Raw genomic sequence first — 142,809 nt, forward strand, 5'->3', positions numbered from 1 at the left:
GAAGTATTTAAGTAACACAGTGATAACTTGAGTTAGCCAGTTAGCAGGAGACCTACACAATATAAAACTCAAAACTAAGTATTTTGAACACCATCTTTCAAGAGCAAGCAGTTTGCGAATCCTGCACTGAACGCCGAGATTTGAGAAGCAGTCTTCAGTGAAATAAAGGGAACAGCAAAAGTTTAGGATTATACTGCTGTGATATCGTGGTAAAGATGAATTTTAACCACTGATTCTTCACATGCTCGTCCTTGGGTAGTGAAAAAAAAAACTGGCTTTACCTTCACATTGTAGAGCACAGCATCTTCTCAACATGATGCTATCCAGCATCCACAGGAATCAGCTGTCGTTTTGAGGTTCAAGTTTTCCCTGGTGTCTGCCCAATAAGTGGGTGGGCAATACGCTTATGTTTCATCTTGACGTCACAACGAAACGGCTTATGACTCGTTTGAAAAACAATTCATTTCATTGACTCAGAGTCGACTCTTACTTTTGAAAGACAATAACTTTATACGGTGCACTTTCAGATTTAAAACTTTGCAGGATGTTTTCATTCACTTCAGAGTTACAGTGACTACATGTAACTTACCTAGTTACATGAAAGGTCATTTTCAAAAATCCATAATAGGGGCCCTTAAACTTTTGAAATTACGATCAAACCGGATTATTTAAACCTGCTTTCACGCTGCGGCTGATCCAGAGAGGGCAGCGCTCATGTAAGCTCATGTTTATGTTTGAAACAGCTTCACAAAAAGTATTTTCAACTAGATGAACTGAAGATGATGACGTCATGCACATGTTTATTACGTGTTCACCGCAATGAAGTGTTTCATCGCCATCTATTGGGCTGGCAACATTTTTTTTTTTTTTTTGTGGTGTTTTATTTTTCTTTCTTTTATTTGTTTGCTTATCACTTGCTTTGAGTTTGTTTGCACTATTGATGTGAAGTGTGATTTGTTTTGTTCCCTTTTGTGAATGCTGAATTTATTATAGTGACCATTAACTCTGTGAGTATTTAATTGGTAAGTTGTTTTAAGTGATTTATTTGAGACATAATATAGATAAATAATACATTTGTGGAAATAAATATTTATTTTGTTTCTGGAAAGTCACGTCTCTGTCTTTTGACCCAAAAACAAACCAGCAGGGTCCTTCATATTATTCTGACCATTTGTGGACCCTTATTTGGACATTGTTAGTTATTTGTCCTGGGTGGTATTATCCCCTGGGTGGTGTAGTCTGGCTTTTATTTGTAATACCCCTAGCTAAAGGTTACAATCTTGGCGTAGTCGGCAGGGTTACATTTGGTGTGTAAAGCAGAGACATGACTCCCTTTATTTGTTTTTTTCTGATGTAGAGAAGTTGGCCCCTTTATTATCTCCATGCCCCCATGTGACTGTTAGTGTTGTTGGGGTTTTAGTTCCCTGTTTGTTATACACTGGTTTATACTTGTACATAATGGTGTCAACCGTGTCTGAAAGCTTTTTTTGCAAAACCTTTAGCCATGGGGTTTGGAAAAACTTCAATCCTGTCATTGGTTGCAGCTTTAGGCCGCCAATGGCCTGAATATTCCATATATGGGCTATTTAGAGCTGGATGTGGAAGTGTTTGGGAAATTGATTCCTAAACTTGGCGCACTCATAGTTAATGATCCCCCAGGTACTACTACCCAGGTCTCTGGTGCATGAATGTTATTTGAGAATGTTACAACAAATTGTTTGGACAATATGGGCCAGCTCTTTCTGAAGCAGCTTTAGTGCAGCATGCCCCTAATCCTTGGCAACAAACCCTACAGAAATGCCATCAAGTTCAAGTATATGCCCCTTTAGATTCTTCAGCCTGAGTTCGGGTTTGAGGAGGTAGATGTATTCTTGTACCAGGCGGCACCATTAAGTTTATTCCTGCTACTTGTTCTCAGCATTTACTGGATTGACTGTAGTGTTTGAGCCCTCTAGTAGTGGATTGGTAGCCAGAAGCTTCTCTTGCCATTCAATGAAAAAAGGAGGGGTAGAGGAGCGCTTCCTGGACTCCAAAGTTTGGTTAAGATAGAGGTGCTCTTTGGATGGGAAACTAAATACCAAAAATCAAAAAAGAACTCCAAGGCACTCTCAATTGAAAAAGTTAAAAAGCCTTTATTATTATGGCTTGGTCAAATTAACCTTCTAAAAAAACTCCAACGCGTTTCGGCTACATGCCTTCTTCTGGGAGTTAAACAGATCTCAAACAAACAGAGTTTCTTATGAACTAACAGTCCACCAATCAGAAGTCTCCATCTGTCAAATGAGGTGTTCAGGCTACAATTGTTAGTACACACAAGAGACAGCCACTTCTCTTGCCATTGTTGGAAAGGTTCATGTTCCAGTCATTAATGTAGGGTTAGATGATGTGGACAGGTTCATGTTCCAGTCATTAATGTAGGGTTAGTTGATGTTAACCTCTATGCACGAACCGTTCTTGGTACCAGTTACTGTTGTGAGTTTACCTCAAGGTGTTGAGGATGTCCCATTGAGTGTGCAGGCCTCAGTTTCTTCCCAGATGACTACAAGTTCCATACAGGGCAAGATAGATTCTGTTGATCTGTCTCCGGTGACCTCTGAAGAACAGTGTCAAGTTAGGGCATTTTTTATCCAAGTATTCTTCTGTGTTTTCAGCACATGATAGCGATTTGGGCTGTACTATTTTGATCACACATGATATTCCCTTGCTTGATGAGGTTCCAGTTAGGCAGCATTATAGACTAATGAGGCAGTCAAGGCTAATCAGCTGCTGGAAACCCAAATTATAAGAGAAAGAAGCAGCCCCTATGCTTCTCCCATTGTCCTGGTAAAGAAAAAAGATGGTAGCCTGCGAATGTGTGTTGACTATCATCAACTTAACAGAAAGACAAGAAAAGATTCGTTCCCATTACCAAGAATTGAGGACTCCTTTGGATGCTAGGGGATGGCTACTGACCCTTAGAAAATTGAGACGGTTGCTAATTGGCAGTCTCTGCAGCAGGTCTCAGAACTTCGGTCATTTCTTGGCCTTGGAAGTTATTACAGGCAGTTCGTGGAGGGTTTTGTCAAGCTGGTCACCCCACTTCATCGCCTAGTAGCTGACCTGACTGGGGCCAAGAGGAAGATTACACTCTGGTCTTGCAAGGAGGCTTGGACAGAGGAGTGTCAGCAGAGTTTTGAGACCCTGAAGCAGCGGTTGGTGAGTGCTCCCCTGTTGGCTTATGCTGACTTCTCATAGCCAGAGCAGTCCTACGTCAACTTGCCTAATCTTCATGGTACTAACTTGTCTAATCTTCACAGTACTTTAGACCGTGGTGGACACGTAGAAAGCAACATGGCTGGGGGAAAAAAAGTTCCTGGGAAAAAGGTTCCTGTTAACTTTTGATTTCTCTCAACATGGGGACAGGAAGGCAGCCAGTCAATAAATGGAAAAACAAAGTAACTTGCATTACTTATTTGAAAAAGTAACTCAGATATTTTGTTGTAAATTTAAAAGTAATGCGTTACTTTACTAGTTACTTAAAAAAGTAATCTGATTACATAACTCAAGTTACTTTTAATGCGTTACCCCCAACACTGTCCACTCGGACCAGGGGAGGAACTTGATCAATGAGTATAAGATGACCCTTTGATCCAAGGTAAGCTGTTGTATTTGTGGGCAAAGATTGAAGATTGCTGGAGTTCTGTTTTTAAAGTGCTGCGAGCCTCTACACCCGGTGGGTGAGTGTTGGCGATTTGGAAAAAAATAGACATGTGCATCGTACTCTGTTAAGAGCTCAACCATCTGGGTGAAATTTAGAGGAGCCTTTTAACTCTCTCATTTCAGAGTCTGATCTAGAGCCCTGCACGGGCCTCAAATCTAGGCCCGAGCCCGGCCCTGGCCCGAGACGCTCAAGCCCTAGTCCGACCCGTGTCCGACAGCTCATCAGAATTATCAGCCCGAGTCCGACCCGAGCCCGTTTTTTTTTTTTTTTTTTTTTTCACAGCGGCAGACTGCCATTAAAATATGTCCGTTTTGTTAGTTATGTTTCTTTTCTTTTCATTTCTTTATTAAGCTAATTTAGACAAATGTTTGGAGCATTTAAAAAATAAATAAAAATGACGGCCAAGCAAGCCGAGCCAACAGCGAGTAAAACATGTTTGATCAATTTAGCCTCTCAAATCAACGCTAATACTTTACTTAGCTACAATAAAATCCATAGATATAAAACACTTCAAGCATATCACACAGACAGTTAGTTTAATGTTTATTTATTAAATCACAGTGAGTATTTTTTTTTTTAAATAGGTACTGAGGCAGGCTCAGCTAGGCTGCTTGCAACAGCGCTCGCAAACGAAATGAGCAATAGTCAATCTAAACAAATTAAATTAAATAAATCAAAAACAAACTTGCAGGTTATCTTACCTCAAAAATGCACCACAGAACATGGCCATTCTTTTTTCCAGTAGTTTCCAACAGTTAAACGAAAATAAAGTCCAATCGAACGAAAAACGAAAAACATCAGTAGCCTACTTTCCAACAGTTAAACGAAAATAAAGTCCAATCAAACAAAAAGTTAGAATAGTCTCTTACAGAGCATCGTGGAGAAAAAGAATAGCATCCACAGTGGAAGATTTTATCCCAGTCCTCTTCTATCACTCGCGATTTTTCTCTTAATATTCTCCATTATTTGCACATGAGGTGAATCGTTGGTTCCGCTGACGGGAAACCACCTGTGAGTGCGCGTGCGTGCGACTGTCATGTCAATCATATGTCAGTGTAATTATAAGATTATGAAAGTTATGAGGTTATTAAATGTCTTTCTATGTTTGTTTTTCTATCGTCGACGTCAACTTCTCATATTTTTATTTATTTATTAATGTCTAAAAATATAAAAAGAAGGATAACTCAAAAAAGGCCCGAGGCCCGGCCCGCATGTGAACTATGACGTGAAAATTGGCCCGAAGCCCGGCCCTAGGGGCATAAAAAAAGTCGGGGCCCGTCGGGCGCGGGCTGAAATGCAGGGCTCTAGTCTGATCAAACATCTGTGGAATCTAGAGAGGATGATCTACCAGATGACGATATCTGGTTATTGGTGATGTCAGAGCAAGAACTTTCTCCTCCAGTGATGGCTCCAATTGCTGTTCATTCACTTTCTTCTCCTCCTTCAAGTTGTTCTTCACTCCTGCATCAAGGCCCTGAAGGTGCCTCCATGTCATCTAGTAGAGTTCCTGATCCTGAGCCTCCTCCAGTTCATGATTCCTTGCCTAATGAACCCTCAGTGACATCAGAGGACACTGTCACTACTGTAAGTGCACCGTTGCGTCAGACTACCTGAACAACTACATTCCAATGTCCACACATGTTTGCCAGATTTGGGCCACAAGCAGGCCATAGCAATGCCACATGTCAGCCAAGAGCAAAGAAATAAACCAGAACTGGACCTTATCTGAGCCACAAAATCTGTGTATATTAAATATGGAGTCATCTCAACCTTAATAAGCCTGTTAACATGTAGAATCAATGAAGGAAAAAATAGAACAGAAAAAGAGACGAGCAGAAACACAAGAACTACAACTGACTTCCAGCCACAGCCTTAGATGAAATCATCTGAAGATAAAATAAGACATTAAATTTCTCAAGATCTCAGCAGAGGAGGATTCAACAACTCCACAAACAGCATTACCAGCTTCACTTACTAACCAGATTGACTTTATTTCTGTATTTCTGAGGCTCGATATGTAGGTGGCTTTATAAAATCATGTGTAGTGTTGTTGTCATCCTTCCTGTACTCTGGTTCATGTGTTTTTGGGCAGTAAAGTGATTTGGTCTATCACTTCCATTCTTCCCTGGTGAGTTGTATATTTTCTTTCCTTTAATCAACCAAGTGTTAAGCGTATATTTGAGAGTAAGTTAATCTTGCTTTCTCAAATATAATATATGGTAGCAAATGATAACCATATTCATATACAATAGTATATTAGAAAAAATTACATAGTATTACCATGGTGTATGCAATAAAAATTACCATTATCAAGTGTTTTTTGACATCATACAGTGGAAACTTGCATATCAATACTTTGACATACAGACATACAGTATGGATACTCTATCATTCACTCATCTGTCAGTGTAAGTTGTAATGTGTTTAAATCTATCTGGACATGAGGGCCTAGAGTTTTAGGGGATTTCAGTACGTCTCCTCAGGGTAAACAGTCATTTCTTTGTCTTAAACAGTTCCATAGACAATGTAAACAGATGCTCTAGAGAATATAAACTCTCTCTCTCACCATTGTTGAGATTCATGTGCTGATTGTTGATGTTTGTGTGTGTCATCGTGGATTCCCTTTTCGTGCTCGTGTTTGTTAAAAACTTCTAACTGATTGTTATCATATTGCTGGATATCATGCTGCACTAACACAGGGTTTGTGATGTGAATATATTAATGGTACAACACAATTGTTAGATTCAAAAGACGTCAGTGAATCAGTCTATTTCATGATGAATATAAAATCCTCAACAGGTAACCATCATCACCTGATCTCGTTTCACTTTAGCTTTCTTTACTGCAGCAAATGTGTTTGACAAACACACTGCCACAGCGGCCAAAAAAGACAAAAGATATAATAAGAGTTAAGAGCCCAACTAATGGAAACACTAATCACTGTTATGGTGACTTCAAATGAAACACATTAGAGTTAAACCCCTGTTAATTCTCAATAAAAACTTTTGTAGACATCTGACAGAAATAAAGTCAGTCTGGTTAACTGGTTAACTGGTAACTGGTACTAATTACTGGTTAGTAATAAGTGAAGCTGGTAATGCTGTTTGTGGAGTTGTTTAATCCTCCTCTGCTGAGATCTTGAGAGATTTAATGTCTTCTTTTCTCTTCAGTTGATTTAATCTTAGACTGTGGCTGAAGTCAGTTGTAGTTCTTGTGTTTCTGCTCGTCTCTTTTTTTTTTCTTTTTTTTTTTTTTTTCCTTCAGTGATTCTGCTTGTTAACAGGCTTATTAAGGCTGAAATGACTCCATATTTAATATTCACATATTTTGTGGCTCAGATAAGGTCCAGTTCTGGTTTATTTCTTTGCTCTTGGCTGGCATTTGGCATTGCTATGGCCTGCTTGTGGCCCAGATCTGGCAAACAGGAGTGAGCCACTCATGGGCTGTCATTCCATGCTGCATGTGGGCCAGATCATCATTCCTCATGTGCCAGATGTGGGCCGGATCTGGGACATCAAAATGTTGATATGTGGGGGGGGGGTACCCTGTGCCGAGAAAAAGGTGACGCAGAGGGGTCCTGACCAAGTGTCAATATGTGCCTAAAGTGCTATCTAATGTGGCACGGCCTACGGTTCTGCAGGCTTTTCATCCTCCACATCACATGACGGCGGATGAAGAAAGACTTCATTTGCTCTGCCCTGTCAGAGCTCTCAAAATTTATGTCCAGAGGTCTTCTTCATGGCGGAAGTCACATCAGTTGCTGGTGTGTTTCGGGTTGCCCAAGAAGGGGCTTCCCGCATCCAAACAGACCATCAGCAACTGGATCGTTCAGGCTATATCTATGGCCTATCAGGTGCGCAGTTTGCCTTCACCTTTGGCCGTGAGGGCGCATTCAACCAGAGGCATGGCGTCCTCTAGGGCTCTCCTTTCAGAGGCCCTGATCCAAGAAGTGTGCGATGCAGCAGGATGGGCCACCCCTCATACTTTTATTCGATTTTATAGTCTGGACATCCCATTTCCGCCAGGCACTCTAGTGCTCTTGTCCTAAGTACGCCTGTGCGCAGCTTCATTCATGCTTCATAGGCGCTAAGTGTCGTCATCGATGCAGTGTCTCGTTCCCTTCTCAGGGAACAATGGTTACAGTCGTAACCTGAGACGTTTCTCATGGAGGAGCTTCGGAAGCATACAAGGAGGAGCGACGACAGTGAAGGACGAGAGAGGACCAGGGGCCTAAGGCCTTATATATAAACATTGCGTACGCACTAAAAAGACATTAAAATTTGTGTACGTAATTTTCCACGCACATATTGGAATTTATAAAAAATAAACAGCGTAATTATGTGCGCACTGTCCGCACACTCTAATAATAGCCTGATTGTCGTCCATCGGCCGTATTTTTTAAACTCCATTGTTGTTCCGAATAACAAACAACTCTTACTGCACACCACAACAGACTTTTAAAAATGGTGGTTGAAATAAAATGCGGCATGAACTCAACCAATCAGCATGTTCAGCGCCCAAGTCCCATCCACGAAAGTTCCTGAACTTTGAAAAAGTACTATCTCGCCAGCAGGGACTTTCTGAGGGGGACATTTTTACCCGGAACTTCATTTAAACCCTGGTCCCTGCGGACGAAACCAAGCGTGCCGCACAAGTCCTGAAAAGTGAAGCCAAAGCATCTTGATCAATCCCAGGGGGTTGGTCCCAGTATAAGTCATGAACCCCGCCCTTCCCATGAAGTCTAATGGGACGTGATGGAAACTAAACATTCAAATTACACTTCAAATACATTTTTCCAAAGATATTTTCTGTCATTTTAGGTAGTTTTTATCATGCTGATGTAAGTTTAAGTGTTTGTTTTTTTAAAATAAGTTTGGTCTTAGTTAGTTATTTGATGCCATAAAACGGTAATGTGACGTCATGATTGACAGCTGAGATTGACAGCTTCTCTAAACGAAGTAGTCACTGAGGCACCAATAGACTTTTTGGGGGATTTTCGGGAGGAGATTGGAGCTTCAACTTTTAATGTCCATAACTGGTTATTTGACACTGACATAATGAGTTGCTCTGCAGTAATCTGTAGTAACCGTTTCTGCGAGAGTGAGGGTGGGACCTTGATATCGCGGCTCCACTTTACGCTCACTGCTGCGAAGACTCGGGTCCTGCGTTCACTACTTCGCAGAATCAGGTCCCAAATCAGCGCAAGATGTCAGCGCCATATTAGGACTTTGGCGGCTTCACTTTTCACCATTGGAAGAGAGTGAAGGTGCGTCATCCATCTTTTTTACAGTCAAAACACATCGAGGACCCCCAAAGTTCCTAGTTCCTGGGGAAAGTTCCTGTGGTGGAAACGTGGTTAATATGTAAGTACTGTGACAAGTCCCAGTTAGTCTAGCAAGGTTTTTTTATTTATTTATTTTTTAATAAAAAATAAATAGATATACAGAAAAGCATAGTAAGTGTTAGTATTAATGGGTCAAATGTTGACGAAAAATCTCTTTAGCCGTTTCTTTAGTGTGTCTGTCTTTACAGTACAGAAAAAAAAAGATTTGTCCCCATAAAATAATCCCCTAAACAGCTGCTTATATCAATCCAAAAAATTATATATTTAACTTTAACAGTTTTTAACACTGTATATTAATTACAATGAAACAATCAGCAGATACAGTCAAAAGTAGTTTCTAAATATTGCATCCCATATTGCATATATATTTGTTTGTTTTTATGTATTTGTTGTGGGTCAGATGAGGAGCTATAAGCCCCTAAAGGGACAGAGTTGGGAGGAACGTTCAACTTTTAATGTTTTTGTGTTCTCTTACAAATGTTTTTTCTTTTTTTTTTTCTAAAAAAAGTTCCCCCTCAAATCCCATCTTTTTTCCATCACCACGTCCCTTTAAGGGCTCCGAAGGGGTCTGACTGTTTAAAGGAATTTGAAAGTGAAATGGAATGTTTGCATCGTTTTATTTTGTTGTTTTCTTTCTCTTCAAATAAAAATATCCTACGTAAGGTGACGCCACATTGATAATGCTGAATTCGAAAACACATACATAGACATAGGGGATTCAGAAGCTTCTTGCAGGATCCTCACTGGTTGTCGTTTTAAACCACAATGATGCATGTTATGACTCTCTTACTTTCAACCCTTTCACACCAACTGATGAGGGCAGAAATACCTGTGAAACGAGTTAGTTACTGAATCTGTTATATATGACATGCACTTTTCTTTAAACGTTGGCTTATCTAGTTTCTGTTTCAAGTGTGCTCAAACTACAGCCATTCCCTAGAAACATGTGGTTGTAATAAATGCCCTTGATAGACCTCCTGCAGATAAAACTCCCTCAGCCCATAATTAATTCCAGACAGAGGAATAGTGATAGAGAAAGAAAGGAATTTATTAAAAGAGAATTATTGATTCCTGAGTTTCACAAGTATAGAAATACTAGATTTTCTATGTTCTAAAGAATATGTAAGTGGTGCTGTCCTGTTTAAAGCTCTCTGCTAAAATGCTAGGGTTTTGTGGGTAATTTCCAGGGTGGCACTATGCAACTGGTACGGTGTATTTTGTGTATTTTGTGTTGAGGTTGCTAGGGCATTGATACAGGTCAAGTGAAAACTCCCTCCTCTGGTTTCTGAAATATTATTTTCCCAAGATACTGTATCTCTGGCCCCCTTTTCCGTTTACTTTATTGCTCTGAGATCTTTCATTTCAGTCACAGCTTTGTTCAATGCAGAGATTTGTCATAGAGTTAAACAATAATGTATTCAGTTATCATTTAATAACCCTAATTCATTTTGAAACCCTGACTTTTTTCTTAAAAGGAAGACAAAGGGGAAATTTTTAAAATGTTGACACTGCTTTTGCACACAAAATAAAAGCATAGGGATGATTTTTGAGTATATAACGGCTTTTTATCGTTGTATAACTGCAATTATAGGCTTGAACTACTTTTAGGGTGGGGGGGGGTTTCCCCAGCCCCTGGCTATACAGGAATCTAAAGCAATTTGAAAAAACAAATGCTTTGTGTGTTCCACAGAAGAAAGTCATTTACATGTAGGTTTGAAATACATGTATTATTTATTTATTTTTGTTGGTGAACTTTTCTTTTAAGAACACTTTCATTCTACTTGTGCTACATTAATGCTGGTGTATGCTTTCTAACTTCACCCCACTGCTGTTGTTTATGTTCCAGAATGTCTGGCATTCGTTTTTCCATTTCTCTCTCTCTCTCCTTCTCTCGGTAGTCATGGATTTACAATTCCCTACATGAGTTTGTTTAAACTTTCTCAGGACTTTAAAATAATCCCCATACCAGTCATCAGTCCACCCATGAGGTTGCTTCACTGTCCATCCCACAGCCGCTTTATTCCCCTGTCTGTCCACCCACTGAATTTCTCCCACTTTTTGTTTTTACCTCAGTCGGGGTAAAAAGCCTAAAATATAATATTGATATTATATCAATATTATAAAACAACAATATTGATATAATTAAAATATTTAATAATAGTCTATACTAGTCTATACTACCCTGTGTAAGCTAACTGTCTGCCCTTCACCGATCAATGTCTTTTTTATCCATCCTTATTCCTGCAAAGAAAAAAGTTATACTTAGAGAGTGTCTGAATGTGACTAGAATATTTCTAAAATAAATACTTTTTTCTAGATATATTTGCTTAAATTACAACTCAAATGTTTTAAGATTCTGCGTAACAGAATCCTCTCCACAGAGAGTGAAAGTTGAGATTTGAGATTATCACACAGACTCATTCCCTAAACATGAGGAGTGAAAGTTCACACACACTTGTACCTTCACTCTTCCTGGAGCTGTTTCACAGGGCTGCTGATTCATCCTGGTGCCTGTTTCTTCACGGTGGGGTGTCCTTTGTGAGTCAGACGACCAGATGGGTTGGGAAAACATTCTTGTAATCAACTTCCTATGTCGGCACGAATGGCCATTTCAAAGATATGTTCGTGAGTTTCACACATATCTGACCAAGACATTTGACACTGAATCATGATATTATTCAAGTCCAGGAATGATGCGTTGTCTGGGTCACAAAGAGACTATGATTATTATCATAAAAAGAGACTCACTTATAAGAGTCAGCCACTATGAATCAGTCTGTGAAAGAGCCAGGGGTCTATATGCATCATGTGATGTCTTTCGTATTACAGACTAACCCCCATAAACGTCTGTCCAGTCTCAGAAATGGCTGCAGGAGTTGCTGTACTCATTGGATAAGCAAACATTCAGAGATGATAATATGTGCGTCAGATTTGCTATTTGTTCAGTAATTTCCGTCTAGCATGTGGTCACACACTTGATCCTGTTTGCACTAGCTTGGACTTTCCTTTTCCAGGATCTGGATCTTTTACTTTCCGCAATGTCAGAGCTGTTGTCTTTTTAATGTACCCTGTCTGTCTGTCCACATACTCATATTTTTCCTGTCCTTTTGCAGTCCTCTCTATTTATAACTCAGTGTTTCTGGAGCCTCAGATTAGGCAGGTACCCTTCATCTCATGCGTCTCCTGACTCCTGAGCTCTGATCATTAAACCAAATTGGTAGCCCTTATGCAAGAAAATATATTTCCTTATATATGAATGTTCAATTTATTAAATGATTTAATGGTATATTGAAAATATACAGAATAATATATTGAATAATACATAATGAATTGCCCGGAATTTACATACTGTATATTGAAAAATATGTGACAATATATTTGCTAATATATCATAATAAATGTAATTTTATATTCAGTATATGTTTGTACATACATGCATTCACATTAATATGGGATCAATGCTTTTTTTATATGTATCAATAGCCACGTAATATATAGTATTATATTTTGCAGTATATTCCCATATATTTTGTTACGTAAGGGAGGCATCTGGAGCCACAAACATCACCGGGCTTTTTGAAATCATCATCTGAAAAACAAGACTCTCAATGCCTCTCATAATTCTTGTTACTTCAGGAATTAGAAGTCTAGCACTGCTAGATGTAGACACCAAACATTATTTCCCACAGTCAGTAAACTTGCTCACTATTCAGCACATCATATTTCTGGCCACCCACCCACTTACTTTTGTGTGTGTGTGTGTGTGTGTGTGTGTGTGACTCGTCTCCATCATATCCTCTAGTCTAAACCATGTTCTATGTCAAACTTTATTCTCACAGCCCATCTTCTGTTAGTGATCTACAGTAATGACAAAATCTCTAAAAGTTTGTCAAATGCATGTGATCTTTTTGTGAACGATTCACCCACGTCTGTCTATTTAAAAGAAAAAAGCCCTCAATATTTAGTTAGTAAAAATGATAGGTGCTTATGTTTTGTTACAACCTTAATTACATTTGAATGCTCAGGCATTTGCCCGAGATACTGATATATCAGCTACACAAAATATATACAATACAGGTAGATCTAAATTCAGGTAAAGTTTGATATCATTTTTGTTTTATGTGATGAAAGTCCTTTTCCAACTTGATGAAAATACACTCAAAAAATAAACATTAACATAAACCAACATCTTTCCCTTTACTGAAAACATGGTAACACTTTACAATAAGGTTCATTAGTTAACATTAGTTAACTATATGAATTAATAATGAACTGCACATACAGCATTTATTAATCTTTGTTAATATTAATTTCAACATTTACTAATACTTTATTAAAATCTTGTTAACATAAGTTAATGCACTGTGCATGAACAAACAATTTACATTAACAAAGATTGACAAATACAGTAACAAATGTATTGCTCATGGTTAGTTCATGTTACATTAATGTTAACTAATGAACCTTATTGTAAAGTGTTACCGTTGTGGTTACCATTGTGCTGAAGAGTAGCGCTGTCAATTGCGATTTTCACTTTGTATAGTAATGTTATTGCATTGTTGAATAACACAGTTTAATAAATATAATATAATATAGGAGGGTACAAAGATGTGAGTGTGCAAGGAGTATATATTGTGTGTAGAAATAGGTATGAAAGTATGGGATTAGAGTCATTTTAGGTATAATAGTATGAGTAGTAATAGAGGTGCTTCTCTTTCTCAAGGCTGTAATGTTTGGTGCTGGAGGTTCAACACCTGAACACATTGAACAAACACACAGCGCTGATTGGGCTTCTGGAAAGTGTTTCTGATCCAAGTTACCAGCAGATGTAATGCACTGTTTAGTGCGGTTTGCCAATAAGAAGAAGAACTTAATGTGTTTAACAACCCAAAATCCCAGTGTCTCATTGAAGCAAAATTGTTTTGTTTGTTCTATGGATGGGTCAGCTAAACAGAGACTATTAACTTCTATTATTCCTTTTAATTATACAAATACCTCATTAAAGTGTCAACAAATGTATAAAACTCTAGACACTTAGACACTTCATACTCAGGTAATAGAGTGGTGCAGGTGTGACGTCTCTTTGTAGGCCAACCGGTAGTTTGCATCACACTGGTTCCCTCGAGAAAAACCCAATAGGATTTTCCCATATTTTGGATTATCGCTAAAAACAATCTCTGTGATCATGATCAACAAAAGTTTATGATACATGTTTTGTCCATCAAGATAATTATCACAGATGAACAGAACTTTTATGAAGTTTGAAGACTAAATGCAGTCATCAGAAGTAAAAGGCTAAAGGAAGGCTATAAACGAACTACACAACAGTCCCACGACTTCAACGTCACAATCACTGAGGAGCTTCCCACAACTCTTTCAGTTTTTATCTAAAAACATTTTCCCAGAACGTTTGAGTTAGAATAGTTTGTAAGAGCGCAATTATGAGCATAATGAGGCTGTAGAAGCGGGCTGAGTTCAGCTTTCAGCGTGATGATGTTTAACCTCCTGGACAGCTTCTGTAGTCTCGTTTAGACACTTGTTAAAACCGCCTTTTTCAAAACACACGACTGCTGTATTATTGATGTATTTTAATAAAATGTGAAAGTGTCTTGAGCTTGTGTTCACCACAGACCTTATTTCAGCCACTGATCAAAAAACCCATTGACTTCGGGACGAAGAAGTGCTAAAATGCAACTCACTCCGCGTTTTGGCCTACAAAGTGATGTCATACCTGCAACACTCTATAGACATTAGCCATGTTTCCACCGCAGGAACTTTCCCCAGGAACTATAGGGACTTATGTGTGGGATACTCTGTGTGTTTCGACCGCAGGAACCAGGGTCTAAATGAAGTTCCGGGTAAAAATGTCCCTCTCAGAAAGTCCCTGCTTGATAGCTAGTACTTTTTTAAAGTTCAGGAACTTTCGTGGGTGGGACTTGGGCACTGAACATGCTGATTGGTTCATGCCACATTTTGATTGACTCCACGAAGCATTTTATTTCAACCAGCATTTTTAAAAACCTGTTTGTGGTGCGCGCAGTCCTACGTCACTGGACTAATTTGCCTAATCTTCACTGTACTTTAGACCGGTGGGGGTGATCTCAGTGAATCCGCATGATTCATGGGTTCACACAGATTGTCCCCAGCAGTGAGCCACTGAAATCCCAAAACGTTTTGATACAGTTATGACGTAACAAAGTCTCGTTTACTGAAACCATGCGACTTGAAACCACTGATTCGAAACAAAAGATTCATAAAGGTTTCAGCTTCATGAAGCAGCGGCCATCACTAGCAGGTGCGCATGTGTGAACGTGTCCATCCTGAGCTTTAATGGAAATGGGTCATTGTAACTCACTTAAGTTAAAACAGCATTCCCTTGTTTTATGTTACATAAAAAATAGGTTACAACAACAAAATTAGAATTTGTAGGTAGAATCAGGTTTTGATATTGTCATTATTTTGGTATTTATTTTGGCCTTGCTCCCTCCCAAAGTCTGTTATGATGCTCTGTATGTATAGTTTAGTTAGTTAGTTAGTTAGTTAGTTTGTTTATAAATAAATTCATTTTATGTCATAAAAGAGTTTGTGTGCTTGAAGTTTGGGAAATCTAATTTTGTTGTTCCCTGTCTTTTGTTGCAGGTCTGTTTTTAACCTTGACGGAAAGGTTGAAAAGTTTTAAAAACCAAATGTAAAAGTGATTTTTTAAATCACTGTCTGTCTTGTTCTTTTGAATGGATCATATAGGGGTGAATTCAGGGTGATTGGGACACTTTTTGTCATTGAGATGACTTAGAAAAAGTGTCCCAGTCAACCTGAATTCACCATATTGTTTGTATTTAGAGAGAAATAGTAATAGTATGTGAAACATCTCACAATAAAGCTAAAAATGATACAAATATATCATAAAATATCATAAAACACTCAAAAACAATAGCCGAACATTAATATTACCTTAACAAACAATATACAGACCCATCAAACATAATAAAGACCCTTACAAAAAATTATATGATTCTGAAGAAGGTATGATTTTTTTTTTAAGTGGTGGAAGACGTAGGCTACACAATTCAAGTACAGATACCCTATTTAAATATTACTTCAGTAAAAGTATAAGTTCTCATTTTTAGTTTTAGTAAAAGTACAAAAGTACCTTTACTCAGAAAACGTCTTTTTACAGGACAAATGTTCTAACATTGGTTAAATTGGAAAAATAGGTTAAATTTAACACAAAGTGAAATGTTTATAAATGATTTATATATTCAATAAAATGAAAAGGTAAATAATATGAAACACGAGACATGACCCACTCAAACATCTACAATAAAGCTGTTGTGCCCCCTACTGGCATAGTCGAAACATTACACATTGTCTACTATTGGCACAGACACCACATGGCTAACCAATTTACCTTTAAATTCTTCGCCGAGATCAAACGAAAAGTTTTTAATTTCGAGGTGTAGGCTATATTATCCTTTTACTTAATGCATTTAACGACATCTTCTTTTCTGATTTATAAATTATTATGTATTTTGATTGTATTTATTTATTTAATTTATTTGGATTTTTTAAAAGTGGAGAAAGTACTTCACAAAATTTTGCAATAACTTGCACAAGTTCATATCGTTCATATCAAGCTCATGCTGTTGCTCTGGAGACTGTTCTAGAGGGTAGGCGAACAGCGCTTTACGACCCTTTAGCAAGTGTTTGCGACAGCTCTTCGCGTCCTCATGGCAGCATGACGGAAAACGGCAGTGAGAAGATGGCGGAAGAAGAGCAGAATTCCAGTGCAGAGAAACTCAAGGAGAAGGCGAATAACTATTTTAAAGGTAAAAGCTTATCAGGTACCCACTGTAAATAAGAGACTGGATTGATATTGACTGGATAGGGCTGTGTTGGAGGAGTCTGCGGTTTTATAAGGGCTGATGAGATTAGTAGTAGGGAAATGAGTGAGATGAGCATGAGCAACACATGATGAATCAGACAGACAGACACATGATACACTCATTCATCAGACTTTACTGTTATTTAATCATACTTATGATTTATTTACTCAACATATATCGATGACGAGGAGAGATGAGATAATAGATGCTTTCGTTGAGTCCTGCTATGAACTGTCAGGCTAGATGTTGATTGTGTAATAATGCTGTTTCACTGTCATCACTACACTGTACAATGAAAATGCTCTGATAACAGCAAATAAATATTATAATGATGTGAAATCAGTGCACCTGTTTGACACCCTCGTTAACCAATGGAGTCATATGTCACTCATTCATTGATGTCATCGATTTGCCTGCACCGTCATATAATTTAATCCGGAAAAATCAGCATAATTTTTTTTCAATAGATTTAAAAAAAAAAATCTTATGCGTGTTTCCGAAGAACATTAAACTTTAGTTCAACTGTGGTTGTTTCTAGCATTTGAAAATCTAATAAAATTAAAACCGTGGAATAAATGTTCAATTTTCACACAATTTATTTCTAATTATTTTATTGATTCATTTATTAATTAATAATTTATAACACCACTTTGTATATTTTATTTTATTCCTTATTTATTCAATCCTTTATTTTATTTTATTTAATTTCATGCTTGTATCCCCATACACATTTCTCAGGATTGCTTTTTGACATTATTGTTGAAATTATAGATTGCAGTTCGAAATGTAGCCTATTGTTTTACATTATTACATTTAGGTGTAGATCCCTCTAGTTTTTAATGCATTAACCTTTCTTCATTTTCTGTTGAGATTGACTGCTGTTTTTACATTTGGAGTCACCCCAATAAATATATGTGTAATAATATAGGTATATTTTTAATTTAACCTTGTTTTCCATTAAAATATTCTAATATGTTCATCTTAACTCAGAAATCTAAACACATTTACCATATTATATTCAAATGGAGATTGTATGTTAGGCTGTACAGCCTTTATTAACTGCAGAAGAGTAATATTTAGGGGTTTATAACAAACCCTAACCACAATGTTAATAGGAAATTAATGTTGTAGTGCTGTAAGGAGTGTTGCTTTATGAACACTGTAACTAGGCTATTTACAAAAATACATTCTTCACCCTTGTTATCATTATTAGCTTATTTAACATTCAGTGCACATGCATTAAGTGTAAAAGAAGAAGGGCATAGCCTTATGAAAAAAAGAAAAACCTGTGAACATTGCGGTTGCTTGCATTCCTCAGTGGTTGACGGTATCACGGTACTACAGAATTGCGGTAATCGCCACAGCCCTATATATATATATAATTATTATTATTTTATTTTGAGAGAATTTAATGGCACTTAATATTAATGGTTATGGTAAATAATATTTATGATATAATTCAGATTTTATTATTCCCACTGAAAATAATGTTTTTGTTTTTTTTCTTTCTTCAATTAAAGTATTATTTCATGTTAAAATAGAGACAAGGCCTTTAAAAACAATTTTTTTAGAGCAGATTATTAGTGTCATCTTGTGGGAGTAAAAAAATAAAAACATGGTGCCATGCTGGAACCACTAGATGCCGGTATAGCTCTATATAAAGAGGCTTGTGAATTCTCTAGTTGTTTTTAGACCTAATTACTTACTTTTATTAGATTGTGGGTTTGGACATATATATTTAGACATTCTCAAAGACTACTTTTTGTTAAGGTTTAGAATAGGGCTGTCACTAACGATTAGTTTGGTAATCGAGTAATCGGTCGATTATTTTGACGATTAATCGTGTAATTGACTATTTTTTGTGGTAAAAAACAGACCTAAGCAAACAATAGCCTTTAAAATGACGTATAATAACAATGAGGCTATAATTTTTGGTTCAAATAAAGTTTCAAAAGCAAGTGTTCATATGGTTTTATAGAATAATACTGTTAATTTTAATAAAATAAACAAGCATCTTATGTACATTATGTGTTATAACAAATGCCTGCAGAGGGCGCCAACGTCCTGGTGATTGTTGTTGTTACAAATCGTTTAATACTGACCAAGCAACATTTAATTAAAATGTTACCTTAATCTTTAATGTTTGGCCACTTCTTTATGATTTTCTACAGCCACTGTCATTTCTTGAACAAGAATATGTGAACATTAAAGCGTGCAAATGAGGGTTTAAACTGAGTGTTAAAATGAGTATTTTGAAGTCGCGATGAACAGTTCGCATATTTAGAAACATGTTGATGTGGTTGGCGTAGGTTTATAAATGATCCCAAACTCACAGCATAGAGAGGGAGTTTGAGACGCGCTTCACGCATGTAAATAATAACAGTTCATGTAGAGCAGTATGCAATTAAAGAGCATATATATTTTAAACTCGCAGGGCATTTATTTGTTTAATTGAATCGCTGCCTTTGTCAATTCACAATAGCACAATGCTATAGTATGGTTTAGAAATGGTTTTAGTACATCATACAGCCTTAGAAAATGGTCTAATAATGTGGTTTATGGATTCTCCTCCGGTACTTTGTTGGTTAATTGACAATTTAATCGAGGTATTGTGACAGCCCTAATATGCTGTGTTTAATAGAGCTGCATGATTAATCGTTAAAAGATCGTGATCTCGATTCAAACACCTGTGATTCACATATTAAATGTCTATTCAACATTTATCACAATCACAGCAGAATGTTTAAATCTGCATTGGTGCTGATGCTGACCCAGAGAGAGTATTTTCAACCACACAGTATCATTATTTCTGTGTTAAAAATATTCATATTATAACAGAAATACTGGGATATAAGTTGTTTATAGTTCTGATATAAACACTAATGTCCACAGTAGAGTAAATCACTTTTTGAATGTAACATGGTGCTACAAATAACGATTGTATCAATTACATTATTATGCCATCAGGTGGCGACAAGTGACTTGAAAAAAAATATTTTTCATCTTTCATTCAAGAGATTCGTTCAAAAAACGCTCATTCATCTAGTAATGAAATGTGTGAAGTTTTTATGTGTGAGTCATTGAATTATTCATTCATTCAGATTAATTAGCCTAAACATTTTAAGTAGACTGCAGCAATTAACATTCTGTTTGATCCTCTAGTTAATTACATGGTATTATGTTTAGTTGTCTGTTCAGAATCGTGATCTCTGTTTGAAACATCACGATTCTCAATTTATCTAGAATCGTGCAGCTCTTCTGTATAAAGACATTAGTAGATTTAAACTAGTAGACATTGTAAACAGACTGTGTGGTCAGAATTATGAATATGGGATTACTGATATCAACTTTTTGTTAGGTTAGAAAGCTGTATCTCGCAGTGTCAGAATGCCAGTCGGTCAGTCAAGTCTGAAGCAAGACGCCGCCCATAGCAACACGCCATGGTAACAAGTTAACAACGACTCAGACAGTCTGATGGCAGATAAAAATAAACATCTTTCAAGTGATTCATTAAAAACGTGGGCATCATATGCTAAATATGGAAGCTTGAAAGTGTGTGTGACGCAATTGAACATTCTCACGCAACACACACACATTTGAGCTGCTTCTTTATTTAATGGTGGTTGGCTAACTCACTTGAAAATGAATTTTCTGTCACCTACTACACAACATCGCATGTTAGCAGACGTAAAATAAAGGTTCGGGCTTAGGATAGCCTAGCCGATAGAGATCAGTTAATAAAATGCTTAATCGGCCCCCATATTGGTTTTTGAATTCGGCTCAGGACATCCCTTGCAAAAATGAAAATTGTTGTTGAGTTTGGCATCATGTTGTTCTTAACCCATAAGACTTTTGTTCGTATTCTAAACACAAATTAAGATATTTTTAATTAAACCTGAGAGATTTCTGTACCTCCATTGTAACTAGGGCTGGGCGATATATCGCATGACATTGTTATGCGCATCTCGTCAGTAAAGCTGGTTCCTTGATTAGTAGTAAATCACCTGCTTTCAGATGGAGCGGCAAGCTGAGCCATATCGCATTAATTTTCACGGACGTATCGCCTGCGATAATTAATGCGATTCAAATAACTTTCATGATTCAAATAGTTAATAAAACATTGTTAAAGTGATCCATATGAACAAGCTGTTTATTCCAAGTCAAGACATAATTGCTTTATATGATGAACAGTTTAAATTTAGGTTTTTATTCACTTTTAGATAATTGATCCATGCACATATATAGCACATCAAATATGGTAAACTGAAAAGCCTAAACATGCTTTTCAGTTCACACACAAAGAAACGTGCATAGAAACATACTGTGGCAAAAATGTTTTATGTTTATATAACATATGATATACTTAAGCAGCTTCACACGACCAAGAGGGCTTTTTTTCTTAATATCAGCACGATTGCAAATGTGACATTGATTTTATATAACAGTTCAATGAACAGGTCGTTAATATTAATTATTACAAGGCTCTGTGGAATACTTGATTCTGATTGGTCAACCGTGCCATCCAATGATACGTTATTCCCCGATAACAACCAGTAAAAACTAATAACACAGGCTCATCCGGGTATTTGTCACTGAAGTCAGTACTATAGGATTGCTAGGAATGGTTTTTCCTCTTGAAAATTTTGGGTTTGGTGAGCTAATAAAATATTAAACCCAGCCAAATCAATATTTTGTGTACAGTTATTTATTTAGGCCTATGTAATCCGGTTATCCGGACTCACTCTCTCGTTTAATACAAACGCATCTGCTGCCATTTTGCGACTATTGTTTTGTGCACCGTAATGGATTATAGGATAATAAACAGGTAAGATGTTAAAACGGTTTAATTTCAAATCAATATCTCTTATCCATATCATTATTTATGTGGCGAAATACCGTGTAATAGGTGGAATGACTGAATACCTTAAATGTCCGTCTAGTTTGAACTTGCCGCGCTAGCAACTGCTTTCTCCGCGGAAGCTTTGCATTTAAAGAACTAGCCTAATAAAATATTTCAACTCAGATCAATATTTCATGTCTAATTATTTACTTAAGTGGCAAGTAGCCGTGTAATAAGCGGAATAATGTACATCCAGCCAGTTGTTATCACAGAATAAACCTCGACAGGGTGATCAGGACCCCGACGCAAAGCAGAGGATGTACATTATCCCTTACGTAACTTACATTTAGACACAATATTGACTTTTTCAACAAGGAAAATCGTTTCAAACAAAGTCACAGCAGAGCGGTGTCCATTTCTGAGCAACACACAGCGGTGTTTTAGAATTTTACATGAAAGATTACATTAAAAAAATTCCATAGAAATCAATTTAAACTCCATAGAAAATCAACCTAAATTGTTCTTGTTCAAGAAGCAGTTTCACTCGTTATTCATCACAATAGGGAAGAAAAGACTATCGCAACTTCTGTTTAATGACGACTGAAAATTCTCTCATCATTTAGTCACCCTCATGCCATCCCCAATGTATATGACTATTTCTTCAGATAAACACAACATTTTTAGAGAAATAATCACTCTGAGTGCATAATTCAAGTGAATAGGTGTTTTGACAGTAATTTGAGTTTCGAAGACAAACAAAAGTTTTATGTGTTTGGAACAACATGAGTAAATGATGACAAAAGATTTTCATAATTTGAGTGATACTTGCCTTAGTTAACATCTTAAGTAACATAGGAAATCCACGAGTCCATTGATTCTCTCACATATTTTAAGAGGGATCAATTCTGTGTCATGGCAGCATTAATGGTCTAATGCTCTTATTTCAGATAAGGATTATGAGAACGCCATCAAGTATTACACAGAAGCAGTGGAGCTAAACCCGACCAATGCCGTCTACTACAGTAACAGGAGTCTGGCGTACCTGCGCACAGAGTGTTATGGCTACGCGCTGGCGGATGCCACCCGAGCCCTGGAGCTGGACAAGAACTACATCAAGGGCTATTATCGGCGAGCCACCTCCAACATGGCCCTGGGCAAGTTTAAAGCAGCGCTCAAAGACTACGAAACGGTAAGACTTTATATTCTCGTTACTCTCTGTTTTGAAACATCTATATTCTATGAAGCGCTATATACAAAGGTGACTTGACTTATGTAAAATACAATTTCTTATTTTACTTTTGATTTTTGGTTGGATGTGATAGCTCAATATTAGCTTGTGATTATTATGTGCTAGGTTAATGTTGGGAGGAAAACATCTCTGTTCTGAATATATGTCGTTTCATATATGAAATTAAGTATAAACTCACCGGCCACTTTATTAGGTATAGGTACACCTCACTAGTACCGGGTCGGTCCCCCTTGTGCCTTCAGAACTTTCAGAATTCATTGTGGCATAGATTCAACAAAGTGCTGGAAACATTCCAAAACATTTTGGTTCATATTGACAGGATATCATCACGCAGTTGCTGCAAATTTGTCGTCTGCACATCCATGATGAGAATCCCTCGTTCCAGCACATCCCAAATCCGCTCTATTGGATTGAGATCTGGTGACTGTGGAGGCTGTTTGAGTTTAGGGAACTCATGTTCAAGAAACCAGTTGTTTTGAGCTTTGTGACATGCCACGTTATCCTGCTGAAAGAGGCCATCAGAAAATGGTACACTGTGGTCATAAACGGATGGACATTATAACAATACGCAGGTCAGCTGTGGCGTTTAAACAATGCTCAATTAGTACTAAGTGGCCAAAAGTGTGCCAGGTGCCTATTGGCAAATCCAGGCGGGCTGTCATGTGCCTTTTACTGAGGAGTGGCTTCTGTCTGGCCACTACCATACAGGCCTGATTGCTGGAGAGCTGCAGAGATGGTTGTTCTTCTGGAAGGTTCTCCTCTCTCCACAGAGAAATGCTGGAGCTCGGTCAGAGTGACCATCGGGGTCTTGGTCACCTCCCTGACTCCCTGACTTCTCCCACGATCGCTCAGTTTTCAGCTCTAGGAAGAGTCCTGGTGGTTCCAAACTTCTATTTACAGATGATGGAGGCCACTGTGCTCTTTGGGACCTTCAATGCTACAGACATTTTTCTGTACCCTTCCCCAGACCTGTGCCTCGATACAATCCTGTCTCGAAGATCTACAGACAATTCCTGGGACTTCATGGCTTGGTTTGTGCTCTGACATGCACTGTTATCTGTGGTACCTTATATAGACAGGTGTGCCTTTCCAAATCATGTCCAATCAACTGAATTTACCACAGGTGCACTCCAGTCAAGTTGTAGAAACATCTCAAAGATGATCAGTAGAAACAGAATGCACCTCAGTTCAATTTTGAGTGTCATGGTAAAGGCTGTGAATACTTCTACATGTGATTTTTTTTCCATTTTTTATTTTTAATAAATTTGCAAAGATTTCAAACAAACTTCTTTCACGTTATCATTATGGGGTATTGTTTGTAGAATTTTGAGGAAAATAATAAATTGAATCCATTTTGGAATAAGGCTGTAACAACAAAATGTGGAAAAAGTGAAGCGCTGTGAATACTTTCCGGATGCACTGTATATACATTACTGTATTAGTGAAATGATACCTTTGAATAGTGCCTTGCTGAAAAATTCCCTAACTGGTCCTTGAAATATAATTTCTTGTCTTAAGCACACAAAAGTTCAATAACTTATTTTTTTTGTAAAAGTTTTTCATGCCATTGTCATTTTCAGGTAGTTAGAGTTCGTCCCAATGACAAAGATGCCAAGATGAAGTACCAGGAATGCAATAAGATTGTCAAACAGAAGGCCTTTGAACGGGCCATCGCCAGCGACGAGCTCAAACGATCAGTAGTCGACTCCTTAGACATCGAGAACATGAGTAAGTGTTTGGAGTTACGGATTTATTACATTTTTTGGTATGACTTTATTTTACATTGTCCTTGTCACACATTACATGTACTAATTATAGTAATAACAGTAAATTATGCATAATTACAAAGAACCAACCTCAACCCTATGGTAAGTAATTTTTGTTAATTATTATTACTCTGTACTTAATTGTCACAAAAGTGAATGTCAGTCATACAAATATATAATCTGGGGGGAAATGCCAATGTTATTCTCATGGAAAAGCTGATTTCATTGAGGTACATTATTTTAAATAAGGTGACTTAACAAAAATTCTAATAATAGGGTCAGCTCTTATAAATCTTTATCGACAATGTTCTGTTTTGACAAGGCAGCAAAAAGTGCTTTGGTATTATTGAGTAATTAGTTGATGGACACTTTTTGTTGACATTGACCTGTTGCAGAAATGAATAATTAACTGTAAAATTATAGAAAAAGCCAATAAAAGTCAATAAGAAATATAATTTCTTATTGACTTTTAAAGATTTAGAAATCATCTGATTCAAACCTTTTTTATATACTCTGCCACCAGCAATCGAGGATGACTATACTGGACCTAAACTTGAAGATGGGAAAGTTACACTGAAATTCATGAAAGAGTTAATGGACTGGTTCAAAGACCAGAAGAAACTGCACAGAAAGTTTGCTTACCAGGTAAATGCTCTTCAAGTACACACAAATACATAGATATTGAAACATCTAATCATCTATTATTTATTTGGGGTAAAATTCAACTATTTTTTTGAACAGTCACATTACGCATCCCCATATCTCTGGGGATTGAACCATGTAAGGCCTTTAAAATGAAGATTTCAAAAGAGAAGTTTATTAAGGAACCAGAATCTAGAAGGATATTAAAGGAATAGTTCACTTTAAAATGAAAATTCTGTCATCATATACTCACCCTCATGTTGTTTCAGACCTGTATGAATTTCTTTCTTCTGCTGAACAGAAAGGAAGATATTTAGAAGAATATCAGTAACCAGGCAGTTTCTGGGTCCCATTGACTTCCAAATATACTATGGAAGTCAATGGGACCCAGAAACTGTCTGGTTACTGACATTCTTCTAAATATCTTCCTTTCTGTTCAGCAGAAGAAAGAAATTCATACAGGTTTGAAACAACATGAGGGTGAGTATATGATGACAGAATTTTCATTTTCATTTTAAAGTGAACTATTCCTTTAATGTTTCAACATAATTTGTTCTTCAGATATTCCTCTTTAAAATAAATAAATATCAGCCGTATGCTGACCCACATATGATTTGAGCACTTACAATTTGTACAATTTACTCATGGAGCGACATTGAAATCCATATATCTCTGGAAATTAACAATATAGGGCCTTAAAAATTAAGATACCAGAAGAAAAGTTTAAAGGTGCTGCATGTATTTTTTATTTTTTTTGACTGTACTAAAGCATATAAATACCATATTATGTTTGCAGATATTTAGGAAAAATGCTAAGTTCACATACTTGTTTCTCAGAAAAACAATACTACAGTTATTCTACTTAGAAATCTGCGTTCCGAGATGGAATGTCTTTTTTTTTTTTTTTTTTTTTGTTCTCTGTGATCCCGCCCACAGGCAATTTACCCAATAGTATTTCGACACCGCAGGTCACCAGTTGGCGGAAAACAGCGTAAACGGCCACGGAAGCCAGCAAGCGATCTGGGTCAGAGATCGCAGATTCTACCTGACTAAAAATCCTTGGCATCCATCTAAAAATCTCTTTGACCAAAGGCATATTAAAACGCAGATAAATCAACTCATAAACTTAGTGTAAGGCTCATCGCCTTCCACTGTCCATTGCGCTCGTTCCTGTTGCGAGTCCTAAATCTTGGCAACCCATGTGAGCGTCGAGTCTTGAGAAGGAAAGGGAAACAACTCTTTCCAATATTTTGTATTTGGACTGCTGTACCCATTTCAACCGCTAGCTGTCAATATTACATACGGCACCTTTAAAGGAGAACTCCGGTCAATTTTAAAATTTTTTTGTAAATTTGGAGTGCTGTCAGTACAGAGAAAAACGACAAAAATCGGTGTTGCCTACACCGTGTTATCCTCTTTTTAAAATTAAAAATCTAAAAGGATATTAACATATCTTTAATACTTCTTGAGTTACAGGCATGCAAAGCTTTTCACCATTGGCATATAATGCAACAAAGATTGCTAAAGTCAACAGATTTTACCAACAGACCTACCAATCTCTTTGAAAGTCATTTTACACCCTGTAATTTGGCTCCAAATCGCAGGTGAAAATTGTAATTTTGACCCTCCTCTACAAAATATTGGATTACTCCGTAAATATTCATCCATGACATTTAATATTTTGGCTTTCTTTTTCATTTATGTACAGTATGTCTTTCACCAGAATAATATTGACAAAATTATACATTTGAGCCGGTGACCTCTGGTTGATTTGACATGGAACGACCCAATAATAAAAATCATAAGATTTGAGGGTTCAGTGTTAAGAAGACATTAAAAGAAAGAGAGACTAAAAAGCTGTGTTTTTAAGTTAGATTTAAGTCAATATTTTCTACATCTCATATGCTCCTAAAGGTTGTTCCAGCGGAGAGCTGTATAAAGGCTAAAAGTAGCATCAACAAATCTTTTTGTTCTACTTTGTGGAACAGCTAAAAGAAAACTGAGGATCCTTGCTGAAAGCATTTTTGAGAGGTAGTCTGCTGCGAGACCATATAATGCCTTATAAATTATTGAAAGTTTTCAAAATCAATACGAAAACTAAAGGGTAACCAGTGTAATGGCTTTAAGATGTGTTCTTTCCACTTGGTCTTTGTCAGTACTCGAGCAGCAGAGTTTTGGATTAATTGTAGATGATTAATTGTAGTCTATGGTAGACCATTAAGGAAGGCATTACAATAGTCAAGCCTGCTAGTTATAAAGGCATGCATCAATCTCTCCGTGTTACTCAGAGAGAGAAAAGGTCTCATTCAAGCAATCTTCTTCAGATGATAAAATGCTGTTTTAGTAATACATGAGTAATACATTTAGTAATATGAGCTTTGAAGTTAAAGTTTTTCGACTCTTGGATTAGGTTTAGTCCTAATATATTAAGTTTGGGAATTAATTTCTCTCTCTGTGCTTTTGATCCAATAATCAAAACTTCTGCTTTATCTTGGTTGAGCTGTAAAAAATTGTGACATCCAGTTATTTATTTCTTGGATACATGCTGTCTGAGAAACAGTTTAGGGCTTAACCTCAGGTTATCATCGTTCTAAACCGCGCTTTTAACCCTGGGCAAAGGATTGTTTCACACTTGTAATTTAGAAGTGGGGTTAGCACCGCTTTTTACCCAGGGTTCTGATGAGAAATATGGCAACAGAAAACACATCATTTGGAGTGAAGAGACAGTTTTATTCCTAACTTATAGTCCTTAAAGTCCGTTCAGAAAAAAGAAACACTTGATAGTACAGTCTGCAATTTATAGTATAAGGACGCGCAATGCTAGAGCCTTTATGTACATATATTGTGTGTGTCGACGCACAGTTAATATCCATATAAGGATGTTATCCCAGGGTTTAGGAATGTACAGTGTGAAACGTCAGTTTATAAATAACCAGGATTAATTGTTAACCCCAGGTAAATTATAAGCAGGATGAAGCAAGATAACTCAGGACTGCGCTTACCCAGGGTTTACAATGACCCAGGGTTTTTTGAGGCACATGCCCAAAGTGTGTGCAAATAAAGCTGCCTAACTACTGAATTGAGTTCTTCACAGCAAATTGTCCTTAAAATGTTAAAATTACTGTCTGGGCGAGTATTCACATGAACACAGTCGCAAATTTCCTGATCATTTTCTCATCCCCATGTCATCTTAAGATGTTTATGTCTTTCTTTCTTCAGTCGAAAAGAAATGAAGGTTTTTGAGGAAAACATTCCAGGATTTTTCTCCATATAGTGGACTTCAATGGGGTCCAACGGTTTGAAAGTCTAAATTGCAGTTTCAGTGCAGCTTCAAAGGCTCTACACAATCCCAGCCGAGGAACAAGGGTCTTATCTAGCCAAACCATCTGTCATTTTCTAAAAAAAATAAACATTTATATACTTTTTAACCACAAATGCTCGTCTTGCACTAGCTCTGTGATGCGTCACACATTACGTATTTATGTTGAAATGTCACGCGTGATGTAGGTGGAAGTAACAACCTAGTGTTTACAAAGCGAACGTGCAAAGACTAAGTCAAACGGCATTTACAAAAAAATAAAAGAAATAAATAACAGGTAAAACAACGATGTCGGACGATTTTGAAGTTGGAGGAGAAAATTAGTTTTTTTAGGTTTTTCACCCTACCCTAAATTTTTTACCGGAATGGCTTGATAAGACCCTTGTTCCTCGGCTGAGATCGTGTCGAGCCTTTGAAGCTGCACTGAAACTGCAATTTAGACCTTCAAACCGTTGGACCCCATTGAAGTCCACTATATGGAGAATGTTTTCCTCAAAAACCTTCATTTCTTTTCGAAGAATAAAACATAAACATCTTGGATGACGTACGGCGGGGGTGAGTAGATTATCAAGAAATTTTAATTCTGAAGTGAATTTTCAGAATAATTTTGCAAAGTTATCACAAATCTTTGCTTTGTCATTATGGGTTTTGGGGGAAAAAAAGAGAACAGTTTAACATAAGACTGCAACACAACAAAATGTAAACAAGAATGAAGGGGTATGAATGCTTCAGGGTTACTCCATTGATCTTTATTATGTTATAGTACATGCTTTACAATTGTGCTTATGCAACTTCTGTGCCCCAATATGGAGTCTCGTTTTTTAATAGAAAACCCTCCCCACAATTTAGAGAATGTGTTAATTTATATCATAACAGGAAACATAATAAATCAGGAAACTAAATGAGGTAAAATCTCTATCAATTTGTGCTTCTAGTGCAATAATTCTGATGAAATGTAAAAATAAATTTCTCAAATGACGAACATGATTATCAGTTGACCCAATATCAGGCATTCCATATTCATGGAAGATGTGTGTTAAAGTTATTGTAGTTACTTTATGAATTGTGTTTTTAATGTTTTTGAATAAATCAATAGATCCTACAAAACAATCATGTCATTGACCCATGATCATAATCAAAATGTCTGCGTTTCAGATGCTGATTCAAGTTAAAGAACTTTTATCCAAACTTCCAAGTCTTGTTGAAGTTTCGTTAAAAGAGGTAAGAGAATAGGACGAGCATTCTGCTTGACAACAAGCTTGAGTTCAGTTTATGGCCTTTTTATGTTTTTGGCATCCTCACAGTAATTCCCTTTGATATTGAAATGATTTTCTTGTTCTCACTGTTCATTTGTCTTGTTGTTTAGACAGAGAAAATGACTATTTGTGGGGACACGCATGGCCAGTACTTTGATCTTCTAAATATCTTTGAGTTGAACAGCTTACCATCTCCAACTAATCCTTATGTATCCTTTTCCTTTTGGGTTTGTAATCTTAATAGTGTGAGAGCTGTTCTCATGAAAATGAAGATTATATTAATTTGATTTAAATGAATAAGATACACAGTACAAGCCTATCCTTTGCATTGTTTTATGATTTTATGATTTATGCTTTTACCCAGTGTAAGGACAGTAACACATGACTTGAGTCTTTTATAAAACCCTGACAGCAGCAAGATGATGAAAGGCACCAATGTTCCATAGTTTATGTTATTATTATTAATAATAATAACATAAACATTTATTCCTCCAAGTAATGTAGTTTAGCCAAACTGTTATCAGGACTGCACAGTAATGTTGAATTGAGCTGACGTGCTATACACATTTCCCCCACTGAGATCCAGTAAATTAGCCTTGACTTTAGGATCTCAGCTGTTCAATGGTGACTTTGTGGACCGTGGCTCTTTCTCTGTAGAAGTCATTCTCACACTTTTTGGCTTCAAGCTGCTCTATCCAGAACACTTCCACCTGCTTAGGGGTGAGGACACACCAAAGCTTCCTTCTATTGTACCAGCAGAATTCCCAAAAACATTTCAGATGTTTGTGTGTGGGAGATAAATGTTATCATTTGAAATGTATTTTTCTTTTTGGTTTTGTGAAGGTAACCATGAGACAGACAACATGAATCAGATGTATGGGTTCGAGGGTGAGGTGAAAGCGAAGTACACTGGCCAGATGTTCCAGCTTTTCAGTGAAGTTTTCCAGTGGCTTCCTCTCACCCAGTGCATCAATAACAAAGTGCTGGTGAGAAACAAGCCGGACGTCAGATTCAGTTTATATTCTGCAGTCGGATTTATACCACTTCGTATTTTTGTCTTTGAATTTGAGTACAAGTGGAATTGTGTTTCAGGTGATGCATGGCGGACTGTTTAGTGAGGATGGTGTGACCTTAGATGACATTAGAAAGATAGACAGGAACAGGCAGCCTCCAGACTCTGGTAAGACGTGTCTGAAATCACAAGCTTATACAGCCCTGCACTGTTTGTGACCTCAAAGATTCCTCAAATCAGGTGGCTTGTTGCTGAGAGGTGTGCTATTACTTGTGATCATATTTAAGATTTTATTCTGGTGGACTGTAAAACAGACAAAATAATCTCATAGATTTACACTAAAAGAAGAAACTAGAGACTTGAGGGTGGAGTATTTTGACTCTGGCTAAAGGCCCGTTCACACCAAGAACGATAACTATAAAGATAACTATATTAGCGTCCACACCAGCAGACGATGTCTGTTTAGTCGTCTGACGCTATAAATGCTCGAGCTCGTTACAGCAGGATGGATTCTGATTGGCTGTCAATGTTCATCATCTGGATAAAATCATTGTGAATGTGATTCCAACGATATTGTTTCACTGTGACGTTATCGTTATAGCTGTGGTGTGAGCTCTGCTATTCTTTTATATTGAGAACGATTTTTAGAACTATATATTTATCGTTATCTTTTATAGTTATTGTCCTTGGTGTGAAAGGGCCTTAAGAAGAAACCTAGCAAAGCCTTAGCATCCACAAGGCTCCAGACTGCAACTTTTTCTGCTGGTGTGACTACATTTTTTTAGCGGTCACACTGGTGCCACTTCAACATTACAAAATATTTGGTGACATTTGTGACCCTGGACCACAAAACCAGTCACATGGGTCAATTTTTTTTAAATTGAGATGTATCATCTGAAAGCTGAATACATAAGCTTTCCATTGGTTTATGGTTTGTTAGGATAGGATATCCTATTATTGGATATCCAATATTTGGCCGAGATACAATTATTTGAAAATCTGGAATCAGAAGATGCAAAAAAATTTAAACATTGAGAAAATCGCCTTAAAAGTTGTCTTTTATGTTCGCGATGGTGCTGCATTTACTCACAAAAATAAATGTTTTATATATTTACGGTAGGAAATTTACAAAATATTTTCATGGAACATGATCTTTACTTAATAGCCTAATGATTTTTGGCATAAAAGAAAAATCTATATTTTTGACCCATTCAATGTATTGTTGGCTATTGCCACAAATATACCCGTGCGACTTGTGGCTGATTTTGTGATCCAGGGTCACATTTTATAATATGTATACTGTAATAAAGTGCTCACAAATAATTTGCAAACTATCAGTTTGTAGTTTATTTATAGTTTATATATTGTAGTCTCTATATTGGTAATATATTACTAGGCTATATACAATTAGTGAGTTCTTTATTCATTATAATTTAAATAAAAATTATATATTAATTATAAATTAGCTCATAAAATAGTTAATGTTTTTTTATGCTTTGTGTACAGTATTTTAAACCAGTAGTAAAGCAGTTGTTAATGGTTATTAGGAGGAAATACTTACATTTCACTCTATAGACCTAATGTAGCCCCGCCCCTTTTCAGCACTGCGCTCGTTGTCTTTCGTCGTCCAGTTTGTATTTTCACTGCGATCTGACATATTTATGAATGAACGGCTCATTTTAAAATCTTCCCGGTCTGCTAACATTTGTTACGACATCTGCTTTAAACATTACAATGCTCATGATGACTTTCGTTTACTCTACAATAAGTAAATCCACTTCACCAGCTAATTACTCCTGGACAGCGATGCCATAGAAATATACAGAGCTACCGCAAAAACGGAAGTTCAGAGACAATATTCTAAAGAAGGTCTATTACAGCTAAGTTCCAACAACCACCCAAACACTTTAACAACCACATAGTGATGCCCTAGCAACCAGCCAGAGCACCCTAGCAACCACATAACACTGCACTTAGAGCGCTCAGAAGGTCTGGCCAATCACACACAACACTCTTGCAAAGTGCTATCAAATGTTGCACGGCCAAGCATGTTTTTATTGGAAAATGTAACACTCAAGTTGTACTTTGTAACTCTCTGTTGCACAGGTCCAATGTGTGATCTCCTGTGGTCAGATCCTCAGCCGCAGGTTAGTTCCTGTTCCCCCTTCAGATAACCAAAGGTTTCACAGCGTTCACCTGTGTTTGACTGATGTGTGTTCTCTTCCAGAACGGACGGTCCGTCAGTAAGCGGGGCGTGAGCTGTCAGTTTGGGCCTGATGTTACAGAGCGCTTCCTGGAGCAGAACAAACTGCAGTACATAATACGCAGTCATGAGGTGAAAGCCGAGGGTTACGAGGTCACTCACTCAGGGAAGTGCATAACCGTGTTCTCAGCGCCAAACTACTGGTATGATCATCTCTCTGTCCTTATTGTGTATTTGTGCCCTTATTAGTGCATTGTGATTTTCAGAGGGGATATTAAAGGCACAATATGTAAGCTTTTTGGATTAAGATACAAGGGTATATATTTTATGGACTTGTGTACTTGCATTGTCTCAAATGTGTCCAACAAGGTTTAAATCTATAGAAAACACCAATTTTAACCAGACTCAAAATTGCGTTGTCTGTCAATGACGACATATCCGCATTACCCTCAATTTCCGGTTTGACTTATGTAGAAACCATGGAAACACCAAAGATGCTTTAATATGTTTTATTAGACATGTGAGCAACTGTTATACCTTTATCAACAGAAAAATAACCATTGTTATATAGTTCAACATGGTTAGTCTTATTGTTTGAACCTCTGTTTTCTTGATTTACCGCGAGTATCATAGTTGTACCATGTCTCAGAGACAACACTATTTTGTCAAGTGGCAAACATAGCATAATCGGAAAGAGCTTTATTTGTAGTTACAGTAATATAGCCTTTTATTCCACCATACAATGTTTTAAAATTAATTGCATATTATTTTGCAACACAAGTCATCCAGCTTTTATTAATGTGATATTCTAATATCGATCTAGTTTACTGCAATGTTCAACAAGTGTCTCACAGCAGCCGTCGAACATAACACACAGAGTAATGTTACAACACAACTTTCAACACACTCAGATGTATTTTTAATATGAATGTTTTTTTCAAGTAAAACAGCGCTGCATTACACCACAATTTTAATTGGTCAAATAAAGTGACATGAGTAGTAATCTGTTTCATTAGAATGAAATAAAATAATGTGAATTTGGGCTGAACGATTTTGGAAAGTAATCTAATTTTTACTAATATTGCGATTATTTTTTTAAGCTCTTTATCTTCTGTATTATTCAACAAAGATAAGCAATAAATCATTGTATAGTATGACCAACAAAATATTAGCTAAATTAAACATAGACTGTGCTTTCCTGTATGCCAGGCCTATATATTATGATGAAATTGATATGAATGACATATTTTTATTTAACTACTTCAATCACAACTTCCAGCCTTGTAAACATGTAATAATTATCATGACAACATGAAGTACTGACAAATAAGCGTGGTGTAAACATTAATATGAAAGTCAGTAACAAATCACACAAACTAAAAGTGCAGATTGCAGGCTTTACCACACTCAGTATTTAGATAATTCAAAGTCACTGTAATAAACGTATGTAAACAAGTGGATTGCACTTTTTAAACAGACTGTGAACTTTACTAGACAGTCTTTAAACACATAAATAAAAATATAAAATGTATATTATCTTACTGATCTCCAGTCAGTAACATAACTCACAAAGTGCAGAAAAGTAAAGGAGAACATTGAAAATATTTAACGTAAACGTAATATAAACATGTGAATTGTACTTTTTTTAAATTAAATCTTAAAAGAAAAAGAAACTGTCTGAACTAGGGCTGCCCCTTAATATTAGACTAAACGACTAAAATCACACAATCGCAGAGCAGAATCAGCACTCGTGAGAGAATATAGTGCTTATCACTTTCTCTGAGGATGACTGTGCTTCCAATTTCAGTTTCAGTTCTTTTTGTGCTAAGTCTGTGCGCACACTTGGTAAAAAGACATAATCATGTCCGGTAGCTGGGGCTCCCAAATGTCTGTATGCTATTTTTAAATAGTAAAATGTCCATAATGTGACCTGGACAACCAGATGCATTTACACATGCGTCTAGAACCACCTCCTGATGCGACTCCTCATTCAAAAATGTAAATAACCCCTGACTACATCCAAACGTTTTTTTGGAGTGATCGGATCATAAAAGAAGTTTACGCCTGTATATTGTGCTGTCTACTTGTACAAGGATCTCCTGAGGTGGATGTTAATATTAGAACGTTTTCAATTAATGCAACCTTATTGAAAACAAACATTTGGTATGCAAACGTGTCATGATAAAGTCAGAATTAAATGTTTGAACCCAGGGTCTAAAATTAACACTCGCCAAGTGCCAAATTCTAACAATGAATTCTAACAAATTGTGAGAACACGGACATGGACGATGCTCTGCGTGGGAAGTTTTCTGTGTGCAAACATCTGAAGCGCACGCCCAGAAATCCGTGTCTCAGCGCACAGTTGAGAAATAAAACGCATGTGTAACAGTATATTGGATCCGTGCAGCTCTTAAAGTGACAGCAGCCTAATATTCCTGCTGCTGTCTGTGTTTTTATAAATGTTAATCAAAAAACAAAGAACAATTACTCATGGCTCTTGTCTGAATAACTTTTATAACTTTAAAGATAAATATAAATAAAGATAAATAAGTGTTTAATGGAAGGTAAAATATATTTATGGCTGGTAAATTTTCTTAAGTCAGTGGCCATTAGCAGGTGTGGAAAAAAGTTAGTTTTAGGCCCTGTTTGAACCCCGTACTAGACTCATTTTCCATCAGTTACAAATTGTGTGTGTATCTTCATGACTTTTTCTTTTCTGTGTGCTTTTTTTTTTTGCTCTTAGTGACCAGATGGGAAATAAAGGAGCTTACATTCATCTCAGGGGATCAGACCTCAATCCAGAGTTCCACCAGTTTATTGCTGTGGTCAGTGGAATTACATGTTTATACATTATTTACATTCATTCATTTTGAAGACGCTTTTATACAAAGTGACTTACAAATAAATGACATCTCAAGATTATTGGTAGGGATGCAACAATATGAGGAAAATGTTTATCCAAAAATGCCATACATGGCATTTATTGCAATCACTGCAAAATTATTATAATATTAATAGAATTGTTTCAGAAAAGTGTCATTTAAAATGATCTTTTTTTCCCACTAGTGTGTCCGAAATATCTAGGGCCAGATTTACTAATAGCTTGTACTTAACCCTCTTTTGGCTTTAAAAAACTTCTGTTAGAATTGACTAAAGACACACAGTGAAAAATTAGCGCTGAAAAGGTGTGGACAGGGTTACTTTTGCGGCTGACATTATTGCAGATGCATTTGTAGGAGTTTCCCTTTCAGACCCAACATTTATGGGAGGAGAGTATTTAAATGAATCACGCAAGGTGATTTACTAAGGTTTACGGTTGTCAATGTACTGGTATTTGTGGCATTATTTACCTCCCAAAAAAAGCATGTCTTAAAGGATTAGTTCACCTCAAAATGAAAATTTCCTGATAATTTACCCCAATGCCATCCAAGATGTTCATGTCTTTCTTTCTTCAGTGGAAAAGAAATTAAGTTTTTTGAGGAAAACATTTCAGGATTTTTCTCCACACAGTGGACTTCAACGGTAACCAAATTGCTGAAGTCCAAATCAATGCAGTTTCGAAGGGCTTTGAAGTGCTTCCCAGCTGAGGAATAGGGTCTTATCTAGCGAAATGATCGGTCATTTTCTAAATAAAATAAAAAATTATCTGCCTAAGGTCTTCATCTGTGTACTCCGGTTCAAAATGGTAGGGTAGGGCGAAAAACTCCATCTCATTTTCTCCTCCAACTTCAAAATCATCCGACATCATTGTTTTACCTTTTTTTATTAAAGGGCTTTTGTATTAGTCTTCGCACATTCGCTTTGTAAACAATGGGGCGGTACTTCCTCCTACGTCCAGCGTGACCTTTCCAATGTAATTACGTAATGCCTGGCGTGTCGCAGACCAGCACAAGACGAACAATTGTGGTTAAAAAGTATATACATTTTTATTTTATTTAGAAAATGACCGATCGTATCGCTAGATAAGACCCTATTCCTCAGCTGGGATCATGCAGAGCCCTTTGAAGCACTTTCAGAGCTCTTTGAAACTGCATTGATTTGGACTTCAACAATTTGGTTACCGTTGAAGTCCACTGTGTGGAGAAAAATCCTGAAATGTTTTCCTTCAAAAAACTTAATTTCTTTTCCACTGAAGAAAGAAAGACATGAACATCTTGGATGGCATTGGGGTGAGTAAAATATCAGGAAATTTTCATTTTGAGGTGAACTAATCCTTTAAACTAGACGCTAATTTGCGCTGCTCTTGGTAGATTGCATTGGTCATAACGGAAATGATCCGGCTGTGTCTTGTGTTCTTTAATTTGCGCGATGTCAGTAGATCACGTGCAGAACTTTCCACTCCCATCGGCGTCTTTTGGTTTTGCGCTCTCTCACGCTAATTTGGTTGCAATAAAAAAGTGAAATATACCTTAAATGCTTATAATAATAATATCAGATTTTGGTTTTGCTCTTTCAGTTTTTTTTTTTGTTTGTTTTTTTTTCAAAAAGATGCTGTCACATTTATAATGCATAGTGACCTTTAGACCTCAAATTATATTACAGGTCTGAGAGGATTTTGAACATTTTATGTCATTATCCATTTTTACCATTTTGTTTTGTTGCGCTCTCTCACGGTAATTTGCCTTGTTTTGTAAATCTGGCCCCTACTTTTTCCTATTGATAAGAATTTTCCTAAGAATTTCCCATTTTTTTTACATTTATTATTATCATGATGTGGCTTAGCAAACTAGTATAATTAGGAAAAATGTATATGTTGCAGTTATAAATGTAGTAACATTATTTTTTCCTTTTCCTCAGCCTCATCCAAACGTCAAGCCGATGGCATATGCTAACTCTCTGATGCAGCTGGGTATGATGTAGAGGTTTTCCATTTATCACACAGCAGCTGCTGTGGTCTGAAGTCCACACCAATCCCTCTAAATCCACTCTCACATTCTTCTCATCTCTGTTTCAAACAAACAGCTTCTTCCTTGCAGACACACACACATACACACACACACACTTTCACATTACTCATCATACCTGTAGTTACATAGGGGAGAAATCACTGAGTCATACATTGGCGATGCCTTGACTTTCAAAAGGAAATAGGAATGTAATTTGCTCATTAATGGATGTCATTCTTGGGATGATGCTCCCCAAAAGACCCCCCCCCCCCCATGCCCCCACACCCTTGTCATTTATGTGTCAGTTCATGTAGAGCCGCATAGTTTGAATTGGATGTTGCTCTATGATAATGGAGCTGAATTGTACCAAAGAATGGGCAAATGTATAAAATGCATCCCAAAGTAAGAGTGCTGATGCAGAATTTCTGCTCCTGTGACCATATTATTAAAAGAACCAGAGGCGTAAAACCTGATCAGCACTTTTACCCAAAGGTGTGTTTCTACATAGGGCCTTTATTTTAAAATTTTGCCCCCATGAATACTTCATAACCCCCCCATGTTATTTCATGTTAGTGAAGTTCTGTTGGGAGGGAGAACAGTGTGCCATTTCATTTGTGTAGCAGTTAATGTGTTGTATGTGTCATCTATCAAAAACCATTAAAAAGCATAATAAAAAAAATAAAAAAAAACTTTTTATAACAAGCTCCATCATTAACCCTGACCCAGAGCATCTGTCTAATCTGTCAAATAAATATCACAAAACAAGTTTAGGTACTGTGTAACTCCAGTAGTTTTCTTCACACACTCTCTTTCAGAATGGGCAGAAGTGCAGTATTGTGAAGCTCAGTAACTGTTTGGTGTTCTCCACTATGTAGGCAGCTCCCACATGTTCTTTCTCCCAACATGCTTGACGAAATGCACTGGAGATCTTCTATTACCCTTGTACCCTCCACTGTTTGTCTAGCAGATCCTGAACCCTATGTGTGGACTCAAAATAATACAGCAGAAACCTACCTTCCTCTCTTTAAGCGCACAGCAGCCATGTCCCATACCCTTGACTTTTTAGAGAATATCATTATATACACCGACATGTGTGTGTATATATATATATATATACTGTATCATTGAGATTTCTGTGTATGTTTGGAAAAAAGAAGCTATTGAATAAAAAACGCCAGTCCAATAATATAGAATGTGGTCATACCTTTTTTTGTGAACGATATTTGTGTTTTAGTTTAGACATGAGTTGCACCAGTAGTGACACAGGTTGGCATTATCAGCATTGATAAGAAGAGGAGCGTTTCATTAATTCAACGGGGACTGAATGGGAAAATGTATCGTTTTATGTTTCAATATTGCACAATAGGCAACATGTCTGGCAGTATGTTTTGAATAAAAATTGAAAAACGGACAAAAAACTAGTTGTGTGACTTTTGTGACTCCTAGAGGTTTAGCTGGTCCTATCGACCCAGAGCAGTATTTATTTGAAAGCTACTGAGAAGTTCACCACTAACCCATTATAGGACCATAAAGTGTGTTAGGTCAGTCAGATAACAGTACATAATTCATGGAAAAGGAGTTTCTATCACTGCTAAACATGAACTGCATTATGCTCGAGACTTCAGAACCATTTACACCTATCAAAGTTAAGCTTCTTGAAATGGCAAGATGGCTCTCAGAGAGCAAAGGTTGTGGACGGTGTCTGTAATGATAACAGAGAACAGATGCTACAATAGTTGAATATGAAGCAAACATGCACTGGTGAGGAGAAAACCTAACTTTTCCAAACTAAGGGTACTTGTTTCCATATGTTACACATAACAAACTTTACAAAAAGAAATTGAATGGATGTGAAAAATAATGAATTTCACATTGAATAATGTGAAAAGGGAATTTTTCAAAAACAGCCCTGATTGCTTAGTCTATTATTCAGACAGAGAAATAAAACTTAAGCACAACCTGTTGTTCAACTTGTCAGAAAGTGTGTTGCTGAACACTAGACAGACACAGATATGTATTCTCCCAGCCAAAAGGGGAGCATGGAGAGTTTTGAACATCAAACTGAGACAGAGCATCTGGGTAGTTCTCAGACAGAGGGAGATGAACGGATTCTAACCAGTCTTACAGAATGTGTGACGTACCACAAACTTTCACAGAAGCTATGAGTTTAAATAAATCCCAGATGCGGGCTTAGGCCATGAAAGAGGTCACGGTCACATTTACTTGTGAGAACCTGACTGAGGGGAAAAACCTGACTGAGGGGAAACATGCAGTGTGGAGTTGATGGGTCTAAGACATACAAGGCCAGATATGTTGCTAAAGGTTATAGCCAAGTGATGGGTGTAGAATACAAAGAGACTTTCTCACCAACAGCAAATATCACTTTAATACGAGCCTTGATAAAAATGGCAGCATAATATGATCCTGACCACCAGATGGATATAAAAACAGCCTACTTACTGTACATGCTCCAACTGACTGTAATATTTACCAGGAAGAGCTGGAAGGATTTGAGGTGAAACCAGACATAGGGAAAACAACTAAGTGGTTTAACACAGTCATGTAGCAACTGGAACAAAATGGAGAGTGATCCTGATAATCTGGGGTGATGATCTGATTATTACACTGTAAAAAAATGTAGCTTTAACAACAACAACAAAAAATATTAGTGCTAATTTCCCCTTGCTTTTTCTTGTTGACTCAACTTGTGCAACTATTCTGTAACAAATCTTTTGTAGTTGAGCCAATTCAACATTTTTTGTCTATTGGAAATAATAAAGTCAAGTTTCAATATAGTCATTCAAGTAATAATAAAGTAATTCTAGTACCTCATCACGTTTAACTGTAGATATTGCTTCACAATATCTTAAAGGATCAACAGGATCACCACCATTGGTGTAATCTAGCTTCTGCTCACATTGTGTTGATCTGGGTTTACAATATGACATATTCAGTCTCAGTTCATTTGAAATATACACAAATACCAACAAAACATAGTCCCAAAACCCTCACTAAGACCACCTCACTATTTTAGAAATGTGCAATAAAAAAAGTGAAATATACCATAAATGCTTATAATAATAATATCAGATTTTGGTTTTACTCTTTCAGTTTTTTTTTTTTTCTTTTCAAAAAGATGCTGTCACATTTATAATGCACAGTGACCTTTAGACCTCAAATTATATTACAGGTCTGAGGGGATTTTGAACATTTTATGTCATTATCCATTTTTGCCATTTTGTTTTCAAAAGGGAGCAAACAGCAGTTTATATAATATTTAATATTTAATATTTTGTTCACTTTTTTGTCAAAAGTTCTAACAATTACTAACCACTGAGGTGTTATTTTAAAGTAAAAATTAAAGGTGCAATGTTTTCTGTTTGTATTACTTTTGTTGTATTATGTGGAGCACATTGAAAGGGTATATAAATATATGCTTGTTGATTGCTTCCCTCCACATGTTTTTCTATTTACTGCTATTTTATTGTATATTTTATTGGGGAGATAAGCATTTCATAAGTTTAAAAGGCTTTTATTAGCAAAAAACATTCAATATAAGAGTCAATATTTACAGTGTTGAGCCGCGCCGCCTTCAAAACCTCTTTAATTTACTCTGGCATTCTGGATATCAGCTTCTGGGCCAAATCATGACTGATGGCCATCCATTCTGGCCTTATTAGTGCTTGGTTTTGGTGAAGCTTTTTGCATTTATTAAAAATGCATCTGATCACTCTGCACAATAAGCTAGAAACAATGTGAATCAACACAACTGAAGCAAAAACCTATGTGAAACACAAACTTTATTTCACTGCCAATACTTCTGGCCACGGCTGTATTTCACTATTAAGTAGTCCAGTGGGGTACTTCAAATTCAAGTTAAGTCTCTTGTTTGAGCCCTTTGTCTTGGACAGTATGACATTTACCTAATTTCATTCAAGGATATGAAAAAAAATAATAAAAAAATCATAAAACTATACCTTTCTAATATACAGTATGTTTGTTATTGTTGCAGTATTAATGAATGTAAATAGATAAATTAAAGTAGTAAATAAATACAAATCTAATTTGTTTTGGTCCCAGTGCCTCAGTTACACCAGTAAGATGATTAGTATCCATGTACAGGAACATTCAAACTAAAAACCATATCTTCTTAAGATGTAATGTTTTCATTTGGTTAAGGTACTTATTCTTGTATTTTATGAAGACATATTGTAAAGTAATGTTAGAATGTGAGAAAAACGTTGTGCTAAACATCAGTAGGACTGTATTAATTATCCATTTATTATCTTGTTTTAAATAGTTAGTCCACAAATTTGTTTGGCCAAGCAGTGTTGTATATCCTATTTAATTATAGCCTACATATTAATCATTCACAGTAATGTGAATAGTGTATAATATAATATAAATATAGTAGACTACTAACCTTGTGTTGTGTAGAGGTGAAAGAAAGAAAGAAAGAAAGAAAGAAAGAAAGAAAGAAAGAAAGAAAGAAAGAAAGAAAGAAAGAAAGAAAGAAAGAAAGAAAGAAAGAAAGAAAGAACTTTTGTCTCATACTGTAAGGGCACGCCATAAAATTGCAGAAAAAACAAACAAACATGAGGTCACTTTGGTATTAAACTCCAGACTACTGAAGTCGGCTGTTGCATTGAGAATCTAAATTTCATTAATATAGTGGGTGGAGTGAGTGACTCCACAAGAGACTTTAAACTTTGGTGGAAGTCCCGTGCCCTTTTGGAGTTCCCCCACCCCATTTAGTTCAGGAGTTGAAAACCATGTGTAAAACATTTTTTTATTTGCAATAAATCGTAAAGCTCTGTGTGTGTTTTCTAAGCTTATTTTTATTGATTCGTATGCAAAATTCCATTTAATTTTTGTGAAAGGATTACATTTATTTAATTGTGCATCTGATTTTTAGATATTTGTGAATAAACCTTCTGTTTGTGAATATGTGCAATGCAGACGTGTAAAAATAATAACCCCATTATGCTAATCTCGTTTTTTCCGCGTAGAATGAAATAGCCTGCCATCTAAACTATCTAAAGTCTATTTGCATGTTGAAGGCCTGCATATGATGTTCTCGAAAAGTACTTACTATAATATTTAGTACATGCAATAGTATAGTAGAGTAATGTGTTAAAAAAAAGAAAAAAAAAGAATAGGTGACGAGTCACCTGAAACTAAACCACAAGCCCAACCCACACACGACGCGACACCAGTTCCTTTCCATCATCCGCCTTCAAGAAACCATGAGCAGACTGGGACTCCTGCATACAGAAGCACAAACGCGTGGAGCGTTTTCACTCATAATACACACGCCATGAGTCGGGGAGAAGAGCTGTAAAACAAATGCATAACATGGAAGTGGAGGAAGACTTCTACTCATATGAATTCAGCAATGAAGCCGGTCTGCCGGTGTATAAGGACAGTGAGGAGCTGTTCGAGGCTCTTCGGCAGAAGGAGGATGAAGTTCTTCTGGCTGCTCAGGTGGGGAATGCTCTGCTCTTAGAGAACAGACAACTGAAAGAAGACAGAGACACACTTCAGGAGAAATACATGCAGCAGCTGGAGGTGAGACTCAAGTTTCCATGTCTCTGCAGCTTAATAACCGCACGGTGTATTTATAGAGAGTCGTCATAATTTCCGTCATTTTGTTTGTCAAGTTTACCAGTTTTACAGTAATAACAGGAAAATAATGCAACAAAGTTTGTTTCTGATAGCCGCTCTGGAGAAAACAGTGATGTCCTCGTCCATCTCAGCTTTGTCTTTTTTTTTTTTTTTTTGGTGACACTTTAGTCTTCTAAAGCTTTCTGTTTTATATAAAACGTAATAATATGTGTCTACTTTCATGTCTCTAGATCTACTGTAGCCTATGTATAATATTGTATGCTGTTGTCCCTAAATGCTTTTGGACACTTAAGGCCGTTAAAAAACATTTTAAAGCAAGTGTAATCTGATGATGTTAGAGCTTTCCTCAGAACGAGCCTTTAAGCAACTGTGGTGTCATGATCATTTTTAGGGACTGTATGAAGTCAGGTTCACACAGGTCTTCTTTTCAGCACTGAATATTGTTTTATCACTTCAGACTTAAATAGACACTTAAGACTCACTTAAGAAGTTTTCAAATACTTTTGCAGGCCAGTTTATGAATATATAAAGACGTTTTCTTTGGCAGATTTGTTATTCAAAATTTCATGCAACAGTAAATGTAACGGTAACACTTTACAATAAGGTTAATTAGGTAACTACTTTAGTTAACATGAACTAAGAATGAACAATACTTACAGCATTTATTAATCTTAGTTAATGTCAATTTCAGCATTTACTAATTCATTATTAAAATCAAATGTTAACATTAGTTAATGCACCATGAACTAACATGAACAATCAACAAACAGCTGGATTTGTATTAACAAACATTAACATATATTAATACTGTAAAAAATGTATTGCTCATTGTTAGTTCCTGTTAGTTAATACATTAACTAATGCTATCAAATGAGACCTTATTGTAAAGTGTTACCAATGTAACAAGTTCTTCAAATTTTTATAATTTAGAAATGAGATCTGAAATAAGAAATGAGAACAGGTTCACATCAGATTTCATTCTCATTTAATGACTGCAAATCAGATTCAGTTAAAGTTGTTTGACTTTGAAAATAAAATATGTAACCTTAAAAGGATTGTTCACCCTGAAATTAAAATTCTGTTGTCTTTTACTCCCCCTCGTGTCGTTCCAAACTCATAGAACTTTTTCAGCTGTAGAAATCAAAACAAGATGTTTAAAAATATATAATTTGATCCCATTTGCTTTCATTGTATGGATAAAAAGCACTGAGATGTTTTTCAAAATATCTTTTGTGTTACACAGAAGAAAGAAAGTCATACAGGTTTGAAACGACATGATGGTAAAAGTGTGGAAGACTGCCATTGTAAGTTTACTGCTACTAAAAATAAAGATTACACAACAAATGCCCTGAGCATAGTTGTGTTTCGCTGTAGGATCCACTATTAATATAAAGTTAAGCCGTGTTGTTTTTATAGCTTGAGTGTGATATCTCAGATTAAAATGTTGTGATTGTGTCCTCAGGAGCTCCAGCAGGGCAGGTACGAGCTGCGAGTGAAGCTGGATATCTGTCAGGCTCAGCGGGAGAGTCAGGTGTCCGAGCTGGAGCGAGACGTGCAGGAGCTGCAGGCGCAGGTGGGCACACTCAACCAGACTCTGAGTGAGGCTGAAAGTGAGAAGACCAGACTGAAGCATGAGCACAGCGAGCAGAGCCAGAGACTCAGAGAGCAGCTGCAGACGGTCAGTGACACCTACCATACTCACATCTTTTCAAGCATCACTTTTACCAGTGCTCATATTTTGGTTAGTGATCTGATCAAACATCAACCCCCAGTGTTAATCCTTGGTGTATCATTGGAACTACTGGCATGAAATGACACCTCAAGTAGTGCAGCCTTTAATAAATAATTAAATGATGTCAAATCAAAATCATTGTAACCTAATATAATCATATATGTAGTGATCATAGTGACAAGCCAGTTTTCATGATATGATCATTAAAGGCTGGTGCATTTGTTGCTTTGCCAGTGGAAAGAGAGAATGTGCTCTTTTTTAGCCAGACTTCAAAACCTGACCACACACGTAATATACGCACACATACAGTATGTAGAGGGCAATAAAAAAGATAACGATTTGAAGGCCAATAGTGCAACAGATACTGTCTCTCGCTCTGAAAAAGATGACGTCACACTGTTCCTTGCACAGTGTAGCAGATATGAAATGGTAAAATGAGCCATTCACACATTTTAAGTGCTAAGCCTGCAATATTTGCTTTAAGTAAATCTATAGGTAACACTTACAATAGTTTTAGTTGTTAACTACACATGAACGAACAATGAACAGCATTTGTTAATCTTAGTTCATGTTAATTTCAACATATAATAATACATTTTAAATTCAAATTTTTTATCTGATAACATTAATACTCTGTGAATTGTATTTTGTATTAATAAAGATTAATAAATGCTGTAAAAATATATTTCTCATGGTTAGTTCATGTTGAAAAAGCATTTACTAATGTTAACAAATGGGACATTACTGTAAAGTGTTACCAATCTATAAACAACAACAAAGTGGTCTCATCTTGTGTCTAGAGTAAAGAGTGCATGATCACAGTATTTGTCTCTGTGATTGTGGAAGTGCTGTTTTGTTGCATTCCTGTTTTCTTTCATCATCCTTTCCATGAGCTAAAGCACAGCAATATCTGACCCATATTCCAAAGATAATAGTATGAAGCTCATAAAAACACATTTCAGCCCAAAATCAAAAGAGAAAAACAAGAAAACATATTTCGCATAAAGAAAATGAAACCAGCTTCTTCCCCACTATTATGCTTTTTTTCAATTTTATTTTTTATAATAATTTAGTTTAGAAATGTTGTTCAATAATTCACATTATTCATAATGTTTTTTCTCAGTACCATAATACAGTAATGTTTTACATTATTACAGTAAAATAAAGATTTTTTTTTACTTTTTGGACTAGAACTAAACTAAAAACAACAACAACACAAACCATTTTACCGTATAGATAATCTAAATTTAGATCCGCCTGCTCCTGTTGACTCATTCACACACGTTGCTCTCACATTGGGCTGATATCTAATCTCACAGGTTTGTTATGCTCAAGTTCAAGGTTTACACATTACACATTTTATGTGTTTGTGCACTTGCCAGGATTCCCAGTTCAAACTCATGAGCTCATTTAAAGAGCTGTTTAATCACAGTTTTGTATTACAGACATGCCAAAACACCAGGGCTGTATTCTGTTATGTGTGTAGTCATGTGTTATACTGTAGTAATGGCTAACTCATACTGTTCCACTGGGTGGTCAGACTGGTCACTGGTCCCTCACCCTCTCATTCTCCACATGACAGTCGACTGAAGTAGACGTCTTTGAGAGTTTTTTTCCAAGAAGTCAAGTTCAGGAAACACTGATGTTGACTGTATGCATCCTGTCCTGCTCTGAAGGAAGAGGAAGTATCTCTCACTCATTCCACTGTGGATCCCACCATCTACAAGCTCTTTTTTTAACTGCTCTCGAACAGTGTCTAGAGCGGAGTTATAGATAAGCGACTTTTATGGGTTCGGTTGGAGATATGCTTTTGTCAGTTATGGTGAACAGACCTTGAATGGTGAGTATTTAAGCTATACTTTTTGAGACAAAAGTAAACTTGCGTGTCTGTCTGTGTGGACCAGTGTCCCCACAAAGACAGTACAATATTAACGTAATATGCTTAATGAACATACTCAATAATGTCTTCATAAAAATGCTGAAAGTTTTTTATGTGAGGGTTTAGATTAGGTTGGGTTAAATGTGTGTATTTGTATGTATTCCTTATACCTTCTGGTGTTACTTTTCATAACATACTCTTAGTCCCTGACTGTCTGTACAGTACAGAGGCGTGCAGAAGCACTAAGAGAGTCTATCTGGGGAATGCAGGGTAATTTAGAGGAAATCGGCCTCCCCTGATTGTTTACAGAGAAAGCTCAAAACAAGCATTAGTTTTTCCAGGGAAGCTGTGCCTTCCTGTTCGTGAGAGTAAACCTCTCAGGATGCTTCAAACACGCATCATTCAGGAGTATCAGTTTGACTGTGTTGTTGTTTCTTATATGGGACAATAATCAAGGGTATTTGTAAGAACATGAACCCGTTTCCTCTGCACACTTTGAATTCACCTTTAAATAGGTGTACTGGAAGTGGAGAGTTGTTGAGGTCACACGAATCTGATTCAGTAAATCAGTCAGTTTAATTGCATGATTTGTAAATCATTCACGCTTGTGCTGTTCTCCAGTCACCTGACCACGGTGGACCAGTCTTACGTAATGCCACACCTACCCTCAACAAACTGCATGATTTGAGCTATGCTTCAAGTTTAACAGCAATAGTGATGCATCCCACCATCAAAAACACCATCAATGGAATTAAACTGGTTATATCAAATCAAATCAAATCAAATCAAGTATATTTGTATAGCGCTTTTCACAATACAGATTGTATCAAAGCAGCTTCACAGTATTAAAATAAAATAATACAACAAAGTTTGTTTCTAGTGGAATTTATTGATTGATAGAATAAAATTAAATATCCCCAAAATATCCCCAAAATATCCCCAATATATCCCCAATATATGCAATGTTCTGACTTAAAATAAAGTCTCTAATAAATAAGTCTTGAGTAGGGAGCCTCCAAATTCATGCACCGAATTTGACAATGTACACAAAGTTGCTTTCAGAGTTGTGCGCAACGTTAAGTTGTTCCCTGATTTTTCTTGTTGTTTTTTCTTAAATTATTATATTTTTTTTAGCAATTTCACTCTTTTGACCACATTTGTAAAAAAAAAAGAATTTTATTTTAGCTCTTTAGTGTTGATTTTCGACTGCTAGTAGTCCCTTGAGAAAAGCCTGTGATACAATCTGATTAAGAATAAACTGAGATTTATTGGTTTGGAGCCGCCACAGGAGGTAGATACGCCATGAATGCGCTCTGGCTTGGGGCATCAGCTGGCAGGAGTGTTATTGAATGCTACAGGAGCTGGACTTGTGCTGGTTAACATAATGGTGCGTTAGCTTTATCTTCAGTCCTGAATAGCCTTTCCCTCAAGGGACCACTAACCTTGTGCTGGTTGGCAGTTGAGTCTCATTGAACCAGGACCTCTTGCCACCCCTCCATATGCTGTTGGGCGTGGGGTCATTCCCCGCCCCCGTCCCATACACACTCACAGTGACTATCTAGGATGATGATGATGCCACTGCCAAGACTAAGATGCCAAGCTGCATCTGTCATGTGCCTCTTTGATCTGGTTCTGAGCGTGTGTGATGAACGCTGAGGGCTGTCCAGTTATCTGCTGATTCAGGTTGGTCACCACAGGCCTCCCAACGCCCAGTGCAGGCCTTTGTTCAGCTCTTATCAAGCGAACGTAACTCCTTTTCATTATGAAAATGGGACACATTCCTTAGTGGAAAAACACGTCTCTTTGTTACTGTTGCTTTCTCTTCTTAATTGCGACCCATTTGATTTGTGAACACACTGCATGTATTTGAGAGTTTTGTGGTTGATAAGTGAGCTGTGTTGTGTATGTTTAGGGTATGGAAGTGGAGCGAACCATGACCAGCGAGCTTCAAAGACTAAAACAGGAAATGAGAGAAAGGGGGCATGCCAGACCCCAGGATGAAGAAATCATCAATGCTCTTAGAGAACAGGTGAGAAACGGTTCCATACCTGCACACTCAGACATCTGTATGGCATTATATACGATAAAAATATACTGCAAAAATAGTCCAGCACTGATTCTGCAGTTTTTAACACATGCTTGTTTATTAAATATTATATAACAGTTCATTCCGAACCTCAGATTTGATTGGCTGAGAGACGTTTAAAGAGTGCTTTCACTGCTGTGTCACTCTGTTTGCCTTTGTGGCATTCTAGACTAGACCATGTGTGCAATTCTTTGGAGATGATTCATTCAAGGATTATAATAACATGCAAATTCCTAAACCACATGATAAAGTGACAGTATCTTTAGCGTGAATGATTGTAGTATTTGCTGACTTTAAAGTTTAGAAAGTTGTTACAAATGTTTATGTGTGTGTGTGTATGTTCAGGTAGCACGGCTCACACAACGGGAGCAAACACTTGAACAGCGCTTGAAGATGACTTGTCACGAGAATGAGGAACTTAAAGACAGTGTGTCCTCACTGCACAAACGCCTGGATTTACAGGAACAACAGAGTCACACACACATACAACAGGTTCGGTCACACACACAACACACACTCACAGACAGACTATGCTCAATCGAGCAGAATGCGTAATGGTAAATGATAAAGCGGGAAACTGTTGCCTGTAGGATGGTCTAGGATTTCTGTCTTAAAATTTCAGTACAGTTCTTATAATAGATAAGTGTGTTTACATGATCCAGAGATGACAAACATTCTCAAATGCTGATGTTCTGCCATTGTGTTAGTACAAGATGTCTGTGTGTGCACCAGAGGGAGAAATCAACCAGGGCTCAGGGCAAAAATCACACCAAAAGTGGCAAAATGTTTGTTTTTGTATAAGCCCTTGTAAATGTAAAAACAAAACAAATTTCTGGGTCAAATGTTGGCTCTTTCTAGAAGATAGCATGCACACATTTGTACATAGCCTACATGAGTGCTAATAAATGTTTTCCCTGTGTCTCAGCTGGCAGAGGCCTGGCGAGACGTGGATGGGGCTCGTTCCTGGGCACATGAGCTGCAGTCTCAGGTAGAGGCGCTGCAGGAGGAGGTGGCCCTCCAGGAGAAAAGTCACAATGACACTTCTTTACTGTCTGAGCTGGAAAACAATCTGGACACCGCAGACTGGAGCCTGGACAAAGAACAGGTGATACACTGAACTGTTCTCACTGTAACCTGATAATGCCAGATTGCACCACAGTCTACTCTCAAATAAATGTGTTACAGGATATTTTTCATGGGCCTGGTTATAATGAATACACATACAAGGGACAGTGTAACAGGTCATCATTTCTATGGTCATCTTTTGACCACATTTAATCAGATTTTAATTAGTCCAACAGGGTAACAACTGTTCCATGAAATCTATATATTGTCTGCCTCTAAAGCTGCTCACACACCGGAAAAGAAGCGGTTCAGCACATTCAGATGTGGTCTGGGAAGGATTCTGACCACATTTAATGAAAATTAATAATACTCATTTATTACATGTGTTGGGTGGTAGTTTTTCCCATATTTAAGCTCTATTTTTAGTGTCCCAAATTCATGAAATCATGTTCCGTATTACTTCTTTCCTAAATTTTCTTTGCTAGGTGATCATAAAAGCGAGTAGTAGTCTTCTGTCACGCGAGAATAGCCTAATCAAAGGTCGCCAATCTCATCTATGTACCCTTGCCCAGCAGGTCTCTCGGGAGGTGCACTACATCCTGGAAGTGCTTCAACCTGTGGCCGACAGAACAGAGGCTGAGCAGAACTCGGATGACAGCCTGCAGGGCATGCTGGGACAATTGAAACATGCAGCACAATGGATAGCACAGAGCGAGACACTACAGGTAAAGTTGTTTTGGAGCACACAGTGACACAAGCGTAACAGAAGCTGACATGTGATGTGCATTTAACATATCTTCCCTGGAGTATTTTGACATCTCATACCGTGTCACATTTCAACAACAATAATTCACATTCACAAGCATATAGGAGTGGCCAAAAGTGATGTCCGGAGTTGATATTGCGTTGTTAGGCTCGACGCCAAGCAGAGTCACAGGATCACAGAATGTGAGGTCACAGGATCACAGAATGTGAGGTCACAGTTTCACAGAATGTGAGGTCACAGGATCACAGAATATGACCTTTTGCAACTGACAGATGACTAGGGCACTGGAAAACCCCTTAAAGCAACACTATGTAACATTTTTTACCTTAAAATAATGTTTCCAAAATCGTTTCAGTGGTTCATCAAGTCGTGACAGGGTGAAAAGCACTTATGCCTCCACTTTGCGGTCCTTTATCTGCTATAACCACACTATGTAAGATTGCCAGATCGGGTCGCGTTTCTGTAGTTCTAATGAGACATAAGAAAACTACAAATTTGACTAGCTTTACGGCAAGCGTTACAATAGACATTATTTCGTTTTTCGTTTTTCATTTTTCGTTTCTGATGTCGCAATACATCATACTTTCATAAAATCATGCATCATACTCTACCTTGTCTGCGGACATCGTTCATTGCAAAGCCGGTGCTGGATAAACAGTGGGCGTGCGTGCAACAGTAGGCTGCGGTAGGCTAAATGATTTACGACAACGGTAATGGACAATTCCGCTTCCAACCTGTAGGGGGACCGCAGAGGAAAAGTTCCATAGTGTTGCTTTAACTGTTAAAAGGACAAGATATCGCAGTGGACATTTAAACAGATTTTTTTTAAATTAATATAGGACTGACCTGAAGGAAAATGCTATGTCTAATGTAAATACAGGTACACTCGCTCACTCGATCTCTCACAATACTCTACTCTATAAGCATCAATGAACAACATCAATGAGAATATAATAAAGCCTATGTTTACGTTGCTAAGATGGTTGCTAGGGGTGTTGTGTAGTGATACATAGAATCGTTGGGTGAAGCGGTCCCGTGTTTTATCGTGAATAAAAATCAGAATCAAGGATTGGAACTAACTGTTTTATATATTTTTTTAATAATATTTGAATAAAGGGTTAAGATGTCAAATTTCCTTGGCCTGAAAATCACTTTTGGCCACTGCTCTATATCTTCAAGTATAGCTTCATTCAGACCATATCAGTTATCTCTTATTTGTCCTCATGGCTTATAAAAAGTTTTGACATTGAGTGAATCTTACGTAACCTGTCAAGAACCTTCCTGGATCATATTCCTTTCATATTATAAGGGGGAAAAATAACAAGTGAAGCAGTTTGGACCCTGGTGTTTTTGGATTGGGATGTTCTTTCCAATGGAAAACAAAATAAATATCTTTTTTTTTTAATCTAATTTTAACTAATGTGAAAAAATATATAATTTTATATTAAATATTTATATTATATATTATAAATCTAAAAATGTATTACATTAAGGATCTATTAATAATTAATTCAGCATCAGTATGAAGAGAATTACTAAAAATCTAACTCAAATATTTGACAGAAAATTAACTAGTTTATGAAAATAATGCAAAAAATATGATGGTAATATAAAAAATGCAACAAATTTCTTTCTTTCTTTTGTTTTTAATTATTTGAAGGTAAAATGTCACCTGGACCTGTTTTTGTGAGATTTGCCCATGGAGAAGGGATCAGAATGGAGAAGGGATCAGAATATATATTATGTACTGTTAATTTGCATCAGTAATTGCTGAAGTGCGCAATGTTATTAATGGACAAAAAGTTTAGATATTAAACAAACTTTCCACTATGCTATTGATGCATTATATTGCTAGTTTATGTCAGCTGACATTGGTTGAGTGTTGGTGTAAGCATTGAAGTGGGAATTGTGTCAGAGTTTTTTGCTCAGGTTGGGCTGTGTTCAGTAAGGATCAACGAAGCCACAAATGTAGCCAGAGGTAGAGACTGAGAGAGAGAGAAAGAGGGACAGATTGAACAGAGGGCTGTTTATGTCTGTTACATGATACTGATGCTGAAGAGAGATACACCCTGCCATCAAGGCCTAACAAAGGCGACGCTTCACAAATTCTCCCAGGCTAACCTCCATGCAGTGCTTAACGCTCCTGTATCATTTGTGTCTGCAGGAGATGAGGAAGCCCATTGTGGGACCGGTGAGCGATCCTTGTGAGAATGTCATCCGGATACAGGAGCTACAGGATCAGGTAACGTCTATCCATGCATTCAAGCTTTCAGCCACAACCAATAACAGCCCAATACCACTGTCACTGACCTGGGGTCAGTTTCTTAAAAATGGCTCCATTCTTTGGAGGGCCTGAGGAATGTGTTTTATTTTTTTCTTTTCCAGCTGGGATTCTCAGCTGAATTTAGACATTTAACAAATGCAGTCAATTGGTGAATGTGTTGCGAGTCTCCAATAGATATTATGCTTTTAGGAAGAGAAGAATATTACATGGCAAGACATGTAAAACTGGTCCTCCCTCACTGACTCTTATTTGGGCCTTTCACACTTTAATTGGCTAAAGGTGAAATGTGTCATTTCTGGCTAAAATTATCAGTTGCATAACTAATAGTTGTTAAACACCCCATCTAAATGACATGCTTCACCTTTAAACTCACCATTTACATAATCCTGGTTTATCTTGTTCTATGTTTTACACCGTTCATACTTTGCCCTAGGGTTAACGTCTGTCCTGGGTCAGCAGTTTTCAAGTTTTGGGTTAGCATTTTTTATTTGCATATTTACAGTGGAGAAAATAATTATTTGAATCCCTGATAATTTTGTAAGTTTGCCCACTTACAAAGAAATGAAGGGTCTATAATTTTGATGGAATATTTTAACGGATAGAGACAGAATATCAACCAAAAAATCCAGATTATATAAAGGTTATAAATTGACTAGCATTTGATCTAGTGAAATGAGTTTTTGATCCCCTAGCAACCAGCAAGAATTCTGCCTCCCACAGATTGGTTATGTGCTCATGTGGAACACAGATTAGCCCTGTCACTTTGAGAAAGTACTCCTCATGTCAGCTAGTTATGTGTATAAAAGACACCTGTCCACAGAATCTGCATCTTCCATTCCAACCTCTCCATCACCATGGGCAAGACTAAAGAGCTGTCAAAATACATCAGGGACAAGACTGTAGGCCTGCACAAAGCTGGAATGGGCTACAAGACCATCAGCAAGAAGCTTGGTGAGAAGGAGACAACTGTTGGTGTGTTTATTCGGAAATGGAAGAAATACAAAATAACCATCAATCGCCCTCGGTCTGGAGCTCCATGCAAGATCTGGCCTCATGAGGTAAGGATGATCATGAGGAAGCTGAGGGATCAACCCAGAACTACACGGGAGGAGCTTGTTAATGATATCAAGGTAGCTGGGACCACAGTCACCAAGCAAACCATTGGTAACACACTACACCACAATGGACTGAAATCCTGCAGTGCCCGCAAGATCCCCCTGCTCAAGAAGGCACATGTACAGGCCCATCTGAAGTTTGCCAATGAACATATAATGATTCAGAGAAGGCTTGGGAGAAAGTGCTGTGGTCAGATGAGACCAAAATCGAGCTCTTTGGCATCAACTCAACTCGTCGTGTTTGGAGGAAGAGAAATGCTGACTATGACCCCAAGAACACCATCCCTACAGTCAAGCACAGAGGTGGAAACTGTTTCGTTCGGGCTGTTTCAGGTACAGGGTACAGGACGAGTTCACCATATCGAGGGGCCGATGGACGGGGCCATGTACTGTAAGATCTTGGACAAGAACCTCCTTCCCTCAGCCAGAACACTGAAGATGGGTCGTGGATGGGTCTTCCAGCATGACAATGACCCAAAACACCCGTACAGAACAAAAATATATGGGAATATACTGCAAAATGTAATGCGATATATTACATAATACATTTTCAAATATGGGAAACTAGTGCTTATATTTTTCTATATACTGCAATATATGCATTGACCATGGCTAATATTAATGAATATAAAATATTTATAAATGAAGACAAAAATAGGATTACATGTAATATTCACAAAGTTTTACTTTTTATTGTGTACATATATGCACATACATGTTCCCATATAAATGTGAATGTATGTTCACACACATACACACACACATTCACGGAATGAGTTACAATAGATTTCTAGTTCCCAGCATGCTTTACTTCTGACTGACTTCTGAAACTAAGTGTTATTTAATGTGTTTTGCTCAATATTAATATAGGGGGAGATCTGTTAGTGTTTAATGTTCTATTATTTTGGAATTTAAAAGTGTTTCTGGTATGTGTGAGTTTTTGGGGTCATTGGGGTCCCATGGTTTTTGGGGTCATTTGGGGTCACTTCATCGCCATTTAAGTGACCATTAAAACTATAATTACTATATTTAATAGAAATGGCTGTGTACTCCTCAGCACAGTGATAGTATTTTGGTTAAATACTTTAATACATGCATGTGTGCTTGAGCTTTTGATAACTAGCTTGAAAATATGAAACATTTATAATGTAAATAAAAATAAAAAATATAAGGAATATATTACATTACATATTTCTCTATATATGTGTGTTTATTTTGCATGAGTAAATATATCTGCAATATATTACACATGCAGTACCATATCTAATCACATATATATCTATTTATTATGTAGTGTATTACTGAATATAAAATTACATACATTATGATGATATATTAGTAAATATATTGTCACATAAGCGGCAATTCTTATTATTCAATATATGTATATATACACACAATATATTATTCTGTATATTTTTAAATATATGAAGAGTTCAGATGCAAAAGCCTCTAAGTGCCATCTGAAAATTTCTTCTTGAATTATCATTTTTATCAAGCTTGTATATTTAAGTTCAGTAATTTCACTTAAATGACAATTAATAGGTAATCTTCATCGCCATTTAAGTGAAATTACTGAACTTAAATATACAAGCTTGATAAAAAATATCGTTCTAGAAGAAAATTTCAGATGGCACTTAGAGGCTTTTTATCTGAACTCTTCATATGGTTAAACCATTTAATATACTGTACTGATCATTCATATATGGGAAATAAATTGGTACTTATTTCACTCACTGAAATGCAAATCAATTTATGACCTATGTGTTTTTTTCTGGATTTTTTGGTTGATACTCTGTCTCTATCCATTAAAACAAACCTACCATAAAAAATATTGACCCTTAATTTCTTTGTAAGTGGGCAAACAAAAATCAGCAGGGGATCAAATAATTATTTTCCCCACTGTACAAGGTTATCAACATTGATTGGACATGTTTTTAACAGATGCTGAAAAAACACAATGTGTGAAAGTTTCTGCAACTGAAAGCTCATCAGTATTTCACGAGGCACACTCATAGTTTAAGAGCACTTGTCTGTTTCTAAACAACTCGCTGCCAAAACATTTTTTCCCATCTGTACACTACCAGGACAAATATTTAAAATATTTCTCATTACTTTAAAAACATATTGATCATTGAGCTTAAGCTTAAATGCTTGGAATTAGTTTTGCAAGCAAGCGGAGCAAATACAGAACATGCATGTTTCCATGTTCTCTGAGAGACATTAAGGTCGTTATTAGTTGCATTAGACAGACATTTGCAAAACATATTAACCATAATTTGTTGGCACCCTCTCCAGAATGAGCGTCTGATAGCAGAAAACACTAAGCTCAAGCTGCGACTCATGGACGAGGAAGTAGTTCAGCAGGCCATGAAGGACAGAGACGATGCCATCGCAAAGTAAATATTAAACACTTACTTGGTACTATGGTTCCTTAAATGAGAAAGAAAATATACATGATATAATTATAATTTATTGTAGAAAGGTGTCATTTTTAAGAAAGTGTTGGTTTCCTCTCATGCAGGAAGACAGCGATGGAAGCAGAGCTGCTGAGGACTAAGCATGATATGATGTGTTTAAACAACCAACTCCTGGAAGCCATTCAGCGTAAACTGGAGCTGTCGCAGGAACTGGAGGCCTGGCAGGTAGAAAACTGTAGTTTGATCACAACAGTGGACTTACAAGTCCTCACTTATGGATTTTCAGTTGTTAGGATTATGTTTCTGATGCTGTTCAGTGGTCGTGCTCTGTCACCCCCTGCTGTTCACAGTGGGAGCATGCAGCTGTTTAATGTGCCATCATGGAACTGCGTTTGAGATAAAATTAATTTCTATCAACTACCACATAGACACAAATTAAAATAATTATGAGCAAATTAAATAATTAAAAACAATAATATTTTTATATAATAATGATTGACGTGTACCCCTCAGGACGATATCCAGATTATCATCAATCAGCAGCTGAGGAGCCAACAGCAGACAGAACAGCAGCAACTGCCCCAGAAGAGATCGACGGGGCGTCTTTCTTTCCTGCGTAAGTCCAGACGGCCCTCTTCTTCCCCCTCGGTCGTGTCAGAGATCAGCCCAGAGCAGAACCTGTCCCACTGGAGAGACTGGCTCAGACTGAGCAAATGAACCGGCTGCTCTGCCTCAGACACTTATGATCAATGCCAAAAACACATTCTAACCATGTTAGAAAACAACAACATTTTCTTGGAGAAAAGACATGCTTTCACATGTGCAAAAACACTTTGGACATGTGAAATCCATGTGATGGTATACTCATGTGGTTTTTCAGTAAGGGTTGGCTGAATCTCACAAAAATGCATTTCTCCCCAAACTCAAAAAATAAAAAGAAGTCACATTTTGTATGAAGATAATGCATCTTTTTTTTTTTTTTGCATTGACAAATTTTGACAATCAAGCACATTTCCCTCTCAAAATTCTCATAAATGTAATGCATCCAGATGTTTTACCTATTATTTCAATATTTTAATTCCCAGTTTTGTCATACGTGGCAATGATTTTACTCTCTCAGTAAAAATGAATGAAATATAAATATTTGTAATATTTTTATTTATTTAAGTATAACTGAAACATAAATACTGTGGAATATATACGATGGTATATGAATATTTTACGATTTCAAAATCCTTGTATCTTTGCATTACAGTAATAAGAATGAGATATTTTGTTGTGGTAATGGAATGTGCTATGGTTGTAATCTTATTGTTCCTAAAAAAATTATTTATTTTTTTTAAACATTTTTTTACATTTTTTCAATCCTTATGCAAAATAGGATTTCTTTTTTCTTTCTATTGACTTTGGAGTGAAATTTGCTTTTAAAGGATTTTGTGAGATTTAATTGTATATTATGAGTATTTATACTTACTTTACAGTCATATGATTTTGTAGAAATTGTGTTTAATTTAAATGGTATTATTATTTTACATGGTAATTGTTTGCTGCTGTCAAATCCGAAATGTAAGTGATGAGAGAATCAATACAATGACATCATGCTGGTCATGATCTTGTTGATTTGAATGGCATTTCACATAATACTATTATGATATAATAACATTACACAGAAAGAAACATTTACCTGAACTGCAAGTATGTGGGCATGAAAGTATGTTTCAGTAGACTATAGTGAAATACTCAAAATGGTGCTTAAGATTTCAAAAACTGACACTGTTCAATGCAATAATGCTCTGTATCATATGAAGGATCTGTAGCGCTCAAACTTGTGCCATTGTAATGATTTAAAGCCTGTTCACACCAAGAACGATAACCATAAAGATAACTCGATTAGCATTCACACCAGTTCTGTTTATTTTATGCACACACCGCAGTTTTGTCATCTGTCGCTTTAAATGCTCAAGCTCTTTAAAGCAGGATTGGCTGTTTTTATTGTTCATCAGCTGGAAATCGTTCTGAAATGGATTCCAACGATATCATTTCTCGACTTTTAGAACCATATCTTTATTGTTATAGTTATCGTCCTTGGTGTGATCGGCCCTTAAAATGATTCGATGGCCTTTGTGCTCTGGCACAGTTCTTCTGCTAGAAGTGTGTTATCATTAATGCAGATTTTAAAGCTAGTTTTGTATGTAATTTATATATTTTTCAATGTGACTGATTTCTACAATTAAATGTCTTTATTATGAACAGTCTTCAGAATATTTATTGAGAAATGCATTTGCACTCCAGGCATGTGTGTTTTCTGTTATAAAAATCATTAGTTATTAACTTAGGGGTCCGTTACACGACACCGTTTTAACTGAGAACAGACTCTCTTTTAATGGTGTTTAATGGTGCTCTCTTTTAACTTTTAATGGTGTTCATTTACACAACAACAGCGTTTTGGTGGCCTGAGAACACAAACTTTGAAATAGTTTTTTTGTGTGCCCGCTTCGTCACTGGTAATACAGTGCAATACATTATTATAATACTTTTTTTTTTTTAAGGAATAAAGCTTGAACAAACTTTTATACAAGGAACAATGAAACAACCCCAGATAATGAATGTTCACTAATACAACATCACATTGCCCAGGTACAAAAGCACATTAACACAGTCATGTCATCACATTTCTTCAGGGAATGAGCCAAGCATGCAGGCAGTGACAAAAATTTGTCTCTCTTCAGAAAGAAACAAAACAAAAGAGATAAAAAAATCACAACAAATTAGTCATTCAGTAAGACAGATTGCACTGCGCTCAAAGCAATGTGCACAATAGGACATCTTGTTTTCCCAGGTAAAGGAGGATATACATTGATTGATTGAAAGGATTTTAATCGTGGCGTAAAAAAGAGTAAAAAACTAGTGAGGATTCAGACAAACAGAGAAAATACTCCCATCTTCACGAATGTATTCTTACAGCCAAAGTAAAAGGAAGACCTCACCACCTCTTCAAATCCAGATGAATTGTTATAAGGAAACCATTCACTTTTTTTGTATTTTTCCAAACTAACCTGATAATAATACAATCTCATATGGGATCACTAATGTAAAGCAAAATGTTTTCTGCATATAGAAACATGCAATGTTCAATACACCCTCGCTCTTGCTTGTAACAGTTTGACTGGTTTTTGACTGGGGGGGTGAAGCAATGGGTATCCTTGATGCCATGAGAAATGATTCATATCTGTCGAGTCTAAAAGAAATTTCAAACTATATAGTGAGGAATAAGTTTTGCAAATACTATTAATTTGTTTCAGGTTGCTTGTTTGTTTAGAGTCTTTTTATCTTTTACAGGAATAAGAAGCACCTACTTTTCAGCCGGTGAACCAAAAGCTATTTGATTTGTATAACAGATTAAGCATCTCATACATTTTAAGATATTTGAAGGCAAAAAAAAAGAAAAAAAAAAAAGAAGGAATAATAGGTTTAAAACTATTTGTAAAGCAGATAACAAATTCTTGAAGATGAGAATCTGGTTAAATGTAATCGACACTGGAAATACAGAAGAGACTGGAAATCCTCCCAAAGTGTATTAAAAAGAGTTCAATAAAATGTATATATTTAGGGGCCAAGCCCCGAAGGGGCTATGGCACCTATTGTATCTGTTAGTTTTCTTATTATTATTAGGGGCCAAGCCCCGAAGGGGCTATGGCACCTATTGTATCTGTTAGTTTTCTTATTATTAGGGGCCAAGCCCCGAAGGGGCTATGGCACCTATTGTATCTGTTAGTTTTCTTATTATTATTATTATTATTATTCTTCTTCCTCCTCTTGAAGTCTATGGCAGCCCTATGAACCATACATAGGAAAATGATGAAATTTGGCACACTTGTAGTGATGGTAATGAAAAGTAATTGTAGCAATTTTTGAGTCTCTAGGTCCAACTCTATAGCGCCACCAGCAGTTCAAAAATTCAACATTGAAATGGTTATAACTTTTGAACCCTTTGATCTAGAAAAATGAAACTTAGTACACCTGATTCATCTCATCATGCTGATTAGAACCAATATCTTACATTAAGACTCCGCCCATTACAGTAGTGGCCATTTTGAAAAGTACAGTATGCAGTTTTTTTGCTACTCCTCCTTCAAAATTGGTCTAATTTTGTCCAAACATGTACTCAAATGATCTTCGGACTGAGCCGCATAAAAGTACTGTCCCCGATTTTTTTTATTCTTCTCTGATCAAAAGTTATGACGTCGCAAACTTAACGAGGTCGACCCAAAATTGGTTCAGAAGCTATAGCTCGGCCAAACTTTGATCAATCGAAACGAAAATTGGTACACTTCATCGGAAGCATGATCTGAGGTTCCATGCCAAAGTTGGGAACAGCGCCACCTACGGGTCATGAGATATGGAAAATGCATATTTTGGCCAATAACTTATGAACAGTTTGTCAGAAAATTATAAACTTGGTGTCTATCGATTCCTTGGGTCATGACAAATCCGTGGATATCGATTTTGCCATGATGGGATGTACCACGTGTCCGCCATTTTGAATGATGTCATAATTTGCAATATCTTTTAAACTATTTGAAATTTCTTCACCAAATTTGGTATGGATCATCATTAGCATGGCCCGAAGGTACCTGAGAAATTTGATCACAGCGCCACCTAGTGTTCCAGAGATATCATTGTTTTTTGAAAAAACGCTTATAACTTTTGCTAACATTGCTTGAAATTTGATTTCTTTATGTCAATATATTCCTTGGCTTATGCCGATTTCAACGATATCTCATATGTTATTTATCAACAATGTGACTGGCCGCCATATTGGAGTGAATGTAAAACAGTTTTTTCGCTACTCCTCCTTCAAAATTGGTCTAATTTTGTCCAAACATGTACTCAAATGATCTTCGGACTGAGCCGCATAAAAGTACTGTCCCCGATTTTTTTGCTATACTGGAAAAAAAAAGTTATGATGTCGCAAACTTAATGAGGTCAACCCATAATTGGTTCAGAGGCTGTAACTTGTGAACAGTTTGTCACAAAATCATAAAATTGGTGTCTATCGATTCCTTGCGTCATGTCGAATCTGAGGATATCTATTTTGCCAGCATTGGATGTACCACATCATAAGCTATATTAGCATTAAGTTAGCTTAGCATGCTAATCTCGTTAACATGATTTTGTGTGCTCATTCACACACTGAAGCCTCTCCTCTGCAGCTTTGTAAAACATGTCCTCTGGGTGGCGCAAGTGGTTCAACCATGCGTCATGAATCCCGAACCATTGTGGTCGTGGGTTCGAGACCAGTGTGGGGCGACTTTGAAATTGTGTATAAAATAATAATTTAAATTCCTTCCGGCTCTGCACTGCTGTTGGTGCTTAAATGCTAGCTGTGCTGCTGTAATTGATGTGCTTACTGTGCTTGATGTACATTAAATTTCTGATGTTTTGCTCTTCTGGCTCCGCATTGCGCTACAGCGGCTGTTGCTTGCTCTGCCTTGCAGGGCTTGGCCCCGTATTGCTGCTTGCAGCTATATTTTATTTCATCTTTGTGTTTGAGTTTGTCAATTTGGATTTAAATGATAGAAATCTGTCTCAAACAGTGCATAAACAAGCAAAATGTGTTTTATATGAGCAATTTGTTTGAACATAAAGGCTCAAATAGTTTTAGTAACTTTCTTTCCTGAATTAACCATGTTTTTAACAAATTGAATGATTCACTTGCAGTCACAGTCACTTGTGGCCTCCTACTGGCTGAATGATGCAAGTTGCACTGAAGTCAGTCTGTTCGCAATGTTCCCAGTGCTGATAGTAGTGAATTTACTGAATGTATGTGCACATTCTTTATTAATCATATGCCAAATATGCTGAAAACAGCTCCCTTAATGTCTCGTCACATTGACAATTATTAATTAGATAGTCATTATTCACCTAAATTATACACCTTTCAATTAAAATGTCCAAAAATAAGCAAAAGTATGTTAGTTTGGACCTTCTGTATTCATATTTAAATGTCTCATCTAGTCAAGTCAGAAATGTGACAAATAAAAAAAAACATTTGTAAAAATGATGTTAACTTGAATATGAAATTGATTAGTCAAACTATTCTTAGCATGAATGTGAAGATTGTATTTTAGCATTAAGCATGAACATTTACCTATTACTTATCTCAAGATCATAATTGTTAGCAGATGGATCTTTCACAATAGTGAAGCAAGTGCTGAGATTCACACTATAAAAATGTCCGTAATTTTAACGGTAAAAAACTGTAAAAAAGCAACGGAAAAGAAATGTTAATTCCTTAACAGTATGTACCCTTACTATATACAGTGAAAAACTGTAATAGCTCTCACGGGACATTTCATGTAATTTTACATTAATATACTGTTAAATGTACGGATTTTGGAAGTACACTGTAAAAAAAAAAACTTACCGTTGCATTTACCGTACCTTACCGTAAAAAATACGGTAGCAATTGTTTAATAATTTTACAAAGTTTTACATCATCGAACTAAAAATTACGGTAAAAATCTGGCAGCTGGTTGCCAGTACTTTACAGAAAAAAATACGGTATAAATATTTATGTTTTACGACATTTAACTAAAGTTTATGGTAAAAAACTGGCAGCTGATTGCAAGCAATTTACTGTAAAAAATATGGTAGTAATATTTTAGGTTTTACGGCAGTGATCTAAATATTACGGAAAAAAACTGGCAGCTGTGGTTGCCAGTGCTTTACCGTAAAAAATACGGTAGAAATGTTTTTGTTTTTACGGCACTGAACTAAAGTTTACAGTAAAAAACTAGCAGCTTGCAAGTGCTTTACCGTAAAAAATACGGTAGAAATATCTTAGGTTTTATGGCATTGAACATCAGTTTGTTAAAAAAAAAAAAAAAAAAAAAAAAAACTGCCAGCTGTGGTTTCCTGTAATCTAAAAAAATATTGTATTACAAACCAATTTGTCATAATAAAATTTATTATTGAGACTTACCAGAGGTTCAGACGTTGATGTTTTATTGAAAATAATAAAGTTTGAAGTTACCATTATGGAGATGAGTGTTTGCTGTAGTTGGGCTCTTGACCCTTGACTTTCTAACTTTAGATTTACTCTGACTGCCTTAACTGAGTGTTTATATAACACAAACGTTATGGCATGAAAATCAGAGAGAAAATGTGACCAGGTGATGTTGGCAGGTTAATGATGACATATTGATGTCTGTGTGTGTCCAAAAGACACCGTAGTTCAAACCTTTGTTGTGCACAATGTCTTAAAAATTCTTCTGATTATCACAACACTGATGGGTCACATGCTGTAGAATCATAGGGCTACTACAAACAATAATGTAAAATTAATGACACATTTAATCAAAAACAAGACTCTCTAAGAGCTCAGTGAATCAAACATGGTGATTGCCATCATCACTACACAATTGACATCACATGATTCACTTTCTCTCTGATTTCTTAGCTATAATCAGCATGTTTTATAAACACAGAGTTACAGCAGGCAGAGAAAAACTAATGTCAGAAAGTCAAGGGTCAAGAGCCCAACTAAAGCAGTCACTGATCTCCATCATGGTGACTTCAAATGAAACAATAAATCATCAACATCTAAACCTCGTGTTAATTCTCAAACAGAACTGTAGATGTATGACAGAAATAAAGTCAGTCTGGTTAGTAATAAGTGATGCTGAGATCTTCACAGATTTAATGTCTTCTTTTCTCTTCAGTTGATTTCATCTTAGGCTGTGGCTGAAGTCAGTTGTAGTTCTTGTGTTTCTGCTCGTCTCTTTTTTCTGTTCTTGTTGTTTCTATAAATTGACATTCCCAGAATTCCCTGTGTGACACTTCACATTTGATGCTATTTCATTTAAATAATTATGTTTCTTCTTGGTTTTTGTTCCCAGTTTTATACATTTGGGGTTTATATTACATCATATATTGTTAAATGAATGTTTATGGCATTATTTGGAGTCGTGTGTGTCACCATGATGGTGTTTTGTATTTGTGTGTATGACACTGTGCACCTTCTAAATATTAACATGAGCCTCAGTTTGTGGAAAACTAATGGTATACTTAAATCATCGTGTGCTTTTCTTTTTTTACCACTTGTGTTATTATGATGTATCAGTATATTACAAAGATATAAAGCAGACTTTAATACTTTAGTGAAATTTAATGATAACATTTATCGGTTTATGTAATATAACGGTTGTCCTGTGAAAACTAAAAGGTTCCTACTGTATTATTTATGGTAAAGTACTGGGAACCACAGCTGATGTTTTTTTTACCACACATTTAAATCCTGCTGAAGGTTTTTTTTTTTTTTTTAAAGTAAGGTTGCTACCATATTTTTCACAGGTTTTTTTTACATTGTGTTTTTTTGCCCGTAAATTTAAATCCCGTAAAACATAAAAGGTTGCCACCATATTTTTTACGGTAAAATACTGGCAACCACAGCTGCCGTTTTTTTACCGTAAATTTCACAGTTTTTTTTTAACAGTGCATCTTTGAAAGAAGATGTGACCTCATCTTATAAGCATCACCCAATGATGCACAGACATCAATACTTGACACACACAACATTATGTTTTATTAACAAAGTTCGGGAGGAACACGTTCAAATGATCTATCCAATCAACACGTCTACCCAATCAGCATGAGAGGAGGCCTATATAGATCACTTTACATAGAGGGGGAGAATCTCCTCAACCACCACCAATGTGCAGCTCCACCTGGATGATGCGACGGCAACCATACTGCGCCAGAAGGCCCAACACACACCAGCTTATTGGTGAAGAGGAGACAGGAGTGGAGAGGAGTGATGAAGAGGAGTGATGAAGCCTATCAGTATATACAGTGGTGTGAAAAAGTGTTTGCCCCCTTGGTAATCAAATATGGCTGTAAAAAATAAATCTGCATTTTTAATCATTTTGATATTTTATTTAAAAAAATGTGCCAAACCCATCTTAAGTGTTTGCTGCCAAAAAAGCTAATGTTTTTGTTTCATCTGACCATAGAACATTTGAAAAGTAACTGACACTACTGGAACTTCAAACGGGACGGGTTCTATGGTCAGATGAAACAAAAACATCAGCTTTTTTGGCAGCAAACACTTAAGATGGGTTTGGTGCACACAGGGATAAAAAAGTAGCCCATGTGTAAAATGAAATACTCTGCTGTATCTTTAATGCTGTGGGCCTAATTTTCTGCCAGAGGTCCTGGACATCTTGTTCAGATACATGGCATCACGGATTCGATCAAATACCAACAGATAAAAGATCTAAACCTGACAGCCTGTGCTAGAAATCTTATAACGGAGAACAGGATGGAGAGATTCTGCATGGAGGAATGGTCTCTGATCTCTTGTCAGGTGTTCTCCAAACTCATTATAGGAGAAGACTCAGAGCTGTTATCTTGGAAAAAAGAGGTTGCAAAAAGTATTTAATAAAAGGGGGCAAACAATTGTTCCCAACGTGTTTTGGAGAAAAACATTTATTTCATAATGTGATTTTCCCCCACTTTCAATTATTTTACTTCAATGAAAGGTTAGATTTTTGCACATTTTTTAAATAAAATATCAAAAGGATTAAAAATGCAGATTTATTTTTTACAGCCATATTTGATCATATTTACCAAGGGGGCAAACACTTTTTCACACCACTGTATGGGGATGATGAGGAGGCCATGATGGACAGAGGCCACTGGGCAAATTTGGCCAGGATGCCGGGGTAAAACTACTCTTTTTCCAAAGGACATCCTGGGAATTTGAATGACCTCAGAGAGTCAGGACCTCGGTTTAACGTCTCATCCGAAGGACGGATTTATATGTTTTTGGTTATACATAATAATCAAGACAGGAAACAGGAAGACGAGGGACAGGAAACAGTGGACAAGAATGAACAAGAGACTAAGAACATGAGACACAATCTAAACAGACGTGACATGATCACTAGCTTTCAGTTTTAACATGGTATTGTTATTGTGCCTCAAATAAATGGAACATTTTACTTCTTTCAGTCAGCTCTTTTTTATATAAGCCTACCATTGTCTAAAACTGCATACACTCTGATATAATCATCACTGTCAGAGACAAAAAAATATACTAATATTTAAAATATAACCATTAAATAAGGTCTTTTTGCCAATGTGATAAAATGAGGTATGTAACTTTCAATTCAAAGAACCAAACAATGGGTTTTGTGTTCAAGATAATTTTATTCACTGTTTTGTCTCACACATGTGTCGAATGGAAGGTGCACATTCCAGTGTTTGTCGGTCTTAGCCTTTTGTGCCTGTAAATAAGAAAAGGTGAATGTAAATTATACAAATAATGATTTGTTTGTTATTGGTGAATCTCTTGTCTTACCTTCTTCCTGGAACTTCCTAATAGGAGGGGCTCGCGAACAGGAAGCCTGACTTACACCTTCCCAAAGGAGGAGGAGTTCAAGTATTGAGAATGTTGAATATTATTACATTGAATGCATGTCTTTTAAGATTCTCGTTGGTTTTCATGATGAAAATGGAGCTTGATAAAGAAGATGCTAATATTCATGTTTGAATGTTGATGATGATCTCATAAATAAGCTATATAGATTGTATTTGAGATAGTCTTGCCATTGGTATGTTTGAATTTGAGGGGAGGAGCCTCAACTATAAAGAGTCTAATTGTTTGGACAGAAAGAGAGAGAATGAAGGGTGACTGTTGGGCCAGTAGCCAACGTGTTTGATGTTCCTCATGTAAATATTATTTTGTTATGTTTTTTTTTTCTTTACTTTTGTTTGTACTTGTTTTTCCTGTATTGAAATTTTGGTGGATGGAACCCTGTTACACTGTTTGGAGCATGCCCTGACAAGAAAATTAAATCACCTTTAAGAGACTTCAGAGTTTTTACCCTTTTTTTTTGCTGCCTGCCTAGCCACAGCTAAGACCATCCTTACCACAGCCAATATCAGCTGAATGTGAAACTGAACAAACACAAGGTTTCTGTGTTTTGAGAAAGAAGCACAGATCTTTCTTTCAATGACTCTGGCGGTTCCTCACCTTCTCCAGTATCGGTCACGTGACCTCAGATTCAGAGGATCACTGTTGTGAGTCGGTTGAGTTTCCCTGTTTGAACAAAGAGAACTCTGTGAAGTAGATTGAGACCAATTATACAGACAACACTTCAAGTCATTGGGCTTAATAATGAAGTTATTCATTAGGAAACTGGAAATATGAAAACCTGAAAATATTTACCAGTTTTATAAAAGGGAATTATGTTAACAAATTACAGTATGTCATTATATATTTTTTATTATATGACAAATTCCTTATAATGTACATGACCTTTGGAAAAAGTCTGTTAAATGAATCAATGTAAATGTAAAATGTAATTGTTAAAAGTGTTCTGATCACCTGCTAGTATGCTCTGTAATGTATAGCCCATTACAGTACTTAAAACCCTTGTGAAAAAGAAGTACACTTTAGAATTCTTTGAAAAAGAGTCCTTTTTACAGAAATAATATACTTAAACATATACTTATATGTAAACTTAATTACATGCCATTTGCAATTAAATAAAAATGTATTAAAGTTCAAAGGCAGTTAGTTGAACTTTGATCCACTTAAGTACGTGTAAGATGTAATTTCATCATTCTTCCTATCTTTGAAATTGTTACATGTCTGTTTGTTTTTGGACTCTATTCTTTGTTTATTTTGTTGTTTCCCGCCATTCATTTGTTCCCATGGTAAACCTCCTCATTACTTCTTTTGGTTCAGCTGTGTGTCAGTTATCTTGTCAATCAGTTCCTCCCAGAGCCATAGAGAGAAAGAGTTGCGACACTCCCATAGACCTCCGTTGTAAAAAATGGCGGCGCTTTTAACCGCCTACTTCCGGGATTTGAAGATCGGATTAGTTCCAAACACTGTCATTTGGGCGTTGGACACCATTCACTTACATTGCTGCGCGTCGAGTTGTTCCAGAGTTAAGTTGCTGAAATATCGACCTCTTTTGAATTGTCAACTGTCTATATTGTATCAGAGGCCCTTTGCGATGTTTATACTGATCTTCATTTGTACATGCACAGCGTAATTATTTATATTTTATGTTGGTTGTTTCAACCAATTTTCAAGCACTGCCTGCTAGCTAGTTAGCTAGCGCGACTTCGTCAGCTGTGACAGTAAGAGTTCGGTAATGAATCGCTACCACCTTTATTATAGCAACTTTTATTTAATTAAATTTTTTGGGATATACTAACTTTTCATTATGTTTTATTGTCTTGAGTGAAGCGGCTTGTGAGAACAATGCTGGACCTCGGATTGTTATGGCCATCACCAGTCCTGTCTTTTTCATGGATCACCTGCCCCTGGTTTTTGTTTTTCTTGTTCACACACACTCACACAAGCACACATTTTTGTTGTCTGTCATTGTTTAATAAAACATATTTTATTTGAAAACCTTCATTTGTATCAGCCATGCTTAAATTCGCTTTTAATCTGTTATAGTTTTGATAATGTGTATGGCTTAATCTTAAAATAATATTCTTAGTCTTAACATGATCATGTTTCACGTTGTGGTCCTGGGGGTGAAGCTAGCTTAAGCGAATTCTGAACGGACCGCCACGGCAGACCTCTTTGCGTGATCACGAAGGTAGGCTAATAACTGCTGAATCAAAATTTATAAGCAAAATCACGGGATCAATAGCCTAATACAGCCCAGTTGTGCTGAAATAAATATCATGAGACGTCCATCATCAGATGAATGATATGGAAAAGTTAAGTTAGCTAAAGCCAGTGCTGCCCATGCGAACATGAACACTAAGCTTTTCCCTCCAAAAATATAGCCTAAAACTTATCTCCAAATGCAAAACTGGCATTAACAAAATGCAATAACAGCTGAAAAAGTACTTGGGTGTGTGTTTTATTTTATATTTACCGTTCAATAATGCAATCGCTGCTGTCTGTCCCATAGAAGAACATGACAGCCAGTGTATGTTTTGGAACTATTGGGGCTTACATGAACCACGTGACAGCCATAGCGGCGACATCAAAGAGTGTCGCAACTCTTTCTTTCTATGGCTCTGGTTCCTCCCTGTCACCTGTGTATTTAAGTCGTAGTCTTGTACTGTCTAGTTGTCTGTCTTCATCTTTGTTGGATGGTTATTTTTGAGTTTCTCTTCCTGTTCCTTGTGGGTTTTGATTAAAAGACTTTTTCCTGGAATCATCCTTTGTCGTGTGCTTCATTGACACAGCAATTCCGTAACAGAAATATGGTTAGCTTTACTGCCAAAGCATTTATGGTAAACTAAAATCTACTTTTTTATTTGCAATTGTGCCAGTGCAGAGTGAATGCTGAGGGAAGGATAGTGAACAGCTCGGATATGTCGTGGGCAAGTGCACTACCATCTGAGCCAACAGTCCAACAATTTAATGACATTTCTATTGAAACTTGTATGTCATGTATTTAAATACATTTGTAATTACACATTTGTAATGATGAAGTAAAATTTTTAAAATGTAGTACATTTAAAATATATTAACTCTAAATGTAATATCAAATAACATAGTCAAGTACTTTATATGTGGAGTAGTATGTTAGTCAACACACAAAAGATTATTAAAACAATGATTTAAAATGTATTTGAAAGTAAAACATTTAATTTGGCATTATTACAAAGTGCACTTAAAAAAAGGCAATTAATACAATCAATTATTAAAGTGTAGCCTGAAATCTCATGTAAACTAAACTAAACTAAACTAAACTAAACTAAACTAAACTAAAGTTGACTTGGTAATAAGTATTTGATAAAAAATAAGTATTTGGTTTACATATTTCTGCCTGTGAAATTTAACGTTTGTTATGTTTGTGTTATTTTTATAGTATTTTGATAATTACTTGATAAAACTTTTTACTATAAGTGTTGCTTTTATTTTCCTATGGCATATTAAATTAATGACCATGTTTACACGCAAGTTATGGTTAAATGGATAGTTCACCCAGAAATGAAAATTACCCCTTGCTTTACTCACCCTGAAGTCATCCTATGTGTATATGACTTTCTTCTTTCAGACGAATACAATCAGAGTTATATTAAAAAATGCCAAAGTTGATAATGGGAGTGAATGGCTTTATGTCTTTGGAAGTCCATCAAAGTGCATCTATTCATGATAAAAGTGCTCCACACGTCTCTGGGGGGTTAATAAAGGCCTTCTGAAGTGAAGCGATGCGTTCGTGTAAGAAAAATATACATATACATACATTTACTTTAACCCCTTAACTGTCACCCCCCTTTTTGAGAATGGACATTAAAATGCAAACTTAAATGGCTGTAATTCTAAATTTGGTCTTGTCTTAAAATAAAACACTCAGCAGATTATTGCTGAAGTGAAAGCACTTCAAAAAATTAGAGTATGAAAAAGTTATGGAAGTTTAAATTTACAGTAAATAAAATATATTGTATTTAATATTTTTTATTTTATATAAAATATATATTTTACAAAATATTTTTTTTACTCTAAAATTACTATAAAATCAAAGCCATATATCTAACCAAGTTGTGTTTCAAATTTGAAGTTGATATCACAAAAATTGAAGTTCCCATGAAATTTTGTTTAGGCGTAATACCAAAAACAGCCACCGGGTGACATGCATTCCATTGAATTTAATTGTATGCAAATGCATTCTGCCGTAACAAATTAATACATTTCTGTCCAAATATCACTTCTGTCACCTTGAGACTCAGACCTTTCTGACAATATGTGTTTTGTCAAGATTAGAAAAGGTTTTGATCATAAATGATGAAACATGATGACGCCCAAAAGGGGAGGAGCCAGATAACATTTTTTAGAGTACCGTTTCTATGGTAACGCAACGTCCAATTTCAAAACAGTTTTCACAGGATGAATTCTGAGTTCGTAAGCTTTCAAATGATACCTAATTTATGATAACTACTAAAATATGTGATGTAATAAAAAAGGCGATAAAAAAGATATATTTTATAGGATAATATATATATTATACTTTTTAGAGGATAATATTATTTTTATAATTTTTTATTGACAAATACTAGATTATATGTTTTATTATGAACTTTTAGCATGAAAACCAAAGTTTCAATTATTAAAAGTGTGTGACAAATGTCAGAACTCCTGTAATGATGTAGATTTTTTGAGGTGCACTCTTGTCAAAAAATCATCTATTACTGTTCCTACATAATTTGTAACAAAAAACAGTGCTAACATATCTATTTAGGAGCCTTAGACCTTTCCAACGATATATAGTTTGTCATGATTAGATTAGGATTTAATTGTAATATGGTGAAGTAAACATAGGCGTCCCGCTAGCGGGACGGTGACAGTCAAGGGGTTTAAGCCTTAATTCCACAAAAAGACGTCCACATGCTTCACAGCTGTTGGAATGACCCTGCAGTCAGCATATTTCCAAATTAAAGAAATACCACCGTTTGTTTAATCATGTTAGTAACTCAGCAAGTAATTTATTAAAATCATTCATTCTCATTCATTTCTGCACACAGCATGACATAGTGATTTGCAAAATGTAGACCATTAGACTTTCACAGTGCTTTCAGACATGGAAAAATGAAAAACTCACTATACAGTTAGTATGCTTTCCGCTGTCTGTTGCCTAAATAGATTGTAGACTGTGCCATCCATATATCATTTTAATTATTAAATTAACATCGGGGGGAAGAACCCCTATTAATGGTATTAATGTTATGAATGTAGGTAATTTAGCCTGCATGCTGGGCTTAACTGAGCTGACACTGATCCTGTGTTTATAGAAACAGGTGACTTACCCTGGTAAAGTGATATGCTTGATGTATGCGTCATTCATATGAGTCCCTGTTCAATATTTCAAGTTGCCGCAGTTCAAAGCTGCTAAAACTGGATCTCAATCAAGTATTTCATTTAATTACAATTAATGCTGGGCAACGATTAATCGCGATTAATCACATCCAAAATAAAATTTGGGTTTACACAATATATGTGTGTGTACTGTGTATAATTATTTTGTATATATAAATACAAACACATGCATGTATATAATTAAGAAAAATGTTATTTATATATAAAATATTTATATATGAAATAAATTATGTATAAATATATATACAGTATATACATGCAAATATTTCTTAAATATATACGATTAATCATTACCCAGCACTAATTATAATACATCACTCAACAGAATTAATAAAGATGGTTTCTGACTAAGTATTCTGTATCCATTTTTATGCATTTGTTGCATTGTTTTATTTTATTTTATAATGAAGATAACTTCAGGTAGATAATTCACCTCTGACAAGTGTATTTGTTAAACTACTGCCAATGTATTCTGTCTCTTACTTGCCACCATCTGCCACCTACACCTGTAAGGTGATCTGTTGATGATTTCATGGTGTGTATTTGGCTTTGTTGCTAACTGGAGGTAACGTGGCCCTGTGGCTCGAGTTTCAGGTTTTCTCAAGTCATCATGATTATAAAGGAACAGACACTGAGATGAATTCAAGCATCCATACTACAATATTCAAAATTCATCATGGGTTGATGTATTTATTTATTGTTGTACTGGAACAGAAAGGTACAATGTTAATGTTCCTGATCAACAATACACTATACAGCCGCTTACACAGATTACAAACTTTGGACAAAAATGACCGTGCACAGATCCTCGGCTGTTCTTTCGGCCTCAATGCTCACTATAAAATAGTCACACTCTCACCCATTCCAGCCCTCCTCCCACAGTTCTGGGTCACGATAGCCCACTTAAACGATCCTAGAGCAAGTTTTTAGTTCAGTTTAGTTACTTGAATTTTTCTAATACAAATTGAAGTGTCAGCAAGTGTTTATCAAACAATGATACATGTAAAAGAGTATCTGCTTCTACAGCTTGATGAAAAACGTATAAATAATAAAGAAATGCACATTACAATTCGAATCATATAAAGATTACGACATGCAACATACTCATTAAAACATGGACATTTACCTGTGTCTACTTGAGGAAAAAGGACAATGACAAGTTTAAATTCTCCAACATAGTAAACACACAGTCAACTTGTCTGTGCCAAAAATCTTAGTGCAACTAGTCCTACAAAACTAAAAGAAATGGCCAATAAATAAAAAGTCAGCTTTATACACCTCAGGTAACTGAAAATTCGGTCGAGAGGAACAGTCCGAGTTTACATTTTCATAGCAATTACCAAAGGTCATTTTCACACGGTCAGCGTTTGAGTTCTTATATTTTGAAGAGCCAAAACCATACTGGCACAGAGACCAAAAACATCAAACAACTTCCTCAGACATGTTCCCCCGTGGCATTTTTCCACTTTTCTCCAGAAAATATGATGTCCATATATTGAGCTGTTGGTTTCACACATAGTCTCTTCTGTCATACCCTCCTCCACCCGTTGAGCGAGACGCAGGATACGGCATTCGAGACTGGCTGTATTTCTTCTCCTGTGGAGGACAGGAGCAGCAGAGCAAGGAGCCCCCCATGATCAAGAGCACAGATGCTGCCCAGCCTATGTACAGCGCGGCTCCCAGCTCCCGTCTCTGGGCATCGGGCAGCAAAGGGTTGTAGAAGTCCCTGATGATACTGTTGGCAGACCAGGACACAGGAATCAGCTGCATGAGCCCAGCCACGATGAAGAGCACCCCTCCAAAGATCATCACTTTAGCTTTGGACGCCTCATCCTCAATGCAGTTGGTGCACTTTGCTCCTCCGATGGACACCAGCACAGCCAGGACGGTCAGAAGGATGGATATCACGGTCAGGGCTCGAGCTGCTTGGAGGTCCTGAGAGAGGGCCAGCATGGATTCATAGACTTTACACTGCATCTGTCCCGTGCTCTGAACCACACAGCTCATCCACATACCATCCCAGATGATCTGAGCCGTCACGATGTTGGAGCCGATAAATGCTGTGACCCTCCACATGGGAAGAGCACAAGACACGATGGCCAAGAGCCAGCCCAGCACACATGACACCATCCCTATGAGCTCCAGCCCTAAAGACATGACTTCTTAAAGATCTGTGACTGCTACATGCAATGCCAGAGCGTTCAGGAAGCGGGCAAGCAGCTAGAGCAGATACAAGCCTAATTTGAGCTAATGCCTCAGAGCAAATGGAGCGCATCTGTGACAAAACAAGTGTCCTTTATACCCCAGATCAGGTAGAGAGGAGGAGTCTGTTAGGATGAAGACATTACACAGAGGAAGGGCTTAGTCACACCAGAACTAAAACTGCTCTCCATTCTTGGAAAGTATTGGGAATTAAGAACAAAACATTTTTTTTATTTGCCCATCAATGGTTGAGACTTGGGGACCTTTTTTTTAAAGGTAGAGACAAAATGTACATTTGAAGGGATTTCTGTAATGCAAAGACCTCAATATTTTTAAATTATTGTCATCCATGAAAAGCTATTGTCATTCATAATAGTAATTCCTTCCGATGGATTTGGTAACATTTGAGTCATTACTAGTGTGTTACCATGATCTTCACTTTAGAATACTGATCCAAATAATCAGTAATTCGGTAACACTTAGCGTGGAGTCTAATTAACAGGAGCAAATTCGGTTACACTTTAGTCTAGAGTCTAAACAGCGTGTTGAATTTAATATTTTGCTTCTTGTTTACAATTCACTGCATAACCTGCTCCTTCATACTTATCTTACCTACTTTTAACATATACTCCCTCTCAAACTCTTAGATCATCGTCTACATTCTCCTTAGTTCTTCCTCGCATGCATTTGGCTTCTATGGGATCTTGAGCTTTTAGCTATTCTGCTCCTCATCTGTGGAACTTCCTTCCACACACTCAAAAAAAAATGTTTGTCTAAAAATAAGATTGATGTATTTTAATTGCATAACAAATTCCCATGCATTTGGATAACATAGTTTTAACATAAACCAATCAATAATCTGAATGTGATTCATATTTTTAAGTCATATCTAAATGAAACAGATAAGATTTATGTAATTGTATTAATAAACTGAATGTGATTTATACGTGTCAGTCGTATGTAAATGAAACAGGTAAGATTTATGTAATAGTACACAGAAAAACGCCCATGTTAAATTAACACTGCTCAGTGTTTATATGTGTGCACACTACAGAGTTAAAGCGGTGTTGAAGTTAATGAGATAATTAACTTATGATTGAGCATTAATGATGAACACCTGCTGTTAACAAGCAGAATCACTGAAGGAAAGAGAAACACAAGAACTACAACTGACTTCAGACACAGCCTTAGATGAAATCAACTGAAGAGAAAAGAAGACATTAAATCTGTGAAGATCTCAGCAGAGGAGGATTAAACAACTCCACAAACAGCATTACCAGCTTCACTTATTACTAACCAGACTGACTTTATTTCATTTCCGTTTTAATGAAAACAATAGGTGTATTTTAAAGTCACCATGATGGTGGTTAGCGTTTGCTTTAGTTGGGCTCTTGACCATTGACTCTTTAATATAAAATTTTCTCTGGCTGCTATAATTATGTGTTTATAAAACATGTTTATTGCAGCAAAAAAGCCATGAGAAAAAGAGATCAGGTGATGTCGGCTGTTTATTGATGATGATGATGATGACAAAGTCATCATCATGTAATTGCCTGATTCACTGATCTTGTTCAGTGTCTAATGCTTTTTAATATTGTTTTATTCATAACAGAAGCCATTTGATTTTACAGCATGAAATCTAACAGTGTTGTTTATCAAACAATATACTCTTTTTTTCATTAGTTAGTGCACAAAAACCTTTCATCTATGGCATTACTTAGACTCACACAGACATCAAGAAACAGCATATGAATCTCAACAATGGTGACAAAAGATACAAAAATCCTGATGCATAATTTATTAATGCCGCAATGCATGCTGGGAGATATGGGTGAGTTTTGATTGGTGGTACCCAGCATGCACTGCAGCATGAAGCATTTCATTGATTGTCACCATTGTTGAGAGTCGTACACTGATTATTGATGTCCAAGTAATAATGTAGAAAGTTTAATGCACTAAATGTTTTTAAAATTCTTTATATTATTTGATAACTGTTGGATCTAATGCTGTCAGGTCACACAGCTACTATAACAATTAAAACAAAATCACATAACCCCAATAATCAAGCATTAGACACTGAAAAAGATAAGTGATTCAGGCCACAATATGATGATTACACCTTCATCAATAAACAGCCAACATCACCTGATCTCATGTTTTCTTGGCTTTTTCGCTGCAACAAATGTGTCTTATAAACACATAATTATAGCAACCAGGAAAAATTTACATTACAGAGTCAATGGTCAAGAGTCCAACTAAAGCAAACACTAACCACCATCATGGTGACTTTAAAATATAACTATTGATTTAATTCAAACGGAAATTAAATAAAGTCAGTCTGGTTAGTAATAAGTGAAGCTGGTAATGCTGTTTGTGGAGTTGTTTAATCCTCCTCTGCTGAGATCTTCACAGATTTAATGTCTTCTTTTCTCTTCAGTTGATTTCATCTAAGGCTGTGTCTGAAGTCAGTTGTAGTTCTTGTGTTTCTCTTTCCTTCAGTGATTCTGCTTGTTAACAGCAGGTGTTCATCATTAATGCTCAATCATCACTTAATTATCTCATTAACTTCAACACCGCTTTAACTCTGTAGTGTGCACACATATGAACACTGAGCAGTGTTAATTTAACATGGGCGTTTTTCTGTGTACTATTACATAAATCTTACCTGTTTCATTTACATACGACTGACCAATATAAATCACATTCAGTTTATTAATACAATTACATAAATCTTATCTGTTTCATTTAGATATGACTTAAAAATATGAATCACATTCAGATTATTGATTGGTTTATGTTAAAACTATGTAATCCAAATGCATGGGAATTTGTTATGCAATTAAAATACATAAATCTTATTTTTAGACAAATTTTTTTTTTTGAGTGCAGGACATTCACAATATTCACGTGACTCTCTCCTTCAGTTTTAAAAATCTCATTTGAAAACTTATCTTTTTAGGTAGGTATACTGGTGATATTGAATATGCATCTACTGGTTGTAAAGCTTTTTGGAAAGTTTTTTATTGTTATTGTTGTTGTTGCTTTTTTTGCTTAAAGGTACAATATGTAAGAATTTTGTATCAAAATATCCAAAAAAACACTTGCACAGTGTTATATATTTGTTTCATTTGTGTGCTTACGTTATTCTAAATGTTTCCAAGAATGTGTAAATTCAGAGAAAATCTCAATTTTAAATAGTGCCCGTCCGTGGTCACTTGTCATCTGTCAATGTAATATCGTAATATCCGCGTATCCCTGGTTTTCCGCTTGTACTGCCATAGTAACCATGGCGACAGCTGTGGACAACTGCGTAACGTCTAGCGGCACACTGTTTCATTCAAACATTATGGACCATGGAAAGCAGACTTTGGGACAAAATGAGAAATAAAACGGGTATCAATATCAGCGTGGTGTTTTCGAGATGCTGAGAGCTCCGCGTCCGCGACTAACTTGGACTTGACTGAGACACTCTTGCATGTAACGTTACTTTATTAGACAGGTGAGCAAATGTACATAAAACAAATCAATGTTATATAGCTCAACATGAAATTCTAGGGTATGATCAGTATGTTATTCTAGTCTCATACAGCCAACAAACAAACACATAGAATAACATTATAACTTTCAACACACTCAAATGCAGTTTAGTATGATATGTAGACCAAGTGAAACAGCGCTGCGTTACCTCACAATTTTAATTTGTTACATAAACTGACCAGTTTAAGTATTAATTCAGCACTTGCAGGTACGTTAGTTCGGTAGAATGAAAAGTCCTCATTCCTTTATATCCACGGGACTCGCATGTTTAAATTGTGCATTTTCGCGTCACTTCTCTGAGATCTCTCTTGCTCATTTGGGGACATTAAATTTAACATTTAATTTAATATTCAACAATAATATTGATCTGCCTGCACTGACACTATTATACAAGAACTGAACTGAGCTGGACGATGACATCACGGTTTATTCCAGAGCGGCTATATATAAATGAACTAAATTAATAACTTTTTTTACTTCAATTTTTTTATTAATAATATTTTATTAATAAATCCCTTAATCCTACCAAATAACTAAACTTAACAACAACCTTAGTACTATTAATAAGAAGTAATTAGGTCTTTGAGGCAAAAGTTGTAATTAAATAGTTAGTTAATGGTGAGAATTGGACCCTGATCTAAAGTGTGACCAGTAATTCTTTTAGAAGTATAGTAACACTTCAATCATTACTATCCAAAAACATTACACAAACCTCAAAAGTTTACAATGACTTCAGTCATTACTAGAAAGTTATCATGCTTTTCACTTTAGAATACGGTTTCAAATAATTAGTAAATAGTAATTCCTTCTGAAGGATTTGGTAATATAAGTCCTTATACTAGTTGGTTATCATGATCTTCACTTTATAATTATTTATACATTATATATTATTCACATTAATTGTGAATATAGTAGTTATAGTATATATATATACATATATATATATATATATATATATATATATATATATATATATATATATATATATATATATATATATATATATATATATAGTTTTATTAGTTCTCCAGGAGATATGAAAAGTAGCTAAGAACTACCACATTCGACTCGGCACTATTACTTATTAATTTGTTAATCAGAGTGTTAATATTGCATTACTCATTCGTTCCTGTGAAGTTATGCATTAATAACAGATCAGAATTCTAAAGTGTTACCAGGTTAGGGTTTGTTTTTGGTAAAAAAAAAAGTTTGGCTAACTCCGCAATTCTTGGAGACTTTTGTACCTGTCAAAAGTTCAGAAACATTATGTTTTTGAAAGAAATCTTTTCTGCTCAAGGCTGCATTTATTTAATCAAAAAAACAGTAACATTGTGAAATATTACAAATAAAAATAACTGTTTCCTATTTGAATATATTTTAAAATGTAATTAATTCTGGTGATTTTTCAGCATTCTAATATGAAGATTTGCTGCTCAAGAAACATTTCTTATTATTATTAGCAATGTTGAAAACTTTTTTTGCTGCTTACTATTTTTGTGGAAGCAATGATCCCATTCAAACATTTTTGGTAAGATGTGGTAAAAAAGAAAAAGAAAAAAAAAGAGAGAACATAATACTTTTATTCATTAAGAATGAATTAAATTGATCAAAAGTGACAGTGAAGACATTTATAATGTTACAAAATATTTCTATTTAATAAATGCTGTTCTTTTAACTTTCTATTCAAAGAATTCTGAAAAAGTATCACCATTTCCATAAAGAATGTTAATATCACCGGCAGCTGCAAGGTGGGTAAAATCTAATAGGATCTAATTGCAGCAGTTTTCAGGCTTTATTTTAACAACAAACTCAGGAGAACAAGAACATGAAACAGAATACCCGTCCAAACGCAACAATAACAGAAACTGAACTAAACTAAACACAGGGCTTACATTTCAAGGTTTGCGTCTTGAGCCACTAGTAACTGTTGTTGTGCAAATGAGCAGGCCAGAGCGCATTAAGGGTTTTCTGTTAGAACGGTGTCATGTTAGCGGCCCCTAAGCCCCAAAGACTAAAGATCTTTGCAACAGAAGTGAATCAAAACTATCTTTAGCTGGACAATAACTTTATTCTAGAGCTGTTGTAAAGCCCCCAAAAAACTACTTTTTTTTTATTTCCTATTTTCACTGTAAAGCTGCTTTGAAACAGTCCATATTGTTAAAAATTTGGACTTGGGAACTTCTCTCACTGGAACGGACTCGGGAATTTCTCTCACTGGAACGGATTCAGACTCGGGAACTTCTCTAACTGGAATGGACTTGGGAACTTCTCTCACTGGAATGATTCAGGAACTCACTGGAACAGATTCAGGAACTTCTCTTACTGGAACGGATTCAGGAACTTCTCTCACTGGAACGGATTCAGACTCGGGAACTTCTCTAACTGGAATGGATTCGGGAACTTCTCTCACTGGAATAGATTCGGGAACTTCTCTCACTGGAATGATTCGGGAACTCACTGGAACAGATTCGGGAACTTCTCTTACTGGAACAGATTCAGGAACTTCTCTCACTGGAACGGACTCGGGAACTTCTCTCACTGGAACGGATTCAGACTCGGGAACTTCTCTAACTGGAATGGACTTGGGAACTTCTCTCACTGGAATAGATTCGGGAACTTCTCTCACTGGAATGATTCAGGAACTCACTGGAACAGATTCAGGAACTTCTCTTACTGGAACGGATTCAGGAACTTCTCTCACTGGAACGGATTCAGACTCGGGAACTTCTCTAACTGGAATGGATTCGGGAACTTCTCTCACTGGAATAGATTCGGGAACTTCTCTCACTGGAATGATTCGGGAACTCACTGGAACAGATTCGGGAACTTCTCTTACTGGAACAGATTCAGGAACTTCTCTCACTGGAACGGACTCGGGACTAGGGAACTTCTCTCACTGGTACGGACTCGGGAACTTCTCTCACTGGAACGTATTCAGGAACTTCTCCCACTGGAGCGGACTCGGGAACTTCTCTCACTTGAACGGACTCGGGAACTTCTCTAACTAGAATGGATTCGGGAACTTCTCTAACTGGAACGGACTTGGGAACTTCTCTCATGGGAACGGATTCAGACTCAGGAACTTCTCTCACTGGAACAGATTGGGGAACTTCCCTCACTGGAATGCATTCGGACTCGGAAACTTCTCTCACTGGAAAGGACTCGGGAACTTCTCTCACTGGAACAGACTTGGGAACTTCTCTCACTGGAATGGACTGGGGACTCGGGAACTTCTCTCACTGGAACGGATTCGGGAACTTCTCTTACTGGCATTCGGACTCGGGAACGCATTCGGACTCGGGAACTTCTCTCACTGGAAGGACTCGGGAACTTCTCTCACTGGAACGTATTTGGGAACTTCTTTTACTGGAACAGATTCGGGAACTTCTCTTACTGGAATGGACTCAGGAACTTCTCTCACTGGAACAGACTTGGGACTCGGGAACTTCTCTCACTGGAAGGAACTTTTCTCACTGGAATGGACTCGGGAACTTCTCTCACTGGAACAGACTCAGGACTCAGGAACTTCTCTCACTGGAATGGATTTGGGAACTTCTCTCACTGGAACGATTCGGGAACTCTCACTGGAATGGATTTGGACTCGGGAACTTCTCTCACTGTAATGGACTCGGGAACTTCTCTCACTAGAACAGACTCGGGAACTTCTCTCACTGGAATGGATTCTGGAACTTCTCTCACTGGAACGGACTCGGGAACTTCTCTCACTGGAATGGATTCTGGAACTTCTCTCACTGGAACGGACTCGGGAACTTCTCTCACTGGAATGGATTCTGCAACTTCTCTCACTGGAATGGACTTGGGAACTTCTCTCACTGGAATGGATTCGGGAACTTATCTCACTGGAACAGACTCAGGAACTTCTCTCACTGGAACGGACTTGGGAACTTCTCTCACTGGAACGGACTCAGGACTCGGGAACTTCTCTCACTGGAACGGACTCTGAAACTTCTCTCACTGGAATGGACTCGGACTCGGGAACCTTCTCTCACTAGAACGGACTTTGGAATTTTTCTCATTGGACCGGTGGCTGGCATGCTGGTTTTCTCCTTGCTCTCACCGATGGTAAATGGGGTTACCCAGTCCACATACTCCCTAAAAGTCCCTCAAGGGCCGTCTCCGGGCAGGCACGCTCTGGTCTCGGCATTGAGGCCTGCCCTGAAAAACACACACAGGCTGGCGTCATCGTTATGGACAAGATGTTGCAGATACAGGAACGCCTGTGTGTGTCTCTCTCACTGGTTCCCCTACGAGAGGAGGATAATTTTTACTGCAGCTAGATCCATTTTTTTAGGTCTGTTATTATGTCACCGATTGCAAGGGAAATAAAAACAGGATCCAATTGCAGCAGTTTTCAGGCTTTATTTTAACAACGAACTCAGGAGAACAAGAACACGAAACAGAACAACCGTCCAAACGCAACACTAACAGACAACTGAACTAAACTAAAAACAGGGCTAAAATACTCAAGGACTAATCAAAGGAATGAGATGAATTAACAAGACAACAGGTGAAGAGGATAAATCAATAAGACACACTGGAAAACTGGGTCAAACATTCAAAACTCAGACATGAACAGAAAAACACAAAACGTGATATTTAAGCAGCAAAAAAACTTTTGACAGGTACTGTATATAGTGCAAAACCCAAAAATACAAAGTGCCAAAGAATTTTTGAAATTATTAATATACATTTAAGCAAAAAAAACAAAAACAAAAACACACACACACACACACACACACACACAAAAGGTATCTTCAATATACTCACTTTAGATCTTAGTTCTCATGGCACAGTACTTGCATGCTCATGTTGACTTGGTTTACAAGAAAATATTATGAGTCCGGCCTCCCGACCTCTGGGAAATGACCCACTCAATATTTCTATAAACTTTAAAATACACATAAACATTCATTTTTCATCTGTATTATATAAATCTCATATAAAAATGCTAAACACATAAGGCACAATATCAGAAATGACTAATCCTTTCTCTCTCTTTGCCAGTCCAGTTTACAAACAACACAAACAGTTTTGACAGACTTTTAGCAGTGAAACTGTTACGTAATGTAGACTTGGACAACAAGAAGATGGAGTTAATGGAAAGTTTTATTCACAGCTTTGAGCAAACTGACAAACTGGTGAGTATACAATTCAATAAAGACTTTGGAGGAAGGGTAATGAATGATAACTTTACTTCCCTTTTGTTACAGGTACAGGAGATCGCTGGGCAAGGCCACTCCCAGTCGGCTCTTATTGGATAGGCTTGACCATCTTGCTTGAGTAGGAAATACTTAGACTTTTAGTCATAATGGTGTCGACTAGTAGGTCAAGTTTAGACTGCCAACAAAAATCTGTTTTTTTTGGGCATATCCAGATTTTATCCAGAACTCGATGCAGTCCAGTTCCAGTAGACAACAAAAAACACATGAAATCAAATTTTTTAATTTAATTCAAACCACATTTGAAGGTGGTTAATTTAGGTTGTGACTACAGCACGGGACATCTCATACAATATATATATATATATATTGTGAATTAAATCCTTGCAATGCTGAAAAAATAAATATTTCATTTCTCAAAAGCATCGTGAGCTAAGTTGATCGTAGGGCCAATTGGTGACAAAAGCTCTTCGATCTACTTAGCTCAGGATGCTTAATGCAGCCCTGGACAGTGGATCTGTAATTCCCAATAATGCTTTGCAAGGGACTGCATTAGGAGAGTAAATTTAGGGATTAAGTGTTATTTTATGTGTTTTTCAGTAAAGAGAAAGATGTTGGTAGTTTATATTAATGTTTAATGTTCAGTTAGACATTTAGAGTTGTTTCTGTTATTGAATTTTGTGGATACCATTGTGCTGAAGAGTAGCGCTTGTGCTCAGGCTGTAGGCACTCAGAGTTTTATGTTCACTACTGACAACCTTTCTTTACTTAATGGTTTATTATATATTATACGTTTATTATATATATTATGCAGAATGATAAACAATACTGATGACCCAAAAATCCAGTTATATTTACTGACAGTTATGCTTCAGTAAAACCTTGTTTTTCAGGCTGGTTGAATTCAGTTATAATCAGAGCCACGGTTGAGTTTTGTTCGACACTACAGTAGTTAGGCTCAAAAATGTAATTCTCTCTCAATGATTTTGGGGTTATTCATGGTCTGCCCATGGATAACGTGATGTATGTGAGATGCTGCTGTAAGCAATTTGTGATCCCTTTTTCATTTTACACAAGATTTTGTGTGTGCCCAAGGTTTGTGAATGTGATTTATTGCATACATTAAGCAACCCTTTCAGCAAGTCACTGATTGTTTACAGACAGAAGTTTGTGCGTAAGTTCTTGCTTAGTTGGGAACACTTAATATTCAACAATATTATTGATCTGACTGTACTGACGCTGCTGTACGAGAACTGAACTGAGCTGGACGATGACATTTATTTGCAGGACTGCTTTATAGATGAAATGAACTTATTTAATAATTGATGATCTTTACAACAGAACTGAATCAACACTGAACTTCAGCTGAACAACAGCTGTTCTTGTTATCACTGTAAAGCTGCTTTGAAACAATCTGTATTGTATAAAACACTATATAAATAAAGGTGACTTGACAAATGTTAGATATACTGTAGAAAAATTGTGGATAATAAGGGATTTAGAACTTCAACATATATATATTGATTTTTGTGTAAACTGATTACTTGCTCCTGCGTTTGAAGATGAAGAACACCAGCAAGGTCTGCAATTATGTTTCTGTAATCTGTGGAACTATCATTGCAGAATGTTTTAAAGGTGTGATCTCTTGCTAAACCAACGCAGAGCTTTTGGATAATGCTGCCAGGTAACACTAAAAGACATTCTTAATTTTGTTAAACTAGGTTAAATTTTGTTAAACAAAGGTAACATGATTTCCATATATCTGCCTGCCATCTTTCTGTATCTCTGCCTCTGTGTTTGAGGGTATTTTTAAAGGAGAACAAGATCATATTTTTCAAAATAATTTCAAAACAAGAAAAATTTAATTCTATTCAAACTGCCCAAGAATCAACAATTCAAAACACATGAGAAATATTTTAATATATGCCCTGGTGTTATTAAGGCAGGTGGCCTACACTCAATGAAAACACATCTTTCTGATACTGGGTATCATGATTTTTATTTTATTTTTGGGCATGGATTCAACAATGCACTGGAAAGATTCCTTACATTCTGGACTATGATAAACATCACACAATTACTGCAGATTTTTTTGACTACACATGCAAAAAAACTTTCCAAAATAACAACAAAAGCACAAGGAAAGGGAACATAAACTATTGTAATGGGGAGAATTAGGATGCAATTCATAACATTACACTGTGAATGTTTGTTATGTTCATTTGCTGTATAATATGTCAATGAAGATTCAGGGAGCAAAAACCTTTTTAAAAAACTTGTTCTGAACTAATGGTTGCCAATGTGCCTTTGCATTTGTTATGCAAAGTTTTTGCTTCAGAAGAACAGTGGTTTCTCTTCTGATATTTAAAAGAAAAAAGACATTTGCTCATGCTTCCAAAAGGTGTAACTATCTATCTTTTCATTTTTACAGATTTTTAGACGACCAGAGATGCACCAGAGAGGAATGTTTAAATGTTTGTTCCGTTTGTCATGTTTGATATGATATAATAATAATTAATATATGATAAATTAATTAAAAAACAACACATCTGAATAACTGAATTTATTATGTTAGTATCAAGAAACAATATTTTCCAAGAAGTGTAGCATATGATCAGAGAACATCAGACCATGAAGCACTTATAAAGTGACATAACATAACAGCATTCAATGATTAGACAAATATGTTACCGGAAATATAGGAAATAACTGAATATTTAAATCATCCACACAATAATATTTAAAAATGACCAGTTATCAAGTGAAAGACTGTCAGTGGCATGCATTTCTTTTAAAACTTGTCAGTCCTCTTTGCATTAGATTATAGGCAATACATCACCGGCAAGTCTATATAGGTTGCACACCATAAATCAGAGTGCACAAATATAGGGAATAAAACTGTTCCCTTGGAATTCGGACAGCACTACAAAACGGCTGATGCATATAGTGGGAAATAGGGAACGAATATGGATGCAGAACATGTCTGTTTGCTTTCATGCAGTTGCTGCCTTATGATGACTAATTAAAAATTTGCCTTGACAAACAAGTGTAGAGGCATGCCTTTAAGTGTTTAAATATTGACATGTCAACTGGAAGCTCTGTCTTATACTTTATGGATGGCAATCCTTGATCTTTAAGCTGCATAGATGTTCTCAAAGGTCCATTATTAAATGTACAAAGCACAAAGAGATTTTTGTTACATTCCATGACCCAGCACCTCATCTTCATCCCTGAAACAGGCCCATTGTCTGGGAATCGCTTGAACAGTTAGATTAGGGCCCTGACAAAGACAAGATTCTTGTGCAGAGAGTGATTAGATCTTGAAAACAGGTGAATAACAAGGTAGTGACAGCCGATTCAACTCATCACCTCATTATTGAGGCTATGAAAGGTTCTGTAACTGTCTGTGTTTCATACTAGACGACTCAACAAAGATGGCACAGTAAGTTTGTTCAGTGCATTTTAGTAAGAACAAAAAAAAACAAACAAAAAAAAAACATGGAATATAGATAAAAATTAATTTGTATTTTTAACAACTATTTTTATGTTTTTATTGGTTAATAAAAAACACCCTGCAGCAAACAACAGAGAGTGGCATACTTAGAAAACAAGTCTTAAGAAAACATGAGCTCATACATCATGTAAACACATGTACTGAAATGTTTGCAAAAATATATTGAAACACTGAAGAGAATTTTTAATTATTAGTAAAAACACAATACTAATAATTACATCATCATTATCAATTTACACGCACGGTTATGAACATATATATATATATAGATGTGCTCATTAGTAATAATGTAATACTTGCAATTCTTCAAAACTGGTTGAATAAACTGGGTAACACCACCAAACAAAAGAGAGCACAGCAAATTAGGAAATACATTTGAATGGCAAACCAACAGAACTCACTGCACATTGTCTTGTACTGTGTCATCACATTTTTTGTTCAAAAAGAGTACGTTTGTTCACACATAATTCTGTTTGTCAAAGCCACTGGGTGGTACAGAACGTGCAACGGAGTAAACCATCCTGCTGGGTGGACCGTACCTATTCTCCTCCTGTGGGGGGCAGCTGCAGCAGAGAAGGCCCCCGCCGAGCAGCAGAAGGGCACTAGACGCCCATCCCAGGTAAAGAGACGCACCTATCTCCCTTTTCTGTGCCTCAATGATTATGGGATTGTAGAAGGCTCTGATGATACTGTGAGCAGACCAACACACAGGGATCAAGTGCATGACCGCAGCACAGATGAAGGTGACTCCAGCGCCGATCATAACTCTGGCTTTGGCACGCTCCTCATCTAGGCATTTAGTGCACTTGGCCCCCAAAATAGAGAGCATGAGCGCCAGTACTCCCGTCACGATGGCAATCACACACAGCGCCCGGGCCGCCTGCAGGTCTGAGCTGAGAGCCAGCATTGAGTCGTAGACTTTGCACTGCATCTGGCCAGTGCTCTGCACCACACAGCTCATCCAGATTCCTTCCCATATGGTCTGCGCCGTTACAATGTTCACCCCGATGAAAGCCGTGACCCTCCACATGGGTAAAGCGCAAGACACAATGCCCACAATCCAACCTAACACAGCCAGGGTGACCCCTAGTATCTCTAACCCCAGAGCTGCCATTCTGATCACTTAGGCTGGAAGAACGTGCTAGGATATAAACTCACAGGTTGCATTCGCTAAGGAAAGGCTCTCAGCACAATGAAGGCTTTATAATGGCAACGGTGAGGAAGGTGGAGTTATGTTGGAAAAAGTCTCAGGGGATTGGCTTAATTTTGCTGGTTTTTGAGTGAGCTTAACCTTGGCTAGGAAACGAGTTTGTTTAATGATTTAGCTCTCTTCATCTGGTATTTCCCACTCCGAGACCAAATAGAGGATAGATAACAAAAGCCCAGTGGGGACTGGTTAAAGGATAACCGACAAGACCACACTTCTGAACAAAAATTCCAACGGTATGAGATTAGAATGCATGCTTGAAACGTGTAAGCAAGTATACCACAAGCATAAGGTTTCATCATTTTGTTTGGATACTCTGAGCAGAGATTCGTTTGAAATTGATCATTCAACTTAGGGAGCTGATTCTTCAGGATTCACTTGAGAAGGAGCAATAAAGTCCATGCATGAGAGCATGTCTTTAGCTGCTATCAGCTCCACAAGGCCACACAATAACAGAGTCAATCTAATCTAAACAGCATCACAAATAGGCATATTCAGCTCTCTCTCTCTCTCTCTCTCTCTCTCTCTCTCTCTCTCTCTCTCTCTCTCTCTCTCTCTCACACACATTATACACACACTCACACTCTAATCAGTCATGCATAGGTATGCAAAGTCTTGTGACCTTGCCTTAACCTTTGCAGTGGTTATTTATTTAGGAGCATGTTACTAAGGAACAAGTGGAATGGGCATCTTTTCTGTGTGCAAAAGTACATTCAATTCTATTGCATCAAATGTGCGCTAAAATTGCTGTTTTGTTGCATGAAACAATAATTCATTCAGACACATTTGTTTTATATCATCTGTCAATATTTCAACTTAAATGAGCAGTAAACAAAATACCGTTACAGTACCTCGAATGATAATATTTAATGAGCTGCAAAAGAAGGTTAGCATAATAACCTTTACATATTTTCCTAACTACCGAATGCTAGAGTAAAAAGAGTAATTATCTAGGCATCCTCTGAGCAATAAAGCAGGTGCGTTTATCTTTCCATGGTCTCAGTTACGCTCTCCTGACTAAAGAATCAGGCACAAAGAGGTTTAGAGATTTACCAGAACAACGAGTGCATTGTCTCCATTCACAACTGCGAGAGTATCATTTATATTTGTGGTAGACCTTTAAGAGTAGGATTGATTTCAAATGATGATAAAGTGCACTCTTTGCTTCACTCTAGTTTCTGAGTTTTCCAAGTACTTTGTTCCCATAGTTCCTCCATGATTTATTGTTATAAACTTTGATAGACTTTGAGGGGAAAAGGTGAATAAATAGAAAACAACATGTATTGATGTTTTCCTTCAAATAAATTCATTACTTTCAGATGTACACTTTTAGTTTGTAATCCACCAATATAGGCTATATGTCTTTTTTGTTTTGGACAAAATCTAGTATTTAGCGATTTCACTTTATTTTGATGGTCCCTTTAACACATTCTGTTGACTATAAGTAACGTTGCACCTTCATGTACTCTCATTAGAGTGTTAGTAGAGTATTAGTAGACTGCAGGGTTAGGGATAGAATAAATTGACATGTAGTTGCAAAGTTACTCATAGTCAGTATAATGTCTGTTGGAGGACCATCACAATAAAGAGTTAGCAGATATTAAGCAGACAGTCTACTAACACCCATTTAGCAAAATTGGCAAAATACTTATTAATAAACAGACCAATGTCTGTTTCAATAAAATCATGTTCATTGATCATTTAATTAATCTTGCAGTTTGAAAGGAAAACCATCTATTATAATAATTTCAGTGAGTCAAAGAGCTACTGATTATTCACCTATTAGCGTCTGGGTAAAAAGACAAAATTTCAATTAAACTTAGTTCTAGCAACATTAATGAATACATTCAAATGAAAACAAAACAATACTAATTTTATATCTGCCATGATGGTATTCAAGATTCAGCATCAATCGTTAATTTGTTGTTGACATTTGAATGCTTGTCATTTGGCAGACTTGTTGGCTTTTCTCTCAAGGAGGTCCTTCATGTGCAAAGATTCAGAGCCCTCAAACATAGTCTCTCCTGTCATATCCATTCACAGAGAGGGATTTGACCCCTGAGTAGTCCACTCTTGTCGGCACGGCATTGTTCTGTGCTTTTGAGGAGCAGGAACAAGACAAAATGGCTCCACCTAGGATCAGCAGGCAGGAGGCACCCCATCCGAAGTACAGCGAGTTCCCAAACTCCCTCTTTTGCGTCTCCTCTAGAAGCGGGTTGTGAAAATCCATGACGATGCCGTTAGCTGTCCAACAGACGGCCACTAACAGCAGCAGCCCACAGGTTACGAACGTGCCCCCAGCTGCCATCATGATGCGTGGCTTGCTGGCTGCATCTGAGGTGCAGTTGGTGCACTTTGCCCCAGCCACTGCCAGAGCCATGCCCACCACCCCGAGCAGAGTGCTTACGACGGTGAGAGCGCGGCCAGCCTGCAGCTCGTCCGGAAGCCCCAGCATGGAGTCGTACACTCGGCAGTGCATCTGTCCTGTGCTTTGTACCACGCAGCTCATCCACAAACCTTCCCACACGATCTGTGTGATGACAATGTTCTGGCCTATGTACGCCGCTACTCTCCACATGGGCAAACAGCAGGCGACCATCACGCCGAGCCACCCCGCCACAGTCAGGATCATCCCCAGGATCTCCAGGCCGGCTGAAGCCATTGTGCTTTTCTGCTATGTGCAGTTTCACCGACCAGGGTGCTCGGTATCCAGGATCATGCGCTGAAAATTAGCTCTGATATTAGAGCTGTCCTCAGACTTGAAGACTTGCTTAAATGAAGAAACGGTGAAAGAGAGAGAGAGAGAGAGAGAGAGAGAGAGAGGGAGAGAGAGATATAAAGTTTCTACCTTCTTTATACTGCTAAGAGAAGATGGAAGGTGGAGTCTTAGACGGCATCATGTTTTGTGTGGTACAAGAGAGACTGGGGCTTTTTTAAGCACTTTTCTTGTAAAAGGGTGGAATTATTCAAATGATCCTCTCAAATTCTTCATATCTGGATTGTTAAATATTTTTATTCCTATTATGTAATTCTTTAGTCTTTAATGACATAAGAAAATAGGGAAAAATACAAGAATAGCATCATGTATCATACATGTTAGTGACAAAAGTGTTTGAAATGCATTCAGTTAAAGGCATAAGAAAGAAGTATTGTATTAATAATATTTCAAGGTTATTATAAATAAATTAGAAAATTAGAAATACCCATAAACCTGCCCATCACTGATTTATTTTTTTTTAATTTTTTTTTTACATTTAAAACAAATAAAAAAAAGATTTATGTCATTTTCCTCATTGGGACCAAAAAATGTCCCCACAAGGCCAACTATTTTGGATATTGCCATCTTTCTGGGGACATTTTATTCCCATAACGTAGGGTTTACCAGGACCACACACGCACACACACACACACACACAATGCATTAAAAAGACATAACATAACATATTTCTTTCTTCCTTCAGCCCCAGTAATTATATGGTATCTTTCTACACCTGCATACCTTGGCATTATATAAAAGAATACATTTTTGTCCCACATTAAAATAAAACTCCACTAGTGTCTCATGTGTCCACTTCTCCAGATAACCTTGAAATCTGCTGAATCACTGCTCTTTGAGAAGGGACAATTCATCTCTTTGTCTTCAGGAGTAAGACATAATCCAATGGGATCTCAGCAGTAATCATAGGCATTCATACTGTATGTGAGGTTCTAACACACTTACATTTTTCATACATTACTTAGACATGAAAAAAATAATAATAATTATTAACATATATTGACAGCATATACAATTTTGAGAGGAGAGACAATGAGAGAAGCAATAGAGGAGTGGGATCAGGTAAAGACCACAAGCCAGGACTGGAATGTGGGTCGCCCACAGCACTAGTGCACTATATGTCTGGACGCTGTCAACAAGGCTATGGCCCTGACAAAAATATCACTTTATAAATAAATAATATAACTTAGAGACGTCGTCAAGTCACCTTTATACGTTCAAACTGTCAGTCCAGATCATATTATTTGTGTATCCGATTGGAATCTGATCTAAAATAATTGACGTCCACATTGTGTATCACAAATGTTCAGATACGATTTGTGTGTCCATGCCACTCTTTCATTTTTCCAGAATATCTGCATTGGTTTCTATGGCAATGACGTTGCACTGGTAGGTATACACCAAAAACAACAATTGCAACGTGTGTGATCTGTTGCAAGAAAATATTGTTGGTGAATAAAATCTATTAATAACAAATAACCACTTTTATTTGTCAGGTCAGGAAAGATATTAGAATTCTACCTTTCGATGATGAAAACTATATCACCTGATCATCTTTGTTTCCGTCTTTCTTTGCAACAAATTATGTGTTTCGGTAAACACTGTTACAAAGACCACAAAACTCACATAAAAAAGCCAAGAGTCAAACTGCCCAATTAAATGACATGCTGATCACCATAACAGTGACCAACATTTTTCAATAAAACGTCAACATCTAAACCTCTGTTAATTCTCAAAAAGAACTTGACAGAAATAAAGTAAATCTGGTTAGTAATAAGTGAAGCTGGTAATGCTGTTTGTGGAGTTGTTTAATCCTCCTCTGCTGAGATCTTCAGAGATTTAATGTCTTCTTTTCTCTTCAGTTGATTTCATCTAAGGCTGTGGCTGGAAGTCAGTTGTAGTTCTTGTGTTTCTCTTTCCTTCAGTGATTCTGCTTGTAACCAGCAGGTGTTCAATCATTACTTAATCACTGAATTATCTCATTAACTTGATTCAGAGTTACTTTAACATTCTTTAGATTGGGACAAAATGTTCTCTGAGCAGAGTTAATTTAACTCTGGGGATTTTGCTGTGTGAAGTTCATCAATTATGAAATGAGTTTATCTATAAAGCAGCTCTGGAGAAAACAGTGATGTCATCATCCAGCTCAGTTCAGTTCTCATACAGAAGCGTCAGTACAATCAGATCAATAATATTGCCAAATATAAATTGTCCCCAACTAAGCAAGCCAGAGGTGACAGTATTATCAGGTCAGGCATATTTTCTTGGCACATTCTGGGCCCCTTAGTACCAACTGAGCATCATTTAAACACCACAGCTGACCTGAGTATTGTTGCTGACCATGTCCATCCATTTACGACCACAGTGTACCATTTTCAGATGGCCTCTTCCAGCAAGATATCACAGCTTATCACAAAGCTCAAATCATCTCAAACTAGTATCTTGAACATGACAATGAGTTCCCTAAACTCAAATGGCCTCCACAGTCACCAGATCTCAATCCAATAGAGCAGATTTGGGATGTGCTGGAACGGGAGATTCTCATCATGGATGTGCAGACGACAAATCTGTAGCAACTGCGTGATGATATCATGTCAATAATAAAAATAAAGACCAAAATCTTTGAAGAATGTTTCCAGCACCTTGTTGAATCTGTGCCACGATGAATAAAGGCAAAAGGGTGTCCAAGTCAAGTCAAGTCACCTTCATTTATATAGCGCTTTTAACAATATAGATTGTTTCAAAGCAGCTTTACAGTGATAAAAACGCTATCGTTATCATCTCCGCGTAAACTTCAAAAACGCGAATCTGTGAAAACGCTGACTGCGTGCACATGCGTATTATGTGTTTAATAGGTATGCGCATTTAAATATATGTGTGCATGCATGTAGTCTTTCTTTACAAATTGACCTCACCAAATTACTTCATAATACAGAATTTTTTGTCACTTCCATGCGAACTGAAATCATTTTGACAACATTTTATCTGTACAGAGGTGAATGGAAGGGAAGGAGGTCTTCACAGGGGATAGACTAGTTGACACTTCAGGACTGTGTTGTCGTCGTGTCCAGGCACAGGTCCTTCATCAGATCTGGATCCGGCGGACTGCGGTAAACCTCGGGATAAACAGAAAGACTAATATTAGTGTAGACGCCATTCTTCTTACACTATAAAAAATGATCGTAATTTTAACGGTAAAAATGCTACAGTGAAAAACTGTTAATTGGTTAACAGAAAGTTTCCGTACTATATACGGTAAATAACTGTGATAGACCTAATGGTACATTTAATGCAATTTTACTGTAAAATACCGTTAAATTTACAGTTTTTGAAAGTGAAAAAGAACAACTGTATAATTTACAGTGAAAAAACGTAAATTGACATTCCCACAATTCCCTGTGTGACACTTCACATTTGATGTATTTTTGTTGAAATAACTATGTTTCTTCATAGTTTTCTTCGTTTTTTCTAATCAGTTATGTACATTAGGGTTTTATGTTACATTTAATGTTGTTAAATTAATGTTTATTGCATTTTTAAAATTTCATGTGTGTTACCGTGATGGTGTTTAATGTTTGTGTGAATGACACTGTGCGGCTTCTATAATATTAACTTTTTTGTGGAAGAGCTGCTTGTGATGAGCTTTGATTGATCATGTGACTATCATCACTGCTGTGATTGTTGGTTATCAGTGTATTATGGTACAAAACAGATATTAATACTTCAATAGGACGGTAAATTCACATTATATCAGATAATAAAATACGGTTTATTACTGTAAATTTTAAGTTAAGTCTGTAAAACCAATAACGGGTTGCTACCGTATTTTTGACGGTAAAGTTCTGGCAACCACAGCTGCCGTTTTTTTACCGTAAAAATCATGGTTAAATTTTTTACAGTGTATGATGTAACGAGTACATCAGGATTTATGGGAAGTGTTCCTGGTTCCGGCTGACTTAATCTATGCAGCCTAACATTGCATTACAGAAGTTTATAATGTGTTATGTGTATGCTAGGTCAAAGAGATGTGTTTTTAGTCTAGATTTAAACTAACAGAGTGTGTCTGCTTCCCGGACAATGTTAGGAAGACTGTTCCAAAGTTTTAAAGTGCTAGGAAGACTGTTCCAAAGTGCTAAATAGGAAAAGGATCTACCGCCAGCAGTCGATTTTGATATTGTAATCCACCAATATAGGCTATATGTCTTTTTTGTTTTGGACAAAATCTTGCATTTAGCGATTTCACTTTATTTTGATGGTCCCTTTAACACATTCTGTTGACTATAAGTAACGTTGCACTTGTACTAAATCTCATTAGAGTGTTAGTAGAGTATTAGTAGACTGGCAGGGTTAGGGTTAGAATAAGTTGACATGTAGTTGCAATGTTACTTATAGTCAGTATAATGTCTGTTAGAGGACAATCATAATAAAGAGTTAGCAGATAAGCAGACAGTCTACTAATACTCTAATGAGAGCTAGTTGACATGTAGTTGCAAAGTTACTTATAGTTAACAGAATGTTCAAAAGGGACAATCAAAATAAATGCTTTGTGGACGGATAAGACAAAAATATAACTTTTTGTCTTAAATTAGAAAGAAAAACACTACATTCAAGCATAAGATGGAACAATGAATTCTGAATTATACCAGCGAATTCTAAAGAAAAACGTCAGGACATCTGACCATAAACTGAATCTCAAGAGCAGTTGATAATACCTAGAATATCAAAATCAACTGCTGGCGGTAGATCCTTTACCTATTTAGCACCAAAACTTTGGAACAATCTTCCTAACATTGTCCGGGAAGCAGACACACTCTGTCAGTTTAAAGCTAGACTAAAAACACATCTCTTTGACCTAGCATACACATAACACATTATAGACTTCTATAATTCAATGTTAGGCTGCATAGATCAGGTCGGAACTGGGAACACTTCCCATAAATCCTGATGTACTCGTTATATCATAAGAAGAATGGCGTCTACGCTAATATTAGTCTCTCTGTTTATCCCGAGGTTTACCGTAGTCCGACCAGATCCAGGCCATATCCAGATCTGATGAAGGACCTGTGCCTGGACGCGACGACAACACAGTCCTGAAGTGTCAACTAGTCTCTCCCCTGTGAAGACCTCCTTCCCTTCCATTCACCTCTGTACAGATAAAGCGTTGTCGGGATAATTCTGGTTCGCTTGGCTACACGGAAGCGATAAAAATTCTGTATTATAAATAATACACACCTGCGCACATACAGTATATTCAAACGCACATACCTACAGACTGAACTCGTAATATGCATGTGCACGCCATCAGCGTTCTCACGGGATTGCGTTTTTGAAGTTTGCGCTGAAAGAACTTAAGAGTTTTCTGTTAAAACGGTGTTGTGTTAGAGGCCCCTAAGTTAATAACTAATGATCGTTGCGACGGAAGTGAATCAATCAAACTAACTTTAGCTGGACAATAACTTTATTCTAGAGCTGCTATAAAGCCAAAACAATCTCTGTTACTTTCATTTCCTATTATCAATGTAAAGCTGCTTTGAAACAATCTACATTGTTAAAAGCGCTATATAAATGAAGATGACTTGACTTGACTTGACTTGACTTGACTTGAGAACGACCCCAAGCACACAAGTCATTCAACCAAAGAATGGAAGAATGAATCTGTTAACAGACTGTCTGCTTAATATCTGCTAACTCTTTATTATGATGGTCCTCCAACAGACAAAGAATGTTTAATGAAGAGCAAAGCTAGTGTTTTGGAATGCTAAGGCAAAGTCCTGACCTTAATGCAACTGAAATATTGTGGAAGGATCTGAAGAAAGTCATTCATGTGAGGAAACCCACTAATGGGCTAGATGTGTCATTCTGCAGGTCAGATCAGCAGGATCATTTAGTTGCAGTTATTGTTGCACAAGAACCCGAGTCACACCAGATACTAGGAGAAAAGGTTTCACATACTTTTGCCACTCACACAAAAATTGCCAATCCTGGATCATTTTTCCCAATAAATAAATGAGAAAATGTTTTTTTTTTCTCATTTCTTTGATTGAGTTCTCTTTGTCAGTTTTGGGTCATATTTATGTAGAAATACAGAAAAAGGGTTCACAAACTTCCAAGCCCAACTGTATATGCCATACATATACATAAATATGGTTGCATATTGATGTGGATATTTTCAAACATTATAGAAAAGTACAATTTGCAAATCAATGTTGGAATTCATGGCAGGCCTATCATTTGGAAATCATTTATGACAAAGATCCATGTCCATACAGTGCATTTAAAGAATATTAAGACCTCTTCTTTTTTTTTCTTTTTTTTACTTCTTGTTATGTTGCCTTATGTCTAAATCCTTAAATAAATAAATAAATCTACACTTCATACACCAAAATGACAAAGATGTGTCTATATAAGGTCTAACAGCTGAAAATGCATATCAGAGCAAAAACCAAGACATATGGTCAAAGGAACTGCATTCAGAGCTCAGAGACAAGATTGTGTCAAGGCACAAACTGGAGAAGGCTACAAAATATTCAGCCCGTTCTCATCCTAGGGCGTCATATATTGACGCTTTTGACATTTCGTCGACATCGAACGCACATGGCACCCTTTAGCGTCAATATGAGACGCAGATAGAAATGGGCCAGAAGGCGCCTCCTAGTGGTCTAATCCTAACCCTACACTAGACCTAAACCTACCCATAACCGAACAAAGCTCTGTGCGTGTCGTATTGACGCTAAAGGGTGCCATGTGCGTTCGATGTCGACGAAATGTCAAAAGCGTCAGTATATGACGCCCAAGGATGAGAATGCGTTGAAATATTCTGCTGTATTAAAGGTTCCCAAGAGCACCGTAGTCTCCATAATACTGAAATGAAAGAAGTGTAATACAACCAAGACTCTTCCTTAGAGCTGGCTACCAGGCCAAACTGAGCAATCAGGAGTACAGAGCCTTAGTGAGAGCCAAGAACCCAATGGTCACTATGGTCGAGATCCAGAGATCATGTGGGAGAAACTTGGAGATCATAGTAATAATAATAATAATAAAAAGTAATATGTTGTTATGAGTCATCTTTAAGATTATTGACTTTTTGAATTTAAAGGATGGTAAAGAATGCTTTCAAATTGTCTAGTTGTTATCCACTAATAGTGATGTGATCTAACACAGACAGCAATACAGTGGTGTTCCTGTGGTGCATCTGTATGGTTAAATAACAGTCAAGCAATATAGACAATTTCACTGTTCCATACTGTGCGAACATTGTTCACCATTCCCAAAATGACAATGCTCCATTCACAATACTAAAAATATTGGTAACACTTTATAATAAGTATAGTGTAATAAAGTATTTACAAATCATTTGCAAACAGTTAATTAAAAGTTTATAAACGGTTGTTAATACATTAATATTAGACTATATGCAAATAGTGATTTCTTCATTCTTTGTCACTGTAATTACAGTTTTAAAAAATTGATTAGACACTAAAAGTGGAACTTGAGGCCAACTCAGTGAAACCCATCACTCATGTACCGAATCTTCAGACCAAGTCTGCAAAACTACATGCACATTACGTGCTTTACACTCAGTTTAAACACGGTTCTCTACATTTAGACACACCACTCAAAAGTAACAGCTCTTTTGATTCATTTAGGAAACACTGCCTTTTAAATGCCACATCCATTTCCCGAAATTATTTTTACCCCCTTGCATTTCTGTTTATAGTGTGTGTGTGTGAGTGTGTATATGTATATATATATATATATATATATACAGTATATATATACACACACACACACACACACACACACACACACACACACACACACACACACACACACACACACACACACACACACACACACACACACACACACACACACACACACACTATAAACAGAAATGCAAGGGGGTAAAAATAATATGGCTTGTATATATATATTGTATATATATATATATATACAAGCCATATCTAACAAGCCAAAAGTGTCATTATTCAGCTCAAGTCAGTTCAGTATTGATTCAGTTTAGTTCCATGTGTAAAATCCATCAGTTGTGCAAACATTGTACAGTGTATTTGTTCACATGCATGTACTTGTGACAAACTCCTGAACACTCCACTGCACACTAAGCAACCAACATATATACACAATATAGTGATGTTTTACATTTTTCACATCTTTTTTTAATCTTGTGTGCGTGTTTTGTGGTTTTGTGTGAAGATTTTAGAGAAATGGAGCCATAGTTTCAAAAACTGTGTGTAAGTTTATTATTATTAACCAATTATTATTGGTTAATTAGCTCATATGTAAAGAGTTAAATAATGCTTTGTTAACAACATATTAACTGTAAATAGTTCTCACTTTAGATTTGGTCAAGGAAAATGGGAAAATTGCATAAATTAAGGGCTTTAAACCGTAAAAAACGATTCGTCGGCTGAACAACCATTACTTATAAAAGTAATTAGATTAAACTCAAAAAACGTTGTATTCATAACTTTTCAACCTCTACTTAAAATATATATATATGTGTGTAACACAAAAATATAAGTTATCAGGTGAACTTAAATGTATGCATAAATAAAAGTCAAATCAACTACTATAACAATTGCATCAAAATTAAGTAAATCTAGCATAACATTTTAAGTAACTATACGAGCCACGTGATATGCAATTTCCTGTGATCCCTTTGCAGACAAAAATTGGAGCCATTTTGTGAAGCACATGTGAAGACGGTGAAAAGGTAAGCTTAACTTTCTATAAACTTAGTAAAATATTAGATTTTGACATTTTAACATTAAACACTTGTTTATTGTGTTAGTGGGTGAAGATTTTCTGAAATGCAACGTGATGAAGACACTGAAAAGAGGTAAGCTTAACTTTTTTAACTTAAGGTACACTCGTTTATTGCATTTTTGGTCAAGAAATTAACTTTTTAACTGAATTTCAGAATTGCTACGTATTTTCAACAAACGTGTTACTTACGAATACGTATGAAAACGTTTGTAGCCTACATGTTAGTTAATGTAGCCTATGAAATGAGTGACAAGTATTTAAAAACATACTTTTTTTTGCATCACACATTTTAAGTAATCCCAACTTGGAATAAAATTAACAAGAAAACCTGTACTTAAATATTTGAGTTCATGCAACATTCTTTACTTAAAAATATATGTAAGTTGATATAATCTACTAAGTAATGTTAAGTTAAAACAACTTGCAATTACTTAGTAGATTCTATCACGTACGTTACATATTTTTAAGTAAAGAATGTTGCGTGAACCCAAATATTTAAGTACATATAACAAAGGTTTTCTTGTTAATTTTAAGTAAAATTATTCCAATTTGGGATTACTTAAAAAGTGTGATGCAAAAATGGTGCAAATATATTTTAAGTAAATCCAACACATCATTTTTTAGTGTGGACATTGATTGCATTATTATTCAGAGTTCATTTAAATGTTTAAGCCCATCCCCAAAACTAAATATAACCACTTAAAAATACTAACTAACTAACTAACTAACTAACTAACTAACTAACTAATCAATACATAAAGCTGTCAATTATTTATTTATTTATTTTACCTTTATTTAACCAGGATAATCTCTCTGAGATTAAAAATCTCTTTCACAGGAGTGTCCTGGGCAAGACAGCAGTACAATCAGTTGCAACCACAGGTCAACAAAACAGAATAACAATAAAAACTAAAATACTTAAAAACAATTGCACATCATTGAGTCATCTTCGTATGGAAGCTTGTTTCTGCCACAGAATAAAACATTTAAAAGTAATTATAAGTTTTTATCTCACAACTGACTTTTCATCTTAGAATTGCATGATATAGTCACAATTGCTTGTTATAAAGTCAGGATTGCAAAAATTGTGACTCAATTGTGACTTTATATCACGCAGTTCTGAGAAATAAAGTCAAAATTGCGAGATGTAAACTATCAATTGTGAGATAAAAAGTTGCAATTATATTTTTAAATATTTTATTCTGTGGCGGAAACAAGCTTCCATATCTTCAAGTGACCGACTAATAAATTTAAATTTTTCCATAGACACCAAAGTTTGTAGTAAACTCCAGTCAGCTGCATACATTAAAAGCCCTTTTTTAAGCCCTTTTCCCCAGTGCAGTTCGGATAAAAAAGGAACCGAAAGAGTATAACAATCTTGGGAATGGAGGGAATATTTCCCAACACTTTTCTATTGAATGAGACAACAGAGGTATGGAGGCAGCAATCCCATAATAGTTTTATAAATCGGAGAGAAGAAGAAGGAGCAAATTGATAAACTACATCACCGTAATCAAGTACTGGCAGAAAGGTAGCAGAAACTAATATCTTTCTTACATTAAACGAAAAACAAAACTTGTTTTGAAACCCAAGTTTTATTTGAAATGTGTCCTAATTGAAGTGTGTGTGTGTGTGTGTGTGTGTGTGTGTGTGTGTGTGTGCGCGCTCTTAATGTATTTGTAAACTTTTAAGGAACACTGAATATGAATGCAATTATCAAGGTTGGTTTAAAGCACTAAATTAATGTAATTTTCCCATTTTCCATACTCTTAGTAATCTAAACTATTTACTGTTAATAAGTTTTTAACAAAGCATCATCTAACTCTTTACATGTGAGCTGATTAAACAATAATTTGTTAATTACAGTAACAATGAATGAAGAAATCACTATTTGTATAATAGTCTATTAATGTATTAACTACAGTTGATAATTAATTAACTATAAACTAACAGTTTACAAATGATTTAATACTTTATTACACTATTCTTATTACCAAAACATTCCATTTTGATTTCATGAAGATGTTTGATTTCCTCAAAGAACTGGATTCCATCAATTGAAGATATACAGTAAATAATCATTCGATCACTACACAGATCAGCTATTGTGTGACAGCAGGTCAAGAATCATTGATTCAGGGGAATCCACAAGATTTAAGACTTGGGAGAGATTGTATTCTGTAGACTGGTTTTGGATCGACTGAGATTAGATCAGTTCTCCCAGCGCATCCATCTGTATTTGAAAAGATTTGCTTTTGTTTTCAAGGCTAAAACACTGTTCACTGGTTATTGCTGCCAGATTCTGAGAAATATAACAAACTGATAAACAGCAAATACATTTTCAAGAACTTTTTATTTTATTTTATTTTTTTACATACAGTAATTATTTTTTGCTCTGTGTACGTGCCAACAGTGAACAGCATGTGTTGTGTGTTTTAGTTCTTGTATTTAGCTGATAGAGGGAGCTACTAGATAACAACTCGTTTCACTTGAACAGTGAGAACAACCTGACAGCAATGCAAACAAACTTTAGCAATGAAAAATGTCTTAAAATATTTTATAATTTTTCTATTTTAAAATTACTATAAAAATATAATATATACTTGTACAAATGTGTACAACATTCAGGACCATGTGAGCGTTAAAAGTGCAAGGATTTAAAAGTAGAGTGTGGTGTAAAATGTGCTTTTGTTAAGCACCAACCAAGAACTTCACAGGTGAGCATTGGCCTTTGGAACAGTAATGTATGGCTGTCATAAACAATTGACATAAGACTTGAGATGCATTTTTTTTTTACTACAGGTTGTTATGTTTACAATAGTATGCAACCAGCATTTAAGGTCAGCACAGCATTTCTGTGTGGGAGTGTGAACCTGTTCCACCAGTTTGTCAGACGGTGCACATGTACTTTAGAGGCGATATGAAAAATGTGACTCTGCCTAAATATCCGCATGCACGTATGCATTTCTTTGCGTTTTCCAGCTGAACACTCCAAAAACTTTTAATTTTTAATTAAACAGTCTTCCTGTCATTTCCTGATACCAGACAAGCGTCTCACCTTTTGGAAATCATTTTGTATGCTAAGGCTTTAGCATACTCCTGATATAATTATCAGGATATTGAAATAATGCAAATTTAATGCAAAGTCTTTTTTACAACAAAATGAAACATCACAGAACTTACTTAAGCTGGACTATGACGCTATTTTCTTCTGGAAACAAACTCTGTTGCATTATTTTCCTGTTATCTCTGTAAAGCTGCTTTGAAACAATCTGTATTGTAAAAAGTGTTATATAAATAAAGGACTTGACTTGACTTAATGATATTTGCTATATAATGGTTTGGTAGAAAATTTTAAAATAAGTTATTTTTATGTGTGTGTGTGTGTGTGTGTGTGTGTGTGTTTATTTGCTTGCTTGCTTATTTATTTACAAACTTGATTTATTACAAGCCACATCAACACTACACTACCAGGAATAAAGTATTTGATTTTGTTCAATTTTAAATGATTAATTTGTGGACTTTCCCTTTGCAATATATCAAACTTGTCTGTCCATTGTTTCTCAGTGTTTGAATTGTATTTGAATTTAAACATTTTCAGTCCTCTGGTCTTAATTACATCACATATAACTTCTGAAAGTGAAGAAAATTCACTTACTATCCTAGAAAAATCTGAGCTTTTATTTTCTGATGAGCTTTACCAAGATGTGTGGACCACTGTTCTGTGTCTGGTCTATTATGTTAATTGTTCAGAAACTCAGAAGTCTTTAATTATCTGGCTGGGTCAAGCATCAAGTGTTCTCAGTGTCCTGTGTTCTTGTTTGATCATTGGAAAGCACCGCTGAGTCATCCGCCTTTTCATTCTTCTAGATCGCTATCACAGGCTTGATCATCCATAGAAACTATGTCTACGCGTCTCACGAGCCCGGGGTGAAACTCTCTGATGTCAGACAACCTCCCCCGTCACCTGGGAGGAAGAAACTATTAAAAGATTCATTAGTAATTACACAGGTGACTGTAAACAGAGTGTGGGGACAGATGACTCACTGCTGAAAGTCAAAGTAAAAACATTTCCCATTGTCACTGTGGAAATATTTGTTAATTTGTTACATAAATTACATTTATTTATGTTTCCTATATCTTATTGTTTGGTAACACTTTACAATAAAGTTTCATTTGTTAACTACATTATTTTGTGAAAATGTTCTTCTCACATTACAAAACTCATAGTATGAGCTGCTCATGTTCATTTTCCCATGTGTAATAAATTCATTTGCCTAACATCTAGACCAGCCAGTTCTCCACATAACCGTTTAGGTGTTTGTTTATTTCAAGAGCCTCGCTGGTTTTGAGATTCTGTTCTTACACTCAAAAAAAAAAATTTGTCTAAAAATAAGATTTATGTATTTTAATTGCATAACAAATTCCCATGCATTTGGATTACATAGTTTTAACATAAACCAATCAATAATCTGAATGTGATTCATATTTTTAAGTCATATCTAAATGAAACAGATAAGATTTATGTAATTGTATTAATAAACTGAATGTGATTTATATTGGTCAGTCGTATGTAAATGAAACAGGTAAGATTTATGTAATAGTACACAGAAAAACGCCCATGTTAAATTAACACTGCTCAGTGTTCATATGTGTGCACACTACAGAGTTAAAGCGGTGTTGAAGTTAATGAGATAATTAAGTGATGATTGAGCATTAATGATGAACACCTGCTGTTAACAAGCAGAATCACTGAAGGAAAGAGAAACACAAGAACTACAACTGACTTCAGACACAGCCTTAGATGAAATCAACTGAAGAGAAAAGAAGACATTAAATCTGTGAAGATCTCAGCAGAGGAGGATTAAACAACTCCACAAACAGCATTACCAGCTTCACTTATTACTAACCAGACTGACTTTATTTAATTTCCGTTTGAATTAAATCAATAGTTATATTTTAAAGTCACCATGATGGTGGTTAGTGTTTGCTTTAGTTGGACTCTTGACCATTGACTCTGTAATGTAAATTTTTCCTGGTTGCTATAATTATGTGTTTATAAGACACATTTGTTGCAGCGAAAAAGCCAAGAAAACATGAGATCAGGTGATGTTGGCTGTTTATTGATGAAGGTGTAATCATCATATTGTGGCCTGAATCACTTATCTTTTTCAGTGTCTAATGCTTGATTATTGGGGTTATGTGATTTTGTTTTAATTGTTATAGTAGCTGTGTGACCTGACAGCATTAGATCCAACAGTTATCAAATAATATAAAGAATTTTAAAAACATTTAGTGCATTAAACTTTCTACATTATTACTTGGACATCAATAATCAGTGTACGACTCTCAACAATGGTGACAATCAATGAAATGCTTCATGCTGCAGTGCATGCTGGGTACCACCAATCAAAACTCACCCATATCTCCCAGCATGCATTGCGGCATTAATAAATTATGCATCAGGATTTTTGTATCTTTTGTCACCATTGTTGAGATTCATATGCTGTTTCTTGATGTCTGTGTGAGTCTAAGTAATGCCATAGATGAAAGGTTTTTGTGCACTAACTAATGAAAAAAAGAGTATATTGTTTGATAAACAACACTGTTAGATTTCATGCTGTAAAATCAAATGGCTTCTGTTATGAATAAAACAATATTAAAAAGCATTAGACACTGAACAAGATCAGTGAATCAGGCAATTACATGATGATGACTTTGTCATCATCATCATCATCAATAAACAGCCGACATCACCTGATCTCTTTTTCTCATGGCTTTTTTGCTGCAATAAACATGTTTTATAAACACATAATTATAGCAGCCAGAGAAAATTTTATATTAAAGAGTCAATGGTCAAGAGCCCAACTAAAGCAAACGCTAACCACCATCATGGTGACTTTAAAATACACCTATTGTTTTCATTAAAACGGAAATGAAATAAAGTCAGTCTGGTTAGTAATAAGTGAAGCTGGTAATGCTGTTTGTGGAGTTGTTTAATCCTCCTCTGCTGAGATCTTCACAGATTTAATGTCTTCTTTTCTCTTCAGTTGATTTCATCTAAGGCTGTGTCTGAAGTCAGTTGTAGTTCTTGTGTTTCTCTTTCCTTCAGTGATTCTGCTTGTTAACAGCAGGTGTTCATCATTAATGCTCAATCATAAGTTAATTATCTCATTAACTTCAACACCGCTTTAACTCTGTAGTGTGCACACATATAAACACTGAGCAGTGTTAATTTAACATGGGCGTTTTTCTGTGTACTATTACATAAATCTTACCTGTTTCATTTACATACGACTGACACGTATAAATCACATTCAGTTTATTAATACAATTACATAAATCTTATCTGTTTCATTTAGATATGACTTAAAAATATGAATCACATTCAGATTATTGATTGGTTTATGTTAAAACTATGTTATCCAAATGCATGGGAATTTGTTATGCAATTAAAATACATCAATCTTATTTTTAGACAAACATTTTTTTTTGAGTGTACGCACGCAGAAACTTCTAACTCACGTGTCCATACAGGACAAACCCAATTAAATCAGTGCCCTTGGATGTTTGAACAAATGAACACTAACCAAATGTGATTCGTTGTTACCTATTTACTAAATTACAGTCATGTGATTATAATGACATAATCTTTTAATACCAATTGAATAAATTCTGATGTCTGTATTGAAATGTTTGATACTACAGCCTCAAATAGGATTTCATAGAATTCAAAATAACCCATTTGAGAAGGTAAAATTTGGCAGACCATCTTTCCTCAATTCCTTAATTGCAGACATTCCTTACCTGTGAGGAACCGTATCCACTTTCTCCTTGCCAAGGGGATTTTAATGAGCTGCCATGTAAAATAGAGCCATTCTTGTCCTTCTGGCCACCAAACAGAGCGTTCTTTCATTCATGAAACAAACAGGATCTCTTACTCTGTCCCTCTTTTTTCCCCCTCCATTTTCTACACAGCAAACACCTGAGATTGATTTTCATCCCTTCACCATGTGCCTCTAATGTCTGTTCCCTGCAAACCCTTGGACAGCGAACACTTTTTCGCTCTTTTAACTATATAGTGCAGCAGTGGCTTTAGGAAAGATTCCACCTCTTTCTCTGGACATTGGAAACCAGGTCAGCATTCTACTGCTTTTTCCCTTGCTTCTTTAGAAAATCTACTATTTGAACAAATATTAACTATGTAAAGAATGGAAGACTGTGGAGCTTCAGGTAGTGGCCGTTTTAATCTAATTTATGTCTTTTTGTGAGTTAAAAAAAAGTATGTGTAAGAGAAGTATTGGTGAGAGGGTGGCATGAAATACGCTTTGCTCGAGATGACTAATTTCATTAAACTCATTATTAAAACTGTCTGCATATAATGGTCACATAATTATCTCTAAGTAGAGATAAAATGTGTGGTATCTTTTGCATTATGGAAAATCATCCATCTAAGCTAAAGCTTCAGCTACAATTAGTGAAGACAAAAGACAGTGAATGAAAATTAAGAGTCTTTTGGGTGTGTGTTTCAGAGGCTAAATCAATATTTTGTACAATTCATGCTCTTTTAAATGTTTAAACGTATGTTAATTATGTTACTTCATCTTTCAAAACCCTTCACGCACCTTGGGTGTATTATATTTTTGTGTCTGCCTTGCTTCTTTAATCTTCATTTATGGATTACTCCTATTGTTGAATCATGTTATTTTCCACAAAAACTATGAATAACTAATGATTCATAAAATGCCCTAAAGAAATTCACCCTAATGCGAGCATGAGTTAAGACTCGCCCCTAGGATTTGCTTGATCGATGACAGCACAGGCCAGGGGCGAATCATGGTGACGATGTGCCTGTGAGTGATTCCCTCCTGCCCCTCCTTGTTCCCCACGCATAAAAGAGCCCGTTTTATTCCCATTTTCACTAAACTGGCTCTACAGACTGAAGAATATTTTTTCTTTCACTCTCTGTGACTTCAACGCACAAGCAAAGAAGCGTCTAGCATGGTATCAGCAGGGTTACAGATGCTGGGCATTGCCCTGGCTGTCATTGGCTGGATAGGGGTAATTGTGGTTTGCATTCTCCCTATGTGGCTCGTCACGGCTTTCATCGGACAGAATATCGTCACAGCGCAGGTTACCTGGGAAGGAATCTGGATGAGCTGTGTGGTGCAGAGCACTGGACAGATGCAGTGTAAAGTCTACGACTCGATGCTGGCTCTCAGCTCAGATCTACAGGCTGCCCGTGCCTTGTGTATTATCTCCATCCTGGTGGGCGTTGTTGGGATCCTGCTAGCGGCTGCTGGAGGGAAATGCACCAACTGCATTGAAGATGAGACAACCAAGGCCAAAGTTGGCATTATTTCAGGAGCCATCTTCATCATCTCTGGAATTCTGTGTTTGATTCCAGTCTGCTGGACCGCCAACACAATTGTAAAGGACTTCTACAACCCTTTAACCATCAGTGCACAAAAGAAAGAGTTGGGAGCTTCGTTGTTTATTGGGTGGGCTGCTTCGGCACTGCTGGTTATTGGCGGCTCACTGCTTTGTGCAAATTGCCCTCCCCGGGATCAGTACACCACGAAGTACACTGCTCGGCCTGGAGGAACCAAAGGGTATGTGTGAAGAGGAGCCAAAGAGCCCTGCTAATAGTGACATTCAAACTGCCCAATTTGTGAACATTGTACCTTGGTTGTACCAACATTGTACCAGCTTTTGACCTGTGGTGTTACAATTGACCATGCATGCGAACGCTCTATCACTGACCAAATGGTTGAATTAGCCCTCAGCTCTCCAAGATATGACAGGAATGGTGAAATACTAAGTGTGAATGTGTCACGGTGCTGAACAGAACTCTACTGCCAAAGAAAATGGAGCGGGAACTGTAAATATCTCTTCTTAACTTTGCTGACTGGCTTCACACTCTGAGGATGTGCTTAAACTGTTAAGGATTTATATAAAATGTAAATGCATTCATATTGTGTTTTAAAATTGTGACAGATTTGAGCTAGAAAGCATTTCAAGTATGTGCATTGCAACAAATAAATTCTTTACAAAGACTCAAATTAGTGTCATGTGCCTCATTACACCCAGTTAAAAGTGGATTTTGCGTATATGTCAATTATTTATAAATAATAAAAATCTGAATCTAGCAAACCCGTTTACATTTTTACTATTTGTTTAAAAAGACGGTTCTGTTCTCAATAAATTATCTGATACATAATTGGGTAATATTTAAGCTATTTATGAGGTTTCAAAACTACTAGGAAGTAAAATATTAAAACATAAAACACTACTATATTGTGTCTTTTGCCAGTGTGTTAGGAGTGTACAGGTGTTTGTCATAGCACTAACACGTACATGCAAATGCACGAATACACTGTATACCAGTCTATATAGTCAAGTCAAATTTATTTATATGGCACTTTTTACAATACAGATTGTTTCAAAGCAGCTTTACAAAGATAACAGGATAATAATGCAAAAAAACTTTGTTTCCAGAAGAAAATACAGTCCAGCTTAAATAAGTTCAGTGATGTTTATTTTTATTTTATTTTTTTAACCAATGACAAGACACATATGGCAGGATCACATGACAAACAAGGAATCACATGACAAGACACAGAAACATGACAATGACAAGAACAAGAAACAAAACCCAAAATGTGACATACATATACATATATATTTACACTCTAAACAGAAATGAAAGGGGATAAATATTTTCTTTCCTTCTCAAAACACTGAGTTTTGATTTATAAGTGAACAATTTATGTATAAGTGTTTTCACACATGATAATTGGGTGTAGGTAATTGGGAAATGATTGTACAATTTAAATGGCATTGTTTCACAAATTAAACAAAAGAGCTGTTAGTTTTGAATGAAGTGTCTAACGTAGAGAACTGTGTTTAGAGTTTTGCAAAAATTTTGTTTTACAATTGCAACCTGAGTGTAAAGCACGTAGTTTAGGAGTTTAGGAGCAATTTTAAAAAACTGTATGACAAATAATAGTTGTATAATGTCTGATTAAATATCCAAATATATGATGTATAAGTTTCAGCTTATAGATGTGTTTTTACTGTAATGAAGTTCCAGAAGTTTTAAGAATGGTATAATTTTGTCTGGAAATTAACAAAATGGAAAAATGGAAATAAAATAGCGTTTTGTAGCTGTTAAGCTATTGAATGTCTACACAGAAAACTGACTTTCAAAAATAAACCTACCCTGAGAAGTAAATGTAGTAAAGGTTGTTGCAATTAACCCCAGTCTCCTGTGTCTAACCAGGAGAAACAAAAATATTGTTTCAACATATAATAGTTATGGCATCCTTGGTGGGATATCCACACTCTAAAAAATGCTGGGTTGTTTCAACCCATGTTTGGGTCAAATATAGACAAACCCAACCATTTACACTTTTTAATCAAATTTTTAAACCCAACGGTTGGGTTTGTCCATATTTGGCCCAAACATGGTGTAACGAAGATTAGTTGTTATGGGAAGAAGGAGGCGGGAACCAGTGAACGTTTAACAAACTTTAATAAAAATAAATAAACACAAAATGAAAGTAAAGGCGGCAGCCCCTCATGGACGACTGCCCCACAAACATAATAAAATAAACAAAACACAAAGTAAAGTCCAGGCCTGGTCCTCTCTCGTCCTTCACTGTCGTCGCTCCTCCTTTTATGCTTCCGAAGCTCCTCCATGACCGGTGCATCACACAGGTGGTGCTCATCAGTAATCATCACGTCACCGGCCCGCCCTGCTTGCCACACATGGGTTGAAACAATCCTGCATTTTTAGAGTGCAGTTATTATCATGTACATAAATCATTTTAAAAAGGTTTTTTCCCTGTTACAGTCATGGTTAGGTTTAGGGTTAGGGTAAGGGAATTTATGATTAGCGTGCATTTTTGTATAATTTCTTGCCATTTTGTTTGTTGTATCATCTACCTATATCATAAAAATGGTGAAGAAAACATTAAATATTTCTAACCATAATCCCCCATCTAAAGGCCATATCTTTTCACAGTAGCTTTTATGTCAGTGCAAGGTCATTTTGAAAAGTTATTTTTTAACTGACCTTGAAGGACCTCAAAGTGTTGCTGTGCTTTGTCAGTTCCTCTTGTTTCGTGTTTATAGTGTAAGCAGCCAAAAGAGAAATCATAGGGGCTCTCCAGAAATCGTCAACTCAGGACAACCAAACTCCGCCTTTTCACACTTTTCCTATAAAGAGCAAACATGTCTGGTTTGCACACTTTTGACTACTTTATCACTGTAAAGGCAGGCCTTTGATTTAAAAACATGGTCTCCCAAGGACTTCAGATTATGGGCATGGTCACAGCCATGCTGGGTTGGTTGGGGGTCATTATCGTGTGTGCTTTGCCCCAGTGGAGGGTGTCTGCATTTATTGGAGCCAACATTGTTACAGCACAGATCATCTGGGAGGGCATGTGGATGAACTGTGTGGTGCAGAGCACTGGACAAATGCAGTGTAAAATCTATGACTCCATGCTGGCACTCAGTTCTGACCTTCAAGCTGGCCGGGCCATGATCATCATCTCCATTTTGACCGGACTCTTTGGAATCATCATTTCTATGGCTGGTGGGAAGTGCACCAACTGTATTGAGGACCCAGGGTCTAAAGCAAAGGCGTGCATCATTGCAGGGATTTTCTTCATTGTCTCTGGACTTCTTTGTCTGATCCCAGTTTCATGGTCAGCAAATACGATCATACAGAACTTCTATAATCCGTTGATGATGGAGGCCCAGCGGAGAGAGTTGGGTGCAGCTCTGTATATCGGCTGGGGATCTGCTGGGTTGCTCTTACTGGGAGGAGGAATACTTTGTTGGAGCTGCCCGCCAAAGCAAGAACGCATCTACAACCCCAAGTTCTCCGCTGTGAGGTCCAGTTCAACAAGAGAATTTGTCTGAGATGCAGAACCCATATGACTGGCCTTAAAATGCACTCTAGTAACTGCAGATCTAATTACTGTATGTCAACAATTCATCTGTAGAATTACTTGAGACATTTTTTTACATTTAATAGTGTAAAATTTTCTATCTCCCTAGCAATGAATATCTTCTGAAAAGAGATAATTCTGTAAAATTATGTTCTTTTATATGTTGGTATTCCAGAAGCAGAAACAGCAGAGCAAAGCGCTAGAAACATCATGGCTTTGATCATCTGGGAATGTCTGAACTGCTAAAATATATACTTTAAATGTAGTGCAAGTCCCTTTGGATAAAAGAGTTGGCTTTTCCCAGCTTTTATGGATGGGAATATATATAGGTTTATTTAAAATGCTTACAATAATACCTTTTGTATTGTTCTGTAATTTGTCATGTGTATTATGTATTTTTGTCATAATGTACTAGCATCAATAAATAACATTGTATCCCAAGTCTTCAGACTGTGATGGTATTAATTAAATCATATATCACTAGTTCATACAAGTTTAAAAACTCTTGGACAACAGCACACTTCCAATATACTTTCACAATGTTTTCTCTAAAAAATAAATAAAGTTGGCAAATTCGGAAGCCTAATCATCAAAACATCAGAATATTTCTCTCTTGGCTCTGTGTAACTAGCATATGGATGTATGCACTGGACTCTTTAATATACAATATTTTCATGTTTCACATTCATTGGAGTGTCATTGCTCTTTGAAACAGTTGTAACTGCATATTATTAGTGAGATTCTAATTTTCAGTGATGGAAAGTCAAGGCTTGGTATGAGTTAGGCCATTAGTCTATTAGTCCAAATTATAGACATTCTGTTAAGATCCTTTAAAAGGCACTTAAAATAAGTCTTGTGCTATAACTTTGTAACCCAAAATAAAGTGTAAACATTCCAAAAACTAGCGGTTACCTTGTCGGTAAAACACTGCTTTAGCTCAAGACTTTTTTTAAAAAGTAGTTCATTTATGCTACTGAATGTAATACTGTGATAATGTACAGTTTTTACAGCATTTCACATCTTTCAAATATAAATTTAATGTCAAATCTTGTTTTAAACACTATTTGTTCATTTGTAATTAATTTCCACTCATCTGAGAGAATCTTCAAATCTTTGACTTATCTTTGACACAAGAGAGACAAGGTTTTGAAAGCATCTACTGTACCAACAGCAGATCTGAATGCGTCTTCACGGAATGGCTGCATATTTTAAGAATCTTGCTTTGGAATCTTGTTCAGCAGGATTAAAACAAACAGCTCTGCAAGACTCCTCCCAAATGAGGATCTGTGTCAAACAGGCCATCACTTCCTGCTTGTTTCTCAGATGCTCATGGATTACGACCAGACCAACAGCTGCTTTTGATTGTGACAACACCATGGGAAGGATTGCTAAAGAAGTTTCTGGCCAGACCCTGTGCTTCATTGGTTTTGTTGGTATATGTGTCTGTTGTGGCATCCCATTGTGGCGTGTCACTTCGTACATTGGTGCCAACATTACCACAGCCCAGATTGTCTGGGACGGCTTGTGGATGAACTGTGTAATGCAGAGCACTGGACAGATGCAGTGTAAAATCCAAGACTCAATAATGACTCTGACCCAGGACTTGCAAGCGGCACGTGCACTGATCATCATCGCAATAGTGATCGGCGCCATTGGAATGATACTGACGTTTGTGGGTGGCCAGTGCAGTAGCTGTCTGAAGAAGGAGTCCTCCATGGCTAAAGTGCTGATTCTGGGTGGCATCCTCTGCATTGTAGCTGCAGTCGCCTGTCTTATACCGGTCTGCTGGTCGGCAGCTGTCACCATCTCAGATTTCCAGAATGTTCTCACAATCGCGACACAAAAGAGGGAGCTTGGGGCATCCATATACATTGGTTGGGGCGCCTCAGCATGTCTTCTGTTTGGAGGGATCATTCTGTGTACTTCCTGTCCACCGAGAGAAGATATGTATCCAAATTACCCAGGCATGTACCCCTACCAAGGACCTATGTATGGGCCTCCTGGAGCTTACATGCCTGCCAACACATATGCACCTAGTGTAGCATATACTGGAAGTTATGTTCCTAACAAACCTTATCCAGCCCCAGGTTACACAACTGTTCCGGGACAATATCTTTAGCTAATGGAACATTTCTTTGACTGACACCTTCTAAAACTGTGCTCCTCAACTTTTTTGAATGCAACTTGTACTTACTTTCAGTGTTTGATTTAATTAAAATGTATATATCCAACAACAAATCTAATTAGCGACTTGTTTGCAATGTCACAAGGCTTGTTTGCAAGGCTTGTTTGCTAGCCTGTGAATGATGATTTGGAAAAACTTGTTTGTCCACTTTCTCCACTCATTCCAGTTGTTCTAGAGGTAGAGATTTTGTAATGCTAAATGGCATATGAATACATGTATGTTTCAACACAGAAGGTAAAATTTGTGAGTACTGTTGTGTTGTTCACTTTCTGTAAATCAAGCATTTTCTGATGTTTTTTTTTTTTTTTTTTTTAAGAATCTATAAATCTGATTGCGTCTCCACAGGGGAATATTTGTACAATAAATATAGCTTTGGATTTTTATAAATGATCTTGTCAATAAATGTATTTCTGAAATATTACAAATGATGTTATATTGTCATTTCTACATGTATCCTTTGTTAGTTGATTAATTGAATCTTGAGCAATAAACCTTTTTTGCTCATCTGCCAACTAGTTAAAAATGAGAAAATATGCGTTGATGTAATTGTATTGCGAATTCTACTTGGAAAGTACCAGGGATTCTGGCACGAAACAGGAAATAAACGCATATGGACAGTGTAGCATTGGTTTAGTTTTTAACGGTAGTGAGAAAATAAAGCTAACCAAAATATAATGTCAAAAAGCCTTTAATTCATCAAAACGGTCATCAAAACACTTTTAAGCTCTATTTTTAGCTTCATATGTTTTTGTTTTGAGTTTCAACAAGACTTATGGTTAACACCTACCCAATCCTTTCGGTTGATGACTTGGCTCATTTGTATTCGTGACATGGCCATTGTTCAGTTCCTTGCCGATGCGCATCTCATCGAAACTAGCCACAGTATCAACATTCCCTTCTGAGGAATCTGGTCAGACTTGAAAATGTACCTTAACCTGGTTTCAGGTCCATCCAACTTAGACTCCTCCCTTCGTCTGATAAAATCTTAAAACTCTGAAGGGAGGAACAGAAGTCATTTCTACGATAAAGAGAGGAGCGAACACTTTCAAGCCAACGAAGCCAAGCAAACGAGAAAAAATGGTGTCTATGTGTCGACAGATCCTGGGCATGTCCCTAGCGATTATTGGTTTCATCGGAGCTATTGTGATTTGTGCCCTTCCTATGTGGAAGGTGTCAGCATTCATTGGAGCCAATATTGTGACTGCACAGAACATCTGGGAAGGCTTGTGGATGAACTGTGTGGTACAAAGCACAGGACAAATGCAGTGCAAAATCTACGACTCCCTCTTGGCCTTACCTCGGGACTTGCAGGCTGCTCGGGCACTTGTGGTCGTCGCCATCATTGTGTGCGTCTTTGGGATCATCCTGGGAATTGTTGGTGGAAAATGTACCAGCTTTGTCGAGAGTGAAAGCTCAAAGGTGAAAGTGGCTATTGCTAGTGGTGTAATCTTCATCATCGCTGGAGTGCTGGTTCTGGTCCCCGTCTGTTGGTCAGCTAACACCATCGTCAGGGATTTCTACAACCCCATTCTCACAGATGGCCAAAGAAGGGAGATGGGACCTTCTCTCTATATTGGATGGGGTGTAGCTGCACTGCTGATCCTGGGAGGAGGTATAATGTGTAGCTCCTGCCCACCTAAGGAGGAGAACAACTACGGCATCAAGTACTCTCAGCCACGGTCCGTTGCCACCAGCAAAGCCTACGTCTGAAAGAGATCAAGCACACAAAGACTTTTTACTGGCAAAGACTCTTTTTTCCCCGTAAAACCTCTTTATTCCCAGCTGTGGATATTTTTTTTTTCCCTTGGAGAAACAGCAGAAGAACAGTGTCTGATATGACATATAATTTATATACTGAGGTTTTGTGCTGTGGTTATACAGATTACTGAAAGAGGAAATGTGCATGTATGATGTGATGAGAGGAATCCAACTCAGGGAAGAAACGATCTGTTTTTCATAAATAAGCCATTCTGGCAATTTATGTTTAATATGACAATAGTAATATTTTTATTAATCAGAAAATTAAAGATATCTTACTGTTAATAAAATACAATGTCTAAGGTTTTATAAAATGTGTGTTAACCTTATCAAGTTTTTTTTTTAGTTACATAAATTAGCATTTTTTTGCACAAAGATGTCTTGATCATTCAATTTGTCTTATTATTTTGTTATTAAAATAAATGGTTCTGTAAAACAACGTATTGATACTGTATTGACATTATTTCATAATAATACTTTGACAATATATTCTCACAAATTATATTATTTGCAAAAATCTCCTGTAAAACAGTTTGAGCAATTTTGCTGTAAAAAAAATTCGTAATTTTGCTGTGAAAGAAAACAATAAACAACATGTTCAGTCTGTTTCCACTTCACTGGAAGAGATGAAGCAAAATGCATTGTTTCTTACATAACATGAACTCAATGAAAAATCTATTTTTATTGGGTGAATAGATATAATGATATTCTATCACTTTGCTGTGCACCAGGCATTTGCACCAGCAAATCAGCAAGCGGTCTTAATAAGCTGTTGGAACAGTGCATTTATTAGGGCCCAAGCCCTGAAAGGGTGAAGGCCCTATTGTTTTCGTAAGGATTTTTTTTTTCATTTTTTTTTTTTCATTTTTTTTTTTTTTGCCTTTTTGCAACTTTTGGGGCCCTTAACATGCTCAAAAACTCTTGAAACTTTGCACACAGGTCAGAACCCGCGGCCATCAGGGCCGGACTGAAGCTGGTACCCGGGTGTGGCAGGGGGGCTCGACAGCACCCCCTGGAATGGGGTCCGAAATCTTGGTCCATATATCAAACACGTTTGCATGTAATAATATGAAACTCAGTACACATATAGATCTCATCGGGCCGAACAACTTTCGTGCTCTAAGTTTTACAAAAGCCCAAACAGGAAGTCGGTTATTATACGTTGTTTGGAAAACGCATACAATGGAATGTGAAATACTCCTCCTAGGGAATTAATCCGATCGCCACCAAACTCGGTGTGAATGAAGTCAAGACATTGAGGATGAATTCTTGCGAACGGATTTTTGATATCTCGAACGGTTTGGCCGTGGTGAGGAAACAAATTTATGGCGAATAATGGGACACAGGAAGTGTGTTATAACGTCTGCATACATTGACTGATCTTGATGAAACTTCCGCAGTGTGTTCGTTGTAAGAGGCCGATCACATGGATGTGACTATTGTGAGTCAAAGTTATAGCGCCACCAACTGGCTGCAGGAAGTTTGTCACTTTCAAAATGCTTTGAAGTCACTCTCTTATTTTTACCCGATTTGCTTCAAAATGTATGTGTATAATGTAAACACACGGCAGATGTAGACCTGTGGAAGGATTATTGATATCTTAGATACTGTTGCCGTGGCAACGCATCAAACTTTAATATTCTTTTCGGATGCTTTTGAGACTCTTAGCATGCTTCAAATTGGATAAAACTCGACAGACACATAACACTTATTAGCCAGTAGACATGTGAAAAGTTTCATAAACGGGCGTGGCAGGGGGGCTCAACAGCGCCCCCTTGAACGGGGTCTGAAAACTTGGTCCATATATCAAACACGCTTGCATGAATTAATATGAAACTCGGTACACATATAGATCTCATCGGGCCGAACAACTTTCCCTGGTCAAGTTTTACGCCAGCCCAACAGGAAGTCAGCTATTATGGGTTGTTTGAAAAATGCATGCTGTGGAATTTGATGTCCTCTTCCTAGAGAATTCATCCAATCGCCTCCAAACTCTGTCCGCATGAAGTCAAGACATTGAGGATGCTAAATTGCGGACTGATTTTTGATATCTCGAACGGTTTGGTCGTGGTGAGGAAACGAATTTATGGCGAGAAAAGAGAAACACGAAGTGGTATAACTTCTGCACACTAGGGGTGTGCAAAGCAGCCGGTATTTGTATCTGTATTTGTATTTGTTGAGAGGGGAAAAGTATTTGTATTTGTATTTGTATTCGAGTAAAATTCAAAATAGGTGTAAAAATCAATTTTTTTTGCGTTACACTTCTAATTTACGTTATAGTGTAAGTATTCTTTAATTATATCCATTATAATAATTATGGATATGCAATATTGGTTGATGTTTTTCCATAAATCCAGCAATGAACATGTAACAAGGAACGTCATTGAAAAGAAAATAACATAACAGCCATTACCTAAGTTAACGTTACTCTGTCAACAGCCTATTGTCTAAATTACCGAGCTAACAGAGCTACTAGTGTTGTCATGGTACCAAAATTTCAGTATTCGGTACCAATACCAGTGAAAATCCACGGTTCTCGGTAACAATTTCGGTACCAAATCTTAATTTAGATTAAATTTACATATATTAAAGTGTATATCACGGTTACAAAGATGGAAACTGTAGTATTAAAAACACTTTACAATAAGATTCCATTTGTTAGATAACATTAGATAAAATGACCTAACAATAAACAATAGTTAGGCTATATACTGTCGCAATTATTCTCCTTGGGGTTACATTGTTAAAATCAAAAGTTAACATTATTTATGTTAACATTATTTAATGCACAATGAATGAAGTGAACAAACATGACCAATCAAGTATTTGTATTAAATAACATTCACAAACATTAATTAATGTTGTAAAAATATATTGTTCACTCAATGTGTTGATGTTAGATAACGCATTAAGTAACGTTAATGAATGGTATCTTATTGTAGTGTTACCAAACTATACAGGAGATAAAACGTGTTTTATTTGGCTTGACTGTACTTTTATTTAATCCAAAACTGCATTCATATTTAATTTTAAAAGAGCTTTTTAAACCTGCTAAGAGTTATCCAGCCAAGAATAAGCCTAGAACTGCTTTTCTGACAGACTGATATTAATGACATAATGACTGCTTTTTATTTCATTTCTCATCTCCATAAATATATCTAAAGTTAATGCAAGGGCTAGAAATCAATTAATTCTTTGCTGATACTTCCTCGTCATCATGGAGAGCGCAGTTCGCACCGCTTTCTCCTTTCCACAAGCGCTTGCCCTCCCGTGGCGTCTGTCGTTGCTATGTTGCTTGCCGCGCGCCTACATTTGAAATCTGCACGCGCAAAAAACGCGCTATGTGAACTACCCCTTATGACAACGTGACATTAGCCTAATCCAAAATATTTCCATATGTGGCTCTTTCCTCCTTTCTTATCAACAAGTGGATTTACAGCCACCACATCAGCAGGCCGCCGGTCGCCATGTCTCATGAGGAAACGCAGCTTTTTGATATAAAGTTTTTCTTGTTCCCGAATACAAATATTTTTAAAGTATTTGTTCGAAATAAGTATTCGTAAAAAACACATTATTTGTGCCTTTCCGAATACCGTATTCGGGTTCGGCTCCACCCCTACTGCACACATTAACTGATCTTGATGAAACTTCAGCAGTGTGTGCGTGGTAAGAGGCCGATCAGATGGATGTAACTATTGTATCAACATTCCCTTCTGAGGAATCTGGTCAGACTTGAAAATTTACCTTAACCTGGTTTCAGGTCCATCCAACTTAGACTCCTCCCTTCGTCTGAGAAAATCTTAAAACTCTGAAGGGAGGAACAGAAGTCATTTCTACGATAAAGAGAGGAGCGAACACTTTCAAGCCAACGAAGCCAAGCAAACGAGAAAAAATGGTGTCTATGTGTCGACAGATCCTGGGCATGTCCCTAGCGATTATTGGTTTCATCGGAGCTATTGTGATTTGTGCCCTTCCTATGTGGAAGGTGTCAGCATTCATTGGAGCCAATATTGTGACTGCACAGAACATCTGGGAAGGCTTGTGGATGAACTGTGTGGTACAAAGCACAGGACAAATGCAGTGCAAAATCTACGACTCCCTCTTGGCCTTACCTCAGGACTTGCAGGCTGCTCGGGCACTTGTGGTCGTCGCCATCATTGTGTGCGTCTTTGGGATCATCCTGGGAATTGTTGGTGGAAAATGTACCAGCTTTGTCGAGAGTGAAAGCTCAAAGGTGAAAGTGGCTATTGCTAGTGGTGTAGTCTTCATCATCGCTGGAGTGCTGGTTCTGGTCCCCGTCTGTTGGTCAGCTAACACCATCGTCAGGGATTTCTACAACCCCATTCTCACAGATGGCCAAAGAAGGGAGATGGGACCTTCTCTCTATATTGGATGGGGTGTAGCTGCACTGCTGATCCTGGGAGGAGGTATAATGTGTAGCTCCTGCCCACCTAAGGAGGAGAACAACTACGGCATCAAGTACTCTCAGCCACGGTCCGTTGCCACCAGCAAAGCCTACGTCTGAAAGAGATCAAGCACACAAAGACTTTTTACTGGCAAAGACTCTTTTTCCCCGTAAAACCTCTTTATTCCCAGCTGTGGATATTTTTTTTTTTCCCTTGGAGAAACAGCAGAAGAACAGTGTCTGATATGACATATAATTTATATACTGAGGTTTTGTGCTGTGGTTATACAGATTACTGAAAGAGGAAATGTGCATGTATGATGTGATGAGAGGAATCCAACTCAGGGAAGAAACAATCTGTTTTTCATAAATAAGCCATTCTGGCAATTTATGTTTAATATGACAATAGTAATATTTTTATTAATCAGAAAATTAAAGATATCTTACTGTTAATAAAATACAATGTCTAAGGTTTTATAAAATGTGTGTTAACCTTATCAAGTTTTTTTTTTAGTTACATAAATTAGCATTTTTTTGCACAAAGATGTCTTGATCATTAAATTTGTCTTATTATTTTGTTATTAAAATAAATGGTTCTGTAAAACAACTTATTGATACTGTATTGACATTATTTCATAATAATACTTTGACAATATATTCTCACGAATTATATTATTTGCAAAAATCTCCTGTAAAACAGTTTGAGCAATTTTGCTGTAAAAAAAAATCGTAATTTTGCTGTGAAAGAAAACAATAAACAACATGTTCAGTCTGTTTCCACTTCACTGGAAGAGATGAAGCAAAATGCATTGTTTCTTACATAACATGAACTCAATGAAAAATCTATTTTTATTGGGTGAATAGATATAATGATATTCTATCACTTTGCTGTGCACCAGGCATTTGCACCAGCAAATCAGCAAGCGGTCTTAATAAGCTGTTGCAACAGTGCATTTATTAGGGCCCAAGCCCTGAAAGGGCGAAGGCCCTATTGTTTTCGTAAGGATTTTTTTTTTCATTTTTTTTTTTCATTATTTTTTTTTTGCCTTTTTGCAACTTTTGGGGCCCTTAACATGCTCAAAAACTCTTGAAACTTTGCACACAGGTCAGAACCCGCGGCCATCAGGGCCGGACTGAAGCTGGTACCCGGGTGTGGCAGGGGGGCTCGACAGCACCCCCTGGAATGGGGTCCGAAATCTTGGTCCATATATCAAACACGCTTGCATGTAATAATATGAAACTCAGTACACATATAGATCTCATCGGGCCAAACAACTTTCGTGCTCTAAGTTTTACAAAAGCCCAACAGGAAGTCGGTTATTATACGTTGTTTGGAAAATGCATACAATGGAATGTGAAATACTCCTCCTAGGGAATTCATCCGATCGCCATCAAACTCGGTGTGAATGAAGTCAAGACATTGAGGATGAATTCTTGCGAACGGATTTTTGATATCTCGAACGGTTTGGCCGTGGTGAGGAAACAAATTTATGGCGAATAATGGGACACAGGAAGTGTGTTATAACGTCTGCATACATTGACTGATCTTGATGAAACTTCCGCAGTGTGTTCGTTGTAAGAGGCCGATCACATGGATGTGACTATTGTGAGTCAAAGTTATAGCGCCACCAACTGGCTGCAGGAAGTTTGTCACTTTCAAAATGCTTTGAAGTCACTCTCTTATTTTTACCCGATTTGCTTCAAAATTTATGTGTATAATGTAAACACACGGCAGATGTAGACCTGTGGAAGGATTATTGATATCTTAGATACTGTTGCCGTGGCAACGCATCAAACTTTAATATTCTTTTCGGATGCTTTTGAGACTCTTAGCATGCTTCAAATTGAATGAAACTCGACAGACACATAACACTTATTAGCCAGTAGACATGTGAAAAGTTTCATAAACGGGCGTGGCAGGGGGGCTCAACAGCGCCCCCTTGAACGGGGTCTGAAAACTTGGTCCATATATCAAACACGCTTGCATGAATTAATATGAAACTCGGTACACATATAGATCTCATCGGGCCGAACAACTTTCCCTGGTCAAGTTTTACACCAGCCCAACAGGAAGTCAGCTATTATGGGTTGTTTGAAAAATGCATGCTGTGGAATTTGATGTCCTCTTCCTAGAGAATTCATCCAATCGCCTCCAAACTCTGCCCGCATGAAGTCAAGACATTGAGGATGCTAAATTGCGGACTGATTTTTGATATCTCGAACGGTTTGGTCGTGGTGAGGAAACGAATTTATGGCGAGAAAAGAGAAACACGAAGTGGTATAACTTCTGCACACATTAACTGATCTTGATGAAACTTCAGCAGTGTGTGCGTGGTAAGAGGCCGATCAGATGGATGTAACTATTGTGAGTCAAAGTTATAGCGCCACCAACTGGTAGCAGGAAGTGTGTCACTTTCAAAATGCTTTTGACAAAAGTGAGGGGGTTAATTTTATGTACAGTCACAAAAATCAGTACACATATTGGTCTCATCGAGCCGGACAATTTTCTAATTTTCAGTAATTAGCTCCGAGCAACAGGAAGTCAGATATTTTGGTTTGTATTTTGGTTTCAGATATTATAATGTATATATATATATATTTTTGTTATATATATATATATATATATATATATATATAAATATAGCTGCATGCAGCGATGGAGGGCCCAAGCCGGTGACACCGCCACCCCGGTGGCTTTAGTGTAACTAAAGGCACCAGGATGGCGGTGCCACCGGCTTGGGCCCGCAATCGCTGCTCGCAGCTATATTTAGAATTGTGTTTTGAAACATTATTATTTTATGGAAATAATAGAGCTATGTTAACACTTTAACATGATTAGGGCCTGAGCACAGAAGGTGAAGGACATAGAGCCCTGAACCAGAGGCACTAAAGCCTTACAGTTTTTGGCATATTTTTTCACTATTATTATAATATATTTTTTGAGGCCTTTGCCATGCATGAAACTTTGCAGACACATCAGACCTGCGAAAAATGTAAAAGTTATGTAATGCTTGGACTTTGGCGTGGTCGAGTGCAGGCTGTCGTCAGGATGAAGTTTCTCCAATGTGCACGAAATTTGGTATGGTTATTGATGACATTATATAGGACAGTGTTCACTTGGTTTTATCTGACTCAAGTCAGCCATCTTGGATGGAATGTGGGATTTTACATTTTCCCACACTGTTTTGATGGTCTTACCATGGCTAAAATATCAGTTAACAGATACATTTGTCTCAGCACATCTTTTGTTTTGATACTGCAATTCAGGAGACCCATGCCTCATTGGCTCCACAGCGCCCCCTAGTTCGAAATTGCATTTTGGTCCCTTTGGAATATGCAAGAATTAGTACCAAACTAAACAAAAAACTAAACTTGTAGAACATTTTAGCAATTCTTTGGTCATTTGTTTATGTGAAGCCAGTGGACTCCATAGTGCCCCATAACATTTCCAAATTTATTTATCGCTGTGGTTGCCACAGATTTTGTCTGATATTCACGAATTTTGGTAGGGAAATTAGCTCCTTTCACACAAACAGTCTTTTTTTTTTTTAAATTAGATTTATGTCTGGCGTTTTTGCCTTCTACTTGGATAGGATAGTAGCTAGACAGGAAGTGAGGTGGAAAAGAGAGAGGGGGTACGGAATCGGGAAAGGTCCACGAAACAGGACTCGAACTCTGGTCGCCCGAAGCATAACGGCGCTATATGTCGGCGCACTTGCCCACAAGGCTATCGGCGCCGACTACACAAACAGTCTTTACTGGTTAATTACCAGTAAGAGATCATGTGTGAACAGGACCTTTTCAAAAATACTGGTAAATTGGTTACAGCAATTTACCAGTAAGGAAAGTTGTAACATTACCAGTAAATTACAGGTAATGTGCACTGTGTGAACACGGAATGAGGATTTCCGGTATGATCACGTATGAGGTCAGAATGCGCTGATTTAAGAAGTCTGCTTTGGGCCAATTGTCACCTTTGTCACCTTTATTTATATAAAGCTTTTTACAATACAGATTGTTTCAAAGCATCTTTACAGTGATAACAGGAAAATAATGCAACACAGTTTGTTTCTGCTGTACAGCAGATCTAGAAGAAAGAAGTTTCATAGTCCAGCTTAAGTAACTTCAGTGATGGTTCATTTCTGTTGTAAAAAAGTTATTAATTTAGTTAATTTATATCTATAGCCGCTCTGGAGAAAACAATGATGTCATCGTCCAACTCAGTTCAGTTCTTATATTAACGGTGTCAATGCAGGCAGATTAATAATATTGTTGAATATTAAGTGTCCCTAACTAAGCAAGCCAAAAGCCAAAGGCGACAGTGGCAAGGAACCAAAACTCCATCAGTGACAGAATGGAGAAAAAACCTTGGGAGAAACCAGACTCAGTCAGTCGCTCAGTTTTCCTCTGGCCAACGAACAAACAGTGTATGATTATGATTCAGGCAGCATTATAGGTCAGAAGTCAGATTGGATCAGAAATTGGATCAGATATCAGTTGGATACTATTATGCACGTCTCGTGTTTTTAAGAGCAAAAATGCGCCCTGTTTGATCATCCCCTTATGCCTTTCACTGAGATGTCAAAAAATGTTGTCAAATTGAACAGATAGTGAAACTAAAGCACTTCTCCTCATGCGGGCGGATGAATACAATGGCGTGACGTTTAAAGATCACTTCCAATGACTGACATCCCAGAATTTACCAGTATTTTGGAGCTTATGTGTGAATGGCCTCTTACCGGTAAAAAGCCAGAACACCATTGCTTGCGTGAGCAGCATATTTGTGTATTTACCGGTAAAGTCATTCTGGTATAATTTACCAGGATTGCTGTGTGAAAGGGGTTATTGCCCTCAATCAATCAATCAATCATTTATTTATAGAGCACATTTAAGACACAACCGAAGTTGACCAAAGTACTTTACAAGGAATAAAAGAGACACAAAAATAAAACCAATATACATACATAAATACCAGACAAGACAAAAAACACTCAATAGAATAAAAGAAAAATCCAGGAAGACAAACTACAGAGTGTTAAAAGCCAAGGTGAATAAATGAGTATTGAGCTGAGATTTAAAAGTACAGATAGATAGAGCATGCCTAATAGAAGGAGGAAGGCTGTTCCACAGCTTCGGCCCAGCAGCGGCAAAAGCGCGATCACCATGTTTTTTAAGTTTTACTTTAGGGACTGTAAGACGGCCAAGGTCAGAGGATCTCAGGTTTCTGGATGGAGTGTACGGAGTCAGAAGATCCGTTAAGCATTGAGGTGCCAAATTATTCAGAGTTTTATAGACAAATAATAAAATTTTAAACTCAGTCCTATACTTTACCGGAAGCCAGTGCAGAGACATTAAGATAGGTGTTATGTGGTCGTACGACTGCTGTCACATAACATTGTCCTCAACATTACAACTGGCAGAGGGAAGTAGGACATTTGTAACAATTGTTTTCAATTTCCCTTTTTCCTCTTTCACTAAATTGCTTCAGATGTTTGTATAATAATGGCAAAAAAGTACAGATTTCAAATTCTTAAGGGATTTTTGATCTCTTAAATACTGTTGCCATGGCAACACATCAAACATTTGTATCCTTTTTATGTTTAATCATTTCTTTTTAGGGTACTTGCCGTGCTTTAATTTACATGATCTTTTGCACACTTGTCAAAGTCATCTCCTATTACGGCTAAGCAAAGGTTCACTCATGGACATGTAGAGGGGGCTCTATAGCGCCACCTAGAAATGGGCATGTTCAGGGAACTCTGTAGCAAATACCAGATCTCATCAAGCCGGACAAATTTCACACCACAGACATTAGCTCCAAAACAGGGAGTCAGACATTTTTTTTTTAATGACATACTGTGGCGTTTTAAATACTCCTCCTGGGGGATTCTTGTGACTGACATAGGTAAAATCATGCCAAGACATTGAAGACTCTAAATTGGAATAGGATTTTTGATATCTTGAAAGCATGATGGGGAGAAGCAGGGAACGGCTCCTGCCCACCTAAGGAGGAGGAAAACTACGGCGTCAAGTACTCTCAGCCACGGTCCATTGGCTCCTCCGAACCTGGAGGAGCCGTTCACCAGGCGGCGGAGGAGTGTCGAGCCGTCCCCCGAGGGCTATCCAGCGCCACCGCCAGGCACCGCGGAGAAGATCACCCAGCTGGTGGAGGCAGTGCGTTTTGGGAAGCGGACCAAGATTTTTTTTTTCTTCTTTCCTGTCTCCACTCTCTTGCTCCTCATGCTTCTATATCCTTTTCTCTCGCCTCATCTATCCATACCCCCAGGTGCTGGGGCCGCCGTGCCTGGTCCCCCCAAAGGAGGTGGGGGTGGGGGGTAGAGCACAGTCCCGGGAGTACCCCCCAGCCTGCATGGGGCGATGGGGGTATGTGGCGAGCAGGCCGAGGCCGAGGGCCGTGAGAGAATGGCGCATGGCCGGTGGCGTGATTGATAATGAGCGACACCTACGTAACGCACCGGTCTCGTATCTCTCATGGAGGAGCTATGAGAGCATAAAAGGAGGAGCGACGACCGTGAAGGACGAGAGAGGTCAGGCCTGGATTTTATGTTGTGTTTTGTTGTATGTGACAGCAGTCGTCCGAGAGGGGCTGCTGTTTTACTTTCATTTTTGTATTGGTTTATTTTATTATTAAAGTTGTTAAATATTCGCCGGTTCCCGCATCCTTCTTCCCATAACAACGAACTTCATTACAATTACAAATTAAACACCCACACAAGCTTATTCTAAATTAAAAAAAGATTCAGTCACCTATAACCCTTTTACATGAATGAGCACAGCTTCTGCTCTTCCACCAGAATGGTTTGCTTTCACGAATAACGAACTGAAGCCTGACACAAACCGGCCCCGACTTACGAAATGAATGGTGATGTAACACTGCTATGTGTTGTTTACTTACCTAATGTGTTAGTATAACCAGTTAAAAAATATACAGTGTGCATCCTGGTTAAGAGGCGCTGATGCCAAGCCCCCTTTTACCCAGTTGTACAGTTTGCCCTGGCTATTGTTTGTAATACAGTGCGAGGGCCCTTCTTCCCCTGTGACGGGGGGACCCCTCGCTGGTTTTGTTTTTGTGAGATTGAACTGACTGCCTAAAACTAAAATTATACTGCTCAGTGGAGAAGGAGCAAATACTGATGGATATAAATCATTTTATAATATTAGCCATGAAGCTAAATCTTGTTTATTACATTTCCAAATTCACAATTTGTTTATTAAATAAAATGAGTGTAAAAGCACTAGATCACTAAATCACTATAAAGGCTTATGGTTGATATATGTGGTTGTTGGGTTATCCTCATTGATGCGTGTCACATAGAAATGAACTGTGTCCCACATTTCCTGCTGTGGAATCTAGTCAGGTTTAACCTGGTTTTAGGTCCATTCAACCTGGACTCCTCCCTTTGGAGAAAATATTAAAGGTTTGAACATTCTGAAGGTAAGGGACATAAGTAATTTCTTGGATTAAGAGAGGAGCAAACACTTTCAAGCCAACAAAGCCAAGCAAACAAGAGAAAAATGGTGTCTATGTGTCGACAAAGCCTGGGCATTTGCTTAGGCATGATTGGTTTCATAGGAGCTATTGTGATTTGTGCACTTCCTATGTGGAAGGTGACAGCATTCATTGGAGCCAATATTGTGACTGCACAGGTTTTCTGGGAAGGCTTGTGGATGAACTGTGTGGTACAAAGCACAGGACAAATGCAGTGCAAAATCTATGACTCTCTCTTGGCCTTACCTCAGGACTTGCAGGCTGCTCGGGCACTTGTGATCGTCGCCATTATTGTGTGCATCTTTGGGATCATCCTGGGAATTGTTGGTGGAAAATGTACCAGCTTTGTCGAGGATGAAAGCACAAAGGTGAAAGTGGCTATTGCTAGTGGTGTAATCTTCATCATCGCTGGAGTGCTGGTTCTGGTCCCCGTCTGTTGGTCAGCTAACACCATCGTCAGGGATTTCTACAACCCCTTGCTCACAGATGCCCAAAGAAGGGAGATGGGACCTTCTATCTATATTGGATGGGGTGCAGCTGCACTGCTGATCCTGGGAGGAGGTATACTGTGTAGCTCCTGCCCACCTAAGGAGGAGGAAAACTACGGCGTCAAGTACTCTCAGCCACGGTCCATTGCCACCAGCAAAGCCTACGTCTGAAAGAGATCAAGCACACAAAGACCTTAAAACCTCTTTATCCCCAGCTGTGGATATTTTTTCCAAGGAGAAACAGCAGAAGAACAGTGTCTGATATGACATATAGTTTATATACTGAGGTTTTGTGCTGTGGTTATACAGATCACTGAAAGAGGAAATTGTGCATGTATAATGTGATGAGAGGAATCCAACTCAGGGAAGCAATCTGTTTTTCATAGACAAGCCATTCTTGCTATTTATGTTTAATATGACAATAAGAATAGTTTTATTAATCAGAAAATTAAATATATCTAACTGTTAAAAAACAATGTCTATGGTTTTATAAAAATGTGCATTAATCTTCTTATCAAGTTTTATTTTTTGGGTTACATAGATTAGCTTTTTTTGCACAATGATCATTAAATTTGTCTTATTATTTTGTTATTAAAATAAATGGTTCTGTAAAACAACTTATTGCATTGACCATTTCATAATAATAGTTTGACAATAATGAATATTCTCACATCAAAGAAAACATAACAGATCAGATCATGCTGGCCTCTGACATGGTGACTAAACTGATGAAAAACTCAGCAGAGATGTTGATCTCCTGTAAAACAGTTTGTGCAATTTCGATGTAAAATTTTTTTACTGTAAAAGAAAACAATAAACAACTATCAGGCATGTTCAATCTGTTTCTGCTTCATTCATTACATAACATGAACTCAATGAAAAATCTATTTTTTTATTGGGTGAATAGATATGATATTCTATCACTTTGTTGTGCATCAGGCATTTAGACCAGCAAATCAGCAAGCGGTCTTAATAAACTGTTGGAACAGTGCATTTATTACAATTGTGTTTTGAAACATTATTATTTTATAACAATAACTTTAATGTGATCATTATCATATGTGATAATATGATAATTTTGTAATATTAGCCAGTAAGCTAAAAACACATTTTTTTTATTAAATAAAATGAGTGTAAAAGCACTAGATCAATAAATCCCTAAAAGGGCTTGTGGTTGATATCCAAAGGTTTTTCGGTTGATGACTTGGTTCATTTGTATTTGAACCAAGTCATCAACCGATAGTTCCTCGTTGATGCACATCTCACAGAAACTAGCTGTATCCACATTCCCTGCTGTGGAATCTGGGCAGGTTTAACCAGGTTTCAGGTCCATCTGACTTGGACCGCTCCCATCTGAGAAAAACTTAAAACAGGTTAGTCATTTGTACAATTAACAGAGGAGCAAACACTTCCAAGAAAACAAAGCCAAACAAACAGAATAAATAAATAAAAATGGTGTCTATGTTTTGACTTATCCTAGCCATGTCCCTAGCCATTATTGGTGTCTGGGGAGCTATGATTTGTGCCCTTATATATGGAAGGCGACAGCAGTAATTGGAGCCAGTATTGTGACTGTGACCATCTGGGAGGGCTTGTGGATGGACTGTGTGATACAAAGTGCAGGACAAATGCAATGTATTCACTCTTGGACTTGCAGGCTGCTTGGGCACTTGTGTTGCTTGCATTTATGCTGGGACGTGTAGGTTGTGGGGCGACACGTAAAATTTAAACTATTAGGCTACAAGAAAATGTATGTTTTGAGTTGGTTCCAGAGGGACCAAGTAATAGTTTTGCAAGTCACAAGTAAGTCTTGGTCAGTTAACACCATCAGGGATTTCTACAATCCCTTGCTCGCAGATACCCAAAGGCACGCCACAGGCATGTTCAGTCTGTTTGCACTTCAATCAAAGAAATTTGGTCAAAATTAGACCTACTAAGCAAAAATCATTGTTTCTTTCATAACATTAACTAAATTAAAAAACTATTTTTAAAAGGCTGAATCACTTTGTTGTGCACCACACTGTTAGACCTTACCAGGCTTTTTTACAGTTTCACGAGTTCACACTTACATATAATTAGATGGCGTAAAGCTTTATGTGTATTTGGCGTGCTGTCCAGGGGGAAGGCTCCGGGCTCGGAATTTGGCCCAAACCTCTTTTAACAGTTTATTACTGTTTAAAATATATTTTGTGGATGTGCAATTTAATCTTGCACCTTTTACCCTTTCAACCCCACAGGAACATACTGTAGTGTCCACACTACAAAGAGTAGAAGTAACACTGAAGCAGTGTTGCAGTGAGATAATTAAGTGAATATGTAAGTGATTATTGAGCATTAGGCTATGTTTACACGGAAACGATCTGAAGAGAAAACGCAAAAGTGGCGTTGCGTTATCACTTTTTATTCTGCGTTTAGATGAGCGTTATGGGGGGGAAATCTGCGTGCATATGGTGACGCAAAAGTGTGTGAAATTCGATGTAGTATGCACTCCAGGCAGCTAGGTGGCAATGTGAAGCACTGCCACACAACAACACCAAGTCCGCGCGCCTGCGTACAACCTTCCTTCTACTTCTCTCCCTAGCAGACATTTGCGTTTTTACCCTTTAGACGGGAACGCGACGGTGGAGCGTTTTTAAGATTTCCACTCTGGAGGGTAGTTTCACTTTTTCGCGTTTTTAAGCCCCAAAACGTCATCGCCGTCTAAACGAAAGGCACATCTGATAAAATATTTTTACGTTTTCACCCACGAGTGTTCTCGTGTAAACAGGGCCTTAGTGATGAACACCTGGGGCCCTATTTTAACGATCTGAAACGCGAAATGCAAGTAACTTTGTGGGCGGGTCTCAGGCGCTGTTGCTATTATATCAGCGGGATAAATGACTCTTGCGCCCGACGCAAATCTAAAATGGGTTGGCGTGAAGTAGCTACATTACTCATAGGTGTGGTTTGGGCGTAACGTGAAATAAACCTATCAGAGCGTCATCTCACATTCCCTTTAAGAGCAGGCGCGCTTGTTCCACGGCGGATTGCTATAATAACGGCGGATTTGCCAAGCGCACGCCAGGAGCGGTTCACAGCCGAGGAGAACGACGTTCTTGTCAGGGCCGTAAAACACAGAGAAGTTACATTGGGAATGGAGAAACCCACCCAAATTAGCTTTGGTTAAACAGGCGTATAAAAATTTGGGTAAATGTGTAAACTAGATTTATGCCTATTTTTTCACATCTTCATGGACACAACAATGATTTCCCTCATGTATTAATATTTTTCCTTGTAATAATGTATGGTTTTCTAAAAATGAGAACTGCTGCGTCTGTGTGTAGATGAGATAAGCAAAGTGCATGCGCGTTGTGCACACACTACATTGATTATGGCCAAGCATGCGCCCTTAAAATAGCATATGAATAACATGCGCAACGCGCCACTGACTTTAGACTAGGTTTTTCTTGGTCTGTGGCGGAATTGTTTTCTAAACCTGCAAAATAGCACCAGGGAACGTTTGCGCCGGAACACGCCTCCTCTTTGCGCTGAACCTCCCCCGGGAGCGCAAATGCATTTCCTAGTTTACCGACGTGCGTCTGTGCACTCTCCACTAGTCCACTCTGCGCGGGTGCAAAATAGGAATGATACATGCGTCGGTGTACAAAGTCAATTGCGCTGGGTGCAAGATAGGGCCCCTGCTGTTAACAATCAGAATCACTAAAGGAGAGAGGAAGAAGAACAGAAAAAAGAGACACAACAACTACAACTGACTTCCAGCCATTTCACATTATTATACTTATTACTAACCAGTTTGACTTTATTTCTGTTACACATCTACAGAATCTCGTATTTAGAATTAACAGTGGTTTAGAAATTGATATTTTATTGAAAATGGTTGGTTTGGATTACCATTATGGTGATCAGTGTTTACTTAATTGGGCTCTTGACCCTTGTCATTTTAAAACCATTTTTTCTTGTGCCGCTTTAAATTATTTTGCAAGCCACATTTAAGGCAACAAAAAAAATTTGATGATGATCAGTGAATGCTGATTGTTATGCATTGATGATGACATAACCAGAAGTTCAAAATGTGTTTATACTCTGTATGATTGTAAAAATAACTGATTACTGAACGAAAGCTATAGATTCACATAGCAACTATCATCCATAAATATAAAATTAAAATACACAGAACAGGATCCGACAAGTTCATGATGGTTGATTATGGCATCATCGCAACTCAGCCAAAAACACCTGATCAAATTCCTCTTGGCTTTTTCTTGCCATGACATCCGTGCTGTTTAAACACACAGTTACAGCAGCCAGAAAAAAAAAAATGTTAAAAGGTCAAGGGCCAAGAGCCCTTAATGGTGACTAAAAACTTTATTATTTTCAATAAAACATCTAAACCTCTGTTAAATCTCAACAAGGACTTCTTATACAAGCATGAAACAAACTGGTTTGTAATCTGGAAGTCAGTGTAGTTCTAGTGTTTCTGCTTATGTCTTCTCTTTTTTCTATTCTTGTTTCTCTGTCCTTCAGTGATTCTGCTTGTCAGGTGTTCATCAGTGTCTGAATAAACTCACTTATTTTCATTCACTATCTCAAGTGGACTATATTAGTGAACTAATTTAGGGAATAGTGAATGAGGGTATAGGGTTTGATTTGGGACACTTTGAGGCTACTTTCTTGAAAATGACAAATATTACCCAGAATGCACTGTTTTCTATGGTATATTACTGTATTAATTGAAAATAGTATGTTACTCTCAGAATTTTGCCATTTTTTTACACCAAGGTTTTACAGTGCTGGCATTTGCGTCAGCAAATCAGCCGTTCAAACAGTACATTTATTAGAATTGCAATAATACAGCTACTTTAACACTTTAGCATATGATTTTATTTGTTTTTTGTAAGATTGAATTTACTGCCAAAAATAAAATGATGCTGTTCAGTGGAGAAAGAGCACCCAGTGGTGGATGGAAATAATTTCGAAATATTAGCCAGCAAGCTACTTTACTAAATAAAATGAGTGTAAAATCACTAGATCTATTTTATTTTTTATCTGTAACCATCCATGAATACAAGTTGACTCAGCTCTTATAGGCAAGGCAATGGCCATGTTTACATGCCGAACAATATTATGTTATTAATTTGGTCAAATACTGATTATGGATCTAGGCCATAGTAGTATAAACAGGTTGCTATGGAAAATGTGTTGTTGATGGACCCTTTTGAGACCTCTGTGTCCAGGGCATGCTAACATCGTAATGCATCCCTGAGATTCATGTGCATACATTTCAGTAAATTAGCTCATTTCAAGAAATGAGGTTTGGCACAGCAAAAAGTTGTTTTTCTGAAGCTTTGGTTTCATGTCCTCCCAAACTGGTTAGACAACTAGCAATGGTATTTGTCTGAATATTAACAACAGGATGTGGGTGACGTTACTTTTTGAAAATATTTCTGTCTTAATATTAAGTACTAAATTTCAAATGGATTAATCGAATGGATAAAGCAACATTGAGTTCTGTAGCAAAGCTTTCTTAATTAACATGAGGCTTCTAAACATGTTTATTCAAACAAGATAATTATTCCTTCCTTATAGGAAGTGAAAAAAGGAACGTAAACCGATCTTATATATTTAAAACCCTTTATTGTCACAACCTCACAAGCCAGCTAGTTTGTGCCGATTCACATTTGGAATAGCATGTTTTTTTTCCCTCCTTGAACCCAGCGTGTTTACCTCCTCCATACTGGTCTAGTTTTTGGAAAGCAAATCCCCCAAAAAACCCAGAAGGTGATATTGAGAGGGCATCCAGTTACTGGGTCGCATCCTGGCCCTGTTTGATTGGACTGGAGTAATAATTCTGTGTGACCAATGTGTAGAGTTACAGCCTTCATTGGTACCAACATTGTGACCTCTCAGATTGTCTGGGAGGGAATCTGGATGAGCTGTCAAGTCAAGTCACCTTTATTTATATAGAACTTTTTACAATACAGGTTGTTTCAAAGCAGCTTTACAGAGATAACAGGAAAATAATGCAACAGAGTTTGTTTCAGCTCTACAGCAGATCTAGAAGAAATAAGAGTCACAGTCCAGCTTAAGTAAGTTCAGTGTCATTTTTGTTTTGAAGATTTATTAATTTAGTTCATTTTTCTATAGAAAGTAGAAAACAGTAGAAAACCGTGATGTCATCGTCCAGCTCAGTTCAGTTCTCATATAACGGTGTCAATGCAGGTAGATCAGTAATATTGTTGAATATTAAGTGTGCCCAAGTGTGCCTAAGCAAGCCAAAAGCCAAAGGCGACAGTGGCAAGGAACCAAAACTCCATCAGTGACAGAATGGAGAAAAAAACCTTGGGAGAAACCAGACTCAGTCGCTCAGTTCTCCTCTGGCCAACGAACGAACAGTGTATGATTATGATTCAGGCAGCATTATAGGTCAGATTGGATCAGAACAATCAGAATATTATCCAGGTCCATCTGGTTGAAGATCGGAGTCACGCCGGTATGGAGACGGGTTTGTTGAGGATCAGTGCCGATGGCTGTCGTGTCGATGAGGCCTTTGATGAGAGTCTAGCTTACACAATCTCTGCTTTTGCCAAGTAAGACATGTTCCTGGATCAACATATTTTGTTGATCCTGGAATAACATTCCTGTCCCAAATTTTGTCCATACCCTGTCCCTACCCCTAAACCTAAACCTACCCATAACTTTTCCCTAAAATCAGAGGGAAATGATAGGTGAATAACACTGATGTCGAAGCACCTCACCCTGGTTCTAAGCCTAAACTTGACATAAACTGTAAACTTGTCCCTCAAATCTGATTGGTTGATTGGAAAGTTGTTCCAGGATCAACAAAGATGTTGATCCAGGAACATGTGGTACTTGGTGAAATCACGTTCACCATGCGTTGTGGTCGTGTCCAGGCGCAGGTCCACCATCTGGTCTGAACACGGCCCGGATCTGGCTGATTACAGTAAACCTCGGAATAAACAGAAAGATTAATATTAGTGTACTTGCCATTCTTCTTATGATGTAACAAGTAAATCATGTGTTATAGGATAGGAAGTGTTCCCGGTTCCGGCTGACCTAATCTATGCAGCCCAACAATCATTTAACTGATTTAAATAATAGAAATGTATAATGTTCTATGTGTATTCCAGGTTAAAGAGACGAGTCTGCTTCTCGAACAATGTTAGGAAGACTGTTCCAGAGTTTAGATGCTAATAGGAAAAGGATCTCCTGCAGTTGATTTTGATATTCTAGGTATTATCAACAGGCCAGAATTTTGATATCGCAATAGACGTGAAGGACTATAATGCGTTAAGAGTTCGCTCAGGTACTGGGGAGCTAAATCATTTAGTGCTTTGTAAGTAGTCAGCTGTGTGGTGGAGAGTACCAGACAGATGCAGTGTAAAGTCTATGACTCCATGCTGGCACTGAGCCCTGATCTGCAGGCTGATCGTGTCCATCGAGGTTGGTGTCGTTGGGTTGAGATGAGGGCTTCATTCGACCACTCAGCATCTGTCATATATAATCCTGTAAGGATGGTAAAGCCATCTAGTGGGCATGATGCTCTTCCCGGCCACACAGTGCCAGTCCCATAGTCTCCAACTCCTCCCAAGACCTACACACAGTTTCATTAGAAAGATATAGTTGTATATTCTGTAGTGTATTTTGACACGACAAAATGGTGTAGGTGAAATTCTTGGAGCACTTTTAACTGTTGAATTCTCTTGTGCAAAATCACTTGTTTTTCACTGATTATGTGCAGTTTTATATGAAGTAAACATTGTTGGCTAAATTGTTCCTGGCTTTTGTTCTCATTCTGTTTTTTGTGCATGCCAGAAGAACATACTTTACACAACACTAGGAAAACCTGCTGTTCAGGAACACCCACTAGTTTCCACTAGTCAATCGAACATACCACATGTTCTCTGAGAACAAGATGATGCATAGCTATTGTTTTTGTTCTGCTTGACAAACTGTAAAATACAGCTTCTAAGGGATATAAATAAGTTCATTGTCATTTTTACTGTGGGTTAAGTAATTATGAAAAGTTGATTTGTATTTCACTTGCATTGTGTGTTTCTTCATCTTCTGAGAGACACTGAACAAAGAATAATAAATCTGAATTAGCAATTTGACTTAAGTGCTTTTTATTGTGACACATTTGAATTCAAGTTAATATAAACTGAGTTCAGGAGTTTCAGTTAAATAGAAAACCAGTTCTCCCACAACCTTTCATACAGGGCTCATATTGCATGGTTCTCAGGCTAACGTACACAAACATCCTGAGTTTCCTTACAATGAGAACTTTTCACAGAGTCACTGTGTTATTTCAGATAACCACTACAGGGAAATGCCAGGTTTTCTCTTACGTAAAACCCATACATATTCTTTTATATCCAAACACGTGCATTACATTCTTAGAAATGTAAACAAGTGATGTCAAAGACAGAGATAAAAGTATGACATCCATCACTAAACCATGCAGCTCTCTGTTGAGAAATATATTTCTCGGTTAGTATCGGTTTCATTCAAACTCCAAACACAACTGTCTGAGTTGGGCAAGTTCACTTCAGCGCCACCGTTGCTCACCTGTATTTTGAAATCTACTGCCCCCTAGTGAGAGAAAATCATTCATACGCTACTTTATTAGATCTGCAACCAAATCACATCTGTTTCATTATTAAAATATTTATGTTACAGAAACACTGATAAAAGCAAGAATTAAAGGTTGTCTCTGTTTGTCTGTTTTATGTCGTCCCCAGCCCCCTCCATGGCTCTGCAGGTTTTGGGAATCACTCTTTCAATGATTGGCTTTGCAGGAACCATCATCATCTGTGCTCTGCCCATGTGGAAGGTAACCGCCTTTATCGGCACAAACATCGTGGTGGCGCAGGTCTTCTGGGAAGGATTGTGGATGACGTGCGTGTACGAGCGCATTGGGCAGATGCAGTGTAAACTGTACGATGCCCTGCTGGATTTGGATCCTTCCCTACAGGCATCGCGTGGGCTAATGGTGACCGCCATGGCTTTGGCCTGCTTGGCTTTCCTCATTTTTCTGGTTGGGGCTGATTGCACCAACTGCCTAAGTAACCCACGCGCCAAAGCACGGATTGTGGTGGTATCTGGGATTACCTTTATGCTTTCTGGACTGACTACTGTGGTGCCTGTGTCCTGGACAGCCGACTCCATTATAAGAGACTTCCATAATCCCATAGTGCATGAAGCACTGAAGAGAGAGATGGGGGCAGCCCTGTATGTGGGCTGGGTGACAGCGGGCTTTCTGTTCGTTGGTGGAGCCGTTCTCTGCACCAGCTGCCCACCAGAGCGGGACAACTATTCACCTAGATACACCTTAACTAAATCTGACACCCACAGTGGCTACGCCATACAGAACTACGTCTGATATACAGCACATGCCACTGAGTAAAGCGGACACACTGGTCAAATGCAAAAGCGATACGTCATAATGTACAGGTGTTAAACGAAACACTTCATCAGATCCTAAAGAATTGCTAATTAAGAAAAGTGGGATTTTTAAGTGATTAAACATGATTTTCATGTTTCTTCTTCTGTAAAAAAAGAGAAAAGTTACATTCAAAACATTAGATGGCACATTTCAGCATGTGTGTTTGAATATTTTGTGAGTGAGTATGTGTGTTCAGGTTTTATCTATACTGTACATTACGAGATCCAGAATAGTAGAATAGGAGTAAAACAATAGAAATCAAAGGAGAGTCCTTATGTAGATACACAAACAAATGTGTTTCTTTGTGAAAGAGATAGAGAGAGAGAGAGAGAGAGAGAGAGAGAGAGAGAGAGAGAGAGAGAGAGAGAGAGAGAGAGAAAGACTACTGTGGTTAATCATATATTTTCTTTTTTGTAAGGACTGAAACAAATAATAAGGTTGTGCTAAAAATAACCCCTATCTGTCACACTGACCCATTGGGCTGTAAACTGTCTGTCATGCTCTATTTTTATCCATCAGTAAATAATTAATGAACAATAACAATGGAGTAAATTTAATTAACAATATCCTATGAATTATTCTATTGAACTAAAGTGTATCTCAATAAAGTTTTCACTGTGAAATATTTTATTGTGTAATGTCTATGCCTTATTTATCGCAGTGCAATATGACACTACACTTTGCTTGTCACTTTCTGTTTTATTGCACATAATGCTTTTATTGTATTGTGTTGTATATTGTATTGGCATCTGGAGGTTGCTTCACCAGAGTTTCATTGTACATGTACAGTGACAATAAAGATCTTAATAAAGATCTTAATCCAAACTTAAAACATAACCACTTTCCAACATTATCAACAAAATACAGGCAGAAAATTACAGACAATATTTTTACTTATTAAACAGTATCATATAGATATTTCGAGCCACTAATCCCGTGGCAACCACTAAACCTAACCCTGAACACACACACACACACACACACACACACACAGAGAGAGAGAGAGAGAGAGAGAGAGAGAGAGAGAGAGAGAGAGAGAGCACAAATAATTCTAAATTGTTCATAGAATTCTAAAAAGTTTATTGTTCTATTTAGTAATTTTTTATATATATAATTTGTTTTCATCTGTTCTACATTCACTATAAACATTACAAATACACAAATACTCTGCCAATACATTGCAATGTCATGCCGATAAAGCACATTTTAATTAAAATATAATGAAAGCAGTACCAAAGTGTTTTAAATGATTTCGAAGTGCTCTCTGGCAGTATATAGTTTGGTGAGACGCATATTTCAGCATTTCTGCATATTTCATTTGTGATTAAATATTTATGAGGAAGATTTAAAATTTTACTTCACAACAGACCATCAACACAGCCATTCCAAAATGATATAATCGCAGGACTGGAGACAATATCCCTTCGAAACAAAGCTCGAACACAACTATTATTATTCCTAATGGGGGAAAGAGAGAAACAGATTTCACAGGAATAATCTACATTTTAAAATGTATTAAACTAGAAAACAGTTATTTTAAATTGTAATAATATTTCACAATATCAATGTTTTTACGGTATTTTTTATGGTTTATTTTATTGTTATTCAAGTGCAGCCTTGGTGAGCAGAAGAGACTTCTTTATTTATATATTTTAACTTTATTTGTTTATCCTTTAGCGTCATCCAGATTCGAGTGAATAAAATTGGCTTTCGGTGCCACTTATTTTACCAGTAAACTTTGTCAATTTGTACCAGAAGGGACTATGTTGAAGATTGAATCATAATGTAACATAACATAATTTAATCATCAGTCAAGATGTCTAAACTTTTGAGTGATAGCGTTTAGGGCTCTCAGCTTCAGTCCTGGAGTGTATGAACAAGCTAATCCAGATGTTCAGAATTACTTGCAAATTACAGAACGGTGGGTTAAATCATGGGATTGGTACTAAAGTCTACAGGACACTGGCCCTCCAGGACTGAAGTTGGAGAACCCTGGTGTATATCATAAAATGATCACAATTTATTTTAATGTTACCTTGTTGCAGTGTTGCAATACTTGTACCACAAGTTCTCAGGTAATATAATTATGAGTAATATTATTAACAACATGTACTTACATGGGGTTAGGGTTAGTTACTTGTAATAATGCATAATTTAAAGTTTCAACTATTAATGCATGCAACAACAAGGACATATTAAAATAAAGTAATCCTGCTCCTGGAGGGCCACAGTGACAGTCCTGGAGAGTTTGTTTACTCTGCTTCTGAAACAATTGCTGGAATGTTATCTAACCAACAAGGTCTTCTATTTGACCTCTCAAGTTTTTCCCCCTCCTTCTGGAATCTGTAATTTAGTGTGCCAAACAAAGACATCTTTCAAGACCGAAGAATAACTGTTCACTAAAGTTATGGACTTTGCTGGAACTGAACCACTAGAGGTCCCTAGCGGATCTGTTAATGCTTAAAAATAATATTGGTGATGCAAAGAGCGTGAAGATGAGAGTTCAAGTTCAGGTTTGAATAATAGGGGGTGACTGGGGATGGTTGTAACATTTTTGACATTTCTGTCTGTATCTTGAAGTTCTTTTAAGCCAGTGCGTTCAAAATGTGATTCAAGCTAGTTACAAGTGACTGCTATTAAAGCTACAATATGTAAGATCTTTGTAATAAAATATCCAAAAATCACTTGCACAGTGTGATATATTTCATGCAGTTGTGTACTTACAATATCCCAAATGTTCCCAAAGATTTTTAATTTAAGAGAAATTCCCATTTTAAATAATGTCTCGTCCCTGGTCACTGTCGTGTGGCAATGACGTAATATCCGTGTTATCCCTGGTTTCCACTCGTTCTGCCATAGTAACCATGGTGACAGACGTGGACAACTGCGTAACGTCTAGCGGCACGCTCACACTGTTGTTGTTTCGTTCAAACATAATGGACCATGGCAAGCAGACTTTGGGACAAAAGGAGAACTAAAACAATCAATATGAGCGTGGTGTTTTCGAGATGCCGAGAGCTCCACGTCCGTGACTAACTTCGACTTGACAGAGACGCCGCTCCTGCATGCACTTTATTAGACAGGTGAGCAAATGTTCATAAAACTAATCAATGTTATATAGCTCAACATGATGAAATGTTGATGAAAATATGATCAGTATGTTATTCTAATGTTGATCTAGCTTACTGCTTGTCTCATTATAGCAAACAAACTAACACATAGAATAACATTATAACTTTCAACACACTCAAATGCAGTTTAGTGTGATAGTGTAGAGCAAGTGAAACAGCGCTGCGTTACCTCACAAGTTTCATTCGTCAAATAAACTGACCTGTGTGAGTATTATTCAGCACTTGCGGGTACGTTAGTTCGGTAGAATGAAATGTCCTTATTCCTTTATATCCGCGGGACTTGCGTGTGGCGCAGATATCTGTCTCTCATTAGCAATAGTGCCCTGCGTCATTCCACAGTCATGTTAAAAACATCAATGTATTCACTCATCCATAAACATTATTAGATCCATCAGCTTGATGACAAGTTCCATAATTCCGCTTATGCGTCATCAACCTACGCCTTTGTTATTGTAAGAGGTTAACGACCCCTAGCGGCGAAAAAAATTACATATTGTAGCTTTAAATGTAGCTGTTCTTGGCATATTTGCAGCATAAACCAAAAAAAGCATGGTTTAGTTTCAAACACGAGGAGTGAAATGTTACAATTCACCCCATAGTCAGGGTTAGTTGTAACATAGGCCTACCCTAGATGTACTGTAACATCATGATATCCACCAGGGTGATAATGGATTATGACAGCTTTTTATTCCACACTGACTTTTCAACATAATTGATGTGTGTGTGTGTGTGTGTGTGTGTGTGTGTGTGTGTGTGTGTGTTACTGTCAGTCATAGTAATTGGCCATAAAATTTAATTTGAACACAAACATGTCAATATTTTCAATGTCCCTTGATTCCTTCTCTTCCAACATTTTTCTTTTTCTTTTTTACAGAATCTGTACAATGATACATGGCAAATGCCATACAATTTTGCCACAGATCTTACTGACTCTCCGTGGTATTTTATATTACTCTTTCTCTTCCAAGACCAAGGCATACTAAAATTCAAAGAAAACATTTAAATACAACAAAAAATGTGCTTGGGGTAGGTTATAACATGTTTAATTGACGTTACAACTAACCCAGAGTCTTGTAGCCATGAACAAGCTAACACCTTACAGCTAACAGCCAAAACATTAGCACTAGCAACTTGCATGAAAAAATGTGATGTCATTACATTAATGCACCGCTAGAGAGCACTCAAGCTTCTTGACTTAGATATATGTGCAAAGTGAGAGGAGAGAAGAGAGAGAATGTGCATGTTTGGTGCTTCTCAAACAGAAGTCTGCATCCTACTGATGCTGTGTACTTCCTTGTCCAGGGAATTTGAATATGTGCAAAGGATTGTGGGTGGTTTAAGGCTGTGAAGGATACATCCAATGGATACATCCGACGTCCACATTAAGACAAAAATATCCACACAGACACAAAAAACAATTTAACTTTGATGAGTTTTAAAGCAGACATTGTCGTCACAAAAATAAATGAAGTAAAAAAGTTACTTACCTCAAAATGACTTTTTCCACTCTAAAATCTGCTAACTGCATCCAAAATCGCATACTTCCCTACTATATAGTAGGCAAAAAACAGTACTTGACAAAAGAAGTATGTCCAAATTCACAGTACTCAAAAAAGATACAAGTTGATCAGGTGAAGTGATATAGGGGATTTGTAACTTGTTCCTGATTGGAGTAATTGGAAGTGTTCCAACTGACCTGTGTTACAACCATCCCTGTTCTCCCCCTCTGCCATCCTATGCCTATGTTTTGTTAGCTACCGAACACCACAGACTTT

At 37.0% G+C, this 142,809-nt stretch overlaps 12 protein-coding genes across 12 annotated transcripts; 9 read left to right on the forward strand and 3 right to left on the reverse strand.

The window, feature by feature from the left end:
* Positions 1-16,774: 16,774 nt before the first annotated feature.
* ppp5c (protein phosphatase 5, catalytic subunit) lies at positions 16,775-39,512 on the forward strand. The gene is made up of 13 exons (XM_084125574.1): positions 16,775-16,870; positions 22,715-22,956; positions 24,597-24,744; positions 25,306-25,427; positions 29,899-29,964; positions 30,110-30,208; positions 30,614-30,719; positions 30,843-30,985; positions 31,092-31,179; positions 33,118-33,158; positions 33,239-33,417; positions 35,958-36,039; positions 38,012-39,512. Exons 1-13 carry the CDS (start codon positions 16,780-16,782, stop codon positions 38,072-38,074), a joined length of 1,470 nt encoding a protein of 489 aa, XP_083981700.1. The 5' UTR covers positions 16,775-16,779; the 3' UTR covers positions 38,075-39,512.
* A 3,905-nt stretch (positions 39,513-43,417) lies between these two features.
* LOC311090489 (BICD family-like cargo adapter 1) lies at positions 43,418-59,322 on the forward strand (the record flags this gene model as incomplete). The annotated part of the gene is given in 11 exon segments (XM_084125782.1): positions 43,418-43,436; positions 43,439-43,668; positions 45,188-45,403; positions 49,249-49,365; positions 49,768-49,914; positions 50,348-50,527; positions 51,063-51,212; positions 53,418-53,495; positions 56,951-57,051; positions 57,177-57,297; positions 57,586-59,322. Coding segments are annotated over 11 exon segments (1,563 nt in total). The 3' UTR covers positions 57,790-59,322.
* Positions 59,323-74,443: 15,121 nt separating this feature from the next.
* Positions 74,444-75,091, reverse strand: LOC311090988 (claudin-3-like; the record flags this gene model as incomplete). The annotated part of the gene is made up of 1 exon (XM_084126670.1): positions 74,444-75,091. One exon carries the CDS (start codon positions 75,089-75,091, stop codon positions 74,444-74,446), a length of 648 nt encoding a protein of 215 aa, XP_083982796.1.
* Positions 75,092-85,843: 10,752 nt separating this feature from the next.
* LOC311090985 (claudin-4-like) lies at positions 85,844-88,533 on the reverse strand. The gene has a single exon (XM_084126667.1). The coding sequence runs from the start codon at positions 88,479-88,481 to the stop codon at positions 87,825-87,827; it is 657 nt and encodes a 218-aa protein (XP_083982793.1). The 5' UTR covers positions 88,482-88,533; the 3' UTR covers positions 85,844-87,824.
* A 2,049-nt stretch (positions 88,534-90,582) lies between these two features.
* LOC311090987 (claudin-9) lies at positions 90,583-91,236 on the reverse strand (the record flags this gene model as incomplete). Its single annotated transcript, XM_084126669.1, has 1 exon — positions 90,583-91,236. One exon carries the CDS (start codon positions 91,234-91,236, stop codon positions 90,583-90,585), a length of 654 nt encoding a protein of 217 aa, XP_083982795.1.
* A 15,905-nt stretch (positions 91,237-107,141) lies between these two features.
* On the forward strand, positions 107,142-138,530 carry LOC311091540 (claudin-4-like). Its single transcript, XM_084127498.1, has 2 exons — positions 107,142-107,274; positions 137,200-138,530. Exon 2 carries the CDS (start codon positions 137,208-137,210, stop codon positions 137,838-137,840), a length of 633 nt encoding a protein of 210 aa, XP_083983624.1. The 5' UTR covers positions 107,142-107,274; positions 137,200-137,207; the 3' UTR covers positions 137,841-138,530.
* cldna (claudin a) lies at positions 108,094-109,184 on the forward strand. The gene has a single exon (XM_084127598.1). The coding sequence runs from the start codon at positions 108,139-108,141 to the stop codon at positions 108,757-108,759; it is 621 nt and encodes a 206-aa protein (XP_083983724.1). The 5' UTR covers positions 108,094-108,138; the 3' UTR covers positions 108,760-109,184.
* On the forward strand, positions 111,414-112,351 carry LOC311091605 (claudin-4-like). The gene has a single exon (XM_084127597.1). It carries the CDS (start codon positions 111,436-111,438, stop codon positions 112,063-112,065), a length of 630 nt encoding a protein of 209 aa, XP_083983723.1. The 5' UTR covers positions 111,414-111,435; the 3' UTR covers positions 112,066-112,351.
* Positions 113,422-114,894, forward strand: cldnf (claudin f). Its single transcript, XM_084127593.1, has one exon. It carries the CDS (start codon positions 113,470-113,472, stop codon positions 114,211-114,213), a length of 744 nt encoding a protein of 247 aa, XP_083983719.1. The 5' UTR covers positions 113,422-113,469; the 3' UTR covers positions 114,214-114,894.
* LOC311091602 (claudin-4-like) lies at positions 115,291-116,665 on the forward strand. Its single transcript, XM_084127594.1, has one exon. It carries the CDS (start codon positions 115,357-115,359, stop codon positions 115,987-115,989), a length of 633 nt encoding a protein of 210 aa, XP_083983720.1. The 5' UTR covers positions 115,291-115,356; the 3' UTR covers positions 115,990-116,665.
* Positions 119,870-121,237, forward strand: LOC311091603 (claudin-4-like). Its single transcript, XM_084127595.1, has one exon. It carries the CDS (start codon positions 119,930-119,932, stop codon positions 120,560-120,562), a length of 633 nt encoding a protein of 210 aa, XP_083983721.1. The 5' UTR covers positions 119,870-119,929; the 3' UTR covers positions 120,563-121,237.
* On the forward strand, positions 127,979-129,044 carry LOC311091604 (claudin-4-like; the record flags this gene model as incomplete). Its single annotated transcript, XM_084127596.1, has 1 exon — positions 127,979-129,044. One exon carries the CDS (start codon positions 127,979-127,981, stop codon positions 128,609-128,611), a length of 633 nt encoding a protein of 210 aa, XP_083983722.1. The 3' UTR covers positions 128,612-129,044.
* Positions 138,531-142,809: the final 4,279 nt, after the last annotated feature.

Source organism: Abramis brama (genome assembly GCF_963993115.1).
Source record: "Abramis brama genome assembly, chromosome: 10".
NCBI classification, from domain to species: Eukaryota; Metazoa; Chordata; class Actinopteri; order Cypriniformes; family Leuciscidae; genus Abramis; species Abramis brama.

Excerpts from the sequence above, each read along its gene's own strand:
- ppp5c (XM_084125574.1), top strand. The coding sequence starts at position 16,780 with ATGACGGAAAACGGCAGTGAGAAGATGGCGGAAGAAGAGCAGAATTCC. Across the intron at positions 16,871-22,714 it reads GGCGAATAACTATTTTAAAG|ATAAGGATTATGAGAACGCC; the intron begins GTAAAAGCTTAT and ends CTCTTATTTCAG. Across the intron at positions 24,745-25,305 it reads CTTAGACATCGAGAACATGA|CAATCGAGGATGACTATACT; the intron begins GTAAGTGTTTGG and ends CTCTGCCACCAG.
- LOC311090985 (XM_084126667.1), bottom strand. The coding sequence starts at position 88,481 with ATGGCAGCTCTGGGGTTAGAGATACTAGGGGTCACCCTGGCTGTGTTA.
- cldna (XM_084127598.1), top strand. The coding sequence starts at position 108,139 with ATGGTATCAGCAGGGTTACAGATGCTGGGCATTGCCCTGGCTGTCATT.
- LOC311091605 (XM_084127597.1), top strand. The coding sequence starts at position 111,436 with ATGGTCTCCCAAGGACTTCAGATTATGGGCATGGTCACAGCCATGCTG.
- cldnf (XM_084127593.1), top strand. The coding sequence starts at position 113,470 with ATGGGAAGGATTGCTAAAGAAGTTTCTGGCCAGACCCTGTGCTTCATT.
- LOC311091602 (XM_084127594.1), top strand. The coding sequence starts at position 115,357 with ATGGTGTCTATGTGTCGACAGATCCTGGGCATGTCCCTAGCGATTATT.
- LOC311091603 (XM_084127595.1), top strand. The coding sequence starts at position 119,930 with ATGGTGTCTATGTGTCGACAGATCCTGGGCATGTCCCTAGCGATTATT.
- LOC311091540 (XM_084127498.1), top strand. The coding sequence starts at position 137,208 with ATGGCTCTGCAGGTTTTGGGAATCACTCTTTCAATGATTGGCTTTGCA.